Source organism: Bos mutus, chromosome 2 (genome assembly GCF_027580195.1).
Source record: "Bos mutus isolate GX-2022 chromosome 2, NWIPB_WYAK_1.1, whole genome shotgun sequence".
In the NCBI taxonomy this organism is placed as follows: domain Eukaryota; kingdom Metazoa; phylum Chordata; class Mammalia; order Artiodactyla; family Bovidae; genus Bos; species Bos mutus.
The window spans coordinates 46,662,842-46,807,020 of NC_091618.1; the positions used below are offsets into that span (position 1 = coordinate 46,662,842).

General features: G+C 41.6%; 3 protein-coding genes and 1 non-coding gene across 7 annotated transcripts in view; 1 reads left to right on the forward strand and 3 right to left on the reverse strand.

Annotated features, from left to right (window-relative positions):
* Positions 1-13,585: 13,585 nt before the first annotated feature.
* Positions 13,586-13,657, reverse strand: TRNAW-CCA (transfer RNA tryptophan (anticodon CCA)). The gene has a single exon. It is a non-coding gene; the product is annotated as a tRNA-Trp (tRNA).
* Positions 13,658-24,147: 10,490 nt separating this feature from the next.
* Positions 24,148-95,863, reverse strand: LOC102272565 (aldehyde oxidase 1). The gene is made up of 35 exons (XM_005895029.3): positions 95,651-95,863; positions 88,831-88,888; positions 86,552-86,648; positions 84,710-84,818; positions 82,967-83,093; positions 80,436-80,497; positions 79,199-79,288; positions 78,509-78,589; positions 77,807-77,951; positions 77,012-77,104; positions 75,785-75,936; positions 75,487-75,580; positions 73,712-73,821; positions 71,317-71,501; positions 69,796-69,958; positions 67,556-67,648; positions 63,379-63,548; positions 62,904-63,033; positions 60,397-60,519; positions 56,982-57,078; positions 53,495-53,619; positions 51,099-51,232; positions 49,097-49,184; positions 45,321-45,407; positions 44,303-44,494; positions 42,333-42,560; positions 37,374-37,469; positions 35,347-35,475; positions 34,585-34,659; positions 32,660-32,712; positions 29,413-29,527; positions 28,592-28,657; positions 26,262-26,450; positions 25,584-25,751; positions 24,148-24,699 (listed from the first exon to the last, which is right to left on the reverse strand). Exons 1-35 carry the CDS (start codon positions 95,693-95,695, stop codon positions 24,649-24,651), a joined length of 4,020 nt encoding a protein of 1,339 aa, XP_005895091.1. The 5' UTR covers positions 95,696-95,863; the 3' UTR covers positions 24,148-24,648.
* Positions 95,864-100,205: 4,342 nt separating this feature from the next.
* Positions 100,206-127,490, reverse strand: SGO2 (shugoshin 2). The gene is made up of 9 exons (XM_005895030.3): positions 127,353-127,490; positions 119,039-119,173; positions 116,642-116,817; positions 115,552-115,629; positions 114,468-114,553; positions 110,831-111,057; positions 106,429-109,578; positions 104,115-104,265; positions 100,206-100,543 (listed from the first exon to the last, which is right to left on the reverse strand). The coding sequence occupies exons 2-9, from the start codon at positions 119,169-119,171 to the stop codon at positions 100,528-100,530; spliced, it is 4,017 nt and encodes a 1,338-aa protein (XP_005895092.2). The 5' UTR covers positions 119,172-119,173; positions 127,353-127,490; the 3' UTR covers positions 100,206-100,527.
* A 14,012-nt stretch (positions 127,491-141,502) lies between these two features.
* The window catches only part of KCTD18 (potassium channel tetramerization domain containing 18), a 22,029-nt gene continuing 19,352 nt past the window's right edge, over positions 141,503-144,179 (forward strand). The window contains exon 1 of one of the 4 annotated variants that reach the window (XM_005895031.2): positions 141,503-141,638. The gene's annotated coding sequence lies outside the window, so the exon portion shown is untranslated. Of the gene's footprint in view, positions 141,639-141,737; positions 141,882-144,179 lie in introns of those variants that run through there. The other 3 variants (XM_070388474.1, XM_070388493.1, XM_070388487.1) reach the window with 3 other exon arrangements.

A 144,179-nucleotide genomic window follows, 5' to 3' on the forward strand; every position in this document is an offset into this window, starting at 1 on the left:
CGCGTGCTCCTGCCTTAGAATAGTGCCCAGTACATAGAAAATTCTCAGTAAAGGTTAGCTGTTATGGTGGTGTTTAAATATTAAAGCAAAGACTAGGGGTGATAAAGAAAGAAGACTTGCAATCTTGGCGCAATGATGCTGCTGTGGTCTAAATAGACACCACCAAAATCTAGAGGGATTAGACCCACAGGTGATATCTGGCAATGTTAAAAACCAGAAAACTAACAAAGGAGGTAGTATGATCATAAGATGTAAACTTGAGTGAAAATCCAGGAACCTCACAGGAGGGAAGGGAGTAGAGCCCATCTGGGGAAGAGTGCAAATAGAAACACAGAAATGTGCCCATGACTCTCATGCATCACGGTATGGGTCATGGCGCTTGCTGAGGGTAACTGTCCAGATTCACTGCTTCTTCTTGCCTAACTTACTGTTTTTACACCTGACCATCTGTTCCTTGGTGTTCCTTGGCTTTTTTATTGGCCTCTGGCCCCTCAGTCTGGGGCTGAGACGTCTACTTCTGGCTTACTGGATCGAGCTGTCTTTATCTGAACATGTAGTTTCAGGATCCTCTGCAGCCCCAACGTAAGATGTCTTTGCACCTCCAACACCACTGTACTCGTTGAACCAAAAGCTTGCTCCCAGAGGGGTCTGACAACACAAGCTGCTTGGTCCAGCAAAAAGTATGGATGGGGCCTCCCCAAAGCCAATCACAAAACTGGAACAGAGGCAGAATATAGCTGAGAAGAGATCCTTTGATTACCTGAGTTTGAAAAACTCAACCTCTTTTAAAGAAGAAAGTCTAAAAAAATTCTTCAATGGCTCAAAAATGAGAAGAATAAATGAGGGAAACATCTGTTAAGCTAACCACAAGTCTCTGATAGGAAAGTGACAGAATTTTTAGGGAGAGCATCTTTGGGTTCACAGCATGAGAAAGATAAGAGTGCCAGGTGTTGTTATTCAGGGCCGTAGGCTTTTCATAATCCATTTCAGAAAGTACCGAGCAGTGATGGCTTTTCTTCCATTTACCAAAAACTGAAAAGGAGATACAGCATAAAATGCCCAGGAAGCACTCAGAAATGAAATTTGGAGGAGGTAGGTAATTGTAAATGTAAATAGGGCTTCCCTTGTGCCTCGGTAGGTAAAGAATCTGCCTGCAATGCAAGAGACCCGAGTTCTACCTCTGGGTTGAGAAGACCCCCTGGAGAAGGGAATGGCTACCCACTCCAGTATTCTTGCCTGGAGAATTCCATGGACAGAGGTGCCTGGCAGACTATAGTCCTTGGGGTTGCAAAGTGTGGGAGGTGACTGAGCGATTCACACTTTCATTTTTCCAATTGGAAATGAGAAAGAAGAAGAGGAGAGGGGGTGCTATAACCAGATTGCTCTCTGCTCAGCAAAGACAAAGAAAAGATGTGAACAAATTATGGAATAATGGGACAAAATGATGCCAAAGGCAGAAACGTGAATTTGGAGTGCCAAATGCCAGGCAGAACTTCTGGAAAATATTCTCAACCATAAGATGTACGGATCAAAGAGCAAATATACTGCCCAGTGAAGATCAAGTGATATTAACACATGTTAGGGAGAAGGCACACTGTTTAATTTCTAGTTTTGCTTCCCTATTTCTCACTAAAGGAACACGTGATAAACCAACATCAGATAAGTATACTTGAGAGATGTGATTTGCACCACACGTGGAGGTTTTAAGAGAGCACTTATTTTCTTTCAATTTGTTCAAATGGTCAGATCGAACAAGGTGAATTTTGACCCATGACCTTGAGCTTGTAGATGGGCTTGTGAAACCAGATCAGTAATCTTTGGAGACATGACAGGAAACCAGAGCAGAACTTATGACAGGCAATCATTGATCCTCGTTCTTGAAAAAAATATATTTTTTCAAAACAAGGTTAACTTTGCTCTCTGGCATCTTCCTGCATCTATTCTGGAATAGGTTATTGATGAGAGGGCCTTGAGCAGTGGTCCCTAAGAGGAGAGGAAATACTCAAGAAAACTACCCTCTTTGCCTTTTGAGAGAAGACTTCTAGACTAAGAAACTGGTCCATGCCGTAGACACAGTGCATGAGGGTTTCATGAGGTATTTGACATGATTGTGCTCCCTCAGTGGAACAGATGGAGAGACGTAAGTGCATGACACCCCAGAAGGGTTTGTACTTGACTGAACAACGGTCCAGTGTCAACAGTGTTGATTAATTTTCTCATAGTTCTCTGCTCGGCTTATTCAGTTCAATATTTTAATCAGTGACGTACACACAGACAGAAGGCAATGTTGATCTGATTTGCAAATAATAGAATAAAATTTAAAAAATAACATGACAGGATAGAAGGCATATGGGTTGCATAATAAGAATTTAAAAATTTCCAAAATGACAGAAAAGGGAAATACCAGTTTAAAAAATCTTAAGGCTTTTTTTCAATTGAGTATAAGTTTAAGAGTCATAAGTGATTTTTTCTAATGTCTAAGAGGCTATGATTTCATAAGCATTAACAATACTTAAATAACAACTGTGGCAGCAACAGCCACAGCAAAACATAAAAACAAACCAAAAGGTCATTGCTTCTTTTGGCTGGCTCTAAATACATAATTAAAAGATTTTTAAAGTCCTAATATTTCCAAACACCATTCCAGGAACATTGCAACTGCATCAAAAATCACCCACGCGAAGACTGTTTCTATAAGCACATGCTAGGCAAACATACATTACGTGCAAGTGAGCAGAAGTAATTGATATGATGCCAAGAATGTAACAATCATGTGGAAAATACACTTTACTTCTTGGCTGGATGATTCAGTTTCCCCTCCTGCTAAATAGGGATGAAGAATACTGGCCAACACAGCTTGAGTGACATGGGTCAGTGAGATCAATGAGTCCATTTTTGACATGTCCTTTAGTCCAATTTGCTCCAGCATCCTGCTCACCTTGTCAAGGACAGTACTCCTTCTACTGTGTAAGAGGTTCGGGACTCACCACTGACAAGTTTCCCATTGACTGCTCTGTAGCAGGGCTCCTAAGGCTTCCCCCTTAGGAGGGTGAAGATGCTCATCACCATTCCTGAGCAGGTCCCAGGTGGTGCTAGTGGTAAAGAATCCACCTGCCAATGAAGGGGTGCAAGAGATGAGGGTTCTATCCCTGGGTCAGGAAGATCCAGAGAAGGAAATGGCAGCCGACTCCAGTATTCTTGCCTGGGAAATCCCATGGACAAAGGAGCCTGGCTGGCTACAGTCCATGAGGTCACAAAGAGTCAGACATGAATGAAGTGACTTAGAGCACACAGGCAATACCTGTGGTACAGAACTCACTCTGGGTGCCGTGGCCTTTAGCAATCCTCTTCTAAAGCCTGAAAGCTGAGGGGTCAGAAGCTCTCAGAAATGAGGCAGAGGCTCTGACTGGTACAGCTAAAGGCCAGCACAGGCCCGGCAGGTATGGGCTGGAAGTGTTGTGGTTATTCACAGGTAAGATGCCGGAGGATGCTTTCTGAGGAGAGAGCCCACTGAGGTCACTGGGGAGGAAGTCTTCAAAGTTAACCCAGGGCGTGACTTCAGAGCACAGTTTGGATTCAACCAAGACCACAGACCTCGAGACTATTTGCTATTTATTATTTTGTTCTCCTTCTTATTCTGCTCCCACTTGGGGGAAAAAACTGAATTGGAGAGATTTGTTGTGAAGTCTTCTGTCCATATAGACAGCTCCAGCTTTTCTACATCTCATTTCCTGTTCTGATGTTGGAGGGTCATCTGGGGTTTCATTCACTTCTGGACATTTTTATAATGCAGCTCAGTACTTGAGTTTAAAACTCCCATACAAACTTGACTTTGAGACTAACATGCCCAGCTGTGTGCCTCTGATGGTGTGGGGGGCTTTGGAGGAAGAAGGACAAGTAGGTGATGTTCCTGCCCCCAGCCTCTGGCTCAGCGGTCTGCCAGTGACCTTTACAGCACATGAGTTTCTTATGGTGTGGGAAGGTATTTCTAGCATGAGACATATCTTTGCCCCCAAAGGGTTTATTATTAATACTGACTCAACATATATAGTCTTGACTAATGACTATTACATAGCATGCCAAATTCAAATATCTAAATCAAAAAAGCATCTTTTTTTTTTGGCTAGAATTAGCAGGTTGGCTGTTTACACAGAACAAGCACAGAATAGGTAATCTTGTCTTTTTCATTACACTATAGGAAATGAGATCAATGTGCATTTCCATGTCTTGGTACACAGGACTCAGATCTTTCCTGGAGGAAGGATTCCTCTGTGAGGCAATTAGATGGTCTGAAGTGACTCAGACAGGGCATCACTGCTCTGGACCATCTTCCCTCACATTTTTATGGAAGTGTAATAAGTTCCAAATAGTAATGAAGAAAGCCACAGAAGAAAAAAGAAATTAATAAAATACTAACATTTCTTTCTATGAAAGGTACTTTGACCTGCCATATTTGTCCTCTAAAACTCTAAGCCATGGCCCAGACAGCCAAGGGAGGCACCTAAGTCCATATTTATTCCATTTATTCATTAACATTCGCTCTTACCTGAACTAGATCAATCCTGGCTTTGGTGCTTCCCGTGACTTTTAAGGTGGTGGCAGCAGCCCCATCGAGAGAGCAGATAGATACCACGTGGGTGATGGTGGAGAAATGACTTGGGAGTTTGCACGGTGAGGCTGAGAAGAATTGACACAGTGAAAGCAGTAGTTTCCAAAAGAGAAGAGGGAAAATGTGTTTGGATGATTATAATAGTAATTACTTTAATATATTCATATAATTAGTTGAGTATGTATGAAAGTTGGGACATCATATAAGTCATTCTGAACTTGACTATAATGACCTAAATATTCTATTACTTGGAACTAAAAAAGCTGTTTCCCCCTCCAAACTATCTTGCTGAAAAATATTTCTGGAGTTGAAATGACCTCTATTTATTCCCAGGGTCTTTTCAGTTTGTCAGCTGCTACGACTGGTCAAATAAACTCATTACCCTTCAAATAATCTCTGGTTATCTGTGATCTTATAAAGACCCAGAGGATATGAAGAAGAAGTTAAAAAGAGACCACCTTGGAGCCAAGTCATTCAATAACTTTGGCAGGATGTAAACTCCATGAGGGCAGTGCCTAGGATGGGGGAAGCTTGATAGATATTGGTTGGATGAATAATGAGGATAACTGGGCATTCCTCTAAATGTTCAATCTGCTGAATTCACATGAACTTCATTGTCCCTATCAAGAGGAGAAGGAGAGAACTTGAGTTTGACCCTGACCATGGTCACCTGTCTGCCGGAGGGTTATTAAGAAGAAGGAAGAGAAGCTTTACGACCTCTCCTGGTGTCTCTCTTTTACTTTAAGTCACACAAAGTTGGGAAAGGGTGAAGTATCTAAAAGACACACAAATCACAGAAAATGGAGATTTTCAAATATAACTGGAGCTTCCCAAGACCACTTTTTTAAACAAGGAAACATATGATGACTGGAAAAGAATAAGACAACTTTGGGTGCCTGACCGACAAAAAAAAAAAAAGAAAGAAATCTATAAATCTATAGCTGTTCCTTACCAAATGCCTGAACTTTCACTTCATTTATAAACTGATGATGGAATGAACAGAAAGGATGTAGTGAACTAGAGCTGGTTTTCTGGGTAGATGTGGGACACACTCCAATGCTGTCATGACACCTTTATCCAGTTATATGAATGCAAAAATGTCAAAGTGGTAAGAATGCACACAAACAAGGTACTACTGCCCATTAAGTTTCCAAGGGCACTTTTCACATTTTTTATTTTTATTTTTTTGTATTAAAACAGAGCCCTATGTCTTCCAGGGTCCTTCTCTGGATGCTGTCTTTCATTTCTTGCCTGGTTGCAGGCATAGATGTGTTTTTTGGTCTCCAAATCTGCCCCAGAACCAGTCTACAGGGGGCGCCTGTCTGTACATTGTGATTGAAGTTTAGGAATCAGAACCTCCAGGAGGCTGACTGTCAGCCACAATTTGGGGCTCTACTTTGGTGAATTGAGGCTATCTCTGGCTCTCCAGAGCTCCCATCGGTCAACTCTGAGTTTCAAAGAGGGCCTGTGTAGGCAGTGATCATGTGCTCACAGCCGGCCAGGAGGCTGGCCATGGAGACCAAGTTATGATCCTCAGCTACATGTGATACTGACCAAGAGGCTGAGGGTCCCTATAAACATAAGTTTCTCAGAGTGAATCAGGTGTCTGGGAGTGGAGTTAAAAAATTCCATGTTTTAAACAGTATCTCCAGGTCATTATCCTTGCTCAAATTTAGGAACCATTGTCTTATACCATTCCATTTGTTAGACAAGCCACTTACCTTTATACTATCTATGATGTAAATGTTTTTAATGAGGCATGATAGGAAGAAACATAAATGTTAATGCAAGTTCGTACACCCAACACACAGTGAAGTCAAACAGAACCATCAGAATCTGCCTGCAGTGCTGGAGACTGCCTGTAAGGCAGGAGGCCCGGGTTCGATCCCTGGAGTAGGAAGATCCCCTGGACAAGGAAATGGCCACCCACTTCAGACAGAGGATGAGATGGTTGGATGGCATCCCTGACTCAACTGACATGAGTTTGAGCAAGCTCTTGGAGATGGTGAAGGACAGGGAAACCTGGCGTGCTGCAGTCCATGGGGTCGCAAAGAGTTGGACGTGACTGAGCAACTAAACCACCATCATCATGTAAGGAAATGCCCTGAAAAGACTTGAGCCTCCTCAAAGGGTTTCAGCAAAGCATTTTTAAGGGCAGGTGAGGGGGCAGTCACAAGGTCTGTGATCAGTGTGGGCACAGTTCTCTGATTGGCCGACAGTGGGGCAGCAGGGTGGTGTCACTGGGGTTAACACGATCAGTCCTTAGGCACCAGGAGGCCTGGGGCTATGACCTCATGGCTCAAGTAGTCCTTCCATTTGTTGGGGGCGGGGAGGGGGGTGGTTTCACATCTGCAAAATAACTCAGAAAATTTGCATTAAATACTATTATCTATCTTCAGAGAGGAGCTAAAGCAGAGACTATGGGGGAAGGCCCCATAGGATCTTGTTCCGTTACATAAATGCAAGAGAGACTGCAGAGTTTTCACTTTCTTATTTGCTTTAATTTCTCAAAAAAAAAAAATTGGTTTTTTTTTTTCCCCGGTCAGGTAGAATAATATATTTGCTTCAGGGTCTGAAGTACTTTCAGTGACCACGGCAGAGGAAATGATTCTAAAGATTGAGGCAGTTTCCCTGTAGCTCATTGTTTCTGAATAATAAGAATATGTTTGTGAATCTTGTTTGCCTGAGTTGATCAAACATCACTGTTGGCAATTATGAAATTACGTAACACTGTATTGCATTTGGCTTTATTTTGGCAAGACACATATTTGCTTTTGTTTCAGAGGCTAACCAAGAAGGATTTGCATTTGAAAACAACACTGGTTTCAGGGAAATAATAAAAGATTATGAAATATGGAATATACACTTTTAAAATTCTTGAGTTCACAGAGTCGAATAAAAGGGTTTTAAAGTCATGTATGAGTGTGAGAGTTGGACTGTGAAGAAAGCTGAGCGCCAAAGAATTGATGATTTTGAACTGTGGTGTTGGAGAAGACTCTTGAGAGTCCCTTGGACTGCAAGCAGATCCAACCAGTCCATTCTAAAGGAGATCAGCCCTGTGTGTTCTTTGGAAGGAATGATGCTAAAGCTGAAGCCACCTCATGTGAAGAGTTGACTCATTGGAAAAGACTCTGAAGCTGGGAGGGATTGGGGGCAGGAGGAGAAGGGGACGACAGAGGATGAGATGGCTGGATGGCATCACTGACTCGATGAATGTGAGTTTGAGTGAACTCCAGGAGTTGGTGATGGACAGGGAGGCCTGGCATGTTGCAATTCATGGGGTTGCAAAGAGTCGGACACGACTGAGTGAAGTGAACTGAACTCTCATCACCACCTACAAACCATATTCTTTCTTTGTTCTTCACTCATATTTGAAAAGTTCAAGAAAATAAGACCTTGACAGCAGGGGACATATAGGATTATTTCAACACCTACAGGAAAACATTTGCACAACTCCTACCACTTCCCATTGGTCAAGAGATTCTAGAAGGCTTGCCACCACCTTAGGAGAAGGAACATGGCTGTAGATGTAAAAAATATTCACAGCCTAAAAGTTAAGTTATTGTTGTGTAGTCGCTAAGTTGTGTCTGATCCTTTTGCAATCCAGTGGACTATAGTCCTCTGAGAATTATGCTTTATTTGGAGCAAATTTTTAGGACTTCAAGCCCGGGAGAGAGTATCTCAAATAACCTGAGGGAACTACTCCAAAGAGGTGAGGGGAGGAGCCAGGTTATGTAGAAGTTTTGCAACAGAGGACAGGTAGTCTGAACATCAAGAGATTATTAATGAAAGAAAACCAAGTATTCCAGAGGCTACTGGTGGCTCAACATAAAGAACAGATATCCCAAGATAAGGGGATATTGTCAACATTTGCTGGATCTTCGAAAAAGCAAGAGAGTTCCAGAAAAAGATCTACTTCTGCTTTATTGACTACACCAAAGCCTTTGACTGTGTGGATCACAACAAACTGTGGAAAATTCTTAAAGAGATGGGAATATCAGACCACCTGACCTGCCTCTTGAGAAATCTGTATGCAGGTCAAGAAGCAACAGTTAAAACTGGACATGGAACAACAGATTGATTCCAAATTGGGAAAGGAGAATGCCAAGGTTGTATATTGTCACCCTGCTTGTTTAACTTATATGCAGAGTACATAGTGCAAAATGCCAGACTATGAAACACAAGCTGGAATCAAGATGGCTGGGAGAAATATCAGTAACCTCAGATATGCAGATGACACCATCCTTATGGCAGAAAGCAAAGAGGAACTAAAGAGCCTCTTGATGAAAGTGAAAGAGGAGAGTGAAAAATCTGGCTTAAAACTCAACATTCAGAAAACTAAGATCACGGCATCTGGTCCAATCATTTCATGGCAAATAGATGGGGAAACAGTGGAAACAGTGACAGACTTTATTTTGGGGGGGGCTCTAAAATCACTGCAGATGTTGACTGCAGCCATGAAATTAAAAGACACTTGCTCCTTGGAAGAAAAGCTATGACCAACCTAGACAGCATATTCAAAAGCAGAGACGTTACTTTGCCAACAAAGGTCCATCTAGTCAGAGCTATGGTTTTTCCAGTAGTCATGTATGGATGTGAGAGCTGGACCATAAAGAAAGCTGAGGGCTGAAGAATTGATGCTTTTGAACTGTGGTGTTGGAGAAGACTCTTGAGAGTCCCTTGGACTGCAAGGAGATCCAACCAGTCCATCCTAATGGAGATCAGTCCTGAATATTCATTGGAAGGACTGATGCTGAAGCTGAAACTCCAATACTTTGGCCACCTGATGCAAAGAACTGACTCAGTGGAAAAGACCCTGATGCTGGGAAAGATTGAAGGCAGGAGGAGAAGGGGATGACAGAGGATGAAATGGTTGGATGGCATCACTGACTTGATGGACATGAGTTTGAGTCAGCTCCGGGAATTGGTGAAGGACAAGGAAGCTTGGTGTACTGCAGTCCATTGGGTTGCAAAGAGTCGGGCACAACTGAGTGACTTCACTTTCTTTCACTTGGGTATGGGAAAATGCAAGAATCTGGACTCACTGAAATCACCCCTTTGATATGCACCTCAGCTATCTGGGGCCAGCATGCTGTGATTTCACATCCTGAGCTTCCTCAGGGCTCACCATAATGGTTGCCATCTGATGGCTGCCAGATGGCAGGTATTCTTTCCTTCCTGAGTTCCCTCGGGGCTCATCAGCTCACCATTCATGGTGGCTGCAATCACTGATGACTGTGACATCCTTTGTTTACTGATATGGTAAGAAATATCATGAAAATATCATATGGCACAGGGGGAAAAACACAAACTCTGGAAGCAGGAAGATAAGAAGCAAAGTCCCTCTGATGCCTGTTAGCTGAGTGATCTGGGGCATATTACAGAGCTGCCCTGACCCTCCATTCCTATAACCCTATGTGGAGTGGGTGCACACAGGACTGTATGCTCAGTTTCGACCTCGACTGCGTCTTCCTCTCTGCCAGTGCGGCTGAGAACAACGATATACTGACTTGCCTTTCAGGTCCAACGTTACAGACAGTGAAAAGCAAAGCACACATTCCAAATTCATGGCTTGTGTCTTAGCTAATTCTCAAGTGCTCAAAACAAAAATGGGCCCAGAAAAAGATTTTGCCCGTTGTCTTAAGTGATTTAAGGCTGTGTGGCACAGGAGCAGCAGAGAGGAGATACCCCACATCCAAGGTCAGGAGCAGCAGCCAAGAGGAGATACCCCATGTCCAAGGTCAGGAGTGGCGGCTGTGAGGAGATATTCCATGTTCAAGGTAAGGCGCGATGGCTGCACTTTGCTGGAGCAGCCATAAAGAGATATCCCACGTTCAAGATAAGAGAAACCCAAGTAAGACAGTAGGCGCCAGAAGAGGGCATCAGAGTGCAGACAGACTGAAACCACAATCACAGAAAACTAGCCAATCTGGTCACATGGACCACAGCCTCGTCTAACTCACTGAAACTAAGCCGTGCCATGTTGGGCCACCCAAGACAGATGGGATATGGTGGAGAGGTCTGACAGAATGTGGCCTTGGCATACAGAATGAAGCAGGGCAAAGGCTAATAGAGTTTTGCCAAGAGAATGCACTGGTCATAGCAAACACCCTCTTCCAACAACACAAGAGAAGACTCTACACTTGGACATCACCAGATGGTCAACACCAAAATCAGATTGATTATATTCTTTGCAGCCAAAGATGGAGAAGCTCTATACAGTCAGCAAAAACAAGACCAGGAGCTGACTGTGGCTCAGATCATGAACTCCTTGTTACCAAATTCAGACTTAAATTGAAGAAAGTAGGGAAAACCACTAGACCATTCAGGTATGACCTGAATCAAATCCCTTATGACTATATAGTAGAAGTGAGAAATAAATTTAAGGGACTAGATCTGATAGGCAGAGTGCCTGATGAACTATGGACAGAGGTTCATGAAATTGTACAGGAGACAGGGAGCAAGACCATCCCCAAGAAAAAGGAATGCAAAAAAGCAAAATGGCTGTCTGAGGAGGCCTTACAAATAGCTGTGAAAAGAAGAGAAGTGAAAAGCAAAGGAGAAAAGGAAAGATATACCCATTTGAATGCAGAGTTCCAAAGAATAGCAAGGAGAGATAAGAAAGCCTTCCTCAGCGATCAATGCAAAGAAATAGAGGAAAACAACAGAATGGGAAAGACTAGAGATCTCTTCAAGAAAATTAGAGATACCAAGGGAACATTTCATGCAAAAATGGGCTCAATAAAGGACAGAAATGGTATGGACTGAACAGAAGCAGAAGATATTAAGAAGAGGTGGCAAGAATACACAGAAGAACTGTACAATAAAGATCTTCACGACCCAGATAATCACGATGGTGTGATCACTCACCTACAGTCAGACATCCTGGAATGTGAAGTCAGGTGGGCCTTAGAAAGCATCACTATGAACAAAGCTAATGGAGGTCATGGAATCCCAGCTAAACTATTTCAAATCCTGAAAGACGATGCTGTGAAAGTGCTGCACTCAATATGCCAGCAAATTTGGAAAACTCAGCAGTGGCCACAGGACTGGAAAAGTCAGTTTTCATGCCAATCCCAAAGAAAGGCAATGCCAAAGAATACTCAAACTACTGCACAATTGCACTCATCTCACACACTAGTAAAGTAATGCTCAAAATTCTCCAAGCCAGGCTTCAGCAATATGTGAACTGTGAACTTCCAGATGTTCAAACTGGATTTAGAAAAGGCAGAGGAACCGGAGATCAAATTGCCAACATCGAAAAAGCAAGGGAGTTCCAGAAAAACATCTATTTCTGCTTTATTGACTATGCCAAAGTCTTTGACTGTGTGGATCACAATAAACTGTGGAAAATTCTGGAAGAGATGGGAATACCAGACCACCTGACCTCAGGAAGCAACAGTTAGAACTGGACATGGAACAACAGACTGGTTCCAAATAGGAAAAGGAGTACATCAAGGCTGTATATTGTCACCTTGCTTATTTAACTTCTATGCAGAGTACATCATGAGAAACTCTGGGCTGGAAGAAGCACAAGCTGGAATCAAGATTGCCAGGAGAAATATCAATAACCTCAGATATGCAGATGACACCACCCTTATGGCCGAAAGTGAAGAGGAACTAAAAAGCCCCTTGATGAGAGTGAAAGAGGAGAGTGAAAAAGTTGGCTTAAAGCATAACATTCAGAAAACAAAGATTATGGCATCCGGTCCTGTCACTTCATGGCAAATAGATGGGGAAACAGTGGAAACAGTGGCTGACTTTAATTTTGGGGGCTCCAAAATCACTGCAGATGTTGACTGCAGCCATGAAATTTTTATAAAAGACTCTTACTCCTTGGAAGGAAAGTTATGACCAACCTAGACAACATACTAAAGTGCAGATACATTTTGCAACAAAGGTCCATCTAGTCAAGGCTATGGTTTTTCCAGTAGTCCTATATGGATGTGATAGTTGGATTATAAAGAAAGCTGAGTGCTGAAGAATTGATGATTTTGAACTGTGGTGTTGGAGAAGACTCTTGAGAGTCCCTTGGACTGCAAGGATATCCAAACAGTCCATCCTAAAGGAGATCAGTCCTAGCTGTTCATTGGAAGAACTGCATATTGAAGCTGAAACTCCAATACTTTGGCCACCTGATGCAAAGAGCTGACTCATTTGAAAAGACCCTGATGCGGGCAGAGATTGAGGGCAGGAGGAGATGGGGACAACAGAGGATGAGATGGTTGGATGGCATCACCGACTCGATGGACGTGAGTTTGAGTGAACTCCGGGAGTTGGTGATGGACAGGGAGGCCTGGCGTGCTGAGGTTCATGGGGTCACAATGAGTCAGACACAACTGAGAGACTGAACTGAACTGAAAGAAGTTACAGACTGAAATATGAACTGTCAACTACAAATTGGCACTTACCAAGAGCATTGCCAAAGACTGAAAAGCAAAGGCTTTTGCCATCTGCCTCTATGGAGATTTGTGGCTTCCCTGGTGGCTCAAATGGTAAAGCGTCTGCCTGCAGTGCAGGAGACCCGTGTTCGATCCCTGGGTAGGGAAAATCCCCTGCAGAAGGAAATGGCAACCCACTCTGGAATTCTTGCCTGGAAAATCCCATGGTCAGAGGAACATGATAGGTTACAGTCCATGGGGTCACAAAGAGTCAGAAACTAATAAGCAACTTCACTTTCTATGGAAATTGTACCCCATGCTGCTATAGCTTTTGACCTTCAACAACCTCTGAGGGAGTTCAGGGTAGAGTGAGGCACCCTGTGCTCCAGGGAATCTGGTGGGACAGGTCTTTAGATAGTTGGATGTTTTTATGACTTCAATCCTTGCATCTCCTCATATTCAAAGTGAACTGAAGTCACTCAGTTGTGTCCAACTCTTTGTGACCCCATGGACTGTAGCCCACCAGGCTCCTCCATCCATGGATTCTCCAGGCAAGAATTCCAGAGTGGGTTGCCATTTCCTTCTCCAGGGGATCTTCCCTACCCAGGGATCGAACCCAGGTCTCCTGCATTGGAGGCAGACGCTTTAACAGCTAAGCCATCAGGGAAGAAAAATCCCTTCATGGTGACAACAGATGCTCATGACTAACAAAAAACCTTTTGTAAAATGAGTGCTTCATGGTATTGAACCTCCCCTTCACCAAAACCTTATATATTGGCCTTCCCCCACTGCCTCTTTGGAGCAGTCTCTCGGGGCTATCTGAGATGCTGCCTCCCAGGCTACAGTCCTCATTTTGCCCCAAATAAAACTTAACTTGCAAGTCTCAAGTTGTGAATCTTTTTATAGTCTACAAAACTAACTGTAGAATTTATCCGTAGCTTTCCAGGATGACTTCTCTTCTAGTCCTGCTTGTCAAAAGTTTAGTTAGTTGTAAATGATCTGAAGATTTTACATTCTTAATTTGTGTGTGTTTGTGAGTGGCAGTGGGGTGGCTTAAGGAGACAGAGGGGAGGAAGAGAGAGATGCAGAAGATTGTCACAAAAAGAAACTGATGCCTAACACTTAGATGAACACAAGCACAGTTACCAAATGTAGTCAGAAGAACTCAATATAACCAAGTGCTTTTCCTCTAGTAAGCTTAATATTAGGTTGGCCAACAGTTCACTTGGGTTTTTCTATAAGATGTTATGGAAAACTTGAACAAATTTTTGGCCAACCCAAAACATTTTACAAGTAGGTTCCACCCACTGCTCCAAGAGAACTACAGAGTGATTAAGGTTTGTTATGGACATTGAGTCAATCACCCGTTCACATGAGGGTCACCTAAACCTTCCTTCTACTATAGCTCGTTTCTTTTCACAAATTTAGAAACTTCAATGTGATAAATTTACTTTCCGGATGAAACTGGAACCTATTTTACAGAGTGAAGTAAGCCAGAAAGAAAAACACCAATACAGTATAATAATACATATATATGGAATTTAGAAAGATGGTAATGACAACCCTGTATGCGAGACAGCAAAAGAGATACAGATGTATATAACAGTCTTTTGGACTCTGTGGGAGAGGGCGAGGGTGGGATGATTTGGGAGAATGGCATTGAAACTTGTATATTATCATATATGAAACGAATCACCAGTCCAGGTTCGATGCATGAGACAGGGTGCTTGGGGCTGGTGCACTGGGATGACCCAGAGGGATGGGATGGGGAGGGAGGTGGGAGGGGGGGTTCAGGATGGGGAACACGTGTACACCCGTGGTGGATTCATGTCAATGTATGGCAAAACCAAGACAATATTGTAAAGTAATTAGCCTCCAATTAAAATAAATAAATTTATATTAAAAAAACCTTACTTTTCTTCCATTCACAAGGAAAACACATTCATCTGACTTCTTAGAATGAAACATTACACCAGAAGAATTGGCTGAATGTTGTGGAGTTACACAGAAAGCACCTGCTGAGGTGTCCACCTAGAGAAGGGCTGAGGTGGGTCCATGGAGGATGACCAACTGGCTGGAGGGCAGCCCCGAGGGGTGATATTGGTCTGCTCTCTGAGTGTGTTCTTCCCATCAAGTCCTGTCTGCCTGTGCTCTCAACCATCTTATCACCCCCTTCCTTTGCTACCCTCAGTTCCTCCCTCCCACCTTAAGCCCCTCTGGAATGCCCGTCTCATTCCAGTTCTTACACAATGCATACTTCTCTCTGCCATAAGGGATAGCTTATGGTGAGATGTTGGATTCATGATCTCCAAAGAAGATGAATTAGCTTCGGGGTTGGAGACCATGTCAACCACTCAGAGCTGTTGTGTGACAGAAGTTTTATTACAGTGAAAAGGGAGAGAGACTTCTTCTGACTTAGACATCGGAAGCAGGCAGAGTGTGCCCCCTCACTTGTCTTAGCAAGGGAGCTATATACTTTTTAAATTAATTATTACAATAAATCAAAAGAATGTCTCAAGGTTGTAAAGGTCTTACTAGACTCCCCTCCCACATTTTACACTTTAAGATGACAGGATTAGAACTCACCACAGAAAGATCTTACTAGACCTACATCCATAATATACATGTTAAGAAAACAGGATTAGTCAGAAGGTTCTCAAGGACAAATACTGTCCTCAAGCAGGACACATTATTATTATATAATCCTTAGTACAGAGTTTAAGCTGAGTTGTTCTGTTGTGTAATCATCAGCCCTGGGCTTAAAAAGAAACAAAAATGTTTTATGTGACTAAGACTAAGGACATCTTTTTTCAGGTGTTAGTTCTATTGTAGGTCTTCATAGAACCATTCAGTTTCAGCTTCTTCAGCATTACTGGTTAGGGCATAGACTTGGATTACTGTGTTAGTGAATGGTTTGCCTTGGAAACGAACAGAGATCATTCTGTCATTTTTGAGATTGCACCTCAGTACTGCATTTCAGACTCTTTTGTTGACTATGAGGGCTACTCCATTTCTTCTAAGGGATTCTTGCCCACAATAGTAGATATAATGGTCATCTGAATTAAATTTGTCCATTCCAGTCCATTTAGTTCACTAAAATGTCGATGTTCACTCTTGCCATCTCCTGTTTGACCACTTCCAATTTGCCTTGATTCATGGACCTAACATTCCAGGTTCCTATGCAATATTGCTCTTTACAGCGTCGGACTTTACTTCCATCACCAGTCACATCCACAACTGGGCGTTGTTTTTGCTTTGGCTCCGTCTCTTCATTCTTCTGGAATTATTTCTCCACTGATCTCCAGTAGCATATTGGGCCCCTACCGACCTGGATATGATCTTTCAGTATCATATCTTTTTGCTTTTTCGAACTGTTCATGGGGTTCTCTGCCGGGGACCAGCCCCGGCTGATCCAGGGTATTTGAAGTGGGGACGGCGTCGGCAACCTATTTATTTAAATATTTTATCAAAGATATAAAGAGTAATAGGATGAGGATAGCTCAGTAGGAAAATTCAGTGGAGAAAAGAGGCTGAGTAGCTTGGTTTACGCGGGAGACCAATAAAACTTCAAGACAAGAAGTTTGCACCACTTACGTAGGCCGCAGGCGTCCTTCCGTTCTCCCGAAGGAGAGGAGACACTGAGGCCTCCCCCGGTCGGATCTTAGAAGCCCAGGCATAATTAGTAAGCATGGTGGGTTCCGTGCTCCAGATGGAGACTCAGCCAGAGTGAGAGAGAGAGCGACATGGGGAGACCAGTATTTCGAGAAACTGATCCCAATTCTTTATTTTCCAGAGTCTGTTTTTATACACTGAGATGTTATACAAAAGTCACGCGGGGACAGCAGTCCTGACTTTTATTAAAGTCAGGTGCTTCACATAAATGTATACAGAGGTCTTAGGGGTGTTACATCATCTTCTGGCCAGGGGGCCTGCTGACAATTTATGACCCTCTCCTTGTGACAGCGGTCAGTCAACCAGGACACTTATTTCTCCAGGGGTGATTATTCTTAAAACAGACACTACCCAAATAAAGTTACATTCCTATAGGGTGAGGGTGTAGTGGGTTTTAGTTAAGGAAAGAATTTACTTAGCCTAAGGTCTAACGTGATTAATATCAAAGGTTAATACTTATTTCTTCTATATATTCATTAATGTGTGTAAGGGCAGGGGATATGGAAACTTAGCAACAAACATTGGCTCAACAAATGAAAAACCCTTCACCAATACAATTTCTAATCAGCCCATTATACTTATACTAATAGTTTTCTAACTTTTCTAAGGAACCTGTTTTTAGAAGGTTTAAAGCATCTCATCACGGTTGGGAGGCTGTGAGCAATCACATGTGGCCGGACAAGCCTGTCAGGCAGGCCAGAGAACCTTCAGAGGAGTTTGTAGGTTAGAACACTCTTGTCACGCCCAGGAGTTTTTATTAACTGGAGCTCTAGGTTAACTCCTTCTCCGAAAGAGGTGGTGGGGGACAGCCCCCCGTAAAGTCAGAGGTGTAGGTGACAGCACAAAGTAGTAAAGTAGGCAGGCTCTGGTTATGGGGGTAGATGCTCGAGGAGTTCCAGGGGGACTCCTGAGGCTCGATCCCACCTTTGCGTATGTCGAGACTCCTTCCTCATGACCTTTGTCATGGGCGGAGTACCTCACTCAGGCCCCCAACAGTTCTCAAGGCAAGAATACTGAAATGGTTTGCTATTCCGTTCTCCAGTGGACCATGTTTTGTCAGAACTCTGCACCATGACCCGTCTATCTTGGGTGGCCCTACACAGCATGGCTCATAGTTTCATTGAGTTAAACAAGGCTGTGGTCAGTGTAATCAGTTTGATTAGTTTTCTGTGATTGTGGTTTTCATTCTGTCTGCCCTTTGATGGATAAGGGTAAGAGGCTTATGGAAGCTCCTGATGGGAGAGACTGATTGGAAAACTGGGTCTTGTTCTTATGGGCGGGGCCATGCTCAGTAAATCTTTAATCCAAGTTTCTGTTGATGGGTGGGGCTATGTTCCCTCCCTGTTATTTGACCTGAGACTAAACTACGGTGGAGGTAATGAAGATAATGGAGACCTCCTTCAGAAGAAGGTCCCATGCACACAAGGGCTGGATGAAGCACAAGCTGGAATCAAGATTGCCAGAAGAAATATCAGTAACTTCTGATATGCAGATGATACCTCCTTTATGGCAGAAAGCAAAGAAGAACTAAAGAGCCTCTTGATGAAAGTGAAAGAGGAGAGTGAAAAATCTGGCATAAAACTCAACACTCAGAAAACTAAGATTATGGCATCTGGTCCCATCAATTCATGGCAAATAGATAGGGAAACAGTGACAGACTTAATTTGGGGGGCTTCAAAATCACTGCAGATGGTGACTGCAGCCATGAAATCAAAAAACTCTTACTCCTTGGAAGAAAAGATATGACCAACCTAGACACCATATTAAAAAGCAGAGACATTACTTTGCCACCAAAGGTCCATCTAGTCAAAGCTACGGTTTTTCCAGTAGTCACGTATGGATGTTGATAGCTGGACCATAAAGAAAGCTGAGGGCTGAAGAATTGATGCTTTTGAACTGTGGTGTTGGAGAAGACTCTTGAGAGTCCCTTGGACTGCAGGGAGATCCAACCAGTCCATCTTAAAGGAGATCAGTCCTGGGCGTTCATTGGAAGGACTGATGCTGAAGCTGAAACTCCAATACTTTGGCCACCTGATGCAAAGAACTGACTCAGTGGAAAAGACCCTGATGCTGGGAAAGATTGAAGGCAGGAGGAGACGGGGACAACAGAGAATGAGATGGTTGGATGGCATCACCGACTCAGTGGACATGAGTTTGAGCAAACTCTGGGAGTTGGTGATGGACAGGGAAACCTGGTGTGCTGCAGTCCATTGGGTCTCAAAGAGTCAGACATAACTAAGCGACTGAACTGAACTGAAGACTAAGGAATGCAGGGAAAAAAAGTTTGTCCTTTTCTCCTCCTTGAGAACTCCAGACCCCTGTCTCCTCCTTGAGAGCCCCAGAACCCTCTCTTCTCTTCAGAGACCCCAGACTTGTTATCAACCTACCTAGGAACTGACTCATAAGGCTGACCTACAGGAAGAAAAATGTCTTCTTACAGCCAGCAACAGGAACCTTCGTTCCTCAGTGAAATGCAACTAAATCATGTAGATGTAATGTCTTAAGGTGTGTCTTAGGTGTTAATGTGTGTGCGTGCATGTGCAAGCCCAGTTGTGTCTAACTCTTTGCAATGCCATGGACTTTGGTCTGCCAGGTTCCTCTGTCCATCAGATTTTGCAGGCAAGAATAATGGAGTGAGTTGCCATTTCCTACTTCAGAGATGTTAATGTACTTGTTCTAAAATTATAAATCTAATGCTTATTTAAAAAAAATCAAAACCACAAGATTGTATAAAGTAAGTGTGAAAATTCTCCTTTCCAATTTTCACTTTTCAGAGTTGACTATTACCAGATTTCTCTGTATTCACATAGAATTTTCACATGCATATGTGAACTATATGTACATACATGAATTTAGAAAGTGAAATAAAATTATTCCTATTATTTCAACATTTGCTTTTTTTCAAGTTATGTAGGTGTTCTATGCCTCAGTTGCCTCACCTATAAAATGGACAAAATAGTAGCAGTATCTCTCTGGGAATTTCTATGAAGATTTGAGCAGCTAATACATGTAAAGTACTTAGAACAGCACCTGGCACCTAGTAAGTTCTCAATAAATGTTAACTTGTAAAGCTTATTGCCATGATTTATTAAAATGTCCTATTAGTTTGCATTATTTTCCACTTTTGACTGTTAAAAATAATGCCACAATAAAAAACCTTGGGTTTTGTCTTTGCACATTTGAGCAAGTATTTTTGTTGCATAAAGCCTAAGAACTGGAATTCCTGGGTTAAAGGAGATGCATGCTTCTAGGTCCAACTTACTTGGCTTCCAAAAAGTGCACTAATAAAATGAATCATATGTGAGAGGGTGTCAGTTTCCCCATATCCTTCCTCAGCAGTGAGTATTATCCACACTCACCATTTTTCAAATATTTGGGGGAAATTTCAGTCCAGAAGAGGCATTTCTTCTGTTATGAGATTTTTTGTCTTGCTATACATTTAGTATTGTATTTATTCTTCTGTCCTGTGACTGTTTTCTCCTATTAGGTTTTTGACTCTATCAATTTGAAGAGTATTATTATATATGATGGCCTCCCAGGTGGCTCTAGAGGTAAAGAACCCATCTGCCAATGCAGGAAACGCTGGAGATGAGGGTTTGATCCCTAGGTTGGGAAGATCCCTTGGAGGAGGAGGAAATGGCTACCCACTCCAATATTCTTGCCTGGAAAATTCCATGGACAGAGAAGCCTGGCAGGCTACAGTCCATGGGGTCAGAAAAAGTTGGACATGACTGTGCACGCATGCATGCAAGATTATAAACGATGGACACATAATATGCTATAAATGTCCAGATATTTTATGTCAGTTTGTTAATTGTTCACTGGGGACATCATATATAGCCCTTTAATTTCGAGTATGCCGCATCCACAAGGATGCAGCTCTAACCTCACAAGCCTCCCAGTTGGCGTTTCACCTGGACCTTCTCTAGGCAGTTCTATTGTCCCATTAGACCAGCCGCTTCTGAGTGGTTCGGATGCAACACGAACAGTGGATCCCATGTTACATGCTTTGATGAGAGGAACACACAGAGAGCAGACCGGAATCACCCCTTAGGGCTGCTCTCTGTCTGCTGGTCATCCTCCATGGGATCAGTCTGGCTGCTCTTTCACACAGACACAGTAAAGGTATGCTTTGTGTACAACTCCACAACACTTGGCCAATTATTCCTGGTGTAATGTCTCATCCTAAGGAGTCAGATGAACTTGTTTTGTTTGTGAATGGAAGAAAGGTTATGTTCTCTACACTATTATTTTTAGATTTCTTTAGAAGACAGTTCATGTTTTGAACATGTGATATGAAAACCTCCACATGCTGCACCCATTCCCTTCTACTCCTTCATAAGCCTCTCATCCCTAGTCCTCCAATCTTTCCCCTTCCATTTTCTACCCGGCTGGCCAAACAATTCCCTACTACCCAAGAGCCCATGTAGCCCCTCTGCTCTCCCCGCCAAGTGGATGCTCAAGTGCACCACCGAGCTCTTCCCCCACCGTGTCTGATGCAGGCTGTAGTGAAAACAGCACCATATCTACCTTGGAGGCACAGCCCGAGCCCACCCACTCATGAACCAAGCTCAGACTCTCCCTTTTCCGTCAGTCTGTCATAAGGGGTCTCTCACTTCACCATGTAGCCACAGGGATTTCTGGGAGACATGCTGACACAACAGTAGTGGGTTAGGTGGTCTGGGTTCCCTGCAGCTGGCTTGTTCCTGCCATTTCTGCTTGTGCTTGATTCTGGATGTACTACTCTCAGCTTACCTGATTGCTTCTGGGCTTGCTGGATTGCATTTGAACAAGATCCTTAAGTTACTGGCGTGCATTTTAAAATCAGAGAAGCACTGCTTAGTAGCAGACAGACCAAAGGATGGGTGATAGCACCTTCCAGGCAGAGATCACGGACAGTCTCCCAAGTGCGAAAGAGAACAGGAAATGCTCGTAGCAAAAGAGAGAAGTCATGAGATACTACTGGAGAGATAGGCAGGGAACAACAGGTCACCAAGGGCAGGCTTGCCACCCTAGGGATCTGGAGCAGTGGTGGCAGCCATGGCAGAGTTTCAGGCAAGGATGTAACATGCTCATATTGTGCGTATGTGTCTGTGTATCCAAACTCTAACATATAACTTTTGACTTTGGCTTTAATCTGCAGAATGGTTTGGAAGGGAAGCAAAATGAATGCAGGGCAAAGCTGAGGAGACTACTGCAATAGTCAGCTTGAAAATAACGGTGACTTGGAACAACATAGTTGCCATGGGAATAAAGAGAGTGAGGGAAAGATTAAGGTATTTCTCCCAGGTGGGCTTGACGGACTCTTGCACGGAGGGAACAGAGCGTCTTGCATCACTCCCCTCACCTACCCCGACCCCATCCCTGCCTCTGGCTTAGCATCTTGTGGATGGCTGCGATGAAGAGATCTGTTTGGGAACCATTAAGTTGGAGGTGACTGTGTGACTTGCAAATGGCAGGGACAGGCAAGTTGGGTTTTCAGAGCTGGACCCTGAGTGAGAGAAACCACAGGAATGAAGGCGCCAGCAAGGGAGAGGGCATGAGAGACGAGGCTCCCTGGGGAATCCCAGTGTCTATAGATGGGCTGGAGGAGGGGTTGGTGAAGGTACAACAGGAGAAGAGGAGAAAGCAGAAGAAAGAGAAAACTCGGGGAAGACTGAGAAGCTGTGAGTCATAAGAATGCGCCCTCATATGATCTGTGTCATGATATTATCCAGGACGAGCCTTTAAATGTGTCAGTTTAGGTTATTTCTCTTCATTCAGATGAAAAGCCCACGTCCTCACAATGGTCTCAAGGCTCTGCATGTCTGCCCCTCCCCAGGCCTGTTCCAGGCTTGCAGGCGCCATGGTGGTCCACAGGTAGGCAGGCACCCTCCCCCCGCCACTCCCCATGGGGGTGACACTTTGCCCACAAATGCTGACATTCGCTTCCTCCAGGTACCTTCTTGGCTCAGGCCCTCGCCATTCTCACCTCCGGATGCATTCAGCTCAGCCTGCTCCAGGCCACCCTCACCATCCGTCAGCCTTAACCTGCTCTACTTTCAGTACACCCTCCACTCTTCTCCATCGCTCACACTCCGTAATTTAATTATATGCACTGTTTTCTGTTTGTCTCCCTTGACTATATTATAATCTTCACAAGGGCAAGGATCTTTGTTGACTACATTTACTGCTATGTTCTAAGTGACTAGAACAGTGCCTGGCACATAATTGGTGCTCCATAATCATTTGTGGTACAAATGAGAAAATCCGCTCTTTAAAGGGATATAATGTAACTAAGTGTCACCATAGCAAGAATGACTTTAGTCCTTAGTCTGAAGCCACTGAAGAAGCTTTGCCATCTTACCTGGCCCTGAGACAAGAGTCAAGAGTTGCGAGTGTGACAGGGAGAAGGTATTACACTCCAGCCTCTAGTCCATACGTCACTGCAGATGCTTCTGTCTGCCATTAATGGAAACAGGGTTTTTCAATGATAGTGTCTTGCTGCTGCTCAGCCCCCTTTGAGGTTTCCTGTCACTAAAGGCCATTGGGATAAGTTTCTTGTGATTCTCACAACTTCTCCATCCTTTCCACATTTTTCTCTTTCCCTTCATATGTGCTTTTTTTTGAGATGTAATTCACATACCATAAAATTCACTCTTCACTGCCCCATCCCCCATGTCCCCTTAGGGCCTGGCAACTATTTCTTGTCTCTATGAATTTGCCTGTTCTGGACATTTCATATAGGTGGAATCATACAATATGTGGCCTTTCGTGTCTGGCTACTTTCACTTAGACAATGTTTTCAAGGTTCATCCACATTGTAGCATGTATCAGAATTTCATTCTTTTGTATGGCTCAGTAACATTCCCTTGTGTGGCTATTTTGTTTATCACATTTTGTTATCAGTTAATAGAGTTAGATTGTTTCCACATTGATTATTATGAATAATGCTATGAATATTTGTGCATAAGTTTTTTTCTGAACATATGTTTTCAATTCTCCTGGGTATATATGTAAGAGTGGTCATATGACAACTACATGTTTAACTCTTTGAGGAAATGCCAAACTATTTTCCAGAGGATCTGTACATTTTCATTCTTCCTGCCAAGGGATAAGAGTTCCAGTTGCTTCACATCCTTGCCAACACGTACTATTATCCATCATGTTGGTTACAGCCATCCTAGTGGGTGTAAAATGATACCTCACTGTGATTTTTACTTCCTTTTTCTTCATGACTGATGAGTTTGAACATCTTTTCATGTGCTTATTGGCCATTTAGATATCTTTGGAGAAATGACTATTTAATTCCTTTGCTCATTTAAAATTTGAGTTATTTATCTTTTTATTGTTGTGTTGCAAGTGTTTTAAAATATATTCTGATATTCTGCACACTAGATCTTTATCAGACATATTATTTGCAAATATTTCCCCATATTCTGTGGTTCGTCTTTTCAGTTTCTCAAAGTGTCTTCTGAAGCACCAAAGCTTTTAGTTTTGATGAAGTTCAATTTATCTGTTTTTATTTTTGGTTCCATATAGTACCTGCTATCCATTCTGACAACAGATGGGGAAAGCAAATGGGGACAAGAAAATGACAACTTTACATTTCACACTAATAAAATTATTTAGAAAATTGCCTTTTACTAGACAGTATAATTTCTGTTGGTGGATGCAAGGCAACTATGAATCACATACAAATCATCATCTTCCATTCTATTTAGCTGGATGGGTCTAAGTAAGGGACAGAATAATAAAGAATATCATTGTAGAGGAAATCAGTTAGCATTTATGCCATTTAAAATATGGTTTCTAAATTGCTTAAGCATATCTATCAGATTCTAACTAGAACATTTAAAATCAGCATCCTATAAAAGCAATACTCTGTGAAATGATTTCTGAACTGTGAAAATTTGTCTTTCAGACCTATCACCCTAGAGCACTGAGCCTGGATAGATTGCTTTGTTGGAAGAATCCCCGCATCTTCACCAGAGGTTTGTATTTGATTCATATGGGTACACTCCAAGGAACATACGATCCAGGTTCATCTCTTGGAATCTGGAATAAAAAGACAAATTTGGATGTTTGCAACTTGGAAGATGTTTATGACATGTGAAAAAGAGCAGATTATAAAACAGGATAAAAACCACCCAGAGGGTGACCAGGACAGTGAGAGAGCCAACCATCACAGCATGAGAAACATGGAGGAGTCAAGGAGAGGACCAAGGGTCGGACTGGGCAGGGCAGCCAGGAGAGTCATCTCAGGCTTGAAGCGGAAAAGAGGACAGGAGGAGTCAGCGTCTGTGCTTCTCCACAGTGAAGAGGTGATTCCCGGGGCTTTGGAAGAGCTTTAAGGGGTACCGTGAAGAGCCATCACGAGAGGTTGTATAGTACAGGGCTCTCCCCTCAATTTAAGGAATAACGTGTTTATAGTCAGAGGGGTCACTCTGAATGGCATGACCTCCCACAGTTAAAAATCCCATCACTGAAAATGCCCACGGAGAGTGGAGATGTTTGCTTGACCAGGGTGTTGCAGGAGGCATTCCTGCTACTGGCGGGAGGGAAAGGATCCCTCCCTCTCTGGGGTTCTGATCAGGAACTGCACAGACTCCCATAGCTTGGGTAGAGGAAGTTAAGAATGTTGGGGTGGCCCATATTCTTGGCCTGGGTTTCTTGGGATCAGAGCATAGTTTCTGAACTTCTGACTAATGTGTTCTGGGAAGGGAACAAAACTAAGGAGGAGCATACAATTGCTGAATGAAGACTGAACTTTTCTTTTTAAATGGTGTAGAAATGACCCCACTGCAGGCAGGCTGCTGCCTCACTCAATTGTCTTCAGATTCATGTCAACTTTTCTTCCATGGAAAACCACCATGGTGGACTAACGAAACTTAGTTACAAGGACAGGGGAAAAAATTCAGACTTGTTGGAGCAGAACGTACCATTTTTGTGAACTTGTCTTCACAGGCCATTCTAATCTTCTCTGGAGTCAGTGGGCTGTTGAGCCTCAGTGGTCCAGGCAGGCCTCTCTCCTGTCGTGCTGCCCTTATTGCATCGTGGATGGCGAAAAACACTGAGCACCCCAGGAATACCCCAGACTCTCCCAGACCCTGGTAGGGAGACAAGTCAACTAGATTATGACTCTCTCTCTCTTTCTCTGTATGTGTGTATATATATATGAATGTATGTATCTCATGTACGTGCACATCTATGAATACACATGTGCATGTATGTATACATTAAATATTATATATGCAACTTTTTCCTTTAAAAAACTAATCCATTCTTTTAGCTCAGTATTTATATTCTGAGGATTCCAGTGGAAGGAAATGACCCCAAAGGGAGAGAGCAGATAGAGGCATGATGCTGATTACTGGCATGAAGATGAAAAATCAGATGCAACCTGATGATAATAGTAGCTTGTGTCCATAATTTGGAGTATTTTTAAAGAAATTTATAATGTTTAATTACTTTAAAATTAAAATGTTTAATCAGGCTTTTGCCCCTATACTCCGAGGAAAAAAAAAAACAAAAACCAATCAACCAAGAGATTAATGTAGCCCCTCCCTCCCGGCACAGGTATCAGATAAACACTCATTTATTCATGGAGCACAGCTTACCTTAGACGAATACAGGGTATTCGAGTTTTCAGAGGGAGGCAAAAAAGAAATGTGCAGCTCCATGGGGATGTCACAGATGGCAGGGATTTTATACTGGTTCGGGCCCCGGGTGTACAGGACACCTTGAGGAGAATAATTCAGTTCCTCTATTGTATAAAGTCCCATGCCTTGAATAAACGCACCTTCAATCTGAGGCAAAAAAGAAAAATTCCATATATGAGAAAATACAGCCAATAGCAGCATTTCAACTTCATGCTGTTTGCCTGAATTTTAAAAATGTAGTTTAAGAGGGTTCTTTGCATATTTTGGAGCCTGTCTCTGAAAGCTTACTTTCAAGTTCACTTTAGAGCATGTCTGAACATCTCTCTGAGTGCTAAGTTCAGTCAAAGAATGTGAGTTTGAATCTCAGCCTGGCATTAAAGCTGCAGCTCCAGAAGAGCCCTCAGAGAGCCCGTAGCCCAAACATCTTGATTTTTTTTCTGCCTATGAGGCAGGTGAAACCCTCTCTGACAGTTTGCCCATAGACCTCAGCACCCCAGGAGAGATTCTCAAAGCTCTGGAACCCTGGCGGCTCACCCCCTACCCCTCGCTCATCAGCTGGCTGGCCTCACATCTCTGGACTGTCTCTTCGATCGTAACATGAAGGGTTTGAACTGTGTGCTCCCTGAGCTTCCTTTACAGCTTTAAAAGGCTCCAGCTCTTAGATGTCAGCACATGGATGAAATTACCATTCCATGCAGGTTTCTGATTTCTGGGTCTTCTCTTCCCTTCCTTCCTTCCTGCAGCCACATTTTCTCCATCCTCACTTCTGTCTACTAGCAGAGACGTTCTTCTCTACCACAATGTTAGAACAGTCTTCCTAACACTCCAGACTGCTCCCCGGGCCAAGTCCCTTCCACCTGCTAAGTGAAATGCCTGTCTCGGGAGGTTTCTACCAAAATAATCCTCTTTCACTCCCTACCTCCAGCCTCGCATCCAGCCCCTGTGACACAGGTGACTGCTGCCATCAGCTTATCCTCACTGCCAGCCCTGAACGCAAGGTGTGTGGAATCTCAGCTCTTTCTTTAGGTTAATTCCCTCCATTTTCCTCCTACCCAGAACACCTCTTCCTGCTCATTCTTTGCCTGCTTTGACTTCTCCAATCCATAAGTTTTTCCCACTTTCCTGTCAAGGTCCTAATCAGAGGGTCCCTCAGACTACGTTCTCTATTGGAAATAGGAAGCTGAACAGCCCACTGGTGCCAAGGCAGGTAGATAAAGTGAGAGAAACTTCCAGAGAGCATGTGACTCTCTAAAGAGGCAGCCAATAGACTTTTCCTCATGGAAAGATAGCTCCAGTGTTGGCAAATTTTCTGTGTATCCAAGAGATGCTAGACATGTGAAAATTCATGTTAAACAGCTTGTAATTTTTCAATCTTGTTAATTATCTCAAATTTAAATTGTAAAATATCTGTGGGCAAAATAGGCTACCCATCAGCAGCTGTGCTGTAACTATCTGATGTTTGCTATCTCAACCCTGAAGCCAGAGCCCATCACCTTCTCTGGACTCAGCACAAAGTCCTGGATCCTACTTCTAGCCCACAGGCGTGGGGTTCATGCTGCTACCTCTAGGCTCAGTCCTGCTCTTTCAAGCTCCCCAGTCACAGAGTGCACATTTTTTCAAAAACTACCTACAACACCTTTGTTTTCTTCCTTTTTTTAAACAATAAGAGGTTTGAGTGCTATGGCTGTCCTGAACAGAAAGATTCTGACTAAACGGAGAGAATAAGAAAATGATGGGTGGGCTTCCCTAGTAGCTCAGTTGGTAAAGAATCCACCTGCAATGCAGGAGACCACCTGCAGTCCAGGAGACCCGGGTTTGATCCCTGGGTCAGGAAGATCCTTTGGAGAGGGAAATGCAATCCACTCCAGTATTCTTGCCTGGGAAATCCCATGGACAGAGGAGCCTGGTGGGCTACAGTCCATGGGGTTGCAAAGAGTCAGACGTTACTGAGTGATTCACACACACACACAAGAAGATGATGAATCGGGACTTCTAGGTTGGGCCAGTAGCTGAGATTCCACCCTCCCAATGCAGGGGACCCAGGTTTGTTCCCTGGTCAGGGAACTAGACCCTGCATGCTGCAACTAAAGATCCTACATGCTACAACTAAGACCTGGAACAGCCAAATAATAAATATTAAAAAATAAACACACACAAAAATATTGAAAACAAATAAATATATATTTTTTAAAAAGAAGATGAGTAAGCCAGTGGAATGTTTTCCTGGCAGACCCTCCAGCAGTGTTGACTTTTACAAACAAGGAGAGAGGAACATTAGTTCCACATACCTGGCCTACGTCAAGGGCTGGATTTATACTGTAGCCAACATCCATGACAATGTCTGTTCTGATGTTCTAGTAATTAAAAACAAGTAAAAATGTTTAGTTTGATGAATACAACTTGGGAAGACAAAGTTGAGACACATATTTCAGGAAAAAGAAGCAACACAGTTTATTATGTATAACTTCAAAGTTATATAAAGACTCATGCAGCTTAAGTAGTCTTTTTTTTTTTTTCTTGCAAACAACAGGAGAGGAAAATATTTACTTGGCTTTGATTCCAGCTGAGGGATGTAACGTATTCGGTTGAATCCACTACAACAAATAGAACACATCCCACAGAAAACAGGAAATGTTTATGGCCCTCCTGATCCTTGTTGCAAAACTTCCTGGCCACCACCACACTCTGCCCTCAACAGTCCAGCTGGCTGGGTGATAGTTTCTGAATCAAGAACTCAGGGTTCATCAGCAAAAATTGCCATTTTAGATTATGAATTTTTAGAGCAGAGGAGAGACTAAATCTAACATTACAGCTTGGTAACCAAAAGTTCTCTGATAACCTACAGAGGAGGAGAGGATAGCAGGCCCAGCCAGGCTGGTGGGAACACCTGTGCCCATTTAAGAGGGCAGGGACATAAAGAAGAGAGGCTGCCAGTTGCTTTCTAACCATTGCACCAAGGTGATTGCTGAGCTCCTATTTCCTTTGGTAATATAGAGAAACTATCCTTAGCCAATTATGTGGTGCCTCTCTAGTGCTCAGACAGATGGAATATGTGGAAAATAAATGGATCTAGAGTTCAGCTCAAAGACCTTCCCAAATTGGTACTGACCTTATGAGCACCTGTCAGGCAGTCTATCTCAACCTCGGAACAGGCTGCTCCATAAACAAAGTATTCGAAAGGGTGGCCTTCGCCTGTCTCCCAGTTTATGTTCGACTCATAACCCCTGGAGGAAACAGAATTTTTGAGGAGTGTTGTTAAACGATCAAGCCGCTTCATTGCAGACCACAATAATTAAACAGACCCATGAGGAGCTGTGCCCAATTTGCACGCCTGGCAAAAACGAGAGGAGTACACTTGTGATTCAAAGATGTGCAGCACATAATATAAGGAGTAAAGCTGTGGAATGAATAAATATTTACTTCTTTCTTATTAAACTTGCTTTGTCCGATAAAAACAGGAAACCACTCCCTACCACTAACTCCCTAGGCTTGGCAGTTAACTGCTGATCATTTGGATATTCATCCTATTGTTTTTGGTTAATATAGGGTCATGTAATCCTGTTGTAATCAGGCTTGGGGAATTCCAGCTGGATTTTACACCAAATACTACATCAAAGGTGCACCCTTTTCGGTGTCTCTTTCTGGCCCGAGGATTCAGCCTTCTGTAGGTGGGGTCAGGCCCCCTGGCTCTCATTCTTTGCCAGCACTCTGGTCTCTCCATCAGGCTCCAAGGACTGCTCTGTTCCCAATTCTTCTTTAAGGACACCAAATGAATGTCATGGTAGAAGAGAAGCATAGGCCAGCAGCTGACCAGTACTTTCTACTCTTCTCTCCTCCTCTCCTCCCAGCCTGGAGGGGCTTATCCCTGCCAGTGCCCTCAGACTCCCACAAGAACTGGCAAAGAGGGACAATCAGGTGCGACTCTCTATATCTCTCTGCCTCCTGATGGCTTTCACTCTCCATTAAATAATTTGATAGATTGCTTTCCAAAGTTTCTGAGTTCTAGTTGTTCCACATCTTGACAGCAAACACATAGATACTGTTAAATTTCTTATTTTTTTGCCAATCTAGACAACGGTATTTATCTTACTATAGATTGCATTTGCATCTCTTTTCCTTCATTTCTTAAGGGACACAGTGAGTTTTCAACACAATGTCAACCACTCCTTCCTTGGTAACCACCAGGGAACTCTTCATACGTCCCACTATGAAGAAAAAGAAATGCAAAAAAGCAAAATGGCTGTCTGAGGAGGCGTAATGCCTATTTGTAAGAAATAGCTGTGAAAAGAAGAGAGGTGAAAGGCAAAAAAGAAAAGGAAAGATATACCGATTTGAATGCAGAGTTCCAAAGAATAGCAAGGAGAGATAAGAAAGCCTTCCTCAGTGTTCTATGCAAAGAATTAAAGGAAAACAATAGAACGGGAAAGACTAGAGATCTCTTCAAGAAAATTAGAGATACCAAGGGAACATTTCATGCAAAGATGGGCTCAATAAAGGACAGAAATGATATGGACCTAACAGAAGCAGAAGATATTAAGAAAAGGGGGCAAGAATACACAGAAAAACTGTACAAAAAAGATCTTCACGACCCAGATAATGATGAAGGTGTGATCACTCGCACTCACCTAGAGCTGGACATCTTGGAATGTGAAGTCAGATGGGCCTTAGGAAGCATCACTATGAACAATGCTAGTGGAAGTGATGATTTTCCAGTTGAGCTATTTCAAATCCTAAAAGATGATGTTGTGAAAGTGCTGCACTCCATATGTCAGCAAATTTGGAAAACTCAGCAGTGGCCACAGGACTGGAAAAGGTCAATTTTCATTCCAATCCCAAAGAAAGGCAATGCCAAAGAATGCTCAAACTACCACACAATTGTACTCATCTCACACACTAGTAAAGTAATGCTCAAAATTCTCCAAGCTAGGGTTCAGCAATACATGAACCATGAACTTCCAGATATTCAAGCTGGTTTTAAAAAAGGCAGAGGAACCAGAGATCAAATTGCCAACGTCCGCTGAATCATTGAAAAAGCAGGAGAGTTCCAAAAAACATCTATTTCTGCTATATTGACTATTCCAAAGCCTTTGGCTGTGTGGATCACAATAAACTGTGGAAAATTCTTCAAGAGATGGGAATTCCAGACCACCTGACCTGCCTCTTGAGAAACCTATATGCAGGTAAGGAAGCAACAGTTAGAACTGGACATGGAACAACAGACTGGTTCCAAATAGGAAAAGGAGTACATCAAGGCTGTATATTGTCATCCTGCTTATTTAACTTCTATGCAGAGTACATCATGAGAAACACTGGGCTGGAAGAAGCACAAGCTGGAATCAAGATTGCCGGGAGAAGTATCAATAACCTCAGATATGCAGATGACATCACCCTTATGGCAGAAAGTGAAGAACTAAAGAGCCTCTTGATGAAAGTGAAAGAGGAGAGTGAAAAAGTTGGCTTTCCCAACATTCAGAAAACTAAGATCATGGCATCCACTCCCATCACTTCATGGCAAATAGATGGGGAAACAGTGGAAACAGTGTCAGACTTTATTTTTCTGGGCTCCAAAATCACTGTGGATGGTGCCTGCAGCCATGAAATTAAAAGATGCTTGCTCTTTGGAAGGAAAGTTATGACCAACCTAGACAACATATTAAAAAGCAGAGACATCACTTTGCCAACAAAGGTCCGTCTAGTCAAAGCTACGGTTTTTCCAGTGGTCATGTATGGATGTAAGAGTTGGACCATAAAGAAAGCTGAGCACCAAAGAATTGATGCTTTTGAACTGTGGTATTGGAGAAGACTCATGAGAGCCCCTTGACTGCAAGGAGATCCAGCCAGTCCATCCTAAAGGAGATCAGTCCTGGGTGTTCATTGGAGGGACTGATGTTGAAGCTGAAACTCCAAAACTTTGGCCACCTGATGCGGAGAGCTGACTCATTTGAAAAGACCCTGGGACAGATTGAGGGCAGGAGGAGAAGGGGACAACAGAGGATGAGATGGTTGGATGGCATCACTGACACAATGGACATGGGTTTGGGTGGACTCAGGGAGTTGGTGACGGACAGGGAGGCCTGGCGTGGTACGGTTCACGGGGTCGCAAAGAGTCGGACACGACTGAACGACTGAACTGAACTGAATGATTTGAATCATCGATTCAACTGTATTTTATTTGTATGTCTATTTTTCCTCAGGCTTTCTGACATCTGGATTAAGTAGCAGCTAAAAGTTATTTATGACAGTGGGTTAACAGAAAGTACAAAATCATTTTTTGCCAAAAGTACAAACAGAAATGAAACTCTCCTTTAAAATACTACTGCTGTTTTCCATAGCATATGATCAAAAGGACTATTTACCTGAAGTATCCAGTAGCTGAGAGACTAATGCTTTCATTAAAGGCAGCCTGTGCCTGGAAAAAAAAAAGAGTACAATGTGATACAGTAAAGATGTTTAAAGTAAGAGTCACTCAAGACTCACATTTTAATTTTACTTTGTGTTAAATAAAGCGATCAGGAGTAAAAACACAGAAGGACCAACATTAATTTATTCCTTTCAGCATTTTCCACCTTCTATAGGTCATTTGTGGTTCAGTGCTTATAGGAACGGCATTTGTTCAATGCATATCATCATAATAAATGACTCTTATGGTATTTTACACTTATAGACTGGACTACTGTTGCCAGCACATGTTCTGTTTGTGAAGAATTTCATCCAGTCACCTGGAAAGACTTAGCCTATTAACATGGAACATTTCAGGAAACCAAAGGTGGTCAGATGTTCAATTTTAATATCAAGTATCCATTTGGGCTTCTCTGGTGGCTCAGCTGGTAAAGAATCTGCCTGCAGTGCAGGAGACCTGGGTTCAATCCCTGGGCTGGAAGATGCCCTGGAGAAGGAACAGTTACCCACTCCAGTGTTCTGGCCTGCAGAATTCCACGGATGGTGTAGCCCACGGGGCCTCAAAGAGTCAGAAGCAACGGAGCGACTGTCATTTTCACTGTCCATGGTAGACTTAGAGATGGGCACAATCTTGCTAAATCGTACCATTTACACCTAAAGTTCTCCTGACTCTGCAGTGTACACAGCTGACTAAGATACAAAATGATGCAATTTAGGTCTGAGAAAGAAAAAGGTGAGAAGTGTAACCATCACAGAAGAAAATGGGATGGAGGGCAGCGCTCCATTACGGTGGAAGAGCAACTTGCGTGCACTCCATCCTTCTCCAGTCAGACTCTCCCAGGCAGCACTGGGCAGAGGGCAGAAATAAAGAGGCCCAGAAAGGATTGAGAGCGCTCATAAATATGAATTACTGAATGAGTCCTAACTCTATGCAATAGCAGGACCATTTCTAAGTAAGATTTCCCAATGTGATTTCCTCCAGACCAGTGCTTTAATGTGACTTAACATCCTAGAACTGTCGGTATGACAAATACACCCAGTCTTCAGTGGGTATCCATTCCACACCATCTGGTACTTTAAAACCCATTACTCTGAATAGTTTCCTAGTTGATTTTAGGATGTGTCTTCCTGTCCAACTAGATTGTAAGTAGATCAAAGGGAGCAGTTGAATATATACCCAAATGGCTTGGCTTTCTCTTTCTAAATGAGCGCTTATATGACTTTTACTTTTACAGAGTGACTGTGGTATTATCTTCCAATTTTAGGAACAATAGAACCCCCCCAAAAGAGAACAGCAGAGAAGGCAATGGCACCCCACTCCAGTACTCTTGCCTGGAAAATCCCATGGACGGAGGAGCCTGGTAGGCTGCAGTCCATGGGGTCACAAAGAGTCGGACACGACTGAGCGACTTTACTTTTACTTTTCACTTTCATGCATTGGAGAAGGAAATGGCAACCCACTCCAGTGTTCTTGCCTGGAGAATCCCAGGGACAGTGGAGCCTGATGTGCTGCCGTCTATGAGGTCGCACAGAGTCAGACACGACTGAAGAGACTTAGCAGCAGCAGCAACAAAAGAGAACAGATAGATTGATAGCTATTATCAAGAAAATACCTAGATTCCTTAGGAAGAAATATTAATTCTCACTTAAAACAAGAGGAACTTTCTGTTCTCTAACAGAGAATTGTCTCAGAAGCAGGAGTTCTGCCATCATCCTATGATAAGATTTCCACATGCTGTGAGCCAAAAGCCAAAGGCCTCGATCATCATATAAGTGTAATACCTTTTAATGTGCCCTTTCCACTGATATTTGACTCACATATTTCTCTCTCACTCTCTCTACTTTTTTTTCTAACATTACACACAGAAACAGTAATTCTTACCCAATCTTTCCAAGTGCCTTTGGGATTCTTGCTGATGATGGGTTTAAGGCGTTTCAGAAGAGTCTGACAAGCATCCTAGGGATATTTTTCAGTTAAAATTATGATCATAAACACCAACTTCAAAACCCCATGATAAGTGACCTTACATAGGCTTATTTAAGAGGCCCATGGAACATGGAGAAGGAAGAGACCAACCTGTAAGAGGTGATGAGAAAAGTCTCATGGGGGTAGGGGTGAAGCACGAGCTAGTCTTAAAGACAGACCACCTAGGATGGGAGACTTGTACAGCCCTGTTGAGAGCTCAGAACTTAATAGAAAAACTGTTGGCAAACTACTGGCCACCATTTGTAAGCACAGAGTGGGCAGATTTATTCTGTGGGGAAGCTTTCTCTGCCTGCAGGAAGCGAGTGAAAGGCAATGAAACTGGGGTGGACAGACAGAGCCTTGCTATCTGGCAAGAGGCATGAGTTTGAACCAAAGCAGCCATGATACTGCTACCTGGAACCAGAAAGGGAGATTTCTAAGCAGAATGGATTAGGACGTGGGGAGCAGTGAGTTGTCAGGAGTGAGGGGGAAAAGGGGTGGCATCTTCCACTCGGGAGAGTGGCCAGTGCTGAACACTGATTGAGCCCCCAACCTGGGGGAAGGCTGTTTTCCCCAAGAGGGGGTGGGAAGGAGACAAGAACTGGATGGATTCTCAACATCTCCTGAGCTCCAGCCTTGATGGAATTTATGATCTAGGCCCCACTGAATGATTTTTACCTTTACTGCCAACCCGTTGAGATCAGCCACTACGGAACCTCCAGAGGGATTTGTATTAGGGATGGTTTCTGTGCTTGTTCCCCGGAGGTGGATACTGGACAGTGGCATCCTTAACTCACGACTCGCCACCTGGATTTTGGAAGAGATCTTTCACTTTTCTTTGGTTAGGCATAGACCTGTGCATATACCCCATGGTAGCATGTATGTGAAGCCCTCCACACCCAGCAGAGACCAGTGACAGGACCATGAGTCCCTCCAGCCACAAGAAGTCCCTCTTGTCTAAAACCCTGCAGCTGGTCTGGCCCCTGCAGCCCTGAACACACTTTCTTCTTCGTTGACTTTCTTTAGCACAAAAGCACCCTATAGAGGAGGTGAGCCCTCCAAAGTTAAGGCAGGAGGAAATGCTTTATATCTCCATCATCATGAAATCAACACCTTTGAGGCCTCTCTTACACCTCTGCAGGCTGCACAGTTCTAGCAAAGCTGACTTCATCAGAGAGGAGATGCTTTATCCAGATTTCTGGAGATGCTCCAGAAAGAGAAAGGACAATGGCCTTGTTAAAGCAACAGTGCCCACTCGAGATCCCAGGAGTAAATGGTGCCAGTGCCATTGGCCAACATAAGGACTTTGCTGGCTGTTACGTTCTTCCTTTGTGTTCAGTGATGGAGCGAAAATCATACTACTAGTCTCAGCTGGTCCCAGATTGTCTTTCCCACTAGCAGTATGGCTTAGTAGAGTTTGCCAACAACTAGGGCAACGGCATAAGTATACAGAGCCCTCCCCGCCACTGGCTCTCAGAAGACTGCCTGCACAAAGCGTATAGGCTTAGAACAGACAGGTTTCTGGTGGCTCAGTATGGAAAACACTTAAGTCTCACCTCAGAGAGGGAAAAAGCAATGACCAGAAAATTCTCAAGCAAGTGATAACATGAAAGAAAATATATAATCAGCACCCCTATAATCAGAAAAGTGCAAATTAAAGCAATAATGAGGTAATTTCATCTATCACATTATCTAGGTTTTTTTTTTTTTTTAACAGTCCATAACATAGAATGTTGGCTAGTGGTATAATATGATGGATACTTTCTGGAAAACTATTTGGTAATAAGTGCCAAATGATTTAAGGCTTATTCTGTGACCCAGTAATTCCACTCCTGAGAACTTATTTTAAAAAACAGTCATTGATTTGATCATAGGCTTATGGACAAAAGTGTCCACTAGAGTATTTAACAGTTGGGGATGGTTAAGTGAATTATACATACATCCACATGCAACATTAAAAATTATGATTGCAAAAAATTCTTAATGACAGGAGGAAATGCTTGTTCTGTATCAAGATAGGTGGAAAAAAACCAAGATACAAAATTATGCAAACAGAGTGCTTGTGGTTTTTTGAAAAAGAAAAGTCAAAGTCATTGAAAAAGAAAAAAAGTCTTGAAAAACCACATAACAGTGATTACTGCTAAGTGGTTAAAGTGTGCAGGGTTTAAAAAAAAAGTTTGCTTTTCAAATGTTTTATAATCTGTAATATTATAATGATTATCAAAATAGAAACAGCTAAAACTTATTCTAAAATAATTGAGCCAAAAGAAAAGTGATAGTTTGGTTAAAATTATCAAATGTGCTTTATATCACCAGTTGTTCAGAGTCCTACTATAAAAATGGCGAAAAATAATGCAATGCATCAGAATTTACACATCTTTTTATTTCTCAGCAAAGTCTCAAAAAAAAAAAGAAAAGAAACCCCAACACATTTGTTAATACATTCAAAGGAAAGCAGCAAATGATCTACAACCTTCTTTAGCAATAAGACAACCACAGCCTATTCTGCCACATTCTTTTAGTAGGGTCAGTTACAGAACTGGCTTGCTTACCCAGTTTCTGTGAAGAGCTTAGTAGTTGAAGCAATCAAAGTTAAAGTCTCCTATCCTTTTATTTTGGAATAGAAAATGTACACCCCTTGTTTCTCCCTTATACACATATCCACAAGCACACATCTAGCTTCATCCAATGACTTGCATTCTTACCTGAATCATTTTAGTGTGGACCCCCTGCCCCATTTCAATTCCACCGTGAGTCACCAGCACAGACCCATCCAGATAAATGTGAACCAGGGCAGCAGCCTAAGCAAAAAAAAAAAAAAACAATTGTCAAGATCTTTTTGATTGATATTATCATATATCTTATCAAATAGAAGATATTTCCCCTGGGAAGTAACCCCTCCTTTCCATCTCTGCCGCAATACACACAGGCACCTCCCCCATCGCGCTGAGCAGAGCCAGGGCAAGCCGTGCAGGGCAGGGCCAGCCTGTCGCTGGATGGCTGTGACTCTGGGGCAGGTTTATGCTGCTTACGCTACTATTTCCTCTGGAGGGCAATTGAGGCCCTGGTACCTTCAAAGATCCCTCTGACCCAAGGTGGAACAATAATCTAAGTTTGGGGGTTTTGAGGGAGAGGCCATCTGTTTTAAATGCAAAATCATATATAGATTGTTTGGGGGAGAAGGGAAAGACTTGTTTACGTGAACACATATCTCTACAGTTGTAGGTGTGTAATAGAGAAGCAAAAATAAAAATCAAAATAAGATGGGGCAGATAGATATTACTTTTTTTGCTACAAAATGTGCTGAGCCTGCCTGCAATCATCTTGGCTCAGAATTACAGGGCTTTAGAGCTGGAAAAGAACTTGGAAGTAATATTATCTAACTGCAGAGCTGCCCACAGGGATACAGAAGGAAACAAACAGCTAACACAGAATCAGAACACCCAGGCTCTAAGCTAAGGATATTTTACAATCAATAGGAATGTGCCGTCTTGCCAAGTCTGCTTGTGCTACACTAGGGGCTATGGAGATGGCTTGGGAGACTGAGAAATCCCAAGAGACTGCAAAAAATGTGAAAGGCTTCTTTTCTCTGAGTCTCCAGTGATAACAGCAATACTCACAGCCACAGGTCCTAGAGAAAATGCTTCTTGTGGTTCCATTGTGGTTCAGGAGGCCTACAAGGCACACCTTTGCAGCTGCTTCCAGGGTCAGCTGGGGAGGCGGGGCGGGGGGGAGGTGTCACTAAAAGCTACCAGCTAGATTTCTTAATATCTAAGCTTCTAAGCAGAGTGGTATAATGATCTGGGCTTTGTAAAGGCAAGTCTTCAGAAAATTCTGGTAACAAGCTAATTTCCATTTAATGAAGCTAAAATTTTAGTAAACCTTGCATTACTCATGGGTGTGTGCTAATTCGCTTCAGTCATGTCCAACTCTTTGCGACCCCATGGACTGTAGCCCACCAGGCTCCTCTGTTTATGGGGATTCTCCAGGCAAGAATACTGGAGTGGGTTGCCATGCCCTCTTCCAGGGAATCTTCCTGACCCAGGGATTGAACCCACATCTCTTATGTCTCCTGCACTGGCAGGTGGGTCCTCTACCACTCTAAACAAGCCTGGTCAAAAGTGAAAGTTGACAAATTGCATGTCAATCACCGGATATGCCCAAGGAAAGGCCTGTATTCCTAGATGGATTCTTTGCCCACCAGAAGGACTTTTATAGCCAACTGTGGGCCATGGGCCACCTGGAGAACTGCCTCTTTGTTGGCATCTGAAGGTTCACACTACTCCAGTGAACAATGCTCAGAAACCACCATTATTCCAAGTCAGGCACTTTGACGGTGAACGTGTGCTCTGTCCACCTGGTCAGCAGCCGAGGGATGTACACAGGAAATGGGGACACAGGAGCACCTTCTCTGAGGACAAAGGCACATACACTCACTGCCCAAGGGAGAAACTTAGAACCTTAGGAAAGGCATCATTGTCATAATAATCATGGGGAGACACAACAGAGCAGGTTTTACTGTCTGTTGACGGGTCAGTCCTGGAAACACTGTCTTGGGCTCCTGGCCATTTATTCTCAAAACAATAAAGATAAGGAATGATATCCTCTATAGAGTGGCCAGCGCAGGCTTCCCTGGGGGCTTGAGCACTAGACAGGGTTGCCAGCTGCAGTGGCTGCTCCTGGACTCCACTCTGTGACACTTCTCTGTACTCTGATGGAATGTAAAAACCCCTGAAAGGAAAGCCCCGTGTCCTAAGGCACCTGTGCAGAGTAACATAGAACCTCCATTAAAGTTTGATGAATGAGTTGGCAACGGTATGGCCATTCAAGCTGTTCCTCAAGCTTGTAAATTCTCTATTTGGCCTCCTTGGCTCTGCAAGCAATTCAGAAGTTGCTCGTGGGTGACATTTGTAGCTGGTACATGTGACTGAGCAACAATTACAGAGGACTCTGCATTTCTTCCCTGTGTGACCCCGTGGGCAGGGCAGCCTTTCTATCTGAGATGGCTGAGTAATTTGTCCCATGTGCTGCTGTAGTCTTCTTGGGCCACTTAAAATATCAAATTTGGTTCAGCTGAGCAGCACCACCAGCTGGTTCATTGTGAGTGCCACAAAGATAATTCCGCCAAGCTATATCTATGAAATCAGCACAACTGGCGTCGGGAACAGATGGCTGTCCAATATCAGCTGGGAACCTAGTCTGTGAAACTTAAGCCATCCACCAAGGACTACTCATGCTGGTAAGATGTGTACTCAGGTAATCCCACAGGTTCCCAAAGTGTCTCAGCCTTTCAAACATTTGAGTTCTGCCTCTGTGCCAGGTGGGCTTCCCTGGTGGCTCAGTGGGAAAGAATCTGCCTGGAGATGCAGGAGACCTGGGCTTGATCCCTGGGTTGGGAAGATCCCCTGGAGGAGGGAATGGCAACCCACTCCAGTATTCTTGCCTGGAGAATGCCATGGGCAGAGAAGCCTGACGGGCTACAGTCCATGGGGTCGGAAAGAGTCAGACACGACTGAGCGAACAAACAGTCCCCGTTTCTGTGCCAGGTGCCATATATAGGCACTGGGAATACAGAGGTTCATTAGATACTGTGTGTGCTTCAGTGCCCCCATCTAGGAAATAAATAAATGTAGGTGAGGGGTGTTGGATACCCTCAGCTGTTGGGAGCACAGTCCTGAAGTCAAGTCTTGGTTCTACCACTCGCTAGTTGGATGTCCTTGGGCAAGATGGTGAACCTCGTGGGCTTCAGCTCTGCCTTCTATGAAACAAAACCACACCAGCCAACAGAAAGGAGACAGCGGTTAAATCAAGTGGGAAATTGCAAATCACTCCACCAAGGGCCGCATATACAGAAGGGGCTCCAGTTCCCTCTTCTGTTTGGTTTTCTTCAGAACAGAGGCTTTCAGTGTACAGCTTCCAGGAAGCAGCCTGTCTGATCCCAAACTCCTCAGTGCACCTCCATGATCCAGCTGATTTAATGTTTTAAGCACATAAGCTGGTTTTCAGGGAAGGATGGGAGGGGATGGGGGAGGCCAGCGGAGCTTCTCAGAAGCCTTTGAGGATGCAACTGTACTGCTGGCAGTTGTCTGATTTTTTCCCAACTGAGCTGAATCCCACTTCAGTTCCCATCAGAAGGTGCTAATGGGAATGTGGATGGGAGGGGGTGGCGGTGTGACGGTGGAGAGCTTGATGTAGCTGACAAAGCACAGCTTATGGGGCCTCTGAGACCTGAGTTCTAGCCCAGATTCCACCTTTCTCATCAGCTGTGGGACTTTGGGTAAGTTATTGAAGCTCTCGGAGCCTCAGCTTCTCATCATTAAAGTAAAGCTACAAATCTTATAGGTTTCCCTTAAGGCTGAATGAAATAAAAATCTAAAAACTTACAACATAGTAGGTGCTCAGTAATTGTTGTTATTTTTTAAATCTTTTTTTTTTTTAGAAATTTCTGATAAGGGAAATGAGACAGACCTAACCTCCTATGGAGGGCAGATATTAAGTAATGGCAGCCAAAATCACTGCTGATTGTGACTACAGTCACGAAATTAAAAGACACTTGTGCCTTGGAAGGAAAGCTATGACAAATGTAGACAGTGTATTAAAAAGCAGAGACATCACTTTGCCGACAAGGGTCCATCTATCAAAGCTATGGTTTTTCCAGTAGTCATGTACAGATGTGAGAGTTGGAAGGCTGAGTGCCAAAGAATTGGTGTTTTCAAACTGTGGTGATGGAGAAGACTGAGAGTCCCTTGGAAAACAAGGAGATCAAACCAGTCAATCCTAAAGGAAATCAACCCTGAATATTCATTGGAAGGACTGATGCTGAAGCTGAAACTCCAATATTTTGGCCACCTGATGGGAAAAGTTGACTCACTGGAAAAGATCCTGATGCTGGGAAAGATTAAGGGCAAGAGGAGAAGGTGGCGACAGAGGATGAGACGGTTGGATGGCATCACCATCATCAATGGACATGAATTTGAACAAACTACAGGAGATAGGGAGTTTGCTCAAACAGGGAAGCCTGGTGTGCTTCAGTCCATGGGGTCGCAAAGAGTCAGACATGACTTAGCGACTGAGCACCACCAAAAAGGGGAGGGGAACTGAGTGCCCTGCAGTTTCCTGTTTTTACTTCACTTCCTGTTTCTACCTCACAGAATCAGAGTACTGAAGAGGAGTCTTAGGGGTTACTGGTGTCCAACTCTTTGTGACCCTATGGACTCTAGCCCACCAGGCTCCCCTGTCCATGGGATTCTTCAGGCAAGAATACCAGAGTGTGTTGCTGTGCCCTTCTCCAGGGGATCTTCCTGACCCAGGGGTCAAACCGGAGTCTCCTGCAGCTCCTCCATTGGCAGGTGGATTCTTTACCACTAGTGCCACCTAGGAAGTGGGTGGTCCCCATGCTTGTTTTATATTAAGTGATCTGGGGTGAGCTGATTCACCTGTTTAAAGCCAGGGCCTAGAGTAGATGCCAGGTCTTCCAATTTCCTAGCAAGAATGCTTGTCACCATCCTAGTGCAGTAGGCAAAGCAGCTCTTATCTCCTCTAGAGAAAAACCTATTGGACAGAGTACCACTCTGGAGAAGTTTAACAACTACAGAGTACAACCATATCCACCTTCATGGAAAGTTTCCTCAACGCTTTTGGATTTGTCTGTTTGAAGAACTGACCTGACCAGCAGCAACTGATCCAAGGCCAATAGGATACTTCAGGGGGACCATTGCCAGCCCCTTCTTCTTCCAGTAATTCTCCGAGTTGAATTTCTCCACCGCTGCTTTCCTTAGGGTGTAGGAAGACGTGGCCATGCATTCTTTCCAACACTGGGTCAGGTTCTTGGTATTAATCTCCTGTTTGTAGGGTGTTTGATCAATTTCCTTATACATGTTTATCATTCGGACCTACAAAAGAGAAGGGAATTAAAAGGGTTGAGGAGGCACTCAGCCGACATAGTCTCTTCCACCCATTGTCCTTCTAATCAAATTCTGCTCATTCTAGAAAACCCAAACTGAGCTCAAAATTCCCTTCTTCCTCTACTCAGACCTTCTACCTAATGTGTAGGCACTTAAATGCTTTTGAAGCTGCTCTTGTGTAAGTTCAAAGGAAGGACTCCTTTCTTTATGCTTCTTATATAACTCAATACAGTCTAGACATGCTGTAGACTCTTTAATTCTAGGTGTACATGTGAGTATCTGTTGAAAGGCAATGCTGAGTTTAATTTACAGCCTACATGATCTACATGATTTGTATTTTCCAGATGCTTTGGCAAGAGAAGACCATACACTTTCAAACATGAAAATATAAAGTTTGTTTAACTAAAACTTATAATTAGGATGAAAATCCAATAAAAAAAATTCTATCTCAGGATGTCTGAAGCACTGAGTAGAATTCTTTCTGAATTCCCAGATCTGAACTGGCAACGAAGGCTGTTAGTCACCAGTTTTTGAGAACAAAAGGTCAAGTGCCTCACATTCCCCGCTGACAACATTCTCAGCAATTAGGGCTGGTCACTCTCCAAGCTGACAGGAGCCATTACAGACCTACCTTCTTCCCATCTTCCCCTCCCCAAATTCCCAGATCATTATAAAAGGAGAACTGGATGTTAGTGAGCTGTTGAGAGGAGGTGATGTTTTCAAGGATGGCTCCTCGCCCCTCGATATTCCCTGGGGATGAAGGGAGGTCATTTGCTGATCCTCCTCTGAGGGCTACCAATGTGCCAGAATATCTGGCAAAGAGGCTGTGGTGAGATGGCCAGGAAGGGAGGGTTAAGGGCTCCCCACAAGTTCAAAACAGAAAGATGATGGCTTCTGCCTATGGACCCAGACTCTAGTGCTGGGCTGGGGGAGGGTAGGAGGAGATGGATGCACTGGAGACCTGGGCTTTCCATGCAGCAGCGGGCAAGGAGGCAGGGGCTTCAGGGATGAGGTGAGGTGTCAGCTGAGGATCAGTTGGAAATTTAATCCTCACAGGGAACTGTCCATTTCTAAGAGAGCTGGCAGAAAGGGAGCCCAGAGATGGGCTCAAAGATATACTCAAAGAGTGGCCTCAACTAACCAAGAAGAGGACAGAGAGCTTACTGGGAGAAGCCAGTGGCAGAAATGCTGTCTGTTTGCCCTGGTTCTCCTCCTCCTCCCTGCCCAACACCTGAGCAGAAGGCACAGGGGAGGTGAAGGGGGCAGAGAGCGCACCATCTTCCCACCCTAACGCCACGCCAGGATCCTGGAAACGGAACTGAGCTTGCACATGAATGAATATTGGCCCAAGACTTACAGAACCTAAAGAAGACCATTTAAGTAATTGAAATGACTCAAATGACAGCTGCCTGAGATGTTAAGGAAGCGAGGAAAGAAGGCTTTGACAGAACTTGTTGGTAGCAATTATACCCCCAACCAATAGAGACTTCTCACTACCAATGAATCCAGTGTTCATGCCTCAGTACCTTCTCCCATGACTTCTGAGGAGGAACCTGAGTAAGACAAGGACCCCTGAACTCTAGAGTCCTGCTCTGTATTAACCAGTCAGCTGGGTTAACTCCAGCAAATCATGTAGCCCCCGTGGACCTCAAATTCCTCAACATGAAGACCTCCAATGGCCCTCCCACCTCTAAAATTCACTATCCTTTGTGAGACAAATTCAGCATTACCTTCTCAGGGGGCAACCCACATTTGGCTGCCACTTCTGTGATACAGGCTTCAGTGATCAGCCCTGCCTGGGGAAAGCCAAACCCTCGCAAAGCTGTGTTGGATGGAAGGTTGGTTCTGCACGCCCACCCCCGGCAGCGCAGGTTGGGAAACTTGTAGGCATTTTCCAGTTTCAGAAGTCCCATCTCTATTACCTGTGGAAATCCAGAGTTGACATGAGATCCTCAACCTTCTGGGCCTGTTTTACCATCCTGAGACCTCAGACCAAAACCAAGCCAGAAATGAACGACCTTCTCTGTATCATATCAAACACACTAACTTTGACCCATGTCTCAAATTAAATGCATTTTTGCTGTAAAATGGTTTTTAAGGATTTGAATAATTTTTCTTTTAAAGTTATTTTTAAATTTTCATATTAGAGCTAATGCATCTCCCCCACCGGCCAGGTTTTAAAACTTTCCAAAGCCTTTGAAGCATTCATTGACTCAGTCTACAGAATGTAGTGAATAAGATACCTTGAAAAATGGAAAAAAAATGATATTTGATCTAATGCATTGGTTCTCAACCAGGGGCAATTTCTCCGTCTTCCTCCCTGGGACATTCGCCAGTGTTCAGAATATTTCTGGTTGTTAAGTCTGGAGGGTAGCTGAGCCACTGACACGTACTGGGTGGAGGTCAATGATATTGCTAGATATCTTATAATGCACAGGGCAGCCCCTACTACAAAGAATTATCCAGTTTAAAATATCAATAGGGTCAAGGTTAAGGTCTAACACTTGCATTTGGGAAAAGAGCTCTAAAATTTGGGAAACACGGAGATAACACACAGATGTAGATTTAGCCAATATCTCTGGGGTCACAGTGGGGGCACCAGTAAGTAACATGTGGCTACTTGCTCCTGGCAATGAGAATATTTAGGCTTTTATAATTAAATATCATTTAACCATTGAACATTTTTCTTAATTAAATCATTTTACGTAAAACTTTCCAGAATGTGCATTTGCTCATTAAAACACTTACAAATAATGACTCATCCAGGAAGGCACCTGCATTGTTATAATGCTCCATATCCAGAGCCAAGATTCTGCCATCATTCATGAATCCAGCCTGGGGAAAGAGAATGGACCTTTGATCCTGGGTGCAAAGTCTCTCTAAAGTGTACTTTGTCACTGGTGAACCCTCTACATATCGATGAACATTTTTTATGACATTGGATTTGACATTTTCTTGGATAAGACACCAAAAGTGTATAGGCAACAAAAGAAAAAGAGATACATTGGACTACATCAAAATTCAAAACTTCCACATATCAAAGGACACAGTCAACAGAGTGAAAAGGCAATCCAGAGAATGGAAGAAAATATTTGCAAGCCATGGATATGATAAGGGGTTAATATCTGGGATGTATAAAGAACTCTTACAACTCAACAACAAGAAACCCCAAACAACTTGTTTACAAAGTAGACAAACAACTTGAATAGACATTTCTCCAAAGAATATATACAAAATGTGTAATAAGCACATGGAAACATGTTCAGCATCACAAATAACTAGGGAAATGCAAATCAAAACCACATAAAAATGGTCAAGATAGTAAAAAGTAAAAGTAATAATAATGAAAAGAAAGGGTAGAGAAAGATATAAAAGCAAAAGAAAACCCCCTCGTTTAACCCGTCACTACCGTTCAGTCTTCTCCAAATCAACTGCATATTTCTTGACCTCTCATTTTCGCCATTAGTTCTTGGTATTCTAGCTTCCATCCTCATATTTCCACCAAAACCTTCTCCCCCAGAGTCAGTGATCTTGTAATCTCCAAATGTGGTGTCCTGCACATAATGTTTTAATACTCCACACATTTTTCTCATATAGGGCCCAATTTCATCACAACTCTCAGCAGTATTTGGTGCTGCTAGAGGTCTTTTAAATAAATATCTTCCTTGCTTTTAAAATGTATTCAATGTTTCTGAACTTAGTAAAGTTCATTTTAATGATTTTTGTTGAATGGGACCAAATTCAAACCAAAGTCAAGGGCATGAACTATGAATTTAGCAGTTTAAGCTTGAGTCCTGGTTCTGCCACAAAACCCACTCTATGATCTCAAGCAAGTTATATAACCTCTCTGACTATCTGTGACATGGCAGTAAATAAGGTAATGCAGAAAATCACAGGTAAGTGACTGAAACCTAGCAAGTTTCTAAATATGCTGTTGCTGCTAAGTCACTTCAATCGTGTCTGACTCTGCGACCCCATAGACAGCAGCCCATTAAGCCCCTCTGTCCCTGGGATTCTCCAGGCAAGAACACTGGAGTGGGTTGCCATTTCCTTCTCCAATGCATGAAAGTGAAAAGTGAAAGTGAATTCACTCAGTCGTGCCCAACTCCTAGCGACCCCATGGACTGCAGCCTACCAGGCTCCTCCATCCATGGGATTTTCCAGGCAAGAGTACTCGAGTGGGGTGCCATTGCCTTCTCCATTCCTAAATATAAATGACTACTAATATTATTATAAATACTATTAATATCATCTCCTATCCTCACACCACCCTCCATTAGACCATTTTCTCATGGTCTTAATCACCACTATGCTGACAGTTTCTATAATTATAATCCAGTCTTTTCAGTAGAGTCCCATATCGATGAAGGACATTCCCACAACAATATCCCATGGTCACTTCTTTCTGAAATATACAAATAAACTCATCACTGTCCCTCTAGACTGTTTCCTCCTCCAACTTGGCTCTTTCTTCTAGAAACCTCTGAGTCATGCTTGTGGTTGTTTTTCTCCATTATGTTTTGCTAAGTCTGTCACCAAATTCTATTTTATTTTATACCCTAATAGCTCTGGGACCCATCTCTTTCCACATCTTACTGTCACAGCTCAGACCCCAACTGCTTCATGTCTGAACACATCAGTTGCCTCCTGGTGGTCTGCCTGCCTTCATCCTCTTGCCTCCCTAAGCCATCCTGCCCAGTGCCATCATATTTCCCCCCCAAAACGCTCATGTTTGGCTATGACACTTGACTGGTCAAGGATCTACTCAGTCTCAATCTTTATGAGATCAAGTTTAAACCTGCATCCTGGGATTCTCAGGTCACTCTGAAACTGTTATCACCTAACCCAACTCATCTTACTTTCTACTACTTTTCAGTAAGCACTCTGGGGTTCTGATTCCCCTTCTCCCCTTACTCCTGTTCCTAATAATCATGCCACATGTAACTCACCTCTGCTTTTATGCTGCTACTGTCCCACCACCTGGTACAACTTCTTTCTGCCCACCCATTCTTAAAGGTCATTTATATTTCACCTTCTCTAAGAAGTATCCTGTATACACTCCAGCCCATACTCATCTCTCCCCATAGTTTTAACATGAGATTATTATGCTTTCATAATGATTTCATATGTATAAGTCTTATTTCTCCCTCAACTACTAAAATGATATCTCCTTTAGGACAAAGTTTTCCTCAATTAATTTCAATTGAACTAAACCAAATTCAAAATATAGCTTAGGGTGAATATAAGTTGAAAAAGATCCATTCATTACCTTCTAACAGGTACTAGTTGTGCTAGAAATGATGCAATGTGTTTAACAAATCCTGCTGTCTTTCATCCTGGGCACATTGGAAGACTACATTTCCCATCCTCCCTTGCAGGTAGGTGGCAAAGTTCTGGCCATTAATGTGTTGATTAAGGAAAGGACCAACTCTTCCAGGCCTGGTGCTTAAAACATCTCCCATATGATGCTTCTGTTCCCCCTCTCTTCCTTTCCCTTGTCTTCCATCCTTTGCTGAAAAGCCAGGGGAAGACAAAGAGTATTTAGATCAGTGCTACCTGATGGAACTTCCTGTGACGATGGCAGTGTTCTCTATCTACGTGTCCAATATGGCGGCCACTAGCCATAGGTGGTTTCTGAGCACTTGAAATACAGTTAATGCAACTGTGGAACTGAATTTTAAATTTTATTTAATTTAGTAGATTTAAATCTGAGGGGATGATGGTGGTGTTGTTAGATAAAAAATGATTGAGTCTATGAATGAGCAGCAGAGTTCTCTCTTCTCCCCTTACTCCCACCCTCCAATGATTGCACTGGGCTGTTACTTGAGCAATAATTAACACAAAAAAGGTCTAAGTCCCTAGGAGTTTTCAGTTAGCCCACTCTGACAAGTAAACTTATTTTTATGAAGCAAAAGAATACTTATTTTCTGCTATGGAAATTTTTCTAAGAATTAGGAATTTCTGGGACAGAGTTTAACCAAAATGAAAAGTGTGTTAGTCGTTCAGTTGTGTTCGGCTCATTAAGAACCCATGGACTGTAGCCTGCCAGGCTCCTCTGTCCACGGAATTCTCCAGACAAGAATACGGGAGTGCGTAGCCATTCCCTTCTCCAAGGGATTGAACCCGGGTCTCCTGCATTGCAGGCAGAATCTTTACCATTCTTTACCATAACGTTACTGTTATGGAAATTACTCTATTTTTACCTCCCACATATAAAAATGTGGGAATAGTGTGATTATCAGTTACTTTCATGGAAGCATGTACATACTCCTATGTTTCCAGTTTTGCACTCTGTAGCAGTCAATTACCAGCTAGTAATTTTTTTACAAACTGACATCTTTGGGCAAAGCAGAAAAGCTTCACTGAACCAGCCAGTAATAGTGAGCACGAGGAAGAGAAAGTTGAAGCACAGTTTGTTGATTTGCTCCTTGTTAATCCCCATTAGAGAGTAGCCAGATGCTGCCCTCTGCCTTTCTGCAATGTTATATTTCAACATAAAGCCCCCCACCCCCACCTCAACTCACTTTATACTTTCCAAGGTAAGGGTGGCGGCCTCCAGTTATTAATATGTCTTCTCCTCGTTCCAGAATGCAGCGGACTGGACGACCATGCCTAACACAGAAGAAAAAGAATCAGGAGAAGCAAACTCTTTTACCAAATTGGAATTATCCAGTGTTTATGGAACTCCTAATGGGAGCCCGAGTGCAAGCCACACACATCACAGAAAACAGAGTGACCCCCCTGAGCCCAGCTGTGCGATTCTCAGGCAGACACCATGGCTTCCCCTCCTCTGGGTCAGGGAACGGCGCCTGGCAATCACTACTCATGGGAGGGGCTCTAGGGTATTGCTTTGGAGTGGTTTCCCACTGTGACGACAACCTCCGTGATGGGCAAACAGTCCTAGGGCCACATTAGAGATGGTTACAAATGGAGGCATGGTATCTGGGTCCCATCACTTCTTGGCAAATAGATGGGGAAACAATGGAAACAGTGACAGACTATTTTTTTGGCCTCCAAAATCACAGCAGATGGTGACTGCAGCCATGAAATTGAAAGATGCTTGCTCCTTGGAAGAAAAACTATGACCAACCTAGACAGCATATTAAAAAGCAGAAATATTACTTTGCCAACAAAGTCTGTCTAGTCAAAGCTATGGTTTTTCCAGTAATCATGTATGGTTGTGAGAGTTGGACTATAAAGAAATCTGAGCACCAAAGAATTGATGCTTCTGAACTGTGGTGTTGGAGAAGACTCTTTAGAGTTCCTTGGACTGCAAGGAGATCCACCCAGTCCATCCTAAAGGAGATCAGTCCTGAATATTCATTGGAAGGACTGATGCTGAAGCTGAAACTTCAATACTTTGGTCACCTGATGCAAAGAACTAACTCAGTGGAAAAGACCTGATGCTGGGAAGGATTGAAGGCAGGAGGGGAAGGGGACGACAGAGGATAAGATGGTTGGATGACATCACCGACGCAATGGACATGAGTTTGAGTAGGCTCCGGGATTTGGTGATGGACAGGGAAGCCTCATGTGGTGCAGTCCATAGAGTCGCAGAGTCGGACACAACTGAGAGACTGAACTGAACTGAACAAATGGAGGAATTCAGGAGGTGTCTGACTGCCAAGTACTCCCTGACAGGGCAGGTCTGGAATCAAAGTCTTCGTGTGTCATGGGACAGAAGAATTGACCTATATTACTTAGCAAAGAAATTCAGCCTTCTTCATGTGCCTGTTCCAAAGACAATTTTCTCTGGTTATGTGTTGACACCCTTAAGGGAAAACGGTACTATAAATAAATGTAAGCATAACAAAGGGGCTTCCTTGGTGGCTCAGCAGTAAAGAATCTGCCTGCAATGCAGGAGCCAAGGAAGATGAGGCTTCCATCCCTGGGTGGGGAAGATCCCACTCCAGTATTCTTGCCTGGAGAATGCCATGGACAGAGGAGCCTGGAGGGCTACAGTCCATGGGGTTGCAAAGAGCTGGACACGACTGAAGTGACGAGCAAACATGAAAGCATAAAAAAAGCAGAACACTCATTTAAATTAAGGGAATATATATACACACATTTTGAGATGCATTTTATATCTAATTATATGTGTATATGAACCTTTTGAGATATATCTATATATCAATATATATAGATACACAGATCAATACAAATATCTATTGCAAAAGGTTGAACTGACCTGCATAAGTTATACATTTATATATATATACAGGTGCTAAGGAGAAGTAATCTCATTTTTTCAGGATCTGCTTCTGTCTACTCTCCAGGCACATTTTTTAACTGTGGTTTTTATTCTTTTCAGTAACTTATCCTCATTTTTGTTTTTATACTATGTAGCTTGAGAATATAAAATAAAGAAGTCATAATAAGCCAGCAATTTGTGCATTCGTATATTATATGTTATTTTAAATAACCTTGACTCAGATTCTTCCTAAGTGTTGAGATTCCACAATGTTGAGAATATTCAACATGACCTCATTTGATTTTTAGTCTCTCGAACAGATTCTCTCCACTTACTTGTTTGCAGCAAATGCGGTGATGGCTGCCAGGACGCCAGTTTTTGTCACCTTTCCCCCAAAGGCTCCACCAACACGCTTTACGTGACACATGACTTTGTTAGCTGAGACCTTCAAGACTGAAGCAGTTATGTCCTGTGAATGATAACAGTTTTCATTAATCTAACTCCTATGCAGCAAGGGAGTGGGTCAGTCTTACATGTTTTGATTGCTTAATGTATGTGATACACAAACTCTGTGGCTATACTAAATAATGGGATGATTTCCAAAAACCTAAGCATGCATCCAGGCTGATCTCAGTAGTATTTGGCTGTAATGACAGTGCCAAAATTATCATTTATATTACATAGTCCTTTCAACGGAATTCTCAGATGGCACAGCAGTATAGAGACTGTCTGCCAAATGTAGGAATTGCAAAAGATGCTGGTTCGACCCTTGGGCCCGGTAGATCCCCTGGAGTAGGAAATGGCAAGCCACTCCAGTATTCTTGCCTGGAAAATCCCTTGGACAGAGGAGCCTAGGGGACTAGAGTCCAAGGGGTCACGGGTCACAAAGAGTCAGACACGACTGAGCATGCACTCAGCAAAGAAAAAAAAAGTCCTTTCAATATCAATGAGATATTTTTGTGATGATAAAAGTAAAAAAAATTTTTTTTCCTTCATGAACTACATGTAAGGTATCCTTTTCAGACTGACTCCTAGAGATATGTTTCCTGCAGCAGTGAGATTTTATGGTCTTCCAAGCCTTTCTCAGACTGGGTCTTTTCCCTGCACATCACTGTCTCTACTGGAGAATGAACATCCCTCACTTCTCATTTGGATGAAGTTGGCTAGCAGGTCTTCCCTGGATCTAGGTCTTGTTCTTCCTTGCCATGCTAATGTCTGAGGTCATTAAGTCTTTTTCATTTTACTTTTTTTTTTAATTGGAGGATAATTGCTTTACAATATTGTGTTGGTTTTTGCCGTACAGTGCAAATTGGTCATACATATATATATATAAAATATAAATATATATCCCCTCCCTCCTGAGCCTCCTTCCCACCACCTCCCCATTCCAGCCCTCTTGGTAGTCACAGAGTGCCAGGCTGGTGTAGGCGGGGAGCCCAAGAAGAGTGAGGTGATAAGCCTAAGGTCACTCAAGGAGTGAAGATCAGAACAGGACTGAAATGGAATTCACCCAGCCCTTCTCAGAGGCCTCATTCTCCACATTCCCACTTGCTCTGGTAATGACACTGGCTCCTTGTGACCTACTGAATCAAGACCCCAGTGTCAATTCCCCTCACTTTCACCCTGATGCTTAAACTAGCCACCCTAGGCACATCTTCCATGCCAGCATAGGCAGTCTGTACTATTCTTCCCTCTTTACACGCACACTGCCTGGTCTATAGGACACCGGCAAAAAGGGTTTGCCAAAGGGATGAATGAACGGATGAATGAACGAATGAGTGGCATTTGATCTTGGTGTGGAACTGCCTGGAAACGGCCTCTTTCCTCACCACCTATAGACAAACTTCATTTTCACTGTAAATCCAGACTTAAGACTTTATCTTCATGGAATTTCCCAGATCATTCTAGGGCTTCACAAACCTCCATTCTCTTAATTCTCCCTCTTCTGTAAATTCTGACTTAGGTGATTTAGTACTTGGCTGTATTCTGCTCAATACTTTCCTAATTGCTTCATGTGAATTAGGTGACTACAGGTTTTGGAGGGCAGACTTTTCTTTGTCAAATTTTTTTTTTTTAGTTTTATTAAGCAAGATTGAGGGCAGGAGGAAAAGGGGATGACAGAGGATGAGATGGCTGGATGGCATCACTGACTTAATGGACATGAGTTTGGGTAAACTCCAGGAGTTGGTGATGGACAGGGACACCTGGCGTGCTGTGGTTCATGGGGTCACAAAGAGCTGGACACAACTGAAATGAATTGACATACATCACTGTATAAGTTTAAAGTGTACAGCATGATGGCTTGATTTACATATATTGATCACCATGGTAGGTTTAGATAATATCCATCATCTCATATAGATACAGTTAAAAGAAAAAAATTTCTCATTGTGACAAGAGCTGTTAGGATCTATCGCTTAACAACTTTCACATATATAATACAGCTGTGTTGACTAGTGTCATCATTTCTTTTGTAGTCTTAACAGTGCCAAGAGTATAGCAAAAGAGACCTGCTGGTTGCAAAGTTACAGGTCCACAAAGAGAAGATCACTGCTTTCATAATACCTTAAAAGTTGTAAAGGTGTATGGATCTTAACACCAAAAGGATATGAATATTAGTACTCTAAACTCCTTTGGTTTCTAAAATGACATTTTAACCTCTAATTGTTCTTGTTGTATCTTGTTGGCAGAAACCACTTGGCCACATCCCCTCCATGTGGCCCCACCTTACCTGTATGTATTTAGGAAACTGAGCAGACACGTAGACATCGATTTCTCGATCTTCTCCTTTGGGAACAACCAGCATGCTCTGGGTTTCCATATAAAAGTGTTCTTGACCTCCCATGTGTATTTCACCTGTTAGAGGAAAATACACCAGAATCAGCCAATACAGTAAGTCACAAAGTCCTAGGGATGAATGTGTGACTTTCCAGAGTAAAATACTATGGCAAGGAGAAGTCCAAGACAAGATGGAGTAGATGTACTTCTCTCTGTTCTTTCTTGTAAGTGCAGCTAACTATCCTGGACATTATACATAGTAAAAGAAATAGCAGACGACTCTGGAAGGCACAAGTCAGACACAATTGAAGTGACTTAGCATGCATGCATATTATAAATATGGGACAGTAAAGGGATAAAGGGAGGTAGGGTTTTTATAATTTAATAAAACTTATGAAGTGTCACTACCAAATATACTATAAATTTAACATCTAGAACTACCACTAAAAAAAAATTCACAAAGAGATACACTCAAACCACTATACATAAATAAAAATAGAATTCTAAAAAGTGTAATCCATTGGAAAACAGGGCAAAAAATAAAAAACAGAAGTAAAAAAAAAAAAAACTGTGTCGGTCATCATGTTAGGTGGAAAGCAGAACTTTTACAAATTAAAAATGTATGCAATAAGAGTGATTTGTAAATTATTTGAGAGGGATTCCCAAGAAAATCTTTTATATGAGAATCTGGACTTCCTATCTTATCCGAAATCTGAGTAAAGAGAGTACAGAAGAATAAGTAGATTCTACTTCTTTAATAACATATAAAGGTTACAAGGTCAAGAACCCGGATCTCAGTTTCAATTGAAGTTTTTATCAAAAGTGTACATCAAAAACCCATTTGTCAGTAGGATCAAATCCATGGTATACAATATTAGTGATTCCACCTATCCACACAGAATGAATGTGGTTAAGTTTAAAAAGTACAGAGCTAAAAAATATTAGACAGAGTTGTTTCTGCTTAAACCCATCAGGTGGGCAATATTCTAAGACCCTGTTACATTGTGCTGCCCACCCCACAGCCCTGGACCCACGGTGCCCTCTCCTCACTCTACAGTGTGGCTCACAACTCTCTAGGCTGAAAACCAATTTGTTCAGCTAATCCCTGAGATAAAATGTTATCCCAGGATGGGCTTAGGAGTGATTCCTTCAGGCGTATTTACATTTTAATGAGTTCCTTAAAGACGAAAAGCCGTTAAGATATGAAGGAGTCTCTCCGTACTCTGCCCAATAGGACAGGGTATGGGGAAGATCATTTTAGCTTCAGAGTTCTCCTGCAAATCCTGCTATGGAGATTGTTATCCACTCTCTCAGTGTAAAGCCCAACCCAGCTAATAGGGTTTCACAGAGATGAGTGAGAAGCAGCATAACGTAGAGGAGAGAACGCTAACTTCAGAGGTAAGAAACTTAGATACATTTGATTCCTGGTCAACATCATGTCTCTCCAGCCTTAGTGAGCTCATTTGTAAACCAAATTCTTTAAAGTCCCTCTAGGATGTGGGTTTGATTCCTGGGTTGTGAAGATCCTCTGGAGAAGGAAATGGCAACCCACTTCAGCATTCTTGCCTGGGAAATCCCATGGACAGAGGAGCCTGGTGGGCTACAGTCCATGGAGTCGCCAAGAGTCGGACATGACTGAGCCACTAAACAACAACAAGGGCTATGACACAGCCAGTGAGTAAGGCTGAGATATATATCTTCACAGTTGGTAAAAGTCAACAATGGTATCATTCCCTTCAAGAACACAGTTCATGACTTGATGTGATGCTCAACATATTTAATCTTTTAAATATTCTTTTTTCTGGGGGCATCTGTTTTCCTAAGGGGCAGATTCAGTACCATCATGATTAGTATCTCCAGTTATCTCTCACTGAAACAAGTAGTCATAAATTCTTCATCAAAACGACAATTGGAGAGTAAGAATAAAATCCCTCTGAATCAAGAGAATGAAAACTTAAGTCCATTTTACAGCTTCCTGTTCACTTTTATACTTATCAATAAGGTATTGTGCTGTCATTCAGTTGCTAAGTCATGTCCGACTCTTTGTGACCCTATAGTCTGTGGCCTGCCAGGCTCCTCTGCCCATGGGATTTCCCAGGCAAGAACACTGGAGTGGGTTGCCATTTCCTTCTCTAGGGATCTTTTCGACCCAAGGATCAGACCCATGTATCCTGCATTAAGGTGGATTCTTTACTGCTGGGCTCTATAGGGTATGGGCAACTTAAAATTCAAGAAAGAGATAGATTGAAAAACTTACCTAACTAAATGAAATAATTAAATAATATGTCAAGGACAAACACAATAATCGAATTCTCACACAGAAACATATTATGGAACAAATAGTGCATGGACATATTATGGAGCAAGTGGACGATCAGTATTTCTAAGATACTCTCACCATGGCCTCTCTGTGCAGAAATGCTCCTTCCTTCTCTCCCACAAAATAAACTCACCATTGAGTGTTTGCCAGATTACTAATCCTAAGAATCACCTAGAGCACTGTTAAAATTTGTGAAAAACAGATTCCTAGGCTGCCCTGGATCTTCCAACTCCAGAATTCCAAGGGGCACAGGAATATACATACATACAGAGACAGACAGGCAGAGACAGAGGCAGAGAGATATACACACACATACAGGACAATGAAGCAGGCGTAGTGAAATGTTTATTGGGGAATCTGAGTAAAGGATAATTAGGAGTTTCTCTAATGTTTCTGCAACTTTCCTGAAATTTAAAACTATTTCAAAACAAAAAGTTACAAGAATTTTGTTGGAAAGCTCAAGTCAACTATTTTCCAAGAGGAAATGGCACCCCACTCCAGTACTCTTGCCTGGAAAATCCCATGGACAGAGGAGCCTGGTAGGCTGCAGTCCATGAGGCTGCTAAGAGTCGGACACGACTGAGCGACTTCACTTTCACTTTTCACTTTCATGCATTGGAGAAGGAAATGGCAACCCCCTCCAGTGTTCTTGCCTGGAGAATCCCAGGAACGGGGGAGCCTGGTGGGAGGCCATCTATGGGGTCGCACAGAGTCGGACACGACTGAAGCGGCTTAGCAGCAGCGTATGTAACGAAAGGAAGTCTGCAAGGAAGTAGGGGAAGGAGACAAGGAGGGAGAGAGGAAAGGAAGGAGAAAGCAGAGATGGAGAGGGGTGAAGGAGAAATCAGAAAGGATGACAGAGAAAGAAACATGGACTTTGGAAATCCTTACAAAAGCTATCAATCCGCAATGCTTCATGGTGCCTGCTGTCTAACATGACTAGTAGCAGCAGTAGTGGCTGCTGTCTAACATGACTGTGGTCCTGCTCCTTAACCACTCTGAGCCTCAGTTTCCTGACCTTTGGGAAAACAGACACCAACTGTGTAACTAACACCTGGAGCCATGGCAAGGGAGATCCAGGACTGCTTCCTCTCTCATCATTTGTTAAAGATAGTTTTACCTTCAAGAATTTGATCCACCATTTTAAATGCTTCATCCACATTTCCATACTCCAGTTTCCTCTCTGGCTCAAAGAAGGACTTGTTTTGTATAGCTTCCTAGAAAAGAACAGAAAAGTGAGCCCCCCATCAGCCCCACAGCAGCAGCCACATATGGTGCTGGATCATCTGAGTCTGGGCAGTGCTTCTCTGGCTCTGGCATCACATGCACCCTCATCAGGACCCCATGAGCTGGGTTAAGAACCATGCTGCAGAGAGACTCTCCATGGAGCAAATGGAAATGTCCTCATTGAATTAAAAAACAAAAAACAAAAACTGCTTAGAAAACACCTAGCACCAAGTGGTGGAACTGTTTCCAGGCCAATTATTCTCTTCATTCCACAGCCCGTGTTATGCAGCCAGGGTAACAAGGCACGGGGACTCAGATCTTGGGCTCTGGACCCAGTTGGAGTCGTGTCCATCTTCTGATGTACTAGCTATTTGACTGTGGGTCTATCACTTCACCTCTTTGAGCCTCATTGGTAAATGAAGGTAGAGTTGTACACACAGTTCCAATAGGGTTGTGAAAAGAATAAAATGAAATGAGGCATGAATGAGCTTACATGGTATATAACAAATGTTCTGTTAATGCTATCTGAAGACACTCTAGTGATAAGGACATGATGGCCTTGACTACCGGTCCCAAGCTTCTCCTTTGGGGGAATGAGTCCAGCATTTGCACTTGGGACTTCCAGCCCTGGAAGTAAGATTCCAAGTCTAGAGTGGGTACCACAAATCCACTTATATACTGGTTCCTAATGGTTTCCCTTGGGTGCCTAGTGAAGGACTATAATAGTAAGTACACATTATCAGGGGTGTAGCTAAAAACTCTAGGTTGGTTTTCCTACGTATCTTTGGGAATTCATCTTGCTGTAATCCCTTGGTCCTTGGCAAATGTGACATGTCAGCTCCTGGGAGTATTTCTACAATAGATTATTGTCCATCTATGAAATTCCAGCCTGGTGGCAGCTAGGGATTCTCCAAACTTTGGTTCCCTTTGGCCAACAGTAAGTGTCTAGACCTATTAATATACCTTATGGATATGCTGTTGTGATCCTGCCATTTCCTCCATTCAAAAAGTGGGTTGGTTTGTTTCTACTACCACGAGGCCCAGGGTCTTTGATAGAGTGTTTGTTGATTGCTTCTACTGTTGATTAACTGTGTGACTTTGGGTAACTCAGCCTTTCAGTTTCTGCATCAGAATGGGGATAATAACAGCTTTTACCTCACAGGATTGTTGTGAGCGTTTAGTGACTTATGTAGGAAACCTGTTTGGAACCAGGTAGTCACACAGAGAGCTCTGGGTGTTAGCTATGGTCACGCTGTTGACTGTGACAATTGATAAAAGATTCTGGTTGGGAGCACAGCTTTCTCACCATGGTTATCAGCCTGACTCTTGGGGCCAATAGTTTTGATAGCATTTCCCCACTTAAGCTATTAAAAATTCAAAAAAGCATAAGCTAGGTTACACATGAGTGATAGTGATGGAGATCCATTTATTTTTATCCTATTTGAATTGATAACACATTTCCTACTGGAGTCAATTCATATGATTTTATTTTTTTTAATTGGAGTATAATTGCTTTACAACGTTGTGTTAGTGTCTGCTGTATAACAAAGCCTATGATCTCTTATTAATCTAAGACTCAGATATTCCAGGTTCAAAACAGAAATTAAGTTTCATACATCCAGTTTTTTTTTTTTTTCCTTTGAGTTTAGCCTTTTGCTGCTCGCTCTTTGAGTAACTCAGAGATAATTTCCTGAATATTTCTTGGTCAGGAAAGTGATAAAAGAACTGTAATATGCAAGGAACAAGGCATATTTCCTTGCTATCCACTTTGATTAACTCTTCTTGATCTAGTTGATTGATCTTGGAGAGCTTAACCTTTGACAGAAACATGAGGTATTTCTTCTCCACGATGTCAAAGCTTGGTATTTGATATTGAGATTCTTTGGCAGACAATTCGAGCTATGCTGGTCCAAGTTAGGGGTGGAGGTGGGGGTGGGGGTGGAAAGAGAGTGGTGTCTGTTTGCTTTTGGAATTTTATTTGGCTGGAAAGCAGAGTGTGGGGCAGGGAAAATACTTAGTCACTGGAATTTGGCAAAGAATTATAAACAAAATTTTTGATAAAATATTACACAAATAAATTCTTACTAAGAATTCAAACTCTAAAACAAAATGTTGGGGAAGGAATGTATAAAGTCAGCAATTAAGATGGAAACAGAATGAATTGGAAACTAGCCAGGAAAATTTGGAAAGCCTAATCACTCTTTGACTCAACTAAACTTTTTTATTTTTGTTTCCTTGACACGATTCTTTTTAAATTTCAAAACACTGAGGACACTGTCCAGAAACAAACTCTATGTTCCTTGGCATAAAGCAGCATGATAGGAAATATACCCCAGGCCAAGTTCCCCTGGAGACACTAATCTTGGCCAACTCATTTCCTTATTTTCTGCCTCAGAGCATGCTAGTCACCTAGAGAACAATTTATTCATTATGTCGTGGAGATAATATTGTATTCCCAGATTACATTCGGTCTCTATGTGCTGAATCTAATCTACTCATGCTGTTTTCCCAACTTTCATGCTTTTATTACTTCGTAAATTATAAGAACCAATGAAATATATGCAGAAGAATACTCATATCATTTCATGGAGATGAGTCTTAAAACCTTTATAAATTTCAAAAAATCTTTTAAGAAACAGGATAGGAAATGCAGTTCCCCAATTTGTTCAAGTTGCCAAAATAGCTGTAGGCATCATAGGATCTGTTTCTCATACTTACTTAAGATATGCATTAAAAGATCTAAAACTAGGGTCACAGTATATGCTTCATGGAGCTTCTTGTTGGTTTTCACTATGTACCTAAAAGAGTCCCGGTGAAGGTGGATATGGAGCCCTGGGTGTGCCCCCTCTCCTGGACATTGCTGGGTGCCCATGTGGCATTCTTTCCACCTGCCCCTTCCAAACAGTGCCCAGATTTCTGTTGAGGTCTCCATCACTCCCCATACAGCCCATGAACCTCAAGGAAATCTGACCCTCCAGCAGTAACCAACAGCTTTTGCCTATCATGAATCCAGAGAGGGACATGTGACCTATATGCCTGATGATGCTGGGTCCCAGGACTGGTGGGGTGCGGAGTTGGTGGTGTTCTCTCTGCCATCCTATGACCACAGGAGATAAAGCCCGGACCATGGGGAGCAAGGAGGAGACTCGGAAGACCAGCTTTCTTGCTAATAGTGACAGAGTTTGAGGAAAAACAAAGCCCCTGTGTTTTGGAAGCCACTTTGAGTCAGATTTTTTTTCCTGTTTCTGGCATTTTAAATGATACACCACTTAAATGTGCTCCTCTGGCCCCACCCTTGAACTCATTACCTCAATGGTTAGGATCACTGGCTCCAAATCTTGGTAGACAATCTTCACTTGCTGAGCAGCTCGCTTTGCCTGGACCTCGGAATCGGCTATCACGGCGCAGACAAGCTGACCCACACAAGACACCTGCAATACAGAATAGACTTCTAGTTCCAAGGAGGGCAGGCAGCAGGTCCTTTCCTTCTGTTCATCTTCCTCCTCCTGCCAGCACAGAGCTAGACACACAGGGGACTTCACCGCAGTGCCGTGGTTAAGGAAGGCTTCTGTAGAGAAGTCAATTTGTCAGAGTTGGCCTGCTGACCTCTGGGAAGTCTCTGCACTGGGAGAGTGAGGACTTCTTGCTCCATCATTGGCAGCGGTGGCTGAAGAGGGACTGGTGTGATGCTGCCTCACGTAGAGCAGACTCAGGCTTTGAGGATCTGAGGATCTGGCCTAGGAGAGTCAGTCCCACGGCTTGACCTGGGGCTGCCACACTGCGAATGGGACCATTCTGAGAGGAGGCTTCTGCCTTCATGACAGGAAGGACCAGAAGGTCAAGACCATCTCAGCCAGAGAGGAAGGAGGGAGGGGACAGTGGTCTCTGCCCTGAACTGGGGAGCACAGGCTTTTTCAGGGAGAGACATGATCGTAGGAGCCACGAGTGAGTTGGGAGCAGTCACCATTTCACCTGCAGGTGGGGTACACAGATGGCCTAAGGAGTTCACCCAGGGACCAGGGCAGAAAGTCAATGGGGAAACACAAAACCAAGGCTCTAGAAAAGTGAAATAGTCAGGACTGGAAGAAGTCATAGGACCACTGGACTCTCTTTCCCACCTTTTATTGTGATCCAAATCAAAACATAATCACTCATTTTTCAGATTGACATTAGATTATTAGGACTTTTCTACAGTAAGCATATAGTAGTTTTATCACCAGATAAAAATGGTGGTAAAAAAGAGTTAAATCCAGGCACAGGCGCGTGCACACACACACACACACATGTATTTGTTGGGTGTAGGTGGGTGGGGTCAGTGGGTAGATGAATGAAACAAGAATTGCAGATGTTAATCATTGTTGAAGCTGGATGATGGGTTTATGGGGATTCATTGTACTCTCCTCTATTTTTGTGTGTGTTTAACATTTCTGCCATGAAATGATTTTTTAAAGATATAGCATGATAAGGACAAATGTTAAAATCGGGATGAAACTAACAGAGACAATCATTCACAATGGCTCTGCTCTCTGCTCTCCACATACATGGGGTTTGCCACATGACCTGGTACACAAGCACGCCCCTGAGATGCTCAAAGTCAGTGTCCCCACACCTCAGGGAGTTGTGCTATCGTGTGGCCCAAGATGGCTTTGCTTGTCTAGTTAACATTTATGCAAAGCCATAGTTCTCATCGTCTTCCAGGACCACACAGCCCTGCCTTGGGAGAGTGCAACCTTGACTTCAGACACTCAGTCACCAAACTTTCATTTTTATCAACTAAGCCTCCTAGCGAGAGCCAGCGGCAGAGACTCTTTCAAATGATGAAGCTCTTTTGGGTGAACACTGAATGGAAGTTAAGCAGAAAACCTTCTGGACACTGCCCTGGCTGCATTTCCTCATGAGTTCAGATACAGTAGTCAATGTTTTTTATCCTTTGAAACTTTCAGGTGGTAATAGTGCTATCACTGTTCCTCTGCTTATTTACCCTGCTTTGCAGGAAGCAGCGTGAAATCTACAGATGAATCAGACGTGGGCTCTCACTCCAGACATTTACCAGGGGAAATAGATAAGACATTGAAATAAATAAGCTCAGTACAGGGTAGAAAGTGTAAATATAGGTTCACTTTGCCTTCTCCTTAAGTTCTGCGAGGACAAGGACCACACGGGTCTTGCTCACCTGCATCAGGTGCTCACTTAAAAGATGCCTGTTGAATACACAGTGTATGAATGAATGAGTCAGGGTGAGTTCAGACAGGGAGAGAACTCCTGGGTTAAAGGATAGGAAAGGCTTCATAGTGGGGATATCACTTGAACTTGGATGCTGGACACACCGAGACTGGAACCATAGCAAGGATTCTCAGGGAAAGGATCAGCAAATAAAAGTTCTCATTATTCTCCTCTCATTTATCCTTTCCTGAGTATGAAAGCAGCACATGATCTTACCACCATTAGGAAAAAATATAAAACACTCAAGTGTCTTTTATATAACTAGCCAACTTCCTTACTTATGTGGAATATGAATGTTTTTGAACTAATTCACTATTAAAGTATAGTGATTTATAATAAGCATTCAAAGAATATTGGAATCCTTTACGATGTGCCAAATTCAATGCTATCTTTAAGAAAATATGAAGTGCCAATAACTGAGGAAGGTACTTTTTTTTTTTTTGGCCACACCGAGAGGCAAGTGGAATCTTAGGTTCCCGGTAAGGGGCTGAACTCACACGCCCTACAATGGAGACTTGGAGTTTTAATCACCGGACCAGTAGGGAAGTCCCTGAGGAAGTTACCTTTAAAACAGAAAGCAAAAATGCAGTACCTCATCTGTTGACAGAAGTTGATCAGCGTCAGTTAAAAAGCCAAAGGTGGTGTTGATGCCTGGAAGATGTTCCCCAGTCAGGATGTCTACCACCCCAGGCAGGCTGAGAGCTGCAGAGACATCGATAGACCTAGACAAGAACACACAGAACAGAGCTACTCAGAGGAGCCCCACAGCCTGCAGGCCATGGAGAATGTGCCATCAGAGAATAAGACACAAGAGAGGGAAGATATGCCCCCAAACCTTAAAATAGTTCTATGCCACACAATCGAGAAAGAATTTCTGGGACAATGAAGTTTTTCTATGGAGGGACAAATTGTAGTAAATCCTACACTTCAACCCCATTTCACTTCAAATCTACATTGGACATTGCCAACAAATAGCTTATCCTCTTCAGACAGTTACTTTTCACTAACATGACTTATCCCCCAAAAGCAATCATTATTGTTTGTTGGATAAAAACTTTATCACTTACACAATCTTAGCATGAGCTCTTGAACTTGTTACAAAAGTCAAGAACAGTTCCCGGTCCACCACAGGCATGTCATCACAGTAGATGGCTTCGCCCGTGGCATGCTTAATACCAGACAGGTGCATGATGGGATGGCCAATTGGGTCTTGAGAAAGCTGCTTTAGGTCTGCATTCTGTTTAATCGATAACCAACACATCATTTTTATAATCATATTATGCACAACTCTACATAATTTACATTCAAGCCAGAACACTTCTGAAAATAAAAACATCACTATTAATAACACCAGGACAGTAAACTTATTTCAGTCATTCAGTAGGCAAACTGGGATGTGCAGCCATGGTGTTGTTCTTATTTTTTTCCCCCAGTATTTTGAATATAGACCACAAATATCTTTAACACAGGTTCTATTTGTGTAAGTAAATGAATGTAAATCTTTCTTCTTGGTTATATAAAATAACATCTTTTTACAAACGATCATGTATATCCTTAACTTTCATTATCAAAATTATCTGACTCTTGTAGCTAGGCATGTCACGTGTACTATTTGCAGAAAAGCCTAATTACCATGGTTGTAGAAAATATCAAGTGCATTCAATCACAAGAGCTTTTCTTATTTTCTATTTTGAGTGAGGAAGTCTTACCAATGCTAAGACTCATCATTTAGACAATCCTGATAAAGAATGAAGACATAGAAAGCTGCATTTTGAGTAATGATTCATTAATGTTACTATTTCTTAGAGATCCATGGAGTAAAATGTCTTGCCACTGGCTTTATAAATACCTTGTACTTTATAAATACCTTGTGCTATCATAAATACCTTACATGAGTTTCATTAACCAAAATGAAATTAAGAAATACAACATCTCCTCCAGTATTTCAAATATGAGAGAATTGTTAGCTTTCTTGGTTGCTTATTGGAAGAAGAAAATTGGAGGTATGAAGAAAGAAGAATTAAGAGACATTCCCTAGTGGCTCAGTGGTAAAGAATCCACCTGCATTGCAGGAGACCTAGGTTCGATCCCTGGGTAGGGATGATGCCCTGGAAAAGAAAATGGCAATTCACTCCAGTATTCTTGCCTGGGAAATCCCATGGACAGAAGAAGCCTGGAGTGCTACAGTTCATGGGGTCAGAAAAGAGTCGGACACGACTGAGCAACTAAACAGCAGCAACAATAGAACAAGTTCAGAGACTAGGGGCAAGGCTAAAGTTGCCACAGGTGTTGCTGATGGAACTGTGGGAGGTGGAAATTCCAGGAAAATTGCCAGTCAAGCAGCCACCATCTAAAGGCTACTCTCTGAAAGGAGAAGGCAGCTCTGAGGCCTGGAGTTTGCCCTGTGATGCAGTGCTGAGCCGTCCCATCCACACTTCATTGGATCAGTCTTTCATCCGGCACCAGGGCTGAGGCCAGATGCGCAGAGCCTTTGCTCGAGAAGACTTGGGCCCAAGGTTGGTCAGCCAAGGTGAGGCCCAGAGAGAGCTAAAGGAACTAAAGGCCTCTCTTCCCCATCCCACCTGCTGCCCTACACTGCTGTTCACAGGGTCACCCCAAGCCTGGTTGGGGCAGGGACTCTCTCTGAGATGAGGCTTACAGTGATTGCAGCACATGGCAGGAGGGAAGACAGAACAGTCGCCAACAGAACACCTACTGGTCAAGACCTTTCCTGGGGGGAAAAGAAGCCATGGAAGCCGTTTCTAAATCAGTATCATTTAAGGCGGGTGGCGCTAGTGGTAGCCAACCTGCCTGCCAATGCAGGAGACGGAAGGGATGAGGGTTCAGTCCCTGGGTTGGGAAGATCCCCTGGAGAAGGGCATGGCAACCCATTCCAGTACGCTTGCCTGGAGAATCCCATGGACAGAGGAGTCTGGCGGGCTATAGTCTGTAGGGTCCAAAGAGGCAGACATGACTGAAGCAACTCACATGCACGCATGGGAAATTTTCTAAAAGTATATTCTTTCGTATTTGAGTCCCAGAATGTGCAGTTGAGAAAGCTTACACGTTGCATATTGACAATAAATGAGATGTTCGCTATCACCTAGAGTGGTGTGTGTGTGCTCAGTCTTGTCTGACTCTTTGTGACCCCAGGGATGTTAGCCCTCCAAGCTCTTCTGTCCATGGGATTTTCCAGGCAAGAATCCTGGAGTGGGTTGCTATTCCCTTCTCCAGGGGATCTTCCCTACCCAGGGATTGAAACTCACATTTCCTGAGTCTCCTTCATTGGCAGGTGGATTCTTTACCACTAGTGCCCTGGAATGGGAAGCCCTGGATGCTCTGAACTTATTCCTATTTCATATAAAATGTACTGTTTTACAGCAAAATATACTTTTACTGATTAACATTTATTGTTTTAAAGTCCATATTTGTTTCACTTAAATGTAAACTTCAATTTCGTAGTTACTACAATACAAGGCACAAAAAAATTAGTATTAGCTGAGCTTTTGTGTGTGTGTGTGTTCATCCTGACTTTATACAAACTGGAAAGCAGAAGATTATGAATAAAAATTATTTAGAACTTGGCCTAAGTACCATTAACTAAAGGTGGCTGCTAAGTCACTTTAGTCGTGTCCGACTCGTGTGCAACCCCATAGACGGCAGCCCACGAGGCTCCCGATCCCTGGGATTCTCCAGGCAAGAACACTGGAGTGGGTTGCCATTTCCTTCTCCAATGCATGAAAGTGAAAAGTGAGAGTGAAGACGCTCAGTCATATCCGACTCTAGTAGGTCACAAATGTAGAGGAAGGGGGAAAATGAGAGAACATTTTACATATTCAGGCAATATGACCATATAATATAAATATGAAATTGATGAAGATGTAACAGTTTTTAAGCCAGTTGTAATGACTGTACTAATGGAAGGGTATGTATCTGATTACTTGCTTGTGCTTGTCACACAGCTAAAGACACCATGGAGCAAAGAACACTGTCACCTCTAACGGGTGATCTCTGATTTGGAGGAAAAAAATGCTGGTCATGAGTGCTGAAGTTTCTCTAGCAAAGTGGGTATTTGTATGTGTGAAAACCTAGAAAAAACAGAAACAAAATCAAAACATCTGTGTGAGAAATACACTACTTCCAAAACTTGGTCTTGCAATCTATAATAACAAGCTACGTGAAGATTATCGCTTTTCTCTGAATGATTTAAAAGCCCATTCATTTGTTGTTTTTCCTGTGGTTGTTGAAGTTTATTCCATGGTCAAGGCAATGTTAAGGTATCTATAAGCCAAACATTGCAGTAACTGTATTTTACACTGGGAAAAGGGAAGCTATTTTTGACTTTCAAAATGATCGCTTTCAACACTTTCAATGGAGTTTGGTGTATTTGACTTTTGAACATATTGAACCTAAAAACTGAAGAGGTATACATCAACTTCATTGTTCATTACAACATACTGCAAAGTTTTATAACTAAGTCCAATGATAGATCCGATGAACTGAATCTATTTAAAAAGAATCTTTTAAAAGCCTTTTCATGTTCTTCACTTAATAAAACCCTCAAGGTAAAGTTTCTTTACCAATAGGTAAAGAATAGCTGACCAATAGGATGACTTCAGGCGATACTCTTATGACATTGTAGCTGAAAATTCCATTTGAAGGTTATGAGAAATTCTGTTCTAAAAGCATTCATTAGGACAGCCTGAAATTAACTCTTAGAACTTATGCTTGATTCAGCTCTAAAACTCTAATTCACAGAGAAAACACTTGGAGAAGGGAGACTGGGAGAACAAAGTATCACCACATTCAAACAAAATAAACCAGAAGCTCGTTCGAAAAGCATTACTGCATTTTCATCAGCCTCCAAGGGCTCTGTGAATAAAATCAAAGCAGCCCACGGCCCTGATACAGCGCCAGGGGCAAGGGCAAGGGCAAGGGCATGTGGCAGACTAGGCAGCTTGTTCATATCAGTGGTACAAAACCACAGAACAAAAACACATTTGAACTCTTCAAGTTCAAAACAGACATTTAAAAAAATAACCATTGCTAGCTTAATTATTAATCACAATACTTCACTGATTTTGAAGTTTTAATCAACACTAAGTAGGCTGTAGTTTCACCAGAAGGGGAGTTCAGGCTACAAAGTCATGAGAATCACTGAGAGGTAAGTGGGATGTCCACGTGAAGAAGTTTTAGCCTGGGTCTTTTGAATTTAAAAAAAAAAGAAAAAAAAAAGTCACTAACCTGGTACTTTAATGTACTCCAGTAATGTCTGGAATGAAGATCTTCTAAAGCACTCTCATACTTGCTTGCAAGGCCAGGATAGTGAACAGGGTCCTGAAAAGTAGAACCATTGTAGATATTTAAAATATGCCAGAATGGTCTTGGGAGAGAGGCTAGCATGGTTCTTAGCTCTGCTGTGAAGTTTAATCTTTTTTAAGTACTTGCCTAATTCAGAATCCTGGAAGTACAAGCAGGGTTCTCCCTGACCTCCAGGACACACCTTTGGAAGATCCATTCATAGGACAATGTTTTATGAAGAGCTAAGTGAGTACAGTAGATCACTTACTCCCAATATCTTTATGTTTCTTAGGATTCTTTCACGTGCCTTCCTAAATGATTTGAGGACTTACAAACCAATAAAACAGGAAGGTAGAAGCTAAGTAAATAATTGGAAAAGAAGAGAGGATTTAAACCAGGAAAAGGTCAGAGCAAAGGTGCACCATTGCTAATGAGTATCAAACTCTGTTCTGTATCCCCTGGGCAACCAGGAAGGAGGGAAGATGCTGGGGCTGCCTCTCTGCCACAGTCTCCCAGCAGGAAGCATTCTAGGGCCCTAGGAGGAACAATTCCTAGAGTTGAGTAAACCTGGGTCATTTGATCCTTACACATGATTTTAAACAGTGCACCTAATGGTTCTTTTTTCTTTTATTTTTTAAATTAATTTTTTGGGAGTATACTTCTTTATAATGTTGTGTTAGTTTCTATTGTACAGCAAAGTGAATCATCTATGCATATTCAGAAATCTCGTCTTTTTTGGTTTTCCTTCCCTTACAGGTCATCACAGAGCACTGAGTAGTGTTTTCTATGCTATACAGTGGGTTCTCATTAGTTATCCATTTTATACATAGTAGTGGGTATATGTCAATCCCCATGTCCCAATTCATCCCACTTTCCCTTCCCCTCTCTGTACCCATAAGTTTGTGTATCTCCATTTCTGTTTTGCAAGTAAGTTCATCTGTACCACCTAATGGCTATTTTTTACAATATAAAATTTTTAAGAGAAAATTAAAGCCAACAAAGCCTATTATTTTGAATAGTAGAGCAATATTAACAGAGGAAATTGAATTGAAGGTAAAAGACTATAAGATGGAAGTTGTAATTTATATCATTTGATTCATCCAATAAATTATATTAGTTTACTATTAATTGAAGGAGTTGGCTTTATTTTCTCTCTTTGGATAACCTGGTGACAATAAGTCACTTATATATGATTTCAAGCTTCTATTCTGAAAACTTTGATATGACTGTTCTGGTTTTTTGTTCTACTCACGTATAATGAGAAGATACCTGCAGAAGCAATGATAAGAGAGAACTCCATGTCTCTAATTTAAAGTGATCATACTTTTTTATGATCACACATACTTATTTTTTTATCATACATACTAATTTCTATACCACATGAGGATTGTTCATGGCTTCTGATCTAGTTTGGTCTTGCCACCAGACCAAACTAGATCAGAAGCCATGAACAATGCTAATAATTTCAAGGAAAAGCACAGTGATCTTATCTTTCATTAAACTGTCACTCTTTGTCTTACCTGTTAGCCGGGCTTGTTTAGGATTAATGTGATCAACATGGTTCAAGTTCCCTTTGGGTATAGCAAATTTATTCTGAAATAAAGATTTTTTTGTTGTGTCCTTCCTAGTCAACAGTCTTGTAAACTTTAATTGTTTGTCATAAGGGAGACCAGATGCAAGAATGCCCGGATGATTACTACTATGATTATTAGGCAGTCTTCACCATGGTTCTCTGAAGTATTAGGGACCATAGGAAGCCTTTTCCTATGATAATCCATTTCTCAGTAACCTTATGGAGAGGCTTCCATCACCATCTTACAAGTGAGAGAAACAAAGTTGAACCCAGAGAAGAAAGCCAAAATGCTTTTCTGAGGGAAAATATGTTCAAACCAGTAACAAGTTCTCTGAACACCATCGAGACACACAACAGGTCAGAAAAATAAGTGAGTGGTGCTAAATCAGATCCCACACAACTCTGTGCTTGACTTGCAATTTTTCCCCAAGCACACACCCCATCAACAGATGGCCTGCCGTATGCCCTGCAAGCCCGTGAGTTTCTGATGTGGGTTGTCTTTTCTACTCTATTCGATAGCTTTTTGGCAGGGGTTGTTGCCTTTTCTGCTTTGGACATTCTCAGAGGCCCCCAGGCCTGGGAAAGTGAACATGTGGTCAGTTCCACTTACCATCCCCTTCAAAATCTGTGACACTTCCAGGTAGAACTTGAACAGGAAGCTGACAATGAGGGTCCTCTTGAACTCCACCCTCCCACCTGGGGCTGAGCCTGGGAGGGAGACTTCATCCAGAATCAGCCTGCAAGCTGCATCCAGCATCTCTTCATTCCAGGGCCTGTGAGGTTCAAAAGAGGATTCCTAGCCCAACAGGACTCACTACCCCACAAGCTCAGCTAACAGGTAAGACAAAGAGTGACAGTTAAATGAAAAAAAAAAAAAAAAAAAGAGTACAAGCTCCAGAGTCAGGCAATCCAAGTTCAAATCACAGTCCACCATTCTCAGGGTGTCTGACCTGGGCACACCACTTAATCACCTGTAAAAGTGCAATCATGATAGAATTTACCTCATGCAATGGTCATGAGAAAGAAATGACAACTTGTGTTAAGTCCTCAACCCAGGAGTAACTGCCCTTTATATCACTAGAATGTTGACTGCATGCTAGGTTGTTTTAATTCTGTTTTATGGGGCTTACTGCTGGCTCAGTCTGTAAAGAGTCTGCCTGCAGTACAGAAGACTTGGGTTCGATGCCTCGGTTGGGAAGATCCCCTAGAGACAGGAATGGCAACTTACTCCAGTATCCTTGCCTGGAGAATTCAATCAACATAGAAGCCTATACACTCCGTGGAGTCACAAAGAGTCAGACATGACTGAGTGACTAACACTTACTTACTTAGGCACCTTACATGTATTGATTCTGGGAGACATGTATTCATATATATGTATTCATATCTGGAGAGAGTGAAGGACTGGACAGGGAAGCCTGGCGTGCTGCAGTCCATGGGGTCCTGGAGTCAGAGGTACTGAACAACAACAATGTATTCAACCACTTAATCCTCTCAAATGCCCTATGAGGCATGACATATGATTATTCCCCTTTGACAGATAAGGAAACTGTGGTACTGTAAGATTAAGTAAGCTGACTGAGATCACATAATTTATAGGAGTTGAAATGAGATTCTAACCCAGGCAGTGTGGCTTGATCAAGATCATGGTTTTAACCATTAGTTTATTACTTCTGAAATGGTAATCAATACCTAGTGAAGGCTTAAGAAATAATGGCTATATCTATAGTCCAGTTATTACCTGTAGAAATAAACAGCCAGGTATGCAATACACTTAGCAAGTTATTGAAAAACAAACTCCCATAATGAATCTTTCATAATGATAAATTATTCTCTCACAATAAAGAATGCAGATTTACTCATTTTGTTTACTGTGTCTCTATATCAATACTGTTGGGAGATGGGTACACACACACACACACACACACACACACACACACACACACACTCACACTCACACTATATGGTGCCCACTTCAGGATTCACTAAGACACATGGAAATAATCACGAAATCCTGTTAGAATTCCAAGTCATTAAACAGAAAGGTGGTAAGTATTTTTCTTCTTGTAATTACATGTCACCATGGAAAGAGCCACTTGGTTCCCTGGAATCTCAGGCCGTGATTCCATACCTTCCAATGAGTTTCTGGCAGGAATTATTTGCAAGGATGGTGGTTGGACCAACGCCTCCGTATGCAATGGATAACTCTCTGATGATGCCATCTCCTTTTCCAAAACACACTCTCATTCCCGAATTAACTATTGCAAGCGCATTCTGTTGCCGCTGGGCTTGTCGGAAGGCTGACACAAACTCCCACTAAAAGCAAAAGTGATGGAGAACATAGGCAAAACACTCTCCGACATACATCACAGCAGGATCCTCTATGACCCACCTCCCAGAATATTGGAAATAAAAGCAAAAATAAACAAATGGGACCTAATTAACCTTAAAAGCTTCTGCACAACAAAGGAAACCACAAGCAAGGTGAAAAGACAGCCTTCAGAATGGGAGAAAATAATAGCAAATGAAGCAACAGACAAACAACTAATCTCAAAAATATACAAGCAACTCCTACAGCTCAATTCCAGAAAAATAAATGACCCAATCAAAAAATGGGCCAAAGAATTAAATAGACATTTCTCCAAAGAAGACATACAGAGGGCTAACAAACACATGAAAAGATGCTCAGCATCACTCATTATCAGAGAAATGCAAATCAAAACCACTATGAGGTACCATTTCATGCCAGTCATAATGGCTGCGATCCAAAAGTCTACAAGCAATAAATGCTGGAGAGGGTGTGGAGAAAAGGAACCCTCTTACACTGTTGGTGGGAATGCAAACTAGTACAGCCACTATGGAGAACAGTGTGGAGATTCCTTAAAAAACTGGAAATAGAACTGCCTTATGATCCAGCAGTCCCACTGCTGGGCATACACACTGAGGAAACCAGAAGGGAAAGAGACACGTGTACCCCAATGTTCATTGCAGCACGGTTTATAATAGCCAGGACATGGAAGCAACCTAGATGTCCATCAGCACATGAATGGATAAGAAAGCTGTGGTTCATATACACAATGGAGTATTACTCAGCCATTAAAAAGAATACATTTGAATCAGTTCTAATGAGGTGGATGAAACTGGAGCCTATTATACAGAGTGAAGTAACCAGAAAGAAAAACACCAATACAGTATACTAACGCATATATATGGAATTTAGAAAGATGGTAACAATAACCCTGTATACGAGACAGCAAAAGAGACACTGATGTATAGAACAGTCTTTTGGACTCTGTGGGAGAGGGAGAGGGTGGGATGATTTGGGAGAATGGCATTGAAATATGTATAATATCATATATGAAACGAGTTGCCAGTCCAGGTTCGATGCACGATACTGGATGCTCGGGGCTGGTGCACTGGGACAACCCAGAGGGATGGTATGGGGAGGGAGGAGGGAGGAGGGTTCAGGATGGGGAACACATGTACACCTGTGGCAGATTCATTTTGATATATGGCAAAACCAATAAATTATTGTAAAGTTAAATAAAATAAAATTTAAAAAAAAGGCAAAAGTGAAGTGGCACTGGTAGAAACGCACTGAGTGACAACTATACACTAGGCAGTTGGAATGCACTGCCTCACCGGGTCCTCGCCACACTCTCTTGAGCTGAACCGTGCCCCCTCAAAAGTGACATCTTGAAGTCTTAGTTCCCAGTAGTACCTCAGGATGTGACTGTATTAGGAGTTAGGGTCTTTAAAGAGGCAATTAAGTTAAAAATGAGATAATTGAGGTGGGCAATAATCTAACACAGTGGTGTCCTCATAAGAAGAGGAAATTTGGACATAGACACAGAGGGAAAACCATGTGGAGACACAGAGAGAAGATAGTTATCTACTAGCCAAGGAGAGAAGCTTCAGAGAAAATCAACACTGCCAACACCTTGATATCAGACTTCTGGCCTCCAGAAGTGAGAGGGTAGTTAAGCCACTGAGGCTGTGGTTCTTTGCAGCCCTAGCTAGCAAAATCATACACTTTCCAAGGCAGGCTCGATCATTCCCATTTACAGGTGAGAATCCTAGGCTCAGATTGATTCAGTAGGTCTGAACTAGGATTCATTCTTGAGTCTGACTCCAAAGCCCTTCTTCCTACCACTAAGTTCTATTGTAAATTTATAGCTTCTTCAAAACCTCAAGGTATAAGTAGAGGTATAGTTTCCAGTTTTACTTGTGACAAAGCCTCACAGTACAAAGAATTTTTAAAAATCTGTAGGAAGGTAACTTTAGAGCTTGGTTTCAACAAGGGGAGGTAGGGAGGGAGAGAGAGAGAAGGATGGAGAGAAAAGCAGAGTCAAAGGTCTCATGATTCTAAGAATGATGGAGAGTACTTAATACAAGTGAAAAATATTCGCAGATCCTCATATTCTCCACTACTCCACTCAACACCTTTTTTTAAACTCTCTTATAGGTTGGAATTAACAAGCTGTAGGCTCGCAGGTAAAATGAAGAAATTGAAAGGACAGTCTCACCTTCTTTGAATAGGGGATGTTCACTGAGATCAAGATTTCTTCAGGCTTAAGATCGGCACTTGGGCACTTTCTGAGAAACTGCTCATTTAAAGGAATCTGTCGTCTTCCTTCTGTGGAAAGAAAGAACACTTTCCTTGGCATCTGTTCTTTATTAAAGAATCAAATTCCCAAAATTTGGGAAATAATTCTACCAAGTACAGGAAACTGATCAGGAAAAGAAGTGCTCTTCCTATGTTTAAAAAAATCTTTCACCATGTAATAGTGTCCTGCAGTGCTTCATCCCATCTAGGGCCCATCTTTTTTATTTTTATTTTGCCTTTTTTCTTGATTATAAATAAAAATATCTAGGTGAGTAGCCCAGAGGTCAGGCAGAGATGGACCTTAGGAATCACTTCCTGAACCATACGATTCATTTTGAGATTTGTGAGAAGAAAGAAGATATTAATATCTTTTGATATTCTAATCAAGTCATTCAACAAACATTTATTGTGTATAATCAAGAACTCTACTCAGTACAATAGTGAATAAATTGCCTTTAATGAATTTTTACACTAGTGAGATGTAGTCTTAATTGTTTCTATCTTTTCTCAGCACCTAAAGAATTTCTGTTCTTTAATCAATATATTGGAGGGAGGAACTATTTAAAGGTATAATGAAATAGGACTTTGGGATAAAAACTAAGAATCTTTTGATGTTTATATTTAGATCACAAAACCTAATTCTCCATGAATGATTTTTTTAAAGGATGTTACTTAAGTTGATAACTGAATATACATCTTTTTTAGAACTTTATTTTTTAATTGGTGGAAAATTTTGTTTTGGTTTCTGCCGTACAACAACATGAATCAGTCATGATTATATACATATCCCTTTCCTCCTGAGCCTCCCTCCCCTCCCCCAATCCTATCCCTCTAGGTCCTCACAGAGCACCAGGCTGGTCTCCCTGTGTTATTTAGCAACTTCCCACTAACTATTTTACACATGATAGTGTATATACGTCCACTGACAGATGAATGGATAAAGAAGTTGTGGTACATCTATATAACGGAATATTACTCAGCCATAAAAAGGAACAAACTTGAGTCAACTGTAGTGAGGTAAAAAGTAAGTCAGAAGAGAAAAACAAGTTTCATATATTAATGCATTTATGTGGAATTGAGAAATATGGACTGATGAACCTAGGACAGAACGTACATCTTCTTCATTAAGACAATTTTGTGGTTTAGATGCTATGAAGAGTTGGCATTTAACAATGCAGGTAAGAGAAAGTTAGTACGTATTTTTAAATAAAAAAATACAGATTTATAGAGGACCAATTGAATCTTTCTAATAATTTTTGAATAAATTGAAATAAAAGAAATAAATGAAAAAATCTTAGACTTGGTTTTCAAAAACAAAACTCAAAAAAGTATAGGATGAAGCTCAACCACTGTTCAATGAAAAAGACTTGCAGGCTTCCATGAATGACAGCTCAGGTATGAGCCTAGAGTTCTCTTCACTCTTCAGATTACAGCAGGACAATAACCAACACTGGTCAGGCAGCCAGCATAGGAGAATATCTACCAGAAGTCTTCAAAAGGAAGGAGATGAAGACGCTAGGTGCATGCACAATTAGGACCAGACTGACTAACTTTCCAAGCATCTGAAAAGGGAGGTGGAATTATTAATACTAGAAAGAATGCTAATTGTCAAAACTGGACTTCCTATAACCCTGGAGAGGCAAAAGGAGAGGAGGAACAGGATTTAATAAGCCCCAGGAAGGAGGGGTCACTTACCTTTTGACAGCAGGTTGAGGGTACAGTTGCCCACAGCCAGGAGAGGGTTCAGATCTGAATCTGGATGCCTGCTCACTATGTGGCCCCCTAAAGACTTTTTAAAATAATGGGTTATTTTCACTCCAGTTGTGAAATTATGAAGACACAAGTGGTAAAATAAGAATCAAGCTTATTACAAGAATCAAAGCTTTGGAAAACTATTCTTTTTGTCTGTTCTCAAAGAATGAAAATGTCACGATTTGATAGGAATGGTCATTCAAGGGGCACACGCTAGCTATTACTGTCATCAAATACATACAGCCATATTCCTGATCTGGGGCCCAGCCAGAGTTTCCAAATGTTTCAGGAGAGCATGGTACATCTGTGTCTTCTCCTCAGGGAGTTTCCGGGTCACATTAGCCAGGATGTCTTTCACCTCAGCAAGGCTGACAGCGGCACCTAAGGTCAGCCCTGAAATGAAATCATTTGCAGAGAACGCAATGTGATCACTGCTGACCTGGAAATGCCCATTAGATTTTAGACTGCAGATATGGGATCTTTATGCTGGATACATGTTGCCCTGCTACTGGTGGTCATGGTGGTGATGGCAGGAATAGTGCTTGGTAATGGAGGTGGGCTTCCCAAGTGGTGCAGTGGTAAAGAATCCATCTGCCAAGGCAGAAGATGCTAGTTTGATCCCTGGGTTGGGAAGATCCCTTGCAGGAGGAAATGGCAACCTACTCCAGTATTCTTGCCCAGAAAATCCCATGGATAGAGGAGCCTGGTGGGCTACAGTCTGACAGGTCGCAAACAGTGGGATACCACTGATCCACTGAACACACACAAAGGAGGAGTTAACAGTGGTTGTAATGGTGGTGATGAAGGAGGTGATGGTGTTGGTGACAGAGGGGGTGATAGTGGTGGAGGTGATGGAGGCTAAATTTTTTGAACACTCACTGTGTCAAGCACTATGCTGAATACTTTACAGAATCTTCTTGAATTCTAACAAAGCTTTGAAATAGTAATAGCCCCATACAAACTGAGGTTCAGTTAGGTATCTTGACTAAGGTCTTTCAGTTAATATATGACAGTCAGGAACTGGACTCCAGAGCCAGACTTCAAACTCACATTTCATTGCCTCTCATCATTGTCATTACATCAGTTTCCTTTATTGAAATGGAAAAGCCAGTTTGGAAGCTGCATAATACATAAACTTGCTTTGGTTATCTACTGTGCTTCTGGAGAGCAAAGACTCTCATCTTTATTGTTTATCCAGCACTTGGCATGGTACCCTTCACTGAATAATTGTTACAGTTCCCTGAACGGCAGACATAAAAGTTCTTCAGTGAAAATCTAACTATTCAGACAGTATCTCCTCTAATCACGGAGGATTCTTCCCTGAGCCTCCTCCAGGATGTGATCACCTTACAAGGGAATCTCTCTGTATATTATAATTATGAATGATTTCTTCTGCATGTCTACTGAGCAAAGCAAATAAACTGATTAATGCATTTTAACTAAGAAAGTAGGGACCCTGAGGACTCACCGTTATCTGTATAGTTTACAACACTCAGTTCTTCAATTCTATCAGGAGAAATTATAACTGGGTGAAAGATGCCTTTAAATTTCATGTCAGGGCCTGAGGATTAGAAAAAAAAATAGCAAACTAGGATGAAGGGGGGCCTAACTGCCTTTTAATTTTTGAAATTGTGATTAAAACTGATGTCCTTAGAACATATAAAAATGACATATCTTTCTATTATAGCTCTGTTCATTGCTAAATCACACACACAGAAAAAGGACAGACAGAATTTCACTAAACTTGTGGAGCCATCTGGACTTTTCAGCATTAAAACTTGGCTGACACATCTAAGTCCTCTTGGGGCATATTCAGAATTCTCCTTGGGAAGAATTCTGGGAGACTCCTCCAAGAAGCAGGTAGTCAAACTGAGTTTACAATGGACACAACAGAAAGATCCTGCCACTGCAATTTAAGAAAACCTACTATATCCATTGAGACACCACTAAGAGAGGAAACAGTAATTGCAAACCCCAGCCCCAGATTAGACTCCACATGGAAAGACAGGACAGCTGTGCTGACTTATTACAGAGCAGGACTCTGGGGTTCAACTCTGTGTACTGCTCCGGTTAGAGTGACAGGAACTCACTTACGTAATGGAAGCTGTGAAAGTCTCTTGAGCAATCCTCAAGGGAAGTCAAGCACAGATGATTTAAAATGTTATTTCAGACTGTTTTTCCCAAGAACATGCATATATGAGGTTTTGCTCCCTGAAGCCCTTTTCCTCAGTTTTATTCTAGGAAGTCCCTGGTTTCTACGTACCCACAGAGGTGTTCCCCATGACAACAGGGGCCTGGGGATACTTGACTTTGGCTTCTAGAAGTTCCTTCAGGGTCACTGGGGAAATCCAGGTCATTCTATCACTACCAAAAATCCTGGTCTTCTGTGTTTTTTTCTCAGCCATTGTCTATTGAAAAAGCAATAAAGATTCAAGATCATCTCATGATAACATTTCCACCTGCTTCTGCTGTCTTTATAGGAACAAGGAAAGGAAAGAGAGATCTCTTTAAAAAATAAAATAACAGTGACCTAAAAGTAGTGTTTACTAGAAATCAGAGTATGGGACAAAAATGTGACAATATTTTACTCCTTCTGGAGACTATATCTCCTGTTGGTTCTTTTATATCTTAAAAGAATCTATTTCAAAGTTTAAAAATACTTTGCATATTTAATTTCACCAAAACACTTGATGGAAGAACAAAACTCCCCAAAACTGGAAGAAGAAAACATGTCTAAACCTCCAGATGCTGTGATGTCATTTCAGGGCATTTGTAATAGATACTATGGGCTGATTATTACAATCAAGTGTTCCTCCCTCGGTCCCACACTCTTTAGACTGGACTGAGAATGGCAGATGGATATTACCTACTTGCCAATCAACTTTCAAGAGGATCCATAGCAAATATCCTTCTTCACATTTCACCATGAATTCCTCTGGCATGAGTTCAACTTTGCCTTACTTACCATTAGCTCGGGAGGAAATATCAGCTCTTGAGTTGGATCCAATGGCAGAAACTCCTCTTCTGAGAAGAGTTTCAGACTTGTCTTAAAAAGAGAAAGTACCAGAAGTTATTGTCATTAGGCAGTTCTCCGTGCTTTAAATCCTTTGTGGAATGAGGTCAGATGAAGATAGACACAGAACAGACAGACAGAAAAGCCCGCTGACCAGCCATGGTACCCGGGCTCTAAGCCAAGGGCTCTCACACAGACCAGGCTGCTAGGGACTGAGTGCAGCTGCCGGTGGGCCCCCAGCCCTGCACCTGCTCCTTGGGGTCTGGGGGAAGCAGAGGAGGCAGCAGGCCAGACACAACCGAGAACCAGAACATTCCCCTGAACGCCCTGCCACCTCTCTTAGCACTCCCTGACCCTCCATTTTCCCTAACATCCCCACTAGAGAAAAGACTTGAAGCACATTTTTTTTTGACTGAGAGACACTAAGAGATCAATGTGTTTTCCCTCCTACAGACAGTGGTAAGTGACTGAGAGTAACGTCTGGAGTGAGGGATGAAGTTGTTAAGATGGATGATGGAGTGTGAATGGGGGAGAGGACGTGCTGACACGCCTCAAAAGCTTGCACAGCCATTTTTCTTCCTAAAAGTAAGCTGGTCTCTACTGATGTCCTGGGAAAATCTTAAAAATGTACGTTTCACTGACCTCATTTCCTTCCTCAAATTCTGGTAATCCATTTATTCCTTGATCCAAACAGCAAACCCCATTTTCTTTACTTTGACAGCAGCCAGAAGTCTAGTGGGTGAGAAAAACAAATAACCAAGAATTTATTGTTGATTCTACTAAATATTTTTTCAGCTTTCTTGAGCTATAATTAACAAATAAAATTATATATATTTAAAGTGTACAATGTGACTATTTGACGTTACATTATAAGTATACTTTGTTCAATGAGAATCACAACCATGTTAATTAACACATCCATCACCTCACATAGCTAAAATTTGTGTGTGTGTGTATGTGTCTATTTTCTTCACAACTTTCAGGTACACAACACAGTATTATTACTATAGCCACCATGCTGTAAAGATCTTATAACAAAATCTGGCACATAACAACAATGGTTGATTTAATATTTTATTAACAACAAATAATTTATTATTAGCAATTTATCAATACCTTGGTATTAATAATTTATTTGTTGGTAAAATATTTTATTAATAATAACAAGTATTATTATTATTATCATGCTGTTCTTATGATGCACTATTTCATCATTTAAATTCCAAAAGCTAATCTTATGTGCCTCATTTCAATGCTGTTTATTCATCTGTTCATTCAACAAGCGTTGAAGTGCCTACTCAACTGACACACTGGTGAAGCACCAAGCAGACCACCTCCTGGTGAAAAGACGAAAGAGTAAATGGGCAATTACACCAACATATGACAAGGCTGCTGTAGGGTGTGCTCAGAGGGCTACAGGAGCACCAGGATAGGGTACCTGACCCAGACAAACAGGTCAGGAAAGACCCCTCAGAACAATGAACAGTGACCAATGAACAATGGCCAATGTCAAAGTGCTCAGGTGCTTATCATGTGGTTACCAGGGCAAGTTCAATGAACCAGGGCAGGCGCCCTGCCCAAGATCAAGTAACAAACAGCAATTACAGACCTTGAGATAAGAAGTCTTCCTGCATTAGTAACAATGGGCTATTCTTCTAATCACATCTGCTGCTGCTGCTGCTACTAAGTCACTTCTGTCGTGTCCGACTCTGTGCGACCCCATAGACGGCAGCCCACCAGGCTCCCCCGTCCCTGGGATTCTCCAGGCAAGAACCCTGGAGTGGGTTGCCATTTCCTTCTCCAATCACATCTGCTACCCCCTACCATTTTATTTAACCAGGGAAAAAATATACTTAATAATGTGTTCCTTTCTACTCACTTTACAGAAAGTCTTGCATGCATTGATTATGGGCCTGTATCCAGTGCAACGACACAGGTTACCTGAAGGGGAAAAACCCAGTATTGTTAATCAAGGAATCTAGAGACAGGCACAGTTGGCCAAGAGATTGATGGAAATAAGGACCCCACCCAAGAAAGAAGTGCTGTTTGACATTTTGGTCCACCAAATTCACAAAGTCAAATTTTTTATTTTTGTCAACAACTTGGGATATTTGGCTGATAGTCTTGTGGCAGGGTCTAACAATTCAAATATTTGTATTTTCTCTCTGCAGTTATTATATACTCTGGTTGTGATAGCTGTTCAAAGAACACAATGATTTCAAGCCAAAAACTCTTGGTCTACAGCAATATTTGGGAGTTAATTTTCACATCCCAAATGGTCATCAACAGATAATTAGATTAAGAAGATGTGGTGTTAAAAAGAAGATGTGGTGTGTGCGTGTGTGTGTTGGAATATTACTGAGTCATAAAAAGAATGAAATACTGCCATTTGTAGCAATGTGGACGGACCCAGAGAATAATATGCTTAGTGAAATAAATCAAAGACAAACACTATACAATATAACTTATATGTGGAATAATTGAAAATAATACAAAGGAATGTATCTACAAAGCAGAAACAGACTCACGGACATAGAAAACAAACTTGTGATTACAATAGAGAGAGGGAAGTGGGAGGGATAAATTACAAGTATGGGATTAACAAAGACAAACAATAATACATAAAATACAGAAGCAATAAAGACTTACAGTATAACATAAGGAATTTTATCCATTTTCTTATAATAACCTATGAGAGAATATAGTCTGCAAAAATACTCAATTACTATGCTGTACACCCGAAACTAACACAATATTGTAAATCGACTGTACTTCAATTAAAAATTTTGGTTTTCAATATCAGTAAAAGACAACATAAAAAACCTAAATTTTGATACTAAAAAAGAGAGAGAGAACTAAGCTTCAGTTGCTAGAAAGGTCAAAGGTATTGTATAGAAGCAAAGGCAATTTTTAAGCTTTAGAAGCAATGGGTACACAATTTATTTGCAATAAAACCTTAGGCCAGCATTTCTCTACAGTGGTCCATTTCCCATGTTCTCCTCCAACCCCTAAATCTGGCATCCATTCAAAAAACAAAGCCACTGAAGCAACCTCTCTGGGGCTGGATCCCAGGAATCTTCATTCCCGTGTAAGTCTCAAGCACCCTAAAACTTGAGAACTTCTTGTCACTTGTTCACATCATAAATGGCCATGAGATCAAATGCATAAGACCTAATAAGGCCAAAGACCAAAGGCCAAATAAGTCCAGTTTGTGTCTTATGCACCATCTCCCCTTTTTACTTCTGTTTAGTCCTGTCTTCCTGGAACACTTCAGCAGAGGAATTGAGCACATGAACTTTAGGCCCATGTAATACAGCAAAGAAATAAAGTCCCTGGGAGACAGGAGACAAAGAGCCATGGAGGATATCACCTGAAATAGCATTTGGAAGGCTCTTATTCTTTAGAATTGTTCAGTCAGTTCAGTTGTTCAGTCGTGTCTGACTCTTCTCGACCCCATGGACTGTAGTACGCCAGGCTTCCCTGAATTGTTCAGAATCTTGATAATGAAGACTCCTCCAAGACCCAGCACCAGCTCCACACATACACACTGAGTTCCTGAATTTGATAAACTAGCTCCACATAAAGGCAGTTCTTTGAAATAAGTATCACCAGAAGATGTCAGTTTCTTTGATTTCATGTTGCATTCATTAGGAGCCCTCTGATAATACCGTCCTGAGAGCACCCACCCCAGTAGGAGAGAACTGGAGATAACTGAATTCCTTGGAGGGTAAATGAATAAACTGGTGTTGTAATTATTATAATTTTACATGAAATATTTTACTGCTACTTTCCTTTGCAAATTCTGTAATTCCACCAAATGATTAAGTCTACCAAAGAACTTATTGCATGTAAAGATATATTACAATCTCCATGCCAGTAAAGGGAATCCTGCCTCACTTTTTGCCTGCTACAGGAAGAGTCTAGCGCTGGTATAAACACTCGACTCCCTGGTGTCTGTTTTACTCTGTATAAGAGCCATATGTTATATACTGTAACACAAAGGAGCTTCTTGTCCCTTGGGTCTTTAATTAAAAGAAAATTTCAACTGAAAAATAAAATAAAATAAGCAAACCATAAACAAGGAGGAGACCCTTATAGATTAAGAGACTTGAGAAATGTGTCAGCCAAGTGCAGTATGTGGGTCTTGTCTGAAACCTGATTTGAACAAACAAACTCCTCCACTTATTGGTGGTATAATTTTTAGTAAATTACTCTCTAAACCTCAGTTTCTCCATCTATGAAATGGGAGATAATAATAGTGCCTACCTTATAAAGTTATCATAAAGAGTAAATGAAGTTCTGTTTATACAGCATTTAATGCAGTGTGTGGCACTTGGTTAGTGTTTAATAGCTATTATCAGCATCACCATTTAGAAACCAGAAATTAAAGCACACACACATACAACCTACCACCAAGAGCATCATTTAGCTGAGTCAGGGTGGGCTCCGGATGGTTCCTCAGCAGCGTGTACAGGGACATCACCATCCCGGGGGTGCAGAAGCCACACTGCGTGCCGTGACACTTGGCAATCCTCTCCTGCGGGCACAGAAACATTCAAACACAGAACCCTGGGCCCGACCCCGGACCTACTGAATCAGAACCTGCATTCAAACAAGATCCCTGGGTGGTTCACAGGCACATTAAAGTTGGAGAAGAGGCCCCAGAAAATCCTTCTCAGCCTTAGTATCTCTCCCTTTCTTGGACTGGGGTAGCCATGATGACTGATTCTCACCAGCTTTTTAAGCTTCATTTAAACGTTCTCAGCCTTCAGAATTGCAGGGGAAAGCTTTAAAGTCTCCAAGGTCCAAGCAGCACCTCAAACTATCTGACAGAATCTCTGGGGGTGGGTCAACGACACATATTTTTAAAAGATTCCTGAGTATTTCAACCTGTAGTCCAGAAGGGGAATTTCTGAGATAAAGGAAGTCCTTCAGATAAATGAACTCAATCATCTTCAAGTTGAAAAAACCTCAAGTATTTCCTGAGTGCCTTTATCTGCCCAGTAAAGCCCTAACTGGAGAAGGGAATGGCAACCCACTCCAGTATTCTTGCCGGGATAATCCCATGGAGAGAAAAGGCTGGCGGGCTACAGTCCATGCGGTTGCAGAGTCAGACATGACCGAGTGACTGAGCATATAGCCCTAATTATTTAGCATGCAGGAATTTGTTTACAAAGTGCCATCATTAATCCAAACAACAATCAAGAAGGAAAGATTGCCTTGATTTTTCTTCCAAATCTCCCTCCCTCCCACCCCAGCCTGTTCTCTTTCGAGTCTAACTTCAATGGTTCAAGCCCATTTTGGAAGCCGTTGTTTGGCTACCTTGCTGCCAGGAACCGGGCAGCAGGTACTAAATGACAGAGTGTTTTCATGCCTCCGAACAGCCAAGTCTCACAAGCATATTCAGGCAGAATCTGCTCCCTCTAGGTAACAAGGTTTCATGGAAAATAAACCGAAGCCAAGTAAACTGAAGCCAAGATTGCCTGAAGAATATGAAGCTTGTCCATTTTCTGCTCTGTGACTATCTTTCCCCTCTCCTCTCCTCTTAAGTGGTACTCATATAGACAAAGACAAGTAGCAACAGCATCTTTCTGGGCAGCATATAAATAATTGAAAGAGTCAGGCATCTGAGGTGTCCTTTCACTTCAGGCAAAGTTCTAACAAGGAGCCTCCTGAGGAGAAAAGCCTTACAATTCATTGACAGCTACCATTACATAGCTTCCAAATAAACTAAATTCAACAAATCTTTTTGGTAGCTGAGATTTTCATTCAATTTTAAAATCATGTTACACTTCCCTTTATAGAAAAAAAATAACAAGATTTTATCCCCCAATGCATAGATGGCTCTCTTTTCTACATAAGTTTGGAAGATATAAAATGGATAGGTCTCATTTAATTAGAATATAGAAAACAACCCAGTGATGTCAAGTTTTTTTTTTTTTCCTTAGGAAAGAGTTCTCTAGTCTTAAAAAGTATTTTTCTAACAAGTCAGTCACATGTCCCAAGTTTCACTTCTGCCCCCGCTTTGTGTCATCTGTGGACTATGCCCAGGCAGCAGGGCCCACTGCTCTACTGTGTTAATTTTAGAAACTCATCGTGTGATTAATGATTTTCAAAGCACAGAAACCCTATGAAGAAGAGGCCCTCTCTCACCTGAACAGGATGAATCCTGGTCTTGGTGCTTCCTATGCCTTCTACTGTGGTGACGGCAGCCCCATACAGAGAACAGATGGGCGTCAGACAGGCGTTGGCTGGATAATGTCTTCACATGAAAAAGAGAAGCACAAACGACATTGTATCTAGTGGGAAAGCAGCACCTCCAATATGGCAGGTTTTATAAGATATTCCAAGTTTTGCATAGACATTTTGCCCTTAGCTCATGGCCATTTTGTAGAAGAAGACTCTGAGGGTCAGAGTGAGTTGCTCAGGATCACAGCTGGAGTGTCACATGGGATTCAAATTAGGCCTCCAGTTCTAACTCCAGAATAGTTTCCACTGTTTTTTTTTTTTTTTTTTTTCCTGTTGACAGAGGGGCTGACATTCATTTCTCTAGTCACATGTGACAATCACCTGGAGCATATTCCGTCTTCCAAGCAGATGCCAGGCCAGGGGTTGCTTGGGCAATAAAGTTAATTTGATATTTTGCCTCAGAAGAAGAAACAGAGAGTGGAACACAGAACTCCTCAGTCCCACAAATGTACTGCTAGAAAATATCTAAGTCAAAAGGACTCCTAAAATGTTCTCATTTTACCAAACAAAATTACACATGGCCAACAGATATGTGAAACAAAGGTTCAACCTCAATAACAATCAAGAGAGTTTCAAATTAAGCAATGAGAAACCATTTTTATCAAAGAAAATGACAAAGATTTTTAAAAATTGTAATGCGCTAAGAATGCAAAGGTTTGGGAAAATGGAATTCATAGACTGCTGAAAAGGATGTAAATTGATAGAACTGTTCTGAGAAGAATCTTGCTGGAAGCCATAAAAATTTAAAGATGCACTCATCCTTTTACCCTCCAATTTCACCTCTATGGATTTATCATCAAGAAATTATCACAAACATAAATATAAATATACATAGACATATGAGTGCTCACTGATCCACTCCTTTATAATAGTGAAAACCAGACAATAATCTAAGTCAGCACCTTTTGGTGATGGTGATATATATGATAGCACATATACAGCCATTAAAATTATATTTATTATTTTGAAAAGATATTCATAAGAAGTGTAGCAACGAAATTTCTAAACTGTACATGCAGTATGCTTCCATAAATATATACACAAAAAGAAAGACTGGAAGGATATTAGTAGTGGCAGTGTTAGTCACTCAGTCATGTCCCACTCTTTGCGACCCCATGGACTGTAGCCCACCAGGCTCCTCTGTCCACGGGATTCTCCAGGCAAGAATACTGGAGTGTATTCCCATTCCCTTCTCCAGAGGATCTTCCTGACCCAGGGATCGAAACTAGGTCTCCTGCATTGCAGGCAGATTCTTTACCGAAGTTTGAGCTACAGGGAAGACCTTAGAAGGATATTATTCACTTATAAATAAATGTAAACATTGAGTGCCTACTGTATGCTAGGCAGAGTGACCAGGCAGTGGGATTGATTAGTGGACAACACAGATTAAAATCCCTGCCAAACAGAGTATATCTTCTCACTGAGGGATGATGGAGAATACATATGTACTTGGACAATACATACCCACAGCACACACACGATGAGAAGTACCATGAATACATTAATAAGGGAGCAGGGAGCTGCAGAGGTGAGATGGGGCATGGGTATGGGGGAGGTGATCAGGGAGGGCTGAGAAAGCAACGTTTTTGCTGGAACCTGAATGGTTTGATGCCCATCATTGCATTCCCAGTGTCTACCACAGTTCCTGTCACAGCAGGTGCTCAATGCATATTTACCAAAGGAAGGAAAACAACAAAGTTGAAAGCTACAAAAATTCAACCATATGTGGACTATGCAGCAAGGTACCTTATCTTCTTGGTAATGGGGTTATATCGTGATATCATCACTGTGCAGGCACCACAGCCTCCCCCTCCACAGCCATATTTAGTTCCTGTGAGTCGGACTGGAAAAGCATAGTTAAAGATAATGTGTCTTCCATAATTTTCTTTGTAAAACAGCTCTGACCTTAGGAGACAACATCATCAAACATTCTTAAATGTACACTTAAGTTCGATACTTATTAATCAAATGACGTATGTCTATCTTAGCTGCTATTATTTATAATCTTATAAGTCCTTGATTTTCATTTGTGTGTATGTGATTTTTTGTTTGTTTGGTTTTTTTTTCTGACTACAGGGCACATGGATCTCAGTTCCCCCACCAGGGACTGAGCCTGTGCCCTCTGCAGTGGAAGCGTGGAGTCTTAGCCACTGGACTGGCAGGAAAGTCCCCCACCTGTGTGTTACGTCTAGTTTCCTCCTCTTTAAATCAACTGGACCTCAGGTTGCCAAAAAGAGGGCCAAACTTAAAAGAAGGAAGAGTCTAGACATATCAGTGGCCCTGAGGATTTGTAGGTATGAGTACCTCGCATATCTGTTCTTTCCTTATGTGTGTCTTTGACGACATACAGAGTAAAATGTCAGAGTGTAATTAATTCTTAGAATATTTGTGTCATGTCATCCACATTTGCTATATTTCTCTGTTTCTCAGTGGCAGAAACTGCTAGTTGTTTCCCCATATCTTTTCTCTTATTCTTTCTTGGTAATAGAAATGCTAAATTTTGGGCTACACATGTGGTTGCCTGGAATAAAAAAGGTACATTTTCCCATCCTCTTCTGATGCTTGGTGGGGTCATTAACAATGCTGACCACAGAGATAGAGGCATAATGCTCTGTATAACTGCCAGGAAGGAAATACCGTCAAAGGGAGAGGGTTGCCCCTCCCTCATCCCTGACTTCTTCCTTTGTGCTGGAATTCAGATATGACGGCTGGACCTCAGTTAGTCGTCTATGACCATGAGGAGAAAGCTTCATGCTGAGGAGGGTGAAGTAGCAAGACAGAAAGACCTTAGCCCCTGATAATGCTGTGACATTGTTTTGTTAGCCTGGATTGACCTACCTTCAGGATTCCTTTATGTAAGTATCATAGCCATGAGAATGTGCCTCAACATAGAGACTTCCTCCAACATAGAGGAAAACTGACCAAGAGACCCAGCTGCTGCACTCTGATATCCATCACCCCACTTTTCATCAAGGTCATGACTCCCATGGGCTGCTTCCCACTAGTGGCTCTGAGCTATGGAGATGTGTGGGAGTCCTTGTCAACCACCCTCAGTGGCTTTGATGAATCTGCCTTGGATTATATGCAGTCTGAGACTCCTCCACTCAGCCTTCTCTCTCTTTGTTCCATGTCTAAATCTTCTCTGACTGCCCCTCTATTTCACTCAGGCATTTTTCCTAATAAAACTCTTGCATATATAATCTAATTTTTTGGTGTCTGCTTCCCAGAGACCCTGAAATAACACAGTGAGAAAGAAATAAACTTCTACCTTATTTACTGCTTTTGGGATTTTCTGTCACTCACAAATGAAACAAATCTTAAACATTACACTGGTCCCATGGATAACCAGGAAATTAGTATTCATTACTTTTATGCCCAAAAACCTTGAATGACTTCCAGAAAATTGTTATTATGTTTTTGTTTGAGTTTTGTGCTGTTTGGGGAATTTCACTTTCTCTGGGGAAAAATGTACAAATTCCCATTGTCTCACAAGTTTGCATACAATGTAGTGGGGTCCACAGACTGCTGGAAGCCCACTGGAGTTCATGAACAGCAGAATAAGAATCCATTCCTTAGATTATTTACTTAGGAAGTTTTTTCAAGGTAACATTTTCAGGTTTAATTTCTCCATCGTTCTTTCACTTCCATTTTGGGAGATTTCTGTGCTCTCTTTTTCTAATGGGCATGATGATTAGTCCTTGAAGTTAGAAGAGCAATATTGTGACTCTTAATTCTAATGGATGCTAAATAAAGCTATGTCAGCATCTGTTGCTTTAATTCCTATTGCTATTCTCCATTTTACCCAATATATTTAATGCCAAAACAGAGATCAGAAAGAACTTGATTCTCTGATAAGCACAACTGTGCAGTGTCTACAAAACTCAGGTGTAGGACTTTCTCAAAATAGGGGATATGACTCAGTGTGGCTCTAAAAAGATACTTAAAATATCACTTGATGAAGATATCGGGGTTATACACAGATACACACACACACACACACACACACAACTCAAAGCAAAGGATACGCTTCTTCCTCAGATATGGCAATAGCATTGTTTCAGGATCAACATTTTTTTCTGTCACCTGTACCAAAAGAAAATAAGAGATTAACACACAAAGTTAGGAGAGTTAGAATATTTACATGGGTGGCTCATGCTAATTTCATGAAGATTCATATTAACTAACTCTTATGTTCTCAACTTGACATAATGTTTGTGGAACACCTGTGATATACAAGTCATCTCTCTTAAGTGTATAGTCTAAATCTTGAGCCCCACCACTACGTTGCTACTGTCCGTGGTCCTGAACTATCACTGTTCTCTAAGGCAGTGGTTGTTTCTAGTAACAAAACACTAGTGACTTCTCTCCAACTTCTACAAAGTCTGAAGCAAGTGAGGGAAAAGATAACAGCAGAACTGAAAATAGCAGACAGAGAGGTAGGGGAGGTCTTCTGGACCTCTGAGAAGTCGATACAGGTTTTTTCTTTTTTAAAGACTTGTTTGTTTATCATATTCAAAGAATTACAGTTTCCAGAAAGAGATCATAACCATCCATTCCTCCCAAATCTAAGAGACAAAAGAGAAGATAAAATGCATATGCCAAATGATACAAATATGTGCAAGCAAAGACACACTTAAGGAGCAAGTTTGTGCAGGCAGTCTAGCAGCATGGCAGTTAAAACAGCAGCGTCTAATGGATGGCATGATTGAAATGTCATGATTGGTTACGTTTTCCAAAGTGATCGTGTTTTCCCTTTCTTAATTGCAAACTTGGATTTCTTTTAAATTCATAAATAGAAGCATGGTTTTCTTCACAATTTCAGAACTAGAGCTCATCCTTCACCCATGTTATACCAATTTTCCCTACTGGAGAGTAGGTGAAGAGGGTACATATGCTTATTCTATAGATGCATCCTAACCCTCAATTCTAAGTGGCCATAGGCTGGGCAAAGTGAAGTGAAGTGAAGTGAAGCTCACTCAGTCGTGTCTGACTCTTTGCGACCCCATGGACTGTAGCCTACCATGCTCCTCCATCCGTGGGATTCTCCAGGCAAAAATACTGGAGTGGGTTGCCATTTCCTTCTCCAGGAGATCTTCCCAACCCAGGGATTGAACCTGGGTCTCATGCATTGCAGGCAGACGCTTTACCATCTGAGCCACCAGAGAAGCTCACTGGGCAAGGTGAGGCAGGTGCCAATTACCAAGGTTAGATCTATACCCTAGAGGAAACTGCAATATAATATGGATGAAATGATTTGTGTGTGTGTGTGTGTGTGTACACATACTGCAATACACGAAAACTGTGAAGTGCCCTCAGGTATCCCCAACTTAATTGGCCCTCAGATGGAATTCTACATTTTATTTCCCAAACTTGCCTCTTCCCTACTTTTCCTGAACTTGTTTAATAGATTCACCATCTCCTAGGTCAGCCAAGCTTAAAAAGCCTGTGCTATGTTCTATGTTTCCCTTCCTTCAATCCACCACAATCAGCATCACCAAGTCCTGGCCATTTACACTTCCAGAACAATTCTCTAAACACCCTTCACTTCTCCTGTCACTCCCTGAAATCCACTCTTATTACCTCCAGCCTGAACAATGATAACAGCTGCCTAACAGGTCTGTCCGCATTCTTGGCACCCAGGATGCCACCCTCTATACCACTACCAGAATGACTTCTCTAAAATCCAAATCTGCTCATCTTCTGTGTCTGCCTAAATCCAACATTGACTCCTGGCCACCACGCTGCTGTGCTGGGAATTCCTGAATCATTCAGGGTGCTTGCTAAATTGAAACCTTTATCAGATCAGGATTTCCAGGAGAGAGAACCAGAAAACGTGCATATTTAAGAAATACACTGAGTAGGTGAATTTCTACCAGCTTCTGGAATAGGAGAAGAAATTCACATTCTTTCCCATAGCTATAAGACTTCTTTGATAAACTTTCCATCATCTGCCACTCAACCCATGTACCTTGAACTCTGGTCACATGAACCGTTACCAGAAGTGGCTGGTCCTAGTAGCACAGGGACTTTTATCTTTTGCTTATAGGATTTCAACTGCCCTGAAAGTCCTTCCTCTCTTCTCTACTTGTAAGAATCTTGGATGCCATTTGAAGCCCTGCTCAGATGTTCTCTCCTGTGGGCTGTGCAAGCATCTAATATTTGCCTTCCACTCTCTGCTCCAAGCAACCATCCTCCTCTGTGCTCCCATGGTCAGTGTCCACACATCTTTCACAGAACCTGTTACCCTACATCACAATTATTTGTGTATGCATCAGCCTCTCTTGATCCTGAGAGAAATCACCATCCACTATTCTTCATGTCTAACACTGAACTAGGTGCTGGGGGTATATGATAAGGATGTAACACATGTTAATTAATTTAAATGAATAACTTGATATGTATAATTTGCTATGAGGACATTAAGGAGGGAGGGATGATATCTCACAGGCTGGGACATAATAAAATGGAGAAGAACCAATAATGGTGGCAGAAACTTTTAGTTGTCTCTCCTAGCAGGCTTTCTTTCTTCCTCATGCCTGGAATAAAGATGAAATGGTTAGAATGCCAGCAGCTACTTTAGACCCTAAGGCAACACATTAATGGCAACAGGGAAAAAAGAAGAAACTTGGATCTCAGATGGCACTATGAAGCTTCTGAACCAGCCCAGAATGCAATGTCTCTCTCCAGATATCCTTTATGTAAAAGTAAAAATGAGTTGTACCTTATCTGAACTACTTAATTTTGAGTTTGAGTTATTTTCAGCTGAAACTAATCTTAATTCATACATATGATGATGAATCCACAGAGGCCCAATTTTAAGGGAGAGATAGGATCTGTGTAACAAGGAAGAGCATTTTAGGCTTGAGAGATATTTGTGTTTTCATGCGGAATTAATGGCAAAGCAGATTTTGCTTGTTTGGGTATTTGTTCCAAGAGATGTCTCAAGAGATTGGAGTCTGGCTTAAAGGACTACTGACTTGAAATGTGTTTATTTTTCTTGATTTGGTGATTGGTACATTTGGAGGAGGCAAGTGGGGCAGGGATCTGGCATGCACCCTGTCTTGGCAGGTCTTGGAGTGAAACAGGGAGGTCAGGATTCTGATGGTGGCTGGGGAGTGGGAGGCAATGAGGAAAGGAGTTTTCCTTACTGACTCTGGTTGGGAGAGCTGATACCAGCTCTCAAGTCAGGGTCATTGCAGGTTCTTGTCTCAGCAAAACCTTGCATGTTACAAGGTAAGCATGTGTCCCTGTGTATCTCCACTGGCCCTTTGGGAGATGTCAAGTTCACATTACACAAAGTTGAGAAATGGCCTTCCTCTGTGCAGGGCTCATGACTTGTGAAGGGGGCGCCTTGCCAGATACAAGACAGAGGCAGAAAGAGGAAGGAAAAAGGAGATCAGGAGGAGAGAGAAAAGGGAAAAGAACAGAACATAAGGAAAGCCAAGAGGAGGAAAATGGGCAGAAATGGTGTATATTGTGGGATATCATAGTCTTGGAATTGGGAAAGAGGTTGGAGGGGACGACCAGTGAGGACATTTGCTCGAGGCCACAAAACTGCTGAGTGTCAGAGCAGAGAGTACAGGATTCAAATCCATGCCTAACTAGTTCCAAAGCCCACATCTTCAATCTCTACACCTCACTGCCTCATAGAACAACTTGTTCCAGTTCCTGAGATACGTTGTGATGTGGCATCTAGGGCATAATTTATTCATGGGCTCTTCCTCCTTCAACTCCAGGTGAGTGAACTGGGTTATCTACTCTGGAGGCTACAGGTGAAGATTTCAGAAATCTCTCTGCAACTAGGTCTCTGATCAACGTATTCGGCCTAAGCCCCTGCCCAATGACACATTTTGGTGACTTGGGAATGAAAAGTGAAAGTGTTAGTCACTCAGTAGTGTCTGACTCTTTGGGACCCCACAGACTATAGCCCACCAGGCTCCTCTGTCCATGGAATTCTCCAAGAAAGAATACTGGAGTGGGTTGCCATTCCTTTCTCCAGGAGATCTTTCCGACCCAGGGAACAAACCTGGGTCTCCCGCGTTGCAGGCAGATTCTTTACCTTCTGAGCCCAGGGAAACCCAGTGACTTGGGGGGATACTACAAAAAGCACAGAGCAGAGGGCAGTCACATCAGTCTCCTAACTGGCTTCAAAGCTTCTTTTCAAGGGCAAGACTCTAATCCCAGAGGTTATGTTTGACTTCATGACCCCTGTTCCTGGTGGCTTTTTCCTCTTTTATCAACATCCCCTCACTCTCTGATTCAGGGACTTTGTTCTAATTCTATCCATGAGGCAATCAGGTTTGCTTGCCAGGATTGAAGCACATACCTAACAGAATTTGGAAGGGAGGGGCAGGAAAGAGAAAGGGTGACATAATTTAACAGGGCAACTGCAAAAACAAAATCAGTATTTCTAATATGCACATTCCAAACGATCATAGGATGTTTGGCCATAGATGAAACAAGCCCACAGATAAGAACCAGCTCATTTGTTTTTAAAAATCAATAGAGTACAAACTATTATTAGCTGTTATGTTAAAAATTCCACTACAGTTTGTTTGGGAGCAGGGGAGGGAGGAGGGGGAGAAGAAGCTAGACTCAAACACCTATTTCCTCCTTTAACCAAAACCCTTACCATCACCTAAAAAGCCCTAGTCATCTGGCCCCTGGCCACATCTCCAGGCCCTCTAGTCTCCTTGCTGTCCCCTGAACATGAAGAAAGCCTTGTCTCTGAGGATTTTTGCACCTTTTTCTTTGGACAAACAAGGATTCAATTCCAGCTCTAACTCCTAGGGAGACAATATAACTTATTTCCTTGTTGTAGAGTGCCTTTCCCTCAGATGCCTGCTCCTTACTTCATACTGGTGACCACCCAAATGTCAGCCTCTCATCCTGTCTTAAACATCCATCCTGCCTGAAGCACTAGCTTGCATCCATTTTCTGTCCCCTCACTCTGCTTTGTTTTGCATCCTGGCATTTATCACTGCCTGACATGATACATTTCCATTTATTTATATGCTTGTTGTCTGCCTCCCCAAAGGGACGTGGTCATTTCTGAGCTCGGTTGAGTCCCCTGAGGACACTGAGCACTCGCACATGCATGTACATGCTCAGTCGCTCAGTCATGTCTGACTCTTTGTGACCCTAGGGACTGGAGCCTGCCAGGCTCCTCTGTCCATGGGATTTCCCAGGCAAGAATACTGGAGTGGGTTGCCATCTCCTCCTCCAGGGGATCTCCCCCTCCCCAGGAACTGAATCCCCATCTCCTGCATTAGCAGGCGGAGTCTTTACCACTGAGCCACCTGGGAAGGCCATACTGGCCTAGAGCAGGCCCTTAAATCAGTGGATTAAAAACTCACTACCATTCTTTGTGAAGTAAGTAGTACTATCTCCTTTTATCAGAGGAACTGAGGGTAGGTTATATTGTCTCCCTAGGAGTTAGAGCTGGAATTGAATCCTTGTTTGCCCAAATAAAAAGGCCACAGTTGTGTCTACTGCACCATTTGGTTATGCAAAAGAAGAAAAAATGATACCATAAGACCACTCCAAACTCACCCCCCACCCCAATCCTTATCATGGTTCACTCTCACAGCAGTCCTGTGAGGGGATCCTAATGGCCCGCCTTCAGCAAAGTTCAGGAAAAACAAACTCATCTTATCCAGTGTGAAACTCAGGCAACAGGTACAGAGGAAAGTTTTATACAGGACCTAGAATTTACATGATTTGGGGAAATCCTTTTTTTTGGGGGGGGTGGAATCCTCTTTAAGAAAAATGATACAAAATCCAAATTCGAAATTAAGCTCAGGGCTTTAGAAGAGGCCTCACAAGTGAGAGGCCGTGATATTTGACTTTCCTTAGCTTCCTGGTGAGTCTCAGGGCCAGTCAGGGAAAGTCAGGCTCTCCCTGACTCAGACACAGGGATCACTAGGGCTCTGAAGGCCGGGTAACACAGCCCTTGCCCCATTGTTTGCTTTTAAGGAAGCCTTTTCACCTTCTTGGGCTTCCCTGAGAGCTCTGTTGGTAAAGAATCCACCTGCAGGAGACCCCGGTTCAATTCCTGGGTTGGGAAGATCCCCTGGAGAAGGGAAAGGCTACCACTCCAGTATTCTGGCCTGGAGAATTCCATGGACTGTATAGTCCATGGGGTCGCAAAGAGTCGGACACGACTGAGCCTCTTTCACTTCACTTCACTTTCACCTTCTTGCTGAGGTATCCCCCTTGCAAAGTGCTGGGACAACATGAAGAGTAAGCGGTCTGTGGCTTCCTGCGTGGGCGTGTTTTAAAGGATTCTCTGGGGGCTTTGCTGCCTCCAAACCTCGGGCAACGGCTGGAATTGCCCCAGGGGATCTACGGAGCGAGCTTGGCTTCCGAGAGGACCCTGGAGTCCCCAGAGCCGGACATGGGCTCAGCGCTTCCAGGTGCTGTAACTTTGGAGACGATGGGAATAAGTCTTGGAGAATCCATCTCTGCGGCCCTGTCCTGACTCCAGACTGCTCTCCGCTCACCCAAACGCACCCAAGAGCCGAGGCCTAACGAAAGACGTTCCCGTCTGCTGATGGGTTTGACAAGGGGAAGATTCGGGAGTACTGACTCTGCTGAATAAGAACAATCATTTCTCTTCCTGTTGATGGGGTGTGGTGGGCTTGGGAATCAGCCCTCCGTCTAGGAAGGAGAGGGGAAAGGAACATCAGGAAGGCGGGGGCCCAAAGATCCAGGCAGACCCAGAAAACGCTTCTCTTCCCTGCTCCTACGGTGCAGGTGGGACGCGCAGGCAAACCCGCGTGCAGCCCAGGGCCCGGCGCCCCAGCACCGGGAGACCCGGCGGGACAGGATGGGCAGCGCGCTCACCTTGCGGCCGTTCACGTAGAAGAGCAGCTCGGCGCCCCCTTCCATGGTGGTGGGGTCCGAGGGTCCGAAGGTCCCCAGGAGGAGTCGCCGGCACCGGGGCCCCGACACGCAGAAGGGGTCGAAGGAGCCTAAAGTGCAACCACTCTCGAGGGCTCAAGTCCCACTTTAGATGCAAAGTTCCGGGAGCGCCCTGCGGGGAAAACTCTCCCCGGATCCCAGAACGTCATCGCCCGGCTCCCTCCGCGCTGAGACCATTGGCTGGGATCTTTGGACGCGGTCCTGAATTCCTCGCCCAAGGCGCCAGGCTTCTGTGCTGCCTTCCCCCGCCTCTTAGCAGGTACTGCAGGTCCTGTGACTTCGCTTCGGTCGTTGTCGTATGTTAGTACATTTTAATGGCTTTCCAGCTAGATTTGAAGTCCGGGAACAGTAGGAGTTTTTTTGTATCTTCGCTCCCACCATGCCTGCCGCAGTCTGTACTTTTAATAGTTGATACCAACCTAGATAGCATATTGAAAAGCAGAGACATTATTTTGCCAACAAAGGTCCGTCTAGTCAAGGCTATGGTTTTTCCAGTGGTCATGTATGGATGTGAGAGTTGGACTGTGAAGAGAGCTGAGCACCAAAGAATTTATGCTTTTGAACTGTGGTGTTGGAGAAGACTCTTGAGAGTCCCTTGGACTGCAAGGAGATCCAACCAGTCCATTCTAAAGGAGATCAGTTCTGGGTGTTCTTTGGAAGGAATGATGCTAAAGCTGAAACTCCAGTACTTTGGCCACCTCATGCTAAGAGTTGACTCTTTGGAAAAGACTCTGATGCTGGGAGGGATTGGGGGCAGGAGGAGAAGGGGACAACAGAGGATGAGATGGCTGGATGGCATCACTGACTCGATGGACGTTGAGTCTGAGTGAACTCCGGGAGTTGGTGATGGACAGGGAGGCCTGGCGTGCTGCAATTCATGGGGTCGCAAAGAGTCTGACATGACTGAGCGACTGAACTGAACTGCAACTATCACAGTCGATACGGCTTTGCAAGAGAGGAACTTAAGGACAACAGAGGGTTTTATAACTTTCTCTCACACTTTAAGATATAATTATTGCGGGTTTTTTTTTTAATATCAAGAGCTACCTTGATATAAACTATTTTTAAAGTTTTATCATTATTCTTAATTTCCCCAGTAAATAACCATAACATTTATTTGGTAAGTGTCAATAGTGATGTAAACCATCTCGAAAGACTTTTTTTAAAGTAAAACTTGGAAAATACTGAAATGAATAAAAATAAAAGTCACCCGTGTCCACAACAGAATTTAACTTTCTGGTCTATTTTTACATTTTTGAAATCTGCACTATAACACCTTTTAATAATTCAAATGGATTCAAACTCTTTCCCAGACTTCTCTTTAACATACCTAGAACATTTTGCTATCTCATTTATGTAAACATATACATTTTATTGTGAAAATTTCTAAAATTTTGTACATCAAAGAATACAACTAGCATCCCCATACACCTGACTCACTGAGCTTTGAAAACATTCGTTTTGCCACACTCCCACATTTTTTCTGAAATATTTTAAAGCCCAATTTCAAACACATTATTTTACCTCTAAATACTCCAATATGCATTAAAATGTTTTTTCTTAAAAGCCAAAATGCCAACATATAACAAAATGAATATTTTAACATCTTTAAATTTACCAGGGTCTTAAAAAAAATGCCTTTTCCCATTTGATGTCCTTGTTGTCTCTTTAACATTTTTAAATATAAAATAGTCTCCTCACCCACTGCTCCTTTTTAATGCTATTAACGTGTTATTTTCTTGGGTTCCAAAATCACTGCAGATGGTGACTGCAGCCACGAAATTAAAAGATGGGTTGCTCCTTGGAAGAAACACTATGACCAACCTAGACAGCATATTAAAAAGCAGAGACGTTACTTTGCCTACAAACGTCCCTCTAGTTAAAGCTATAGTTTTTTTTCCAGTAGTCTTATGTATGGATATGAGAGTTGGACTATAAAGAAAGCTGAGCACCAAAGAATCGATGCTTTTGAACTGCGGTGTTGGAGAAGACTCTTGAGAGTCCCTTGGACTACAAGGAGATCCAACCAGTCCATCCTAAATGAAATTAGTCTTAAATATTTATTGGAATGACTGATGCTGAAGCTGAAGCTCCAATACTTTGGCCCCCTGATGGGAAGAACTGACTCACTGGAAAAGACCCTGATGCTGGGAAAGATTGAAGGCAGGAGGAGAAGGAACGACGGAGGATGAGATGGTTGGATGGCATCACCGATTGAATGGACATGAGTTTGAGCAAGCTCCAGGAGTGGGTGATGGACAGTGAAGCCTGGTGTGCTGCAGTCCATGGGGTCGCAAAAAATCGGATACAACTAAGCGACTGAACTGAACATGCTGAAGAAGAAACCAGGTCAGTTGTCCTATGGAACGAATACGCTGTATTTAATATGGTTGCTTCTCCCTGGTGTTCTTTCTTCTTCCATCCTGACTTCCAGTATCTTGTCTATGGGTCTAAAGCCTTTGATTAAATTCAGAATCAATTTTTTTCACTTCTTGGGTTTTATAATTGTATCTCTTTTTTGCTTATGCCAAAAATCATGATTCTAAAACATTGACATAATTGCTTTACCTTGTCCTTAGATCTGATCTATTTCAAAACAACCACCATCAATATTATGACAGCAATAAGATTACTGAATAAAAGTTTAAGATGTCTTTACAGTTTTTAGAGTATACCCTAAAAAAGGTACACATTTAATTTTTTCTAAGGTAGGTTATCTGTTGAACACCTTCCCCCTAGAGTCCTGGAACTCTTCCTCCAAGTCTTTAAGTTTCAATAATTCCATTCTTTTCTTTATATTCCCTCAGCCCCAGAGATGGTGGGTGCTTCCCATAGTTACTTCCTATATTATACACCACTAGTCTAATACCGTCTCCATCCATAGCAAAAGTCATCTGACACTCATTCATAATTTATTAAAAAAGCACCAAATAAAATAATAATTGATAGGTAATACTTTAATGTGATTATAAGCATACACAAACAGCTCATTTCACAGCATCTTACTTATGCAGTAAAGCCAGAGGCATTCCTATGAAAATCAGGAACAAGACAATGATATCCACCATTCTCACTGCTATTTAACACTAAATATAAGGTAGCAGCCATGCAGTTACATAAGAGAAAGCAGTGAGAGGCCTAAGAATTGGAGAGAAAGGAGGAAAAATAGCCCGGTTTTCAAATATATATATAAACATATATCTGGAAAATAGTATAAACAATAACAGTTTAGTAATTAACATACAGAAATCAGTAATCTTCATATATACAAGTGATAATCAATTAGAAAAGAGACTCAAAGACTCCATTTATATGTATTACCAGGAAAAAAGAATGCCAAGATATCAAGAAATGGCCCCTAAAGTCCCTATAAGACAAAGATAGAGGGGCATAAAAAGACAGAAACTAGTAGAGGGAACAGAAAATTGAGAAATAAGTTTAAGTGTATATGGAAATACAACATTGAAAAATGTGGGACTTCAAATCAGTAGTGGAAAACATGGACTTTTTAATTAACGGGCAATCCTTTGGGAAAAGGTCAAAATTGTGTTCATATCTCACCATAAAACAAAATCCACATGAATCAGAAATTTAAATGTCAAAACAAAATGAAACCATGGGTAAATGTCTCTCTTAATCTGGGAACAGGAAAACTTTCTTAATGTGACTGAGTTCCAACAATAAAAGATTATAAGTCTGATACAATGAAAACTAATTTGCATGGGAACAACAACAACAAAAAGACAAACCTCATGGAAAGGAGGAAAAAATAGAAACACTAGGAAACCAAATACCAGATAATGACAGAGATTCAAAGCCTTCAAGTAATAATAATACAGGAAAGGAAAAACTATCAGGGTGCCACGCTCTAAACTAGTGTAAATTGTTCCTTTAATAAAGCATGTAGCCTCCATTCAACACACACTGTTGATAAATGAGTAAGTTCTATGGGACTCTGTGGTCTTACAACTGTTTCTCAAAGTTTGGTCCTAGGACAGTCTGCCCCAGCATTATCTGAGGTGTTTGTTAAACAAAATGTAGATTTCTTGGGCTCATTCTTTTAGTTGCTGGATATTTAGTTGCTGGATATAAGAAAGCTTTTCCATCTAGGCAGAAGAGATTTTTATTAATCACTTCAATACAGTAAGCTATGTTTGTTAATCTCAGATACGAATAGGATTTACTACGTTTTAATACTGGAATAATAAGTGATCTTTAAAGTTACAAAAACCAAATTCAAAAGCACCTGAGAGATAAACCTACTCAAGTCATCAGATTACATATAATGGAAGTAATGCAGCAGGTGACAGTAAACAAGTAATTTTGAAAGCTGAAGAATGAAGAATGAGAGAAAACTGGCCAGGGCAGAAGGTGACTTTTAAAATCTTATAGGTGTTCACATTTACTGAATGGTTTTAAAAACAAAATAAAACAAAACAAGGTAGTTTGGTGTATAACAAGATAATCAGTGCAAAAGTATTTATAATACATTTTATTCAGTTAAAAGGTTAATAGCTATTGTTTAGTTAAAGGTTGTTTGGTTGAAAGGAGATTAAATGAGCAGGAAGATAAGTTATAAGATGACCAAAATAACTTAAAGTCCTTATATTACAAAATAGCTATTTAATGCATATTATCTATACATAAAAATAAACACTCCACAGAAAAGCAGGAGATGAAAAAAAAAAAAAAAACCAGAACTTTTCATCATGCTTTTCATCTTCTTGATCCTAGTTAGATCCCTGTTTTGAACTGCTATGGTTTGAGAATTCAGGAAAACCAGAATGTATAAATTCACCTCATCTTCTCATCTTCCTGCAAAGTAGAAAAAAAGGAAGATTAACAACCACCTAAAGCTAATGTTTTTGCTGCAAAGTATGGAAAGGAAGATTGCTGCATCATAAAAATAAAATGCAGATTCCTCAAACCACAAGCTGTGTCACATATTTAAAATATTCTATGACAGGGGGAATTACAGATGAGGTTTAAGAGAAATTAATCAATCCAGGTTTTAAACATTACATGTTTTACCATATATTTCCTTTTAATTATGAACTTTAGCATACATATAATATATGAAAATGTACAATTTAAAACTACAAATGCTGATACACCAACATCCAGGTTAAGAAATAAACTCTTACCACATCTCACAAGCCTCTGGTGTGCTCCTTCCCACTGTTCTCCTCTTTGGGAGACAAAATCACAGCTCTCTCATCTCCCAAGAACTGACCACTATTTTGAATTGAGTTCATCAATCCCTTGTTGAATTACTAGCAGGAATAGTGGACATTCTTGACTTGTTCTTAAGTGTAAATACCTCTATTGTCTCCCCATTAAACAAGATACTGGCTGATTAGGGTATGCAAGTACAATTCATCATTTTATGAAAGTATCCTTCAATGTCTATTGCGTATTTTAATCATGAGTGACTACTGAATTTTGTCAAAGCCTTTTTCAGTATCTATGAAAAAAATCATATGCTTTATTTTCTTAGACTTATTAACATGGTATACGATAAGTTTTCTAATATTAAACCAACTTTGCATTCCTGGAATACACCTTACTTGGTGGGTTTATGTTTTTCATAGCATGGTGTTGGATATGCTTTTGTAATTGGGCCATGAACACTTAAGAGGAGTATGTATTCTCTCTTCTCAGAGTGTGGACTTTGATATGTAAACTGTAAGATTTACCCTACTAATTATGTTGTTTAGATCTCCATCTCCTTACTAATTTTCTGCCCACTTTATTTGCTTTATATTGAATAGTATATAAAAATTTATTCATGTATTCCTATCTGTCTTTATGTATCTCCTATAGTTTTTGCTTCATGAAAGTATTTGTTATGCTATTTGGTATATAATATCATAACTATTTATATATTCTTTGTGGATTAGGGCTTTTACTATTAAAAATATCCCCTTTGTTATGTTCAGTTCTTTGGGACTTAAGAGATAAAAACTTTAAAAGATATTTGTATTACTTTCCTGATAACTGCTCCCATCCTCAATGCCTATGATGACCATTCCATAACATATTGTAAGCAGTCTTCATCAGGATTTATTCTGACTGGGGGCCTATCAAAAGCTATGATATACCTGCTGCATGCCATTCCCAGTCCAAAAAGAAAAAGCGGCAACTGGATTATTATTCTTAGTATTTATCCTTATGTACATTGTGTTATTTGCTTTTTAAAAATTTACCAACAAAACTGATTGCCAGATAATCTGCATGCCCAGTAGATCTAAATTAAAATAGAACACTAATTCATAAGAGCATTTTATTATATTTAGTTTAGAATAGGTAGCTCTTTTAAAAGAACTTATTAACTATTACCTAGCTGTAAACAGGAATGAGAAAAATCTCTCCAAATTGATATGGAGTGATTTCTAGAATGAATTGATAAGAAGCAAAGCTCCCCAAAGCAGTTAGGTATACTTACTACCTTTATGCAAGAAAAAGGAGGATATATGCATATTTGCTTATTTGTGCACAAGAAATACATAACCTAGAAACAAAAGGAACTGGTTATCCACAGGAGGTAATAAAAATAGGGTAGAAAGTAGGAGTAATGGGAATAGGGTAGTAGGAATGAAAGAAGTAATACTTCTCGGCAGCTTTGGAAAACCATCTAGCAATTCTTCAAACAAACATGATGGCTCAGTGAGTAAAAGAATCTGCCTCCAATGCAGGAGACACAGGAGATGCAGGTTCGATCCCTGGGTTGGGAAGATCCCCTGGAGAAAGAAAATGGCAACCCACTCCAGTATTGTTGCCTGAAGAATCCATGGACAGAGGAGCCTGGTGGACTACAGTCCAAAGAGTCACAAAGAGCTGGACATGACAATATAAGTGTGCACACACACGGCATATGACTTAGCAATTCCACAACTAGGCATATACCCAAGAGAAATGAAAACATATACACACAAAAGCTCACAAATGTTTGCAGCAGCATTATTTATAATAGCCAAAAAGTGGAAACAAGTAAATTACCATCAACAGACAAGTGGATAAGTAAAATGTGGTGTATTTTCAATAGAATATTTTATCCAGTCACAGAAAGGAATGAAATACTACTCATACATGTTCATCAGGAATGAATCTTGAAAACATTATGCTCAGTGAAAGAGGCCAGTCACAAAGACCACATATTATATGATTTCATTCATATGAAATGGCTGAAGAGGACATCTGTAGACACAGGAATTAGGTGATCAGTTGGTTGTCTAGGGTTGAGGGATACAGCAATGACAGCTAAAGGGCATGGGGTTTCTTTCTGAAATGAAGAAGTGTTTTTAAATTGACTGTGGTGATGGTGTACATGTCTGTGAATCTACTGAAAAACCACTGAAATGTACACTTTAAATGGATGAAATATATGGTATGTGAACTGTAGCTCAAAAAAGCTGTTTTTTAGAAAAGCCCTTGGTCCTTCATTTTTGACTGGCTTCTCTTGCACACTCTTACACTACTGACATCTGCTGGTTATTTTTTAAAAATACATGTTAAAACAATCAATGTCTTTAATTTTATTTATAAAGAAGCAAATACTGAGACAATGCAAAGAGAAAATTTGAGGATATCTCTATCCTTTTAAAAATACCATCCCAAATATGATCAGGTTCTCTGAAATAGCTATTTATCCCTGGAAAAAATAGGATTTTTGAATTAAATGTTTGTAAAAGGCATTTGGACATTTTTGAGATAATCAAGGAAATGGGAATAGGGATTTGCTATTAGATGACAATGAAGAATTATTGATAATTTTTCTAGTTGTGATTACTGTTGTCCAGTTTTATTAAGTTCTTGTTTTCTAGATATATATATATATATACACACACACACACACACACACATATATATATATATATACACACACACACACACAGAAGTGTTTTAGGAATTAAATGCCTCAATATTAGGGATATGCTTTAAAGACACTACAACAGAAAACAGATGGTAAAAGTAAATATGGCAAAATATTGGTAATTCTCAAAGCTGAGGGATAGATAAATGGCGGGGGAGACTTTTCCCTCTCTTTGAGGATATATTTGAGGTTTAAAAAAAAGAGAGGGCTGTTACACTTTGAGACTAAAGGACATACAAACCACTCTGAATTCTTCTAAAGACAAGGTAGAAAATAAAGAGAGGTAACAATTAACGAGGAGTTTGCAAATTGTAGGCAACAAAAAATGTTTAAGCCTGTTAAAAGAAGGCATTTCTTCAAATCTTACCCACATCATACCACATCATATTACATGTCAGCAATAATATATGACATTCATACTCAAAACTGTTCAAATACAGGCAGGAATCCTTTTAAAAGCATGTATTTTATAGCACCACACTGAAATCATTTTTACGTCATTGAAATACTCACCCTTTGAGACTTGGCTCCTTTAAAGAGAGAGGAGTACACCTTCTTCTTCGGCTTGGCAGCTCTGAAGATAGGTCTTCTACCTTGTTTTCAAATTTAGCAGTGGTATTTGAAACAAAACTGGTATTTGTCAAGTCTTGTAGCATTCTAACACCTGAAAAGAGTATTGTTTTCAAAAATATTTTTAATAGTATAGAGATATTGAAATATATATAGGATATTTACTGGTTTATAAATGATTGGTATCAAATGTTTCAATTTAATCAAGTTATAACTTTGAATTTTATTAAAGTAGCACTGAAATTATCTGTAAATCAGTTTTTTTTCCTAACAATAATGAGAGGAAGAGACTTACCATCTAAAACAAACTATCAAAGTAGTAGCCTGTAATATTTTTATACTAAAATCATTTAGGCTGATAGAAATTCTTTATGATTCAATTTGATGTTAATGACTGCTCACACTATGAAAGGCAACATGAGAAACAGGTGAAAGACAGCTTACCAATCTCTACAATGTCCTGCAACTCGAGACCTTTGCACTTCTTTTGCATCAGTATTCCTTTTACCTCGAACAGTCTTATCCATAAAAATCCTAGTGTTCTACATACATCTATTGAAATGTTACACTTCTGGTAGAAAAATTTAATTGATATGGGAATTGTCCAATATAGCAACATTTCCAATAACAAAAGTCAAAGGGAAAGTTGCTCAGTCATGTCCAACTCTTTGTGACCCCATGGAATTCTCCAGGCCAGAATACTGGAGTGGGTAGCCTTTCCCTTCTCCAGGGTATCTTCCCAACCCAGGGATGGAACCCAGGTCTCCCGCCTTGCGGGCAGATTATTTACCAGCTGAGCCATGAAGGAAGACCAAGAATACTGGAGTGGCTAGCCTATCCCTTCTCCAGAATTTCCGAACCCAGAAATCAAACTAGGGTCTCCTGATTTGCAGGCAGATTCTTTACAAAATGAGCTATCAAGGAAGTCCTTAGTAACAAAAAAAATGTTAAGAGGAAAAAGTGAGGTAAGTAATGTTATATATAGTGTGATTTCAAATATATATTTTAAAATGCATAGATTCAAGTCTGCATGCATATGGCAAAATGTTGACTGCAGTTCTTCTGGGTGATGGTTTTTCCTCCTATTTTCTGATTCTCTACTTTCAATTTTCTGCAATGAGCATTATTTTAATAACTGGAGAAAATAAGAAACACTAAACCTAAAAATCCTATCTATCCTTTTAGGTCCTAAAGTGCTATGTATTTGATGACGCCTCTACAGGTTTCTCTAGCCAAAACTATTCCCCATCATTACATCCCTTCATATGTGTGCTTTTATTAAAGCATTTGCCATGTTTAAACACTGTACTTTTCCATACATGGATGAGGAAAGGGAGCTGGTATTCTTAATTTTTAATCCTCTAAAACACCTAAATTTTTTTTTTTTTTGGCTTTACCCAGTGCCATGCAAGATAGGTCCCTGACTGGAGATGAAACCTGTGCACCCTGCAGTGGAATCTTAACCACCAGACCACCAGTAAAGTCCCTAGAATAATGTTTTGATAATACTAAATGTATGCTGTTGGAGACAGTCCCATCCTTAAGAAATTTGCAACTGTCTTTGGTAAGATCAAACTAGGGCAGTTCATTATTGTTGTTGTTCAGTTGCTAAGTCGTGTCCAATTCTTTATGACCCCATGGACTGCAGCACACCAGGCTCCTCAGTCCTCCATTATCTCCTGGAGTTTGCTCAACTGGCTAAGATGGTAAAGAATCTGCCTGCAATGCAGGAGACTGGGGTTTGATCTCTGGGTTGGGAAGATCCCCTGCAGAAGGAAATGGCAACCCACTCCAATATTCCTGCCTGGAGAATTCCATGGACAGAGAAGGCTGGTGCGCTATAGTCCATGGGGTTGGACACGACTGATTGACTAACATATAGCAGGTATATATATATATATATATATATATATATCATTGAGTTGATGATGGTGTCTAACCATCTTATCCTCTGCTGCCACATTTAAAACACTCAATTTCCTTCAAAAATATGAAAACGGAAATCATCTGCCCAATGTCATCATCAGACAACTTTGTGCTAAAGGCCAAATACATGAATGTCCAAGCTACTCTCATTGTTACCTTCTTAAAGTATTAAGCATTCTTTAAATTCCTCCATATTGCTTCTATAGATCAGGCTACATAGTTATACATTATTTTAAAATTCCATAAAAATCAGTTATAATAGGAAATGCTTTACTGGCTAAATGAATATATATATAATTTTAAAACTTCATCACTCTGGGTATGGACCTACCTATTTCTGATCTTTGTGGTCTTTGGTCGACTTTAAATTTCATGTCTTTCATCTTCTCATGTACCTCATCACTTACTTGAAAGATGGGTGAGCTCTCTGGGGCAAAATTTTCTTTCAGATTTTTATTAGAAGAAATACTCAAAGGTACTGAACCCTCAAGAACACTGTTACGGGAGGAATCTTGTCTGCTAGGTGAATACATTTGAGATAAAGGTATCAACATTTTTGTGTAAAAGTCTGGTTTAATTTTGACAGTTTCCACATTTTCCAACTTTTTTCCCTTAACAGTGTACTCAGGTTCAACTGGCACTTCCTGAATGGTGTCGGACATCATCTCCACTAGTTCATGACTATCCAGAGAAGGGTCTTCGAACGTCTTCCTTTTCTTTGATTTGGATGTCATCTTATTTACTTTTTTGACCTGGCACTCTCCTTCCTTCGTCACCTCCACAAAGTGGCTCTTTCTCTTTCTATTCAGAGTTTTAGTGCTTAGCTTCGGACTCCTATGTGGTTCCATGTGGTTTCCAGTGTCAGAATCTGCCTCATCAGTAATATGTTTTAAACCTAGATCTAAGACAGACATCTGTGAAGAACCTGTCAACTGCAAAACAGGCATGTTGTCACTTTTTGCCAAAATGTTCTTTGCCTTGTCTGATTCTTTCCCATGCTTTTTAATTGGTTTATAAGGATTTGAAATTTCATCACAATTTTCTTTCTCATCACTGTTGATTTCCATACAGTATCCACTAACAGCTTGGCCTTCAGGTCTTTGTTTATTTATTTTAAAATCAAGATTTTTTGTGTAGCTTTCTTGGCCATGCACATCTTTATCATTATCCTCATATATCTGGCACATTTCAGAAATTATTTCTGTCTTCCGATTTACTTTCTGCTTCTGCTTAAGGTTCTTATTTATTTTTGATTCATTCTGCCGAGTAGGTTGCTTATCAGTGACATGCTTTGTCAAATCCAACATATTCTGGGTCTTATAATCATATAAATGTCCATCATCTTTGGTGGAAAGATAAATTGTCTGAAATTCATGTGTGACTTTTAGGTTTTCAGCAATGGTTTCTTCATTATTTGGGGTTAGGGAGAAGTCACCTTTTTCTGGGTCACATATACCTTTATTGTTAAACTCATTTTTTCTGTTTATTTCCAAAATTATTTCTGTCTTCCGACTTACTTTCTGCCTGGGTCTCTTATTTATTTTTGATTCCTTTTGCTTCCCAGTATCAGTAACACACTTTTTCACCCCTAAAAGGTTTTGAGTCTCATAATCACATAGGTTCCTATTAACTCCGGGGGAAGGGTCAACTATCTGAAACTCATTTGTGTCTTCCAGGTTTTCAGGGATGATTTCCTTATCTTTTTGGATTAGAGAAAGTAAGTTACCTTTTTCTGGGTCATGCCTGCCTTTGTCATCACTCATATATATTTGGTTGACTTCAGAAATGATTTTTGTCTTCCGACATACCTTGTGCCTAAGCTTATCTATTTTTGATTCATTCTGACAAGCAGGTTGTATATCATGAACATTCATTTTCAGCCCCAAAACATTCTGAGTGTCATAATCATATAGGTCTCTACTGTCTTTGGAAGAAAGAGTGGGTGTCTGAAACTCATGTGTATCCAGTGGATTTTCAGGGATGATTTCTTTACCCTTTTCTGGGCAATACTCACTTGGGTTATCTAAATGATTCACTGTGGAAATTATTTCTGTCTTCCGATTTACTTTCTGCCTAAGAGTCTTATTAATTCTTGATTCATTTTGCTGCACAGGGTATGCGTAGGTGATCTGCTTTTGCAAACCCAACACATTCTGGGTTTCACAATCACACAGGTTTCCATTATTGACAGTGGAAAGAACAGATTTCTGAAACTCATTTGAAACATCTAGGTTTCTAGAGATGGTTTCTTTATCCTCTTGGGTTTGGAAGGAAAAGTTACCTTTTTCTGGGCCTTGCACATCTTTAGTATTATCCCCAAGTATTTGGTTCATTTTAGAAATTATTTCTGTTTTCCGATTTATTTTCTGCCAAACTTTATTTATTTTTGATTCATTTTGCTGAGTGGGTTGTGTATCAGTGACATGCTTTTTCAAATCAAACATATTTTGGGTCTCATCATCACATAACTTTGGATTACCTTTGTTGGAAAGATAAGCTGTTTGAAATTCATTTGTGACACCTAGGTTTTCAGAGGTGGTTTCTTGAACCTTTTGGTTTGGGAATAAGTTATCTTTTTCTAACGTATGAATCACAAATGTCTGTCTAGAAGCTTTACTCTTCTTACAAGTTAGAGAACTCGGACACAAATCAAATTTACTATCCTGTGGGAATTTATCTGAACTTTGGGAGAAAGAATATGTTTCCTCTTGCTCATCTGTTACATGAATTCTTTTCTTCTTTTGGTTACACTGCATACTTTGTTTGTCACCCTGATCAAAGCCATTAGGAAGGGTTATTTTCTTCCACGTGTTCAACTGAGTCAACTGTTCAGTACTGAAGATAAAATTTGGATCTCTTGAATCCCCTTCACCATCTAGGTCAACAGATCTATCTTCTGGTCCACTTTCAATTTTTTCCTCAATATTCGCACCTGAACAATTTTTAAATTGTCTCTTTGATCTTTCTCTCTTTTTTTCAGAGCTTGGATCTTTCACTTTTCTGAAAGTTTTCATTCCACAATCATCTGGATTTTTCTTTCTTTTCTTCTTAGTGCCTGTTGAAACTGTAATAATTTTGCTGACTTCACTAGCAGTTAAATCCATGTCATCATCATACACAGTTTTCTGCAACTGAAAGTCATTACCCTGAAGTGGATTCATGCCTTTTGTAGGAGGTTCACTTGCAGACTCAGATGAGGCAGGAAGGCACAATATGTTTCTCTGCATTGTATTTGTTTCATTAGTGTAATCTTTTATTTCATTATTCCAATTTAATATTGGACTTGAAACCTGTTGTTGATCTAAATCTGTTACACAGGGAGTGTCTGCAGGGTTATCTGACTCCCAAGATGAAACACGTTTTTTCCTTTTAGTCACATTACTAGGAGATGACTTCTCTTTTTTGTGGCTGATCGCCTGGGCATTTTTCTTCTCACTTGTTAGAGAGCTCCTAGAACTTTGGTCTGAGTGGGAATGGTTTTCTGTAAAATAAAGAGAAACAAAATTCAGAAATAAGTAGTAACAAGTAATTTATTACTTTCAGAGAAAGGATTTCTAACAATGCATTCTGTTTAGATAATTTACATTATGAAGAATCTATGCTGATAAAAAATAAAGTAGAACCGACTGGAGTAAGCATAAGTCAGGTTTTACATTTCTATCTACAGAAAATATGTACTGGGAATTCACTCTGCCTTGGCCTCAAGTGTAGAGTGGAGAATAGCCAGCAGTAAAACCATGAACATTAATGTAAGTTTCTAAGTGGGAGGAGGCCAGCAAATGAACCCAAATAATAGTGATAACTCTAATAAGGCTTATTGTCAAAATGTTATTAGCAAGCAGCTAAAATTTATAAAATTATATACACACACTCAGATACATTTTTAGAATGGAAAATAATTCAAACTCCAAATTCAATATAGTTATGGTTCAATATGCCAATCTGAAATTCTTTGTCAAATATATAACCCAGACTACATCACAGGATTATTATTTTACAAACCATAAAAATATGTGTCACCATTTTTTCTTGCTCAACCATTACCCAGGCTCAAGTTTTTGGTTTACCAGTACTGGTTATGATCTTGAAAAAGTCACTACACCTATCTAAAGTCTCAATTTTCATATCTATGAAAAGGAAAGGATGTAACTAAATAACATACTTTTAATTCATAAGCTAAGATACCACAAAAAGCTCTTTAGGGCAGCTCATTTCTAAATACTGTTTCCAAAGTAATAGTATTAGCCACTGTGGACCTCACATTTGTCAGCATTTACTTTTAAATTAAGTTTTTCACCAGAAATTTTAAATGGTATACATTAGTAAATCTGTAACATAAGAAATCTAACTTATTGACTGTTTATACATGATAGCCCTCAAGAAGAAAATCTCATGAATGTTAACTATTTAATCGGAGAAGGCAATGACAACCCACTCCAGTACTTTTGCCTGGAAAATCCCATGGATGGAGGAGCCTGGTGGGGTGCAGTCCATGGGGTCGCTAAGAGTCAGACATGACTGAGCTACTTCACTTTCACTTTTCACTTTCATGCATTGAAGAAGGAAATGGCAACCCACTCCAGTGTTCTTGCCTGGAGAATCCCAGGGACGGAGGGAGACTGGTGAGCTGCCGTCTATGGGGTTGCAGAGTTGGACACAACTGAAGCGACTTAGCAGCAGCAGCAGCAACTATTTAATACTGATACTCAAGATGAACTTTAAAAATATCTCACCTTTGGGAAGTGTATCAACAATAGAAGAAACATGTTCTGAATCATTTACACTACAAACATTCTGATCATTTTCTTTAACAAATAGCAATCTCAAATTATTCTGAGTTGATACTGGTTTTGCTGATACCAAAGAGGGACTATCAGGTGATGTCTTTGATATGGTGATGTCATCACACTGTATTTTCTCTTTATCTTCATCATCATCATCATTTGAAGTTAATGGAACCCTAAGGGCAAGTAAGAATGAATGGGTAATTTTGTATTTTATAAGAATTATTTAGAAAATTACATGGATAGTTGTTTCTACATTCCACTTATTTAAGAGCCAACCACAAACCCACCCTGGTACCATATTGCATTCAATGAAGGCAATTATAGGAAGGAAACAGGTAGTTTCTAATAGAACAGAACTTGGAATAAAACAGGAATGCTTCTTATCCTCTTTTCTCCAGTGGTTCCAAAAGGAGATAAATGATATAATCCCTGGTTGAGCTATTAGGATAATAATACTAATGAAATGAATAAAGTTCAAACATACTTACAAATATTCATGTATAATATTTATAATTTTCCTGTAATTAATTCTATGGAAAACCCCGAACTCTTCCTATACAATCGTATGTAAAGTTTTGTGTGCTGTAAAATTTGCTGTTTCCAAAAGGTATCCATGTAAACTAAAGCCATATTCCTAGAGTAATTAAATCTATGGAGGGAAAAATACAGAAAGCTACAGAAATAATTAGACAAAATGTTTCGAATTCAAAGAATAAAGAGTGTGTGCGTGTATGCATGCTACGTCCCTTCAGTTGCGTCTGACTCTTTGCAATCCTATGCACTGTAGCTTGCCAGGTTTCTCTGTCCACAGCATTCTCCAGGCAAAAATCCTGGGGTGGGTTGCCATGCCCTCCTCCAGATGCAGGGATCAAACCTGTGTCTCTTATGTCTCCAGCCTTGACCAGCAGGTTCTTTACCACTAGCACCACCTGGGAAGCCCCAATTAGACAAAATGACTGTTTCGAATTCAAAGAATAAAGAGTAATAGACTCCAACGATAAAGATTTTGCCTTATATGCCAAATTATAGGTATTTAAAAATTACTGATGATGATAAAATAAATAGAAAATATTTGTTAAATATTTAAAGGCAACTATTAATAGAATAACCATTAGGAGGAAATGTCTATATCACTTAAAGAAACAAGTTAGTAAAAATAAACAGAGGAGAGGTTCTGCTTCAGGTAATGGCCAAATAGTTACTATTGAATCAACCTTATCAAACATAAAAGCTATAAATTCTAGAAGAAATTTAAAAAACTACCCAAAGTCACTGGAGAGTCTATAAAAAGCAACTAGATACAGAAGATGTTGGCACTTGGAAAAAGAACAAGCTTCCCACTCTTTACAAACCTCAGTCAGTGCCACATTTTCTACAAGTTAAAATCTAGTTTTGTTAGTATTAGTTCAAGGTCAGAATTCAGGACAACTACAACTGCTGTAAAGTGTGTGTGATGAGAAAAATAACAGGACAAGTGGAGAGGGGAGTCCCAAATTTTGTGCAAATAGATATACATATATAAATTGGATTCATCCAAAGATATCATTAAGAGAGTAAGGAGGCAAGCCACAGGGTAAAAAACATTTGAAATGCAGAAAGGATTTACATATGGTGTATAGAAAGATTACAAACCTATATTAAAAAAAAAAAAGATAACCTGATAGAAAGAAAACAAACATATAAACAGATGCTTAACTTCATTAATTATCAGGGAAATTAAAACTTCAGTGTAATACCTATAACACTCCCCACATGACTAAAATGAAAAAGATGGACAATAACAAGTGTTGTTGGAGACATGTAACAATAAAAATTTTCATATATTGCTGCTAGAAATAAAATTGGTATAATCCCTATAGAAAACTGTTTAACAGATCATTCCAAAGCCAAATATATAAAAACCCAGCAATTCTAAATATATACCTAAAAAATATATACATATATTAATCAAAAGGCAGAAACACAGCAGAATTACTTATAAGAGACCAAAACTAACAATAATAAAAAAGAACCAGAAGGATGAAAACATTATGGAAAAATCATGCAGTGGCACACTACACAGCAATAAGAAAGACTGATCTACAACTATATAGGACAATATGGATGAATCTCACAAACACAATGCTGAGCTAAAGAAGTCGGAGATAAAAATCATACATCCTGTATGATTTCATTATATGAAATTCAAAGCTAGGCAAAATTAATTATCTACAATGTAAAAAGTCAGTATAATATTTATCCTTGGGTGGGTAGTGAGTAGTGATTGGCAAGGGGCACAGGGATATCTGAGGTATTGGCAATATTCTGTTTCTTGGTCTGAGTATTGGTTATACCATAGTATTCACTGTGAACATTCACCATTCTCTGAAGATTTTTGCACTTTTTAAAAATATATATTATACTTCAAACAAAAGCTTACTTAAAAAAAAATAAAAATTTTCTGGAGGGAAAGTTAACGCTTAATTCATAAATTTATGTGAAATAATGTAAGTATAATAACAGTCAAGATTTTCTTGAAAAAGAACTGCGTACCTACAAGACAATAAAAACCATTTAAAAACTAAATTAATTAAAATGTACAGGTGCAGTGTGGCACCAGTACAAAACAGAGAGAACAATGGCACAAACTGGAATGAATAGAAAATGATACGATATAAGCATTTTTTTTTTTTACTATGGTACAGATACCACTTCAATACATAGGTGCATTTACTTGTACACTTGAATAAATACATTAAACCTGTAATTTATGTAACAGAAGAGCACTGTTTAAAAGAGACAAGACCATCCTGATCAATGCTATTAACTCACTGAGTCATTTAAACTCTCTGGACCTCAATAACTGTCTTTAAAAGTGATAGGTTTGAAATAGGGTATTTACTAAGATAGTGAAAAGTGAAAGTGTTTGTCACTCAGTCGTATCCAACTCTGTGATCCCATGGACTGTAGCCCCTCTAGGCTCCTCTGTCCATGGAATTCTCCAGGCAAGGATACTAAGATTATAATCAAATTATTCAAGAAATGGGAATTTTGATCAGGTGAATAGTAATGATGATAGTTAAAGTCTGAGTAGTATGCAAGATAGTAAAGGTAGAAATAGTTATCAGATATATCCAACAAAAAACATGAGGCCAGTGGTGACCTGGAGGAAAAGAAGAAACTGAAGAATAGCAGGGTTCCATAGATGACCAAATACAACCTACTGTAGCAAGATACCACAGACCATCTCATTTCTGCCTTAACAGGCAACCTGAACATCGTATGACACATATAGACAATGACTGTTACATGAAAATCTAAGTACTCTCAAACACTGAATTCAAACCCATGTAACTCAAGGTGTACCTGTGCCACTGTCTTCTCCAGAAACTATGGGAAAGCTGAACATTATTTCAAAGTTTAAAACTGAATTCTATTAGATGATATCTTCAATGTCTTTCACTGGTACAATATTGATGAGTATGTCATTATTATTTTTAAATGTTTTTCTGTTTCAAGGAAGCAGACCAAATAAAAACTACTCAAAGTCCAATTCAGGCAGAAGTGTGCAAGTCAATATTTAAACAAGTTGTGAAACAATTACCTTGCAAATGGAAGACGTGTCAATTTGCATTGTTTACTAACCCGTTTCTTCTTGCTACTTGGCAGTAGAAAGGGACTCTGATGGAACTATTTTTGAAAAGAACAAAGAAAATGAAAATGAATGAAATTTCTAATCTCATTAAACCATGTTTGTCATTAAAGTACCAAATTATACAAGGATATTAATAGTAATGGAACAATTCTTGTGTTCAGCCTTCAATAGTTTAACGAGAATAATAAGATGATAACATTAAACACTGCTGCTGCTGCTGCTGCTAAGTCACTTCAGTCGTGTCCAACTCTGTGCAACCCCACAGACGGCAGCCCACCAGGCCCCCCCATCCCTGGGATTCTCCAGGCAAGAACACTGGAGTGGGTTGCCATTTCCTTCTCCAATGCATGAAAGTGAAAAATGAAAGTGAAGTCGCTCAGTCGTGTCCGACTCTTCGCGACCCCATGGACTGCAGCCTACCAGGCTCCTCCGCCCATGGGATTTTCCAGGCAAGAGTACTGGAATGGGGTGCGATTGCCTTCTCTGAACATTGAACACAGTTCATCCTTAATCATGCCATACAAAGATAATCACTACTAATATTTTGGTATATAACCTCCCAAACTTTATTCTATGCCTATGAATAAATATACACGTGTATACCCATGCATACACAATATTTCTACATATTCAGTTAATCCTTGAACGACATGGGGCTCTAGGATCTACCTCTACTTTTTTCCCTAAGAGTTTTTCAATTGTGTCTATCTTCTAAAATAATACCAATTCTTCTCTAATTAGAAATACTACTTTTCTACTAATATCTTTTATGTTTTTGAGTTTGTTTAATCCTGTGTTCCACTGAGCTGTCTAGTCTTGTGTTACTTTTAATCAATAGTTAATTTTTACACAAGAATTTTAATAACCAATTATATCAAATAACAGTCTGCTGTTAGCCAAGTAAAATTAGCATTATCTTCATTCCTTTGTACAAAGTTTAAGATACGAACCTACCTTGATGCTATGTAACTTATCTCAATTATCTTCAGTAATGTTAAAAAATATTACACTATTTAGCATAAATTCTACTTACCTCAGAAAGAGCACTCATTTCAATTGCAGTTATCAAGTTATTGTTCATGAGTGCTTCTATTTCTATAAGCTTCTTATTCTGAAATAAGGAAAGACTTTTTTAATTACTTAAAATTTTGAGTTTACTTTATTTTTATGAATACCATCAGTTGAAAAGACTTAAAAAATACTGAGATCACATTGAGCTAAAAAGGTGTTACACTGTATAGTTCAAATAGACACAGACACATACATACAGACACACACATATATTTTGAATGCTTTTGAGCTATCAACTATAAATTTTCCTTTTTTTTGGCCATACCACATGGAATGTGGGATCTTAATTTTCTGACCAGGGATCGAACTCACACCCCCTGCATTGGAAGTGTGGCGTCTTAACCAATGGACCACCAGGGAAGTCCCTTCTTACATTTTTCAATCTTCTCATAATATATCATGTGGCAAGTGACCACAGGCTGTCAGTCATAGGAATTTCAACTCCAATAAGCATAGTAAGTCATCTTTCCATTTTCCATTAATTTCTACTCACTATGGAGTTAAGAGTTACAGTTGTAACCTAGTTGAGCACTGGCTCTTACTGCCCTATCTGTGGACAGAGTTGGAATTCGGAAGAAAAAACAATGACTACAATCTTCATTCTACTGATACTTGGCTTGTAGCCAGTGGAAAGTTGCCATTGAGGGAACACACTCAAGAGAACTTCCCTCCTTTCAATTCACTGGAGAAAACATGCCAATATTTTTCTTTTTCCTTTTTTTAATTTTTAAAAATTTACTTATTTTTAACTGAAGGATAATTACTTTATATATTGCATTGATCCAATCTTCTTAAAATATATTAATGTATCAAGTTTTGCTTATGATAAGCAATCAAATGTTGATCAAGGTATTACACTAGTTTGCAGAGCAGCAAGTACACGTTCAGAATGTAGATTCAAGACACCTATTTCATTACCCATTAACAATTTGTCCATTAACATAGCACAATCTTTCAATAATTTTTTTACACTAATTACAGATTAAAAACACATTTTTGGAGCTTCTATAATAATACAGTTTCAGAATTCAAACACAATATAGTTTCCATACCAAATTATTTAGCTTTAGACGAAGAAACATGTTCTCAAAATTCAGTTTATCCACTTCTTTTTGCAACAGCATCTTTTCAGTTGTAATTCTGCGAGAATTCTCTCTCTCTCTACTAAGAGCCAAAGCTAATGCCCTGTTGTTATGCTTTAAAGAAATTTTGAAAATAGAAGAATTGTCTGTAAAAAAAAAATTGTAAGAGTTAATACTGAACATCTTAATGCATTTTCATATTTCTTAATGAAACTATTTTGAACAAAACTGATTTCACTTTGTAAATTTTAGCTGAAGGTACAGAGAATGACAACACAGATGCAGTTTTGAAAATAAATGTACCCAGAATTTGGAACTGAAGAAATAAAAGCTAGATACAAGATGAATAAAAGTTGAGAGAAATGCAGAATGTTTGTGAATAGAGTCAGGAGTAAGAGGACTCTAGTACAGACACAGTGCTGTGTGTGCTGTGCTTAGCTGTGCAGTTGTGTCCGACTCTTTTTGACCCCATGGACTGTAGCTCACCAGGCTCCTCTGTCCATGAGGATTCTCCAGGAAAGAATACTGGAGTAGGTGGCTATGCCCTTCTGTAGGGAATCTTCCCAACCCATATATCGAACCCAGGTCTCCCGCATTGCAGACAGATCCTTTACTGACTGAGCCACCAGGGAAGCCCAAGAATCCTGGAGTGGGTAGTCTATCCCATCTCCAGGGGAACTTCCCAACCCAGGAATTGAACCGGGGTCTCCTGCATTGCAGGCGGATTCTTTACCAGCTGAGTTACCAGGGAAGCCCACAGACACAGTATTCCAGCATTCCAGATAATTAGATCAGTCACAAAAACTAAATCTTGTTACTTGTTCCTCTACCTTCCTTCCTGTCTTTGACGAGGAGGTAGGACAGAGAAGCTGTAACTAAAGATGTCCCAGAGAAATTAGGGGATCTGTGAAATTAGGCCTATCTGTGAAAATTTTAGAGTCAGTTTCTATGGCTCCAGAACTGAACACACTAACGCTCCCAAAGTCCATTTTTCAAAACCTCTAGTGAAAGGGAGCATACTTACTGTAATGTTGGACAGATTATCTAAATCCTGTGGGACCTTCTAGCTCCACCCCAAATACCCTCTTATTTCTATGCATCTATTGCAACCTGTACTTGATCCCCTCTCTTTACAAGCACTATGTAAATATAATTTAATTTAGAATGCTTTCCTGTTTTTAGCAAAGAAATTTAATTGTGAATTCCTTAGTAAAGCTCACCTTACACATAGTGTTCCCTTAGTACACCTAAAGCATAATTATATTGTCACAATTTTGATTTACATGCCACTATTCTCACACAGTAAAGCATCTGTCTGCAATGCAGGAGACCCGGGTTTGATCCCTGGGTTGGGAAGGTCCCCTGGAGAAGGAAATGGCACCCCACTCCAGTATTCTTGCCTGGAAAATCCCATGGACGGCGGAGCCTGGTAGGCTACCGTTAGGACATGACTGAGCAACTTCACTTTCACTTTCATTCAATAACATATCTCACTAATGACAGCCACCTTTGACATATCAAAGGGCGATAAGACTAGAACCAGTTCAGGACTTGTAGAAGCTAAAGGATAATAACATTTTGCTGTTACATTCCTCAAACTCAGTGTATTCCTTCATAACAGTGGGTGTGCAGTGGTCCTGTCAAAGAGAACAGGAAACTGCCAGTACAGAAAGTGGGTTGATACAAAGGATGGTCCTAGAGACCTTGGAAGGATCAAAACTATGAGTTAAAGATACTCAGGAGGCTTGGCTATTTCACAAGGCACAATTACCTCCTACATGTGCTACAGCAGCAGGAATCCTCCCCCAATTAGGCTAAAATGAAGATGAATCATTGAGATAATTTTCTGAAGTAATGCAAATTTATCTGGGGGAACCTTCCTCACCTTCTTTTTTTGCCTTCCAACATCTTAGCTCCAGAATCCATGAAACCCCATCTCCAAAGTGCTCAGTGCCCTCATGATGAGCTTTGGTTATATAAAATCACCCACTATAGCACACTATATAGTCCAGCCACCCCTAGATTACCCAGCATCCAAATGCTACAACATATCAGGACAATCCATCACTTTTCTCAAGTTCTTTTTCAGAAATGTCACTTTGGTATTTTCTTTGCAGTGTAGGAGGTAACTGCCTTGGGCCACCCATCCCCCAGCCTCACTGCTGAAAATTCAGCTGTCATGACTGATAGTAAACCATCATAAGCACCCCCAAATAAAAGGAGTTGAAAGAGACAGGAAGGATTGAATAGAGAAGGTATCATTTAATACAATAGTCATTTTCTATATTTGATAAAGTACCAAATACTATATCAATTCTCCAGAAAAAATTAAAAATATGAGCATACTTTAAGACAAATGACACTTACTTATTATTTTTGTTTTTATTTTTGAAGCAAGAGAAACATTTAACTTAGTAGTCTTTGAAATTCTTCTGTCTTTCACATGTTTCTTAATTCCTGAGGTAAAAAGTGAATTGGTTTCCATTGCTGGGTACTCCATCACTGAAGTAAAAAAAGAAAGAAAGCAGAAAATTATAGTATTAATTAATAAAGGGAAAAAGAGCAACTGATAAATACACTCTAAGAAGTAAATTATGACTTAAATAATATGCTTTGTACATAAAGTGAAAGTGAAAGTGAAGTCGCTCAGTTGTGTCCGACTCTTTGTGACCCCATGGACTGTAGCCTACTACACTCCTCCGTCCAGGCAAGTATTGGATTTTCCAGGCAAGAGTACTGGAGTACTTATGCATGGGTTGCCATGCATAAGTGTTTGCAGAACCCTTCATATAAAATCTGAAAGTATGAATGTAATCAAAAAGGGTTTAAAAGTAGAATCCTAAAAAGGTAAATGACTTTTTTTTTTCACTCAAACCTATATCATTATGTCTGCCTGCCAGGAGCTAAGATAAGCACTGGATACAGAAAACAGGATCAGGCTGCATAGGAATGCAGAGTTATAGAACGTGGGCACAGACTACACTGTGATGCAAAATAAGAAGTGTAAACTTGGAGTTATTAACAGAAGAGATATACCTAAACCTATGGGGACTGTTCCCACTTCATCCTCAGATATGCATTCCATTTTCTGCAGCCTTTACAACAAAACTCCTTTAAAAAAAAAAAAAAGTATCTATAGTCAGTTTCCAATCTTCTTGTAACTCTACTTCATTCAGGCTTTTACTCTATTCCAACAAAATGACATTTGTCAAGGTTTCTCATGACCTTCATACTGCTAACCTAATGGTCAGTTCTCAATCCTCACCTAATTTAACAGCAGCATTAAATGTGGTTAATTTATCCTTCCTCCTCAAAAATGATATCTTATTGGCTACCAGAACACCACAAACTCCTGTTATTTTTTTCCCTCTAGCTAACTAGCTGCTTCTTCTTAGTCTCTTGATGGAATTCCAGTTGAGCTCTTTCAAATCCTGAAAGATGATGCTGTGAAAGTGCTGCACTCAATATGTCAGCAAATTTGGAAAACTCAGCAGTGGCCACAGGACTGGAAAAGGTCAGTTTTCATTCCAATCCCAAAGAAAGGCAATGCCAAAGAATGCTCAAACTACCGCACAATTGCACTCATCTTACAGGCCAGTAAAGTAATGCTCAAAATTCTCCAAGCCAGGCTACAGCAATACATGAACTGTGAACTTCCTGATGTTCAAGCTGGTTTTAGAAAAGGCAGAGGAACCAGAGATCAAATTGCCAACATCCGCTGGATCATGGAAAAAGCAAGAGAGTTCCAGAAAAACATCTATTTCTGCTTTACTGACTATGCCAAAGCCTTTGACTGTGTGGATCACAATAAACTGTGGAAAATTCTGAAAGAGATGGGAATACCAGACCACTTGACCTGCCTCTTGAGAAATCTGTATGCAGGTCAGGAAGCAACAGTTAGAACTGGACATGGAACAACAGACTGGTTCCTAATAGGAAAAGGAGTACATCAAGGCTGTATATTGTCACCCTGCTTATTTAACTTATATGCAGAGTACATAATGAGAAATGCTGGGCTGGAAGAAACACAAGCTGGAATCAAGATTGCCGGGAGAAATATCAATAACCTCAGACATGCAGATGACACCACCCTCATGGCAGAAAGTGAAGAGGAACTAAAAAGCCTCTTGATGAAAGTGAAAGTGGAGAGTGAAAAAGTTGGCTTAAAGCTCAACATTCAGAAAAAGAAAATCATGGCATCTGGTCCCATCACTTCATGGGAAATAGATGGAGAAACAGTGGAAACAGTGTCAGACTTTACTTTTTTGGGCTCCAAAATCACTGCAGATGGTGACTGCAGCCATGAAATTAAAAGACATTTACTCCTTGGAAGAAAAGTTATGACCAACCTAGATAGCATATTCAAAAGCAGAGACATTACTTTGCCAACAAAGGTCCGTCTAGTCAAGGCTATGGTTTTTCCTGTGGTCATGTGTGGATGTGAGTTGGACTGTGAAGAAAGCTGAGCACCGAAGAATTGATGCTTTTGAACCGTGGTGTTGGAGAAGACTCTTGAGAGTCCCCTGGACTGCAAGGACATCCAACCAGTCCATTCTGAAGGAGATCAGCCCTGGGATTTCTTTGGAAGGAATAATGCTGAAGCTGAAACTCCAGTACTTTGGCCACCTCATGCGAAGAGTTGACTCATTGGAAAAGACTCTGATGCTGGGAGGGATTGGGGGCAGGAGGAGAAGGCGACGACAGAGGATGAGATGGCTGGATGGCATCACTGACTCGATGGACGTGAGTCTCAGTGAACTCCAGGAGTTGGTGACGGACAGGGAGGCCTGGCGTGCTGCGATTCATGGGGTCGCAAAGAGTGGGACACAACTGAGTGACTGAACTGAACTGAACTGAAGCTATAATAGGTTCTCTTCTTGGATTTCTTTACGTACCCTCACTCTTCCAGTGAATTCATAGTCATGGTTTAAAATACCACCTAGATGTCAAGAACTTCAAAATTTATGTCCTCTGTCTGGAACTCTTTCCTAAACTTCCCTGGATTCATATCATTATCTACTCTACAACTCCACTTGGATAACTAAAACAGCATATCAAACTTGGCCTGCCCAAGCCTGCTCCACTCAGAGCCTTCCCCATTTCAACTCTGTCCTTCCAGTTGCTTTGGTCAAAAATCCCCCACATCCCAATCTACCTTCACAATTCATTTAGACTCTGACTACTTTTAAGTATCTCCACTGCTATCAACCTAGACTCAGGCACTAACATGTCTCACCTGAATTATTTCAATAGCTTCTTTCCAACCCTACTTCTACTCCTGCCCTCACTACAGTTTATTAATCTATAGAATCTAAAACTCTCCACCATCTACTCTTCTTCCCATTTCTATAATTTAAACTCCTCTTTTTCTCCCCCTTGTCCATTCTTCTCAAGCCACAGTGGCCACCAATATCTAACTGCTACTAGTATATGTCTGGTATTCTTCAGCTTCAGGTCTTCTGTACTGAAGTACCCATTCTAGGGAGACTTACCATACAGAGACTGAGGTACAGTCATTCCTTGGTACCTGCAGGGTACTTGTTCCAGGACCCCACAGATACCAAAATCCATAATGCTCAAGTTCCTTATATAAAATGGCATAATATTTACATATGACCTACATTAATCCTTCTGTATAGTTTATATTATCTTTATATTACTTATAATACCTAATACACTGTAAATAGTAGTAAATGCTATGTAAATAGTTGCTCCTTTGCCCTTGGACGTGGAGTATCTCCTCAAAGTCACTCCAGGACCAGTGCAGCTGCCGCTCCAGCGCCGCTCCACATCCAAGGGCAAAGGAGAAGCCCCAGCAAGATGGTAGGAGGGGTGAAATTGCATTTAGAATCAAACCCCATACCCGCCAGAGGGCTCAAACCTTGTGTACACCAGGACCCAGAGACCCCACAGAGACTGAGACAGAACTGTGTTTGAGTGTCTCCTGCAGAGGTACGGGTCAGCAGTGGACTGCTGCTGGGGCAGGGGCTCTGGGTGCAGCCGACCTGGGTATGGCATAAGCCCTCTTGGAGGAGGTCACCATTAACCCCACCATAGAGCCACCAGAACTTACATAGGACTGGGGAAACAGACTCTTGGAGAGCACAAACAACCCTGTGCATACCAGGACCCAGGAGAAAGAGGCAGTGACCCCACAGGAGACTGACCCAGACTTGCCCATGAGTGTCCAGGAGTCTCCAACAGAGGTGTAGGTCAATGGTGGCCTGCTGCAGGGTCGGGGGCACTGAGTACAGCAGTGACTGCATGGGACCTTTTGAAGGAGGTCACCATTATCTTCATTACCTCCACCATAGTTTGGCCTCAGGTCAAATAAGAGGTAGGGAACACAGCCCAGTCCCTCAATTGAAAATTGGATTAAAGATTTACTGAGCATGGCCCCACAACATTAGAACAAGACCTAGTTTCCCCATCAGTCAGTCACTCCCATCAGAAAGCTGCCATAAGCCTTTCATCCTTCTTCATCAGAGGGCAGACAGAATGAAAACCATAATCACAGAAAACTAAACAATCTGATCACATGGACCACAGTCTTGTCTAACTCAATGAAACTGTGAGCCGTGCCATGTAGGGCCACCCAAGATGGACGGGTCATGGTGGAGAGATCTGATAAAACGTGGTCCACTGGAGAAAGCAATGGCAAACCACTTCAGTATTCTTGCCTTGAGAACCCCATGAACAGTATAAAAAGGCAAAAAAATAGGACACTGAAAGATGAATTCCCCAGGTCGGTAGGTGCCCAATATGCTACTGGAGATCAGTGGAGAAATAATACCAGAAAGAATGAAGAGACAGAACCAAAGCAAAAACAACACCCAGTTGTGGATGTGACTGGAGATGGAAGTAAAGCCCAATGCTGTAAAGAGCAATATTGCATAGAAACCTGGAATGTTAGGTCCAAGAATCAAGGCAAATTGGAAGTGGTCAAACAGGAGATGGCAGGAGTGAACGCTGACATTTTAGGAGTCAGTGAACTAAAATGGACTGGAATGGGTGAATTTAACTCAGATGACCATTATATCTACCACTGTGGGCAAGAATCCCTTAGAAGAAATGGAGTAGCCCTCATACCTTCATAGTCAACAAAACAGTATGAAATGCAGTCCTTGGATGCAATCTCAAAAATGACAAAATGATCTCTGTTTATTTCCAAGGCAAACCATTAAAAATCACCGTAATCCAAGTCTATGCACCAACCAGTAATGCTGAAGAAGCTGAAGTTGAACGATTCTGTGATGACCTTCAAGATCTTCTAGAACTAACTCCCAAAAAAGATGTCCTCTTCATTATAGGGGACTAGAATGCAAGTAGAAAGTCAAGAGATACCTGGAGTAATAGGCAAATTTGGCCTTGGAGTACAGAATGAAGCAGGGCAAAGGCTAATAGAGTTTTACCAAGAGAACGCACTGGTCATAGCAAACACCCTCTTCCAACAACACAAGAGAAGACTCAACACATGGACATCACCAGATGGTCAACACTGAAATCAGACTGATTATATTTGCAGCCAAAGATGAAGAAGCTCTATAGTGTCAGCAAAAACAAGACTGGGAGCTGAATGTGGCTCAGTTCATGAACTCCTTATTGCCAAATTCAGAATTAAATTGAAGAAAGAAGGGAAAACCACTAGACCATTCAGGTATGACCTAAATCAAATCCCTTACGATTATACAGTGGAAGTGACAAATCAATTTAAGGGATTAGATCTGACAGACAGAATGCGTGAAGAACTATGGACAGAGGTTCGTTGATATTGTACAGGAGGCAGTGATTGAGACCATCCCCAAGAAAAAGAAATGAAAAAGGCAAAATGGTTGTCTGAGGAGGTCTTACAAATAGCCGAGAAAAGAAGAGAAGTGAAAGGCAAAGGAGAAAAGGAAAGATATACCCATCTGAATGCAGAGTTCCAAAGAAAAGCAAGGAGAGATAAGAAAGCCTTCCTCAGTGACCAAAGCAAATAAATAGAGGAAAACAATAGAATGGGAAAGCCCAGGGGTCTCTTCAAGAAAATTAGAGATACCAAGGGAACATTTCATGCAAAGTTGGGCACAATAAAGGACAAAAATGGTATGGGCCTAACGGAAGCAGACGATACTAAGAAGAGGTGACAAGAGTACACAGAAGAATTATACAAAAAAAGATCTTTATGACCCAGATAATCATGATGGTGTGATCACTCACCTAGAGCCAGACATCCTGGAATGTGAAGTTAAGTGGGCCTTAGGAAGTGTCACTATGAACAAAGCTAGTGATGAAATTCCAGCTGAGCTATTTCAAATCCTAAAAGATGATGCTGTGAAAGTACTGCACTCAGTATGCCAGCAAATTTGGAAAACTCAGCAGTGGCCACTGGACTGGAAAAGGTCAGTTTTCATTCCAATCCCAAAGAAAGGCAATGCCAAAGAATGCTCAACCTACAGCACAATTGCATTCATCTCACAGGCTAGCAAAGTAATGCTCACAATTCTCCAAGCCAGGCTTCAACAGTACTTCATCCGAGAACTTCCTGATGTTCAATCAAGCTGGATTTAGAAAAGGCAGAGGAACCAGAGATCAAAATGCCAATATCTGCTGGATCATCAAAAAAGCAAGAGAGTTCCAGAAAAACATCTTATTTCTGCTTTATTGACCACACCAAAGCCTTTGACTGTGTGGATCACAACAGACTATGGAAAATTCTTAAAGAGATGGGAATACCAGACCACCTTACCTGCCTCCTGAGAAATGTGTGTGCAGGTCAAGAAGCAACAGTTAGAACCAGACATGGAACAACAGACTGGTTCCAGACTGGGAAAGGAGTACGTCAAGGCTGTATATTGTCACCCTGCTTATTTAACTTATATGCAGAGTACATCATGAGAAATGCTGGGCTGGATGAAACACAAGATGGAATCAAGACTGTCAGGAGAAATAGCAATAACCTCAACTATGCAGATAACACCCTTCTTATGGCAGAAAGTGAAGAACTAAAGAGCCTCTTGACAAAAGTGAAAGAGGAGAGTGAAAAAGTTAGTTTAAAACTCAACATTTAAAAAACTAAGATCATGCATCCAGTCGCATCACTTCATGGCAAATAGATGGGGAAACAATGGAAACAGTGACAAACTATTTTTGGGCTCCAAAATCACTGCAGGTGGTGACTGCAGCCATGAAATTAAAAGACGCTTGCTCCTTGGAAGAAAAGTTATGACCAACCTAGATAGCATATTAAAAAGCAGAGACATTACTTTGCTGACAAAGGTCCGTCCAGTCAAAGCTATGGTTTTTCCAGTAGTCATGTATGGATGTGAGAGTTGGACTATTAAAGAAAGCTGAGCGCCAAAGAATTAATGCTTCTGAACTGTGGTGTTGGAGAAGTCCCTTGGACTGCAAGGCGATCAAACCAGTCAATCCTAAAGGAAATCAGTCCTTAATATTCATTGGAAGGACTGATGCTGAAGCTGAAGATTCAATACTTTGGCCTCCTGATGCAAAGAACTGACTCCTTGGAAAAGACCCTGATGCTGGGAAAGATTGAGGGCAGGAGGAGAAGGGGACAACAGAGGATGAGATGGTTGGATGGCATCACCGACTAGACAGACATGAGTTTGAGCAAGCTCTGGGAATTGGTAATGGATAGTGAAGCCTGGTGTGCTGCACTCCATGGGGTCACAAAGAATCGGACACCACTGAACGACTGAACTGAACTGAAATAGTTGATCAGCAATTGGCAAAATCAAACTTTGCTTTTAGGAACTCTCTGGAATTTTCCCCAATTTTTTCTTCACTGATTCAGTTGGTTGAATGAGCAGATTCAGAACCAAGATGGATCACCGACTGTATTATAAAATAGTGGTTAGACGGTTTCCAGTTCTGACATTTAGTGCCCCAGTTCTAATATTTCATTGCTATGTGATTCTAGCATCTCCAAGTCTCAATTTCCAGACTTAGACAATTATTTAAAAAATATAAATAAGGGCATCTCACTGTAAGCACTTAATGAGCCAATGCGTATACAGTGCCTAGTACTGGACATAGCACAAAGCTCTCACCAACATGACCTATGTATTACTACTCTGGCTAGCATCTCGGCTATCTTTAAAGCAGAGCTACTCGGTTCCACACCCAATTCTCATGAGTTGAATTCCTCATGTAGAAAATTCACAGTCCATACTGCCTAGCGAAATCCTACCTGTATGTCAAGACCCTACCCAGTTCAAGTTCTAAGCTCTTCCCAGTCTTCGCCTTCAGTCAGCCTCCCTTCTAAACGAGCGCTCCAAAGGAGAGGGTCCTCCGAGATCCCGGGTAAGCAGTCTCTTAACAGTCATTCAGCCTATTTACTGAGAGCTCACAGTGAACCAGATATTGTTCTAAAAGCAGTAGTCAAAAAGACAGAAATCCCTTCCTGCCAAGAACTGGCCTGGCGGCTCGCCTCCTCACAGAACAGAGCGCTCAAACTCCCAGGACAAGAGGCAGCGACTCAGATACGACCCAGCGCCATTGCCAAGAAGCCCCTCGGAGACCAAGCTGAAGTCGCGGATCCGGAGACCGGAGTGGGCGGGGCCGTGGGCGGCTAGGCTGACCAGAGACCTCGGACGGCAGCGCACAGTGGTTCGGCTCGGGAAAGGCATGGATACCGCCAGACGAGGGGACCCACACCAAATGTCATAGGTCACTGACTTACCGCTTTTTCAGGGTCGGGGGAACCAGCACCCAGCTCCGGGAGCCCGGCGTTCGCGGCCAGAGCTTGGGTTTAAACTCTGTAACCGTTAGCGTTCCCCGCACCAGCCAATCAGGTCCTGAGAAGGAGGCGCAAAGCAACTTGGTTACCAGGAAGTGGGAAGTGAAAGGGGTGGGACCTCGCCGTGAGCGACGGAAGGGGTCGTGGCCAGGCAAGCCAGGGCCCACCCAGCCTGAGTGCAAAGGGCTTCCTTAGACTTTGAGCTGGTACTGTTCGCTGTCTCCTAATGCGTTTAAGAAAAAGGAAACTCCCCTTTGACAAAACTAGGTTTTTCCAATCAGATGTTTAAAAGGCTTGGCAGCCACCTGAAGCCTGTTGGAAAGTTTTCGTTGTTTCTGACGCTACTGTAAAACTGCCTGCCCACATTTTACCAGTTCTTCTGCATCTTTGCAGTATGACGCCAGCAGGGTTATTTAGTTTCCACTTAAAAGCCCTCTCCATTTTTTCTTTTAACTTTTCGAGGGGAATGCGGCAAAGAAATTTGAAATGCTGGATCTCGTTAAAACTTAGTTCTTATACTAATGGTTTGTTTTAGCTAAATATACAAGAATGGCATTTTCCGTTACTCACAACGACACAGAAATATGTATTATAAACTTTATGTTCCAGGTTAATTAGCTTAGTTTCCTTTCACAAGTGACTTTCATAATCTGGAAAAACTATACAGAGAATAAAACTTTCTCTTTGTATTGTATTAGTTTGGAAATGAAAATAGTTGGTTAAATCTAGGTTTTACTAGTTAATTATACAGTGATATAGTCAACCTTATAGCCATGTCAATATTTTGTTCATTTGGAAACATTTGAGACTCACAACTTTTCATTTTACTTTATAGAATCTAGATAAATGATGCAAACAATGGTTTTGAATTAGATCTTTAGTATATTTCAAGATCAGTCTCCAAAGATATCTAGCTGAGTCTTTTGTAAGCAGAAAAGTATTTACTGATTGGCCACCTGCTAAAATTACAGTGTATACTATAGTAAAAACTCAAATAATAGTGGTTTAAAATGAAATTGATTATAGAAATCTCTGCATATCTAGAGTTTAACTAGCACTATGTCTTGTGTACTCAGCTTGACACATTCAAGTCAGTTCAATTCAGTCCCTCAGTCATGTCCGACTCTTTGTGACTCAATGGACTACAGCATGCCAGGCTTCCTTGTCCATCACCAACTCCCAGAACTTGCTCAAATTCACACCATCCAACCATCTCATCCTCTGTTCTCTTCTCTCCTGCCTTCAATCTTTCCCAGCATTAGGGTCTAAATGAGTCAGATCTTCTCATTAGGTGGCCAAAGAATTGAAGCTTCAGCATCAGTCCTTCCAATGAATAATCAGGACTGATTTCCTTTAGGATCGACTGGTTTGATCTCCTTGCAGTCCAAAGGATGCTCAAGAGTCTTCTCCACAGTTCAAAAGCATCAGTTCTTCAATCCTACTCCCACAACCATACATGGCTACTGGAAAAACCATAGCTTTGTCTAGATGGACCTTTGTTGGTAAAGTAATGTCTCTGCTTTTAAAATGCTGTCTAGGTTGGTCATAGCTTTTCTTTCAAGGAGCAAGCGTCTTTTGATTTCATGGCTGCAGTCACTATCTGCAGTGATTTTGGAGGCCAAGAAAATAAAGTCTCTGTTTCCATTGTTTCCTCACCTATTTGCCATGAAGTGATGCGACTGGATGCATGATCTTAGTTTTTTGAACTAAGCCAGCTTTTTCCCTTTCCTCTTTCATTTTCATCAAGAGGCTCTTTAGTTCCACTTCACTTTCTGCTGTAAGGGTGGTGTCATTTGCATATCTGAGGTTATTGACACTTCTCCACGCAATCTAGATTCCAGCTTGTGCTTCATATTCTGGCATTTAGCATGATGTACTTTGCATATAAGTTAAATAAGCAGGGTGACAATATACAGCCTTGACGTACTCCTTTCCCAGTCTGGAACCAGTCTGTTGTTCCATGTCTGGTTCTAACTGTTGCTTCTTGACCTGCACACACATTTCTCAGGAGGCAGGTAAGGTGGTCTGGTATTCCCATCTCTTTAAGAATTTTCCATAGTCTGTTGTGATCCACACAGTCAAAGGCTTTGGTGTGGTCAATAAAGCAGAAATAAGATGTTTTTCTGGAACTCTCTTGCTTTTTTGATGATCCAGCAGATATTGGCATTTTGATCTCTGGTTCCTCTGCCTTTTCTAAATCCAGCTTGATTGAACATCAGGAAGTTCTCGGATGAAGTACTGTTGAAGCCTGGCTTGGAGAATTGTGAGCATTACTTTGCTAGCCTGTGAAATGAATGCAATTGTGCTGTAGGTTGAGCATTCTTTGGCATTGCCTTTCTTTGGGATTGGAATGAAAACTGACCTTTTCCAGTCCAGTGGCCACTGCTGAGTTTTCCAAATTTGCTGGCATACTGAGTGCAGCACTTTCACAGCATCATCTTTTAGGACTTGAAATAGCTCAGCTGGAATTCCATCACTAGCTTTGTTCATAGTGATGCTTCCTAAGGCCCACTTGACTTCATGCTCCAGGATGTCTGGCTCTAGGTGAGTGATCACACCATTATGATTATCTGGGTCATTAATATGTCTTTTGTATAGTTCTTCTGTGTGTTCTTGTCACATCTTCTTAGTATCTTCTGCTTCTGTAAGGCCCATACTGTTTCTGTCCTTTATTGTGCCCAACTTTGCATGAAATGTTCCTTTGGTATCTCTAATTTTCTTGAAGAGATCTCTAGTCTTTCCCATCCTGTTGTTTTCTTCTATTTCTTTGCATTGATCACTGAGGAAGGCTTTCTTATCTCTCCTTGCTATTCTTTGGAACTCTGCATTCAGATGGGTATATCTTTCCTTTTCTCCTTTGCCTTTCACTTCTCTTCTTTTCTCAACTATTTGTAAGACCTCTTCAGACAACTATTTTGCCTTTTTGCATTTCTATTTCTTGAGGATGATTTTGATCACCATCTTCTGTACAGTGTCATGAACCTCCATCCATAGTTCTTCAGGCACTGTATCAGATCTAATCCCTTGAATTGATTTGTCACTTGCACTGTATAATCATAAGGGATTTGATTTAGGTCATACCTGAATGGTCTAGTGGTTTTCCCTTCTTTCTTCAATTTAATTCTGAATTTGGCAATAAGGAGTTCATGAACTGAGCCACAGTCAGCTTCTGGTCTTGTTTTTGCTGACTGTATAGAGCTTCTCCATCTTTGGTTGCAAAGAATATAATCAATCTGGTTTCGGAATTGACCATCTGGTGATGTCCCTGGGTAGAGTCTTCTCTTGTGTTGTTGGAATAGGGTGCTTGTTATTACCAGTGCGTTCTCATGGCAAAATTCTGTTAGCCTTTACCCTGCTTCATTTTGTACTCCAAGGCCAAATTTGCCTGTTACTCCAGGTGTTTCTCGACTTCCTACTTTTGCATTGCAGTCCCCTATGATTAAAAGGACATCTTCTTTTGGTGTTTTAGAAGTTTTTGTAGGTCATCACAGAATCATTCAACTTCAGCTTCTTCAGCATTACTGGTTGGGGCATAGACTTGGATTACCATGATATTGAATGGTTTGCCTTGGAAATGAACAGAGATCATTCTCTGACCTCCCCCCTCCCCCATCAGAACAAAAGCCAGAATCCCCTGCCCATGGTCCCACCCATCAGAATAAGGCCCAGATTCCCTCACAGCCAATCCCTCCCATCAGGAAGCTTCCACAAGCTCCTTATCCTTATCCATCAGAGGGCAGACAGAATGAAAACCACAATCACAGAAAAGTAACCAAACTGATCATATAGATCACAGTTTTGTCTAACTCAATGAAACTATGAGCCATGTCATGTAGGGCCACCCAAGATAGATGGGTCATGGTGGAGAGTTCTGATAAAACGTGGTCTACTGGAGAAGGCCATGGCAAACCACTTCAGTATTCTTACCTTGAGAACCCCATGAACAGTATGAAAAGGCAAAAAGATAGGACACTGAAAGATGAACTCCCCAGGTCAGAAGTTACCCAGTATGCTACTGGAGAAGAGTGGAGAAATAACTCCAGAAAGAATGAAGAGACAGAGCCAAAGCAAAAACAACACCCAGTTGTGGATGTGACTGGCGATGGAAGTAATGCCCAGTTCTGGAAAGAACAATATTGCATAGGAACCTGCAGTGTTAGGTCCATGAATCACGGTAAACTGGAAGTGGTCAATCAGGACATGGCAAGAATGAACACTGACATTTTATGAATAAGTGAACTAAAATGAACTAAAATGGGTGAGTTTAATTCAGATGACCATTATATCTACTACTGTGGGCAAGAATACCTTAGAAGAAATGAAGTAGCCCTCATAGTCAACAAAAGAGTCCAAAATGCTTGACACACTAAAAGCTTAATATATGTTCAGTTCAGTTCAGTTCAGTTCAGTTGCTCAGTCGTGTCCAACTCTTTGCGACCCCATGAATTGCAGCACACCAGGCCTCCCTGTCCATCACCAACTCCCAGAGTTCACTCAAACTCATATCCATTGAGTCGGTGATGCTATCCAGCCATCTCATTCTCTGTCGTCCCCTTCTCCTCCTGCCCCCAATCCCTCCCAGCATCAGAGTCTTTTCCAATGAGTCAACTCTTCGCATGAGGTGGCCAAAGTACTGGAGTTTCAGCTTTAGCATCATTCCTACCAAAGAACACCCAGGACTGATCTCCTTTAGAATGGACTGGTTGGATCTCCTTGCAGGCCAAGGGACTCTCAAGAGTCTTCTCCAACACCACAGTTCAAAAGCATCAATTCTTCGGCGCTCAGTTTTCTTCACAGTCCAACTTTCACGTCCATACATGACCACTGGAAAAACCATAGCCTTGACTAGACGGACCTTTGTTGGCAAAGTAATGTCTCTGCTTTTGAATATGCTATCTAGGTTGGTCATAACTTTTCTTCCAAGGAGTAAGTGTCTTTTAATTTCATGGCTGCAATCATCATCTGCAGTGATTTTGGAGCCCCAAAAATAAAGTCTGACACTGTTTCCACTGTTTCCCCATCTATTTCCCATGAAGTGACGGGACCAGATGCCATGATCTTAGTTTTCTGAATGTTGTATGTACCTTATTTCACAGTTCAGAGAACATAATGAACCAAACGTTTTGTAAACTATAAAAAGCTCTTGAAAATGTAACTTCTTATGTGTTTGCATGCTAAATCACTTCAGTTGTGTCCAACTCTTTGTGACCCTATGGACTGTAGCCTGCCAAGCTCCTTTGTCTTATAGATCTCCAGGCAGGAATACTGGAGTCGGTTGCCATGCCCTCCTCCAGGGGATCTTCCTGACCCAGGGATCAAATCCACATCTCTTGTCTCCTGCATTTGCAGGCAGGTTCTTTATCACTAGCACCACCTGCGAAGCCCAAATTCTTATCATACACAACCATAAAGTCAAAAAGTATAATGGAAAGGGCTGAATTTAACCTGATCTCAGCTTGTTTTAGGGGCTTCCCTGGTGGCTCAGATAGTAAAAAATCTGCCTGCAATGTGGGAGATCCGGGTTTGCTCCCTTGGTTGGGAAGATCCTCTGGAGAAGGAAATGGAACCCACTCTAGTATTCTTGCCTGGAGAATTTCATGGACAGTACAGTCCATAGGGTCGCAAAGAGTTGGATATGACTGAGCAACTAACACTTTCACTTTTACCTTGCTTTTAGGTCATTTGCCTCTTGGATGGAGACAAGTAGGTAGAACCATAAGCCCTGGACTAGGAGTGTGAAGATACAGTTAGTTGTATCTTGAACACACATTACCTTTGGGTTCTTTGTTGCAAGTTCCTATCCATAAAATAAACCAGTTAAATAAGCTCACAGTTGTGTTGTGATACTCTTATGCAGAGGGCACTGATTTTGCTCCTATCCCTCTATTTCAATTTTCATACTCATTAATTGTCTGATTTTTCTCTTCCTAAGAGTAGATTCCAGTCCATTAGAATTTGATTGTACTGAAACCCTCCCCTGCCCTCCACCCCACACACACCAAAAAAGAAGACAGAGGGAAAGGGAGAAGAGGAAAGCTTCCTACCAAACAACAACAATGAACAATCCTCTTAAACATCTCAGCATTACCAAAACAAAAATCATCCAAGAAAAACAGTCCCTGAACAGGAGCACACTGCAAATCAATAAGCCAATAAAGGTAGAAATAATGTATGTGCATTTTATTAAGCTATCTGATCTGATTGTATGTGCATTTTATTAAGCTATCTGATCTGATAATCTTTATCAGTCTGGCAGGTTGAAAAATTAACCTAAGCTGATAGAAGCAGTAAAGGACACTGGGTTATTTAAAGCATTTCTAGAGAGGATACAGCTACAAGCTTGGAAAACAGACAAGAACAAGGGCTCTTGGCAGCAGATAAGGCTCACCCACAGTCACAGCCTGTGAGGATGCTGCTGATCCTGCATGGCCAGCTGTGGCCTTGCACGCTGCTGTTGGGACCACTGCTTCCACTACCTCTGAGAAAAGTGGGCACACTGTATTGCAGTGCTCCCTATACCTGCCACTTGGCTTCAGTAGCTCCTGTTGCTAGGCCTGGGTTGAGTGTACCTGATTGGTCCAGCTTGGATCTCAGGCTACAAACGCTACCTGCAAGGGAGTCCTGAACATGCAACCTGTATCTGGCACTGTCAGGCTTTTAGTGATAGGCCATCTCTGCCTCCCATCTAGACTTAGGAAGGGCATTTTGAACTGGGCAGCCAAAAGCATGACAAAACTTTGTTTCAATATTTGATACAACCTTACTACAATCATTATTTCTATTCTCATTAATGAAAAGACTTCCTGCTGTGCCAGGTGAGGGATGGGTAATAATTACAACAGCAGCAGATAACATTTATCAAGTGGTTACCATTTCCTCGGAGAAGGCAATGGCACCCCACTCCAGTACTCTTGTCTGGAAAATCCATGGACAGAGGAGCCTGGTAGGCTGCAGTCCATGGGGTCGCTAAGAGTCGGGAACGACTGAGCGACTTCACTTTCACTTTTCACTTTCATGCATTGGAGGAGAAAATGGCAACCCATTCCAGTGTTCTTGCCTGGAGAATCCCAGGGACGGGGAAGCCTGGTGGGCTGCCGTCTCTGGAGTCGCAGAGTCAGACACGACTGAAGCAACTTAGCAGCAGCAGCAGTACCATTTCCTAAGCCCTATGTCAAGCCCTTTATATGCCTTTTAAATTCTCATAATGATCCCATGTGTAGTTATTATTATTTCCTTTTTATGGTTGAGGAAACTGAGGCACAGAATATATAAGTAACTTCTGTAAAATTTAGTCAGTAGTGCAGCTGGAATTTAAACCCAGGCAGTCTGGCCTAAGCCTCTTTCTGAAAGAGCAGAACTGACTTGTCATCTGCCACTTCAGTTTCGAGGGATGATGTCCATCACGTGAATTTCACCAGGCCACCTGCTTGCCAGTCTCCTTTTTCTTCAGTACACATTTTTGGGGAGTCCCTTTTGGCATTATGCTAGAGGTAGAGGTAAATGGGTACAATGGGAAGATTATCCATTCCCATACATTTCCATAAGTAGAGGCTGGAGGTTATTTTAAACTATTTCTTTGGTTTAGGTAAGAACAGAGTGAGTGAGTGAAAGTCGCTCAGTTATGTCTGAGTATTTGCAACCCCATGCATGGTGGCCCACTAGGCTCCTCTGTCCATGGAAATCTCCAGGCCAGATTACTGGAGTGGGTAGCTGTTCCCCCTTCTCAAGGCAATCTTCCCAACCCAGGGATTGAACCTAGGTATCCTGCATTGCAGGAGGATTCTTTACTGTCTGAACCACCAGGGAAACCCAGGGAAGGACAGGGAATATGGAATAGGAATACCAAGCATTCTTCTTTCTGATCTGGGTATGTGTATACGTGGAAGGAGGCTTCCCTGAGAAAGGTCAAACTACTCAGGGGTTATGTTGGGCTACCATTTGTCCAGCTGCATAGCCTCTAGCAGTAGCTGTCACTGCACCTCTTTCACCTACACCTCTCTAATCCACATGCTGGACTATATTGAGAGAGAGGGAGGGGTTGAGGGCAGTGTCTCCTTCCCAACCTCTATACTGTGCCTCCACAGGAAACTCCAAAAAGGTTCAAGCATTTCTTTATTCAAGACTTCCAATGATAAAGGCTTCCCTAGTGGCTCAGACAGTAAAGGATCTGCCTGCAGTGCAGGAGACCTGGATTCAGTTTCTGGGTTGGGAAGATCCCTGGAGAAGGGAATGACCACTCACTCCAGTATTCTTGCCTGGAGAACTCCATGGACAGAGGAGCCTGGCAGGCTACAGTTCATGGGGTCGCAAAGAGTCAGACATGACTGAGCAACTAACATTTGAGGTTTCCCAGGTGGCACTAGTAAAGAACCTGCCTGCCAACGCAGGACATGTAAGAGACGTAGGTTTGATCCCTGGGTTGGGAATATCCTCTGGAGAAGGAAAAGGCAACCCACTCCAGTATCCTTACCTGGAGAATCCCATGGACAGATCCAAACCATACAAACTAGAGGTTTGGGGAAGGTTTGCAAAGTCAGCTGTTGTGGTCACTAGCTTTACCAGCAGACTTATATTCACATGTACTGTCCAACAAAATGGGGGCCCTGAAGCCCACATCTCCAGTGTTCTCTCCACGCAGACATTTCCCTGGATCGCAAGAGGTCTCTGTCCCCACACTTCCTTATCTATTCCCCTTCTCCCTTCTGCTCCTCACTGCAAATGCAAAGGAATAGCAGTTGTGGAAAACAACGAATTCTGCTGTTTTCAAGTCCTTTTGGGTTAACTATCTAAGTAGAAATGTCCAGCAGACACACAGGTATAAAACATGGAGCCTAGAAGAGACGTCTGGATTTGGGAGTCAGCACTTAACAGTTATAGAAATCGTTGGAGTCAGTTAAGGAGGGAGAGTATGTGTAAGCACAAGGAGGGTAGAAGATAGAACCCTGGTGAGCATCAACACAGGGAGGAAAGATGAAAGGGCAACAAGAAAGGCAGTGAGGGGGAGGAGGAGGAGACATAGGCCTCGTGGAGGAGCTCATTTCAAAGAGGACACAGCCACTTTGTCTTTTGCAACTGGAGATGTGAGTGCAAACAGCCTCGGAGGTTAACAGTAAGGATGCAGCACAGAGGATGCAGAGATGAGAGAGGAAACGATTCTTTGAGGATGAAAAGAGAAGTGACAATAGCTCCAGGGTACCCAGGGTAGAGGGAAGGTTTGTGTTCTTTGTACAGGCTGGAGGAAAGGTCAGTAGAAAGAGAGAACAGATGACACAGGAAAGAAGTGGGTTGTGATGAAGCAGACTTCCATGGATGCTACGCCATGGGCTGAAGGGTTGCCTCTTCCTCTGAAGCAGGAAGAAAAGATGAAAGGCCTGATGTCGTAGACATAGATGAGTATGAAAGCAAAAGAGTTTTGTAAGCTTTCAAATTCATACAAAAGTAGGACTATTAACTATCATTTTATTTAAAACACTTGCTTCCTTAAAAGGCCATCTCTACATTTAAAATATTTTGATGCCTTAATTTAGTAAAAACTAAGGTCAGGGACATTAAACAAGAACCAAAACTTTCCCATCTCTGTAAACAGTTTCTCTAACAGAATGAAAGGAAGTAGTTTGTGCCTAAAACTCTCAGCTATTATCAAATCAACCATTATACAAAGTTAGGACCTCTTAAGATACAATTAGTTATAGAAATAAATATAAAAAGCACTGGTTTCAAACTGGCTGACTAAAGCACTGTAGAATTTGAGAGGGAAAAGGTAAATACAGTGGATTGCAGATTTCTCCCAAAGTAAAAATGTAGACAATGAATGTAAATAAACTCAAACAAATAGGGTCATCAAATCAAAATTTTCTCAGCCAAGGCAGGAGCCATAAGTAGCTAAATAGTTATCATAACAGTTGGCTATAGAAAACTTTGCTACATTCACCCTTAAGGCAAATATGAAATACTTTTCTCAGTTAAAGGACAACACATAACTTTTTAAACTCACAAAACACATATTTCTCATTCTCAAAGACAGGAGACCTCACTGACCACAGGTGAACAGAAAGGCCCCTTGGAAGCCAAAGAAAAGTGATGTCAAGGGATGCTCTACCCATAGGCCTTTGCAGTAGAATTCATCTTGGCTAAGAGATGTGTGCACACACATGGGAGAATCCTGAGATATGCTAAACATGGACTGTGAACAAGGCAAATAAAAATGATTAGCCAATAGAAACCCCGGAAGAAATGCCCCATAAAAGTAACTTAAAATGCCATGAGGGTATGACTCAGCAAACTCTCCGAGTCCACCTGTGTGTCTACCCACACATAGTGTATACTCTGCCTCCAAATAAATACTGTACTTGTTTCACTACTTTCCATCTTTGTGGGAATTCTTTTCTCCAAAGCTGAAGGACCAGGGCCCTTGTCACTGACCACTGGTCTAGCAGCTAAGATTTGGTGCTCTCACCACTGTGACCCAGCCTCAATCTTTGGCTGGGAACCCAAGTCCCACTCCAAGCCATTGCAGGCTGAGGTCACCAGAGATCATTTCAAGGTGGATATTTAATTCTCTTTGGAGTTTCTGTTGTAGTTTTTTGTTTTTTTTTTTTCTTTTCTGCTTTGGGGTAGTTTTTTTTTTGGGGGGGAAGCACTTTTTATTAGTTGAAGTTGTCTTGTTTTCTGTTTTCTTGTAACAGTTTCGTGTATATTTACTGTTTTCATCTATTCATTTCAAAGATTTTTGAAAGGTTTTTCTTACTGGATGGTTCTTATGTGTATATGCATCTATGCACGTGTGTATGAGTGATATGGGCTAAAGTGAAAGTGTTAGTTGCTCAGTCGTGTCCTACTCTTTGAGACTCCATGGACTGTAGCCTGCCAGGCTCCTCTGTCTATGGAATTCTCCAGGCAAGAATATTGGCGTGGGTTGCCATTCCCTCTCCAGAGGATCTTCTCAACCCAGGGATCAAAACCAGCTCCTGCATGGCAGGTGAACTCTACCGTCTGAGCCACCAGGGAAGTCCATGGATGTATGGGCTAATGATTGCATATTTTCACAGCTTTGGATCTCTTTTTTTCTTACCTGACCCTAAAATTTCCTTTTGCTTCTTTTCTTCTTCACCAGATTCCAAAAGGGGCCTCTCCATTCCTTTTTTACCTTCTATTCCAGAAGCAAGGGTTTTACACACTGTTCCCTTGAAGTACGTCCATCTTTACTTTTTAAAAACATATGCAAGTGTTTTGATTTACCACGGTTCCTTCCCAGTATCTTAGCACAAAAGTGGACTTTTTCCCTTTTGTGGTTATCTTAGACCAATCATACAACCACCAGTAGTCTTCTCTTCTATGCATTTTCTCTGTACCGTCCCTTACTTCTGTGTAAGTTTGCAGCAGGAGAATGGGACACAGCTTGCTGAGATTTGGTGTTTATTTTTCTACTTTGAGAAAATCTGAAGTTTGGGCATTCTCTTTTAGTTATGCAGATAACATGGGTTTTGTGCAGTTTTGTTATCTATTTTGTTTTCAGTTTTATGGACAATGAGTTCAGATTTATGCTGCAATGGCTGCTATTATCTTGGCTACTCAGGAATTCTACCCTTAGCGTTATTTTGATAGAAGTGTGGTGATGCTAGTGGTAAAGAACCCACCTGCCAATGCAAGAGACTTTAGAGATGCAGTTTAGGTCCCTGGATCAGGAAGATCTCCTGGAGGACAGCATGGCAACCCACTTCAGTATTCCTGCCTGGAGAATCCCATGGACGCAGGAGCCTGGCAGGCTACAGTCCATGGCGTTGCAGAGTCGGACACAACCGAAGTGACTTAGTACACACGCACATGCCCTCTGCACCAGAAATTTTTAAAAGAAAAACAATGTAATTCACTCAGGTTTTGTGAATAAAGGAGCAACCAGACCCCTCATTCTCTTTCCAATACTTTGTCCTGGCTTGGAGGAAGAGGGTTGCTTATGGTTTGGGAATCTTTTCCTGAAGGATGAACATAAAGTTATTTACTTCTCAAACATGCCAAGTCCCTATCTTTCCCATTCCAGGAAGAGCCAGAGAGGAGGGCAGTCTTGAGTCTGATCAGGTCTGTGACTCAGGCTCTTCCTATCTCCCTTCTCCTCAAGCTCCTATGCATCAGAGCTAGGATTGTCCTTTACTTCTGGGAGAGCTGGTGGAGGGAACAGTCACCCAAAGGCTTTCCTAATGCTTGGGTTCCTTGTAAGACCTGCCCATTCACTCTGTTTACCATAGAATTGGGAGCAGCCAGAGGGTGACCTCAATAACTACTGAGGCCATCCAATACTGCTAAATATCTGGATTTTGGCTTTAACTTGGAACTAACAGAACTAATAGGACTGTTCTCATCATGGTTCACATCCCTGTCTACCTTAATCCTCCCAGTAATTCCAAACCCTCAAGTTGTCCACTGTCGCTTGAGCTTCTGTTCCCATATTGCCAGTATGTCCATCACTCTGAGCCAATCCCCCACTCTTTCCCTTCCTCTCAAACATTTCCACTGAGCCCTTTAAAATTCCCTTTTTAAAAATGTCCCATTTTTTTTTTAATGAGAGTTCTCTGCTTCTAGTGTCTGTTTCTCCCATTTGAACAGAAGTAGGCAAATTCTGACCCATGGGTAGCCCACACTCTATGAATGGTTTTTATATATTTAATGGTTTTTGAAATATTCAAGAATATTTCATGACACATGAAAATTACATGAAATTCAAATTTCAGTATCCATAAATAGAACTGGAACACTCACTCTCATTCGTTTATGTATTATCTATGGCTGCTTTAACACTACAACAGCAAAGTTGAGTAGTTATGTATGGCCCACAAAGCCTAAAATATTTACAGACAAGGTCTTCTGACAACTGCACTAGAATGGAAATGCCATGAGACATTAGGTCAGGGACACTGATCAGGGACATTTTTTAGTCCTTCACTTCCAGGGCCTACTTCATAGTTCTGTTGTTGTTGTTCAGTTGCCCAGACGTGTCTGACTCTTTGCAACCCATGGACTGCAGCACGCCAGGCTTCCCTGTCCCTCACCATCTCCTGGAGTTTGCCCAAGTTCAGGTCCACTGTACCCTGGACATGACAATGGACAATATAATTGTTGAGTGCTAGTTAACTAGTTCATAGCTAGCACTCAATTGGAGAAGGCAATGGCACCCCACTCCAGTACTCTTGCCTGGAAAATCCCATGGATGGAGGAGCCTGGTAGGCTGCAGTCCATGGGGTCGCTAAGAGTCGGACATGACTGAGGTGACTTAGCAGCAGCAGCAGCAGCAGCAGCACTCAATAATTATAGGTTGAACAAACCTTCTCCCTCTCCTGCATACTATCAATATCTGAGGGGTAGGTGGGCTTATCTCAATCTTATTCCCTTCTAAGACCCAGTTAGAAAAATTAGGAACCAATTATTATTGAGTCCAGGAAAGTACTTTGAGAATAGTACTGTGTTTTATCCATTTTGAAATACCTAGCAAAGTCTCTTGCACAAGTTAGATTGCAGTTGGAAACCAAAAGCACTCTTGTGGTTATTGTTAAGAGAAAATTAGTGCATGCAAAGAATTTAGAAGAACCTCAGGTGTACAGACGTATTCAATAAATGTTTGCTCCTGCCTCAGTGTTCCTTTCTGTAACAGGAATAACAATACAGGACTGTCACACAGCTAATTTAAACAAGAATGCTCTGTGTGAAACAGCTTTGTAAGCCATAAACACCATCCAAAAGCACAAATATTACACTGCTTGGCATGGCATTGAGCAGCCCAGTTTGGAGGGAAGAGCCTTCATCTAGAGGTGAGAAAATCTAACTCAGCCTCTTACCACTATGAACTAACCCTGGACGATTGCAATTTCGGCTTTGTTTTCTTCAAGTGTAAAAGTAGCCTCTGAATGGTCAAGATCCGTTCCTCGGGCATCCAGACTGCGTCTCCCTCCTGTGACCTTTCTTTTCCCAGCAGGATAGGGAGACTGGGGTGGGGGCGGGAACCTCCCACCATCCCCTCCGCAGCCTCCTCTGCGGCGGCTGAGGGGCGGGGCGCTGGAGGGGCGTGTCCCGGGCGTGTCCCGGGCGGGCCCTCCTTTCCCAGGCTCTGCCGGGACGCACGGGGGCGCCGCTGGGCCCGCGCTGCTACAGGAGTTGCGGAGCAGCAGAGGAGGCGCTCACTTCCGCATCGGGCCAGGCGGCGTCCGGCTGCGGCGGCGCCCACGGCCAGGCGGGCCGCAGGTCAGTCGGGGATGCCGCCTACCCTGCCCCGCCCATCCGGAGGATCGGGGCGCTGGGTGGGCCTCAGGCCCGGGAGGCGGCGCGGCGCCCTGATGAAGGGCCCGGGCCGCAGACTCGGCTTCCGGTAGATTCGGGATCCCCGGAGTGCGGGAGACCCCGGCGGGGCTTTGTGGTGTCCCAGCCCCTCCCCTTTCGTCCAGCGTCATGGGAGGAGCTCGAGGCCCTTGAGCCGCGTTTCTCAAAGTAGGGTCCGCTGGCGTACTCCTGACCCCACCTCATACTTTGTGAACCGGAGTCTCTACCGTGGTCGGGGAATCTGCATTTTCAGCAAGCCTCCCTGATGGTTTTGATGCAGGTGGTCACAGGACTGCACTCTGGGAATGCTTTCTTAGAGGACTGGGCACTTCCGACTCCTTCCGACCCAGCAGGGAGTCCAAGTGGGCCCATTTGAGGATAGGGCCCTATGACTGGCCTTGAAGTGGTAGTCCTCTGTCTTGGGGGTTCTCTTGAATCCTTGCGCTCAGGGTGCTGCTGTGTTACTGTTGCCATCAGCAGGAGTCTTCAGATGGACAGATGTTTAGTGAGTGACGTGCCCGGGTCAGGAGCCTTAGTGAGAGTGCTGAAGGAGGCTGTGTGGCCTGCGGCTGGAAGAACTTGGAGTTGGTCCAGCTGTCCTGGATTGGGGCTGACTTCACCATTTATAGCAGGGCGCACATTCTTTCATCTTTCTCCAGTGTCCTCACCTGGAGAAGGAAATGGCAACCCACTCCAGTACTCTTGCCTGGAAACTCCCCTGGCGGAGGAGCCTGGTATGCTACAGTGCACGGGGTCGCGGAGAGACCAACGGGACTGAGCGACTTCACTTTTCATGCATTGGAGAAGGAAATGGCAGCCCACTCCAGTGTTCTTGCCTGGAGAATCTCAGGGACGGGGGGCCTGGTGGGCTGTCGTCTATGGGGTAGTACAGAGTCGGACACGACTGGAGCGACTTAGCAGCAGCAGCAGCAGCAGTGCTCTCATCTGTCAGTAGGGACAGGAACGCCTACCCGGTAGCACTTTTCTGTGAATTAGGTAAAATCAGTCCAGTGACTCCTACAGTGGCTGGCACTCAGTAAATGGAAATTGTTAAGGGTGATGCTAAGGGTTGGATGGCATCACCTACTCCATGGACATGAGCTTGAACAAACTCTGAGAATTAAGTGAAAGACAGGGAAACCTGGCATGCTGCCTGCAGTCAGTGAGGTCTCAGAGTAGGACACAACTTAGCAACTGAACAACAACAGAGGTGATGCAATTTATAGTTCCCCAAGCCAGAGATTAGTCAAGTGGAATAATATGTGGAGAGGGGTACAGAGTATATCTGGAGAACAAAGATTCTAACTGGGGTTGCTTGGGAAGTTCATGTAACCAATGAGGTTTGCCAGCAGCTTTGAAGAATAGACAGGATTCCAGGGAGCTGATAACAGGGACAGCGTGAACCAGTTCCACCCCAGGCCTCAGAAGTGCTTCTTTCACATGGTTTGTTGCTGGGCTGCTGCTTGGACTTATAGGCAGTGTAGGAAGTCACAGTGATAAATGGATTTTGAAAGCTGGACTGTTGGCCCATAATAGTTTCTGTCTACTGATTATGTTTCACACACATGGTATTCCTCAGACTCTAATGGTCTCCTTCTCTTATTTCATTGGAAGTTGGGTAAATTGGAACATCTACGAAAAGATCATAGTTGATGGCATAGGTGAATGGCCATGGATGCTTTGGGTGTAGTTGAGCCTCTTGGCAGCCATTTTACACTTGCTATGAAAGGTCCAGATACATTGGGAGTGCCTTTTTCATCATGGTATTGTTTTAGGTTTCATAGGAACACTGCCGTCACCTGTGGTTCACCTATCTCCAGAATGGGTTAGGAAATAAAATCTATAAAATGTCCCCAAAGCTTCAGCTATTTTGGAGGGAAGAAGCCAGATGATTTACAGATATCATTTTGTTCCTCTAGACCAGTTTGTCTTTTGGTATACATGGAATTCTAACCTTAGTTGACAAATTATATTTGCCTAATTTAAGAATTATCGTTACCATTGTTAGTAATGTCTGCTCTTAGGTTTCCTTAAGTCTCTGGAGCCAATATAACATCTTTCAGTATACACCTTCTGGTAGATTTTTATGTCATTATAGATGCTATTTATCATTATTGAGTACTTACTCAGAGTCAGAGACTGTTCTACATACTTTTTAAATTTTCTGTCAGTCATTCCTCTGATAGTCCTTTAAGGGAAGCATCATCCTTACCTCCAATTTAGACATGGGGAAACAGGCAAAGGAGGATTAATGTTTGCCTAAGGTCCCAAGATAGTAACTAGTAGCGTCTAGCAGCCTGATTCCATGCTACATGCTGATAACCTCTGCAAGTCTACATTGCTCCCTAAGACTTATTATAGTTTGAAAAGATGTGTGAATACAAGAGATCATAAGCACACCTCACCTATGCTCTAAATGTAACAAACAATGCATTAGTTATCTCGTTTAATTCTTTAAGCGATCAT

Excerpts from the sequence above, each read along its gene's own strand:
- SGO2 (XM_005895030.3), bottom strand. The coding sequence starts at position 119,171 with ATGGAGTACCCAGCAATGGAAACCAATTCACTTTTTACCTCAGGAATT. Across the intron at positions 115,630-116,641 it reads GTCTAAAGCTAAATAATTTG|AATAAGAAGCTTATAGAAAT; the intron begins GTATGGAAACTA and ends TCCTTATTTCAG. Across the intron at positions 109,579-110,830 it reads TGTTGATACACTTCCCAAAG|AAAACCATTCCCACTCAGAC; the intron begins GTGAGATATTTT and ends TTTATTTTACAG.
- LOC102272565 (XM_005895029.3), bottom strand. The coding sequence starts at position 95,695 with ATGGAAGGGGGCGCCGAGCTGCTCTTCTACGTGAACGGCCGCAAG. Across the intron at positions 77,105-77,806 it reads CATGGGGAACACCTCTGTGG|GCCCTGACATGAAATTTAAA; the intron begins GTACGTAGAAAC and ends TCTAATCCTCAG. Across the intron at positions 63,034-63,378 it reads AGAGCTCATGCTAAGATTGT|GTCTATCGATGTCTCTGCAG; the intron begins GTAAGTGATAAA and ends GTTCTTGTCTAG.